We start from the raw sequence: 144,179 nt of genomic DNA, 5'->3' as shown, positions 1-144,179 counted from the left end.
CCTCTGATCAAGATTAGAGCCACCACATCAATTAGATATCTAGATTAGCATAGCTACATAGGATTAGAACTAGAAGGAGTCAAACTTCGATTGGTTTTCGGATCTATCAAGAGGATTCTTGGTAATTCTCTAATTGTGCTTCTAATTGTTCTTCTAATCATCTTTGTTCTTCAATATTGTGAATATGACTTTGTTCTACTTCAATATATTTCTTATGACTTTGCTCTACTTGTTTATATTCAAGATTATATTGTTCTTAGTTTATCATAGTTATATACTTGGCTTAGTTAGATTGGATCTATATACATGCTTAGGATCGTATAGCGTTTATCCATCGGATCCATGGGTAAATGACAAATATTGTGTTGGCGTGGTGCTTGTACCGTATTTATCTGCGATTGTACCCAATATGCCAGATCGTGGGGTAGTTCGTGATAGTGACAACTTCATTGATTCTTATATAGTCCCCCTCTCGTGTATTGGGCTGGTAGAGCAATATCTTACAGGGGAGTGATTGCTATGTTTCTCATTTACCTTGCTAATATCACTATGCATGGGCGTAGTCTTGTCTCGCAATGATTGCTAAGTATGCTTGCACTAACTATGATAATGCTAGACTATATAGTTAAGAATAACTTAGGAAGTATTCTTGTAGTTCGTTCTAATACCATGCTAATGACTTTCTAGAGTATCTAATTAAGGTGCTTATCATATTTATTATGTGGCTAGTTATGCTGATCAGATTAATTATCTTTGTCACTATTCATTACTTCATATATCTTTTATGTGACACTTATCCCTGTATGAAAGAGTTAGACACAATGTTCTCAATTATATATGCAATGATAGATACTCAATCTCATATTCTATTCTGTAATCAATATTGATGATTGCTAATCCCTTCCCAGTGGTAAAAATATAAATAACGATACCTGGAATACTTCCCGGTTAAAATGCTACATCGGTATTAATCTGTGCGTTTGCAGATCCCATTCATTTTTTATTTAGAAGAGCAATTGCATATTTCAATACCGCGTCTCTTATATCATGCTGGGGATGACAACTTGGCTTAAGTGGTATGAGGGATAGGTTTGGCATTTTTGGCACCGTTATCAGATTTAGAAAACTGTCTACTTTTGGTAATGATGTTAAGAATACCCAAGAAGCATTTTTAGCGCCGTTGCCGGGGAAGGTTGATTACTAATCAGGAATGAATAAAGGATTTTGAGGTATCATTCGCATCACTAATATGATTGAGCTTATTAATTCTCTCATACAGTTTTACCCCGATATTTTTTCTATTTTATCTTATGCAGGGGAATGTATGAATAGAAGACATCTTCCAGGAAATTTTGTTGACAATCCCGAAGCCTTATTCAGAAAAACAAGAGCTAAGCTCAAGAAGAGATCATCAACACTTCAGCAAGAAGCTTCATCCAATCAAGAAGATCACCGGAACTTGTCTTGAGAGTTCGAAGCCATGGCGAACAAATCAATCTGCGAGTTCTCAGCTCCCACTACGGACAACATCCGCACTGGACCTGCTGTAGAGATCGATGGCAACTTTGAGCTCAAGCCTGGACTTATCAACATGGTGCAATCCAACCAGTTCTATGGGAAGGCACACGAGGATGCTAGTGCTCATCTCCAACACTTCCTGGAGATATGCAGCACATTCACCATATCAAGAGTCCCCAGAGATGCTATACTACTTCGCCTCTTCCCATTCTCACTATTAGGGAGAGCGAAGCAGTGGTTCTACGCTACAAAGGAGAAGAATACTACGTGGGCACTCTGCTCAACAAACTTCCTAGCTAAGTTCTTTCCCATGGGCAAGACCAATGCTCTCCGTGGGAAGATTACAAGTTTTCAGCAACAACATGACGAATCTGTTCTAGAAGCATGGGAGCACTTTCAAGACTACATCCTAGAATGTCCCCATCATGGAATGGAGAGCTAGCTACTAATGCAGACGTTTTATCATGGGCTCGGCAACAGTGCCCGAGAAACCATGGATGCTGCAGCTGGGGGAGCATTCTTATCACTTACCATATCACAAGCCACAGCTCTTGTGGAGAAGATGGCGTCCAATCAAGGTTGGAATGAAGAAAGGACCCAGACACGCAAGAAAGGTGGAGGTATGCATCAGCTCAAGGAGGTAGACATGCTGTCTGTAAAGCTAGACCTACTCATGAAGAAGCTCGACGATAGAGCTGGAGATAAGAAAGAAGTTATGCACATCTACGACTCTCACATGACTTGTGAGGAGTGTGGAGATACTGGACACTGAGGCAATCACTGCCCTGAGATACTTGAGGAAGTGAACTACATCAACAACAACAACAACAATAACTACTACAACCGTCCTCAACAAAATCAAGGTTGGAATCAACAGAGGCCTAACTACTCAGGTAATTATCAAGGTAACAATTCCTACAACAATAATAATAATTTTCCACCTTTGAGAGAGTTAGTGTCTAATCAAGGAAAGCTAATGGATAATCTATCTAAGAAATTGGCATCTAATGATAAAATGCTAGAAAATATAAATAATAGAATGGATAATTTCTCTACTGCCATCAAGAATCAAATTAGCTTTAATAAAATGATTGAATCTCAGTTAAATCAAATAGCTGCTGCTGTTCCTACTACTAACCCCGGTATACCATCACAACCGGAAGGATTAGAATCTGCAAATCTTGTAAACATGTTTGATGCAGGTAATTGGAGTAACCCCGTCACTGAAGTTACTACTGACCTTCTGCCGGTCAAGAGAGGCGATCCAGGACGCCCTGTCATCCCGATCTCCATCGGCATGGTGGACGTCCCAGAAGCACTCTGTGACTTTGGCTCCAGCGTCAACATTATACCCAGGGTACTCTATAAAAAATTCTTTACATATCCTTTATTAGAGACAACCTTGTGTTTGCAGTTTGCAGATCAGGCATTAAGTTTTCCAAAAGGAATATTGAAGAACCTTTGTGTCCGAGTTGGTACCTTGTATGCCCTAGCAGACTTCGTGGTGATAGAGACCGGTAATGATGAGAGAGCACCCATCATCTTAGGGAGGCCATTCTTAAACACCTCGGAAGCTGTCATCTACGCTAGTGCTGCCAAGATCAGTTTCTACATCAAAGGGAGGAAGGAGACGTTTTCCTTCAAAAACAAGACTACACAAATTCCAGATCAATCCAGACGTGAATCAAGGAAGAGGACCAACAGGAGGAACAGGAACAAGCAAGTGTGGACCGAGTCAGCTAAGATGGTCACTGCAGTTCATGGAGGCCAAGATCACCAACTTAAGTCACCGTTTCTGACCAAGAAGGACGACCCAAGAATGCCAAGCATCTATTGCTCCATAAATGGATACAACTTCTACAAGACGACTTGTGACACCGGATCGGGCGTCAACATAATGGCCGCAGTCACCTATCGGCTCTTGTTCGGAACCATGCCCCTAAAACCAACATACATTCAGCTCTAGATGGTAGATCAGACATTTCGAGAAGTTAAAGGAACAGTAACTGATGTCCCAGTCAAAATAGACGATCATTTTGTCTACACAGACTTTCAGGTTATTGACATGGGAGAAGATGAATACGATCCACCCATCATCCTTGGAAGACCGTTCCTCAGCACCGTTAAAGCAATCATCTACATTGGAACCAGAGAAGTCCATATGCACTTCCCCTCAGAGAAGGTACGCCCTATTTTACTGACCCTAACTATATCGTTGAAGAATCTAAGCAGGTCAGAAAACGACGCAACCGCAACCAGAGGAGGGAAATCATCAAGGACGGATGGGCAGACTACGAAGGAGAAGTGGTAAGGTCAGAAGACGTAGAGTTTAAACATAATTATCCAGAGGAGACCGTAGCACCGAGTCAAGTGTGGAAAGAGAAGATAACCATATATGAAGAGGAGGCGCCGTCGGAAGTACCGACTACGCCACCCAACAAATTCCACGACAACTAGAAAACGGAGAGTCCCGTTCGGAGGACTTAAAAACACCGAACGCCTTGCCAAGAGGTAAACTTGGTAGTTATCCTTTCCCTTTCAATTATTTAAAATAGTTTACTTAATTAGTTATATTTATACTATCCTAAAAAGAAAATAAAAATGTTAAAAAACAGTAAGCCCCATGTGAGAATACGAGTGGCATAAAACCCATAAGTACATTCACTGTGGTGGCATAAAAATAAAATAAAAATTTATTTTCTGCATTATAAAATGAAAATATAAAAATAGGGAGTAATAATTATTAAGAAGTCTCAACATGATAAAGGCTAGATATTTATGCTAACACTTAATCAGTTCCACAAGCTTTGTTGTCCATTTGAGCTCCACAGAATTCAAGAATCAAGAAGACTAGCAGACGGAGGACATTCTAATCGCTCTAAGGATGCTGCCGACTTTCAAACACACCTCTGCCACCTGCTAGCTACATCAAGAGAAATTACGTCAAAATTCAGCTTGGGGGAGAGCACCCTCATTTATCCCGATAAGTATTTCTATCTACCTTTATACTTATACTATATTAAAATATAGATATACATAATTATGGAAAAACAAATAAAGATTTTATGCTTATATATTTGCCTTTTGCTTAGTGTGTTTAATAAATAAATAAAGTGGCTATGCTAATCTGAATCTTAAAAATAAAACTCAAGCATGGATATGATGAATAGTTGCTCTGCCTAATCTTTAAATTTTGAAATTCTCTCTCAAGTTTAGACATAACTGTTATAATTTAAAGCTTGCTCTAAACCTAAACTTGTGGGAAGAAAAATTGATCTGAAGTCTAAGTTGTTAACGGATATGATATGGGAAGGTTGAGCTCCTGTTTATCTGTTCCTAGAGATGCTAGAATTCTGGAGAATTTTATCTTTGAAAATCTTTAAAATATTTCATGATGAGTTGCTGTATGATGAGAGTTTAAATTCCTACCACAGCCATATATACATGCTTGCTAGATTTTGAGCCACACATTTACTATTTACTGCTTATGAGCATTGAGTGTGGTCAAGCTGTGTAGACCCTCAGGAGCTTGTCATGTGGTTAAATCAAAATTTCACTTGCACGTTCACTCACATATGTTGCTTCTACGCCAGAAGTACCATCCACAAATATCCATCCATTTCCATCTCTAGAATCACCCAAAAAAATATTTTACTCCTAATCCGGGAGAGAATAGCCAAAAATATTTCTGTTTTCCCTTGTGAAATAAATGCTCAAGTAATCTTGTTACTACCACTTGCTATATTATCTCAAGAGATGAGTGCTCTAAAAAAAAGAAGAAAAGAAAAGATACGAGGAAATAAAAAGGGACAAGTGCCCGGAACCTCGGAAGAAAAGAAAAAGTGAGACGAGAGGTAAAAATGGACAAGTGTCCGACAGTAGAATTAGGGGTACAAGATACCCACCTGAGAGAAAGAAAAAAAAGAAGAGCATCTCATTCTCCTCAAAATGTTTCAAAAAGCAAGGAAGGTATGTATCCCCTCAAAGAGCAAAAGTAGAATTAGACTTTCACCATTATTATCACCATACGCCATTCATTCGCCACACATGCACATCTTGATTTGACTTATTGATTTGTTTCTTTGGATCCATGGTTTGAGTATACAATAAATGTCTTGTAAGTATGTATATTTTATCTCCCGCCTATGAGCTCCAGATATTAAAGCCTTATTAGAGTAGGGTGAGAGAGAAGGCAATGTCACTATGCTTTATACCACAAATACCACATATATTGAGAGAAGGCATATACCATCACTGCTTTGGTAAGGATCCAAAAATACCACAAAAGAGAGATTTGAGAGAATCATACAAGGAATCTCTGAGTTTTGTTTGAAAATCTGCAAAAACACCAGAGCTATAGCTAATCAAGAATAAGAGACATGGCACTTGACTAGACTGTTCTATCTTTTAATCACTCAAGACAGAAGTGACGGTTACAAGTCCCATGGTAAAAGGTAAAGTAAGTAAGTTTTAAGTCTTGACAGTTTACTCTAACTCAGAGATGAGATCTTATTTAAAAAGCATGTTACTGTCAATTTTTAAAGATATTGCAACAACTTCTGATCCATCACTGAGTCTATCCTTGCTCAGGGACGAGCAAGAGGTAAGCTTGGGGGAGTTTGTTGACGGTCCTTAAGTATCAAATTTAATTATCAAATAAATAAAGAAAAGGATCCAAATGAAATCAACATCTAGACTTAGGGTTTTATCTGACAGAATTCCACGAGTTTTGGTGTTTGTCTATTTCTGCAGGGGGTTATCAGGAAATACGGAAGAAAGGCCCACACGTCGGGATTACATAGAGATATTAACGTGCCGCGAATTATCTTACATCTAGAAGAATCCAAAAGCCACGGGAACGAAGCGGAGGCCGAACGGGGCCAGGCACTGGGTGCCCGCCCAGTTGCCCTGGGCGCCCGCCTCCTGTTGGAGTCCAAACAGGACTCTCTCTCGGGAGAGATCTCCACCGACCTAAGGATCAAGGATAACCGTTCAATCAATGTCGGTTTGATCCAATGGCCCATATTCACTTGAAGGGACTATAAAACCAGACCCCTGGCCCCTGGAGGAGAGAGCCTCTCAACCCTAATTCATTATTCTTCAAGGGAGAAGAAGCCTCTGATCAAGATTAGAGCCACCACATCAATTTGATATCTAGATTAACATAGCTACATAGGATTAGAACTAGAAGGAGTCAATCTTCGATTGGTTTCCGGATCTGTCAAGAGGATTCTTGGTAATTCTCTAATTGAGCTTCTAATTGTTCTTCTAATCATCTTTGTTCTTCAATATTATGAATATGACTTTGTTCTACTTCAATATATTGCTTATGACTTTGCTCTACTTGTTTATATTCAAGATTATATTATTCTTAGTTTATCATAGTTATATACTTGGCTTAGTTAGATTGGATCTATATACATGCTTAGGATCGTATAGCGTTTATCCATCGGATCCATGGGTAAATGATAGATATTGTGTAGGCGTGGTGCTTATACCGTATTTATCTGCGATTGTACCCAATATGCCAGATCGTGGGGTAGTTCGTGATAGTGACAGCTTCATTGATTCTTATATAGTCCCCCTCTCGTGTATTGGGCTGGCAGAGCAATAATATTACAGGGGAGTGATTGCTATGTTTCTCATTTACCTTGCTAATATCACTATGCATGGGCGTAGTCTTGTCTCGCAATGATTGCTAAGTATGCATGCACTAACTATGTTAATGCTAGACTATATAGTTAAGAATAACTTAGGAAATATTCTTGTAGTTCATTCTAATACCATGCTAATGACTTTCTAGAGTATCTAATTGAGGTGCTTATCATATTTATTATGTGGCTAGTTATGTTGATCAGATTAATTATCTTTGTCACTATTCATTACTTCATATATCTTTTATGTGACACTTATCCCTGTATAAAAGAGTTAGACACAATGTTCTCAATTATATATGCAATGATAGATACTCAATCTCATATTCTATTCTGTAATCAATATTGATGATTGCTAATCCCTTCCCAGTGGTAAAAATATAAATAACGATACCTGGAATACTTCCCGGTTAAAATGCTACATCGGTATTAATTTGTGCGCTTGCAGATCCCATTCATTATTTATTTAGAAGAGCAATTGCATATTTCAATACCGCGTCTCTTATATCATGCTGGGGATGACAACTTGGCTTAAGTGGTATGAGGGATAGGTTTGGCATTTTTGGCACCGTTATCAGATTTAGAAAACTCTCTACTTTTGGTAATGATGTTAAGAATATCCAACATAGAGATTTTGAGCAAACATGCGATTGTCTTCTCATTGAAGGCATTTCTGATAATACTTTACGTTGGAAGCTTTTTTCTTTTTCTTTGAGGGGAGAAGCTAGACGATGGTATAGTCAAAAGGTAAGTCAACAACTTGGTGAATGGGGAGTTTTACGAGCCAACTTTTGCCTAGATTTTTATTCCCTCGACCGTATCAGCGACCTTAGACTCGAAATTCTATCTTTTAAACAAAAAGAAAATGAAACTTTGGGAAAATCCAGGAAATGTTTTTCTTATCTTTTAGAATCTGGTCCAAAACTTAATCTTGAAGACACTGTTCTTCTTTTTCACTTCTTTCGAGCCCTTCAAAAAGATCATAAATAAATGCTACATACAATGTCTAGAGGTTCTTTCTTTCGTATCTCTACTGATGAAGCTAGAGCGATCTTAGATAGAATCCTAGAAGCTGAGATGGACAATACCCTCCATGATGAAACCGACGAAGCCGAAGTAGACACTCTGCTAAATTTTTCACCTACTTCAGCTATCCCAAGTTCTGAGCCACAAAAGGAAGAAATTCCACCACCTGATTTCATGTTGGATATAGAATGTGATCTTTGTGCCGATTTTGGAAATATTTCAAACTACCATTCTATAAACAAACCCCAAAGTAGCCATTCTAGCATTTGTTTACCAAATGAATATCAATTGAGAGAGCTTATTTCAGTCATGAGTAGCGAATGGTTAGAGGAGTCAGAGCTTTCCTCTGAAGTGATCCGTTTGGATACACCTCCTATAACTATACGTTGTGCTTATGATTCTGATCAATTTGATGCTCTCTATAATCCTGTTGTAGGGATCAATATCATGTCTGAAGCTTTTGCACATAAATTATTTGGAAAATTAGTTTTAACCCCCACAACAAAGTTCATAAAGGAATCTTCGGGACGATTAGTCCCCAGTCTTAGAATTATAAATGTCCTACCCTTTATGGTAGAAGGCTCCATGGTTCATTTGAACTTTTATATCTTTGATATATGGGACTTCGACCGGACAACCTTTTAGAAGACTCCTTTATGAAGGTCAAACTAGAAAGCTACACATTTCTTTTGGAAAAGATTTTAAATTTCCAATAACGCTTTCTCATTCCTTGAATCATAAGACCGAGTCATATCTTCTGTGTGATCCTATGGAAGAGGTAAAGGCTGCGTCTCTAGAGCTTTTAAATGAACCAGACTTGGAGGAAGAAGCCCCGTTCTTCATAGAAGAAGAGGCTGAACCTTCTGAACCTGAACCCTTAGATGAGTTTGCAGAAACACCTAGACCTCCCATAGAGCTTAAAACTTTACCACCCGGTCTTACCTATGCTTTCCTGAATAATAATCCACAGTTTCCTGTGATCATTAGTGATAAACTCACTCACGAGCAAACTCTACGATTAATGACCATTTTTAGAGAAACATCACTCAGTTTTTGGCTACTCTCTCCAAGATCTTACAGGAATTAGTCCTATGATTTGTACCCATCGTATTAGGAATTAGTCCAATGATTTGTACCCATCGTATTCCGACAGATCTTTCTATTTCACCTTCTCGAGAGCCCCAACGTAGACTTAACAACATGATGAGAGAGGTAGTTAAAAAGGAAGTTATAAAGTTGCTGCATGTAGGGATTATATATCCTGTGCCACATAGTGAGTGGGTGAGCCATGTTCAAGTTGTGCCTAAGAAGGGAGGCATGACTGTTGTTACGAATGAGAAGAACGAGCTAATTCTGCAACGCACCGTCACAGGGTGGTGGATGTGCATAGACTATAGAAACTGAACAAAGCCACGAAAAAGGATCACTTTCCTTTACCCTTTATAGATGAGATGTTAGAGCGGTTAGCGAACCACTCGTTCTTCTGTTTCTTAGATGGATATTCAGGATACCATCAGATCCCGATCCGTCCCGATGATCAAAGTAAAACCACTTTTACATGCCCTTATGGAACTTATGCTTACCGTAGAATGTCTTTTGAGTTATGTAATGCACCAGCTTCTTTTCAAAGATGCATGACGTCTATATTTTCTAATACGATTGAAGAGATTATAGAAGTTTTCATGGATGATTTCTTTGTATATGGAAAAAATTTTGATAGTTGTCTTGAAAACTTAGACAAGGTTTTGCAAAGATGTGAAGAAAAGCACTTAGTCCTTAATTGGGAAAAGTGTCATTTTATGGTTAGGGAAGGAATAGTGTTGGGACACCTAGTATGTGAAAGAGGTATTGAGGTAGACAAAGCTAAAATTGAAGTAATTGAACAACTACCTCAACCCATGAATATAAAAGGAATTTGAAGCTTTCTTGGCCATGCTGGTTTTTATCGCAGATTCATAAAAGATTTTTCATTCATTGCTAGACCACTAACTCTTTTGCTAGCCAAGGATGCTCCTTTCGAATTTGATCATGCATGTTTAACAGCTTTTGAATTATTAAAGAATGCACTCATCTCTGCACCAACCCTCGATTGGTCGTTGCCTTTTGAAATTATGTGTGATGCTATGGGGGCAGTTTTGGGACAAACTAAAGATAAGAAGCATCATGCAATTGCTTACGCCAGTAAAACTTTGATAGGAGCTCAACATAATTATGCAACCACTGAAAAAGAGCTTCTGGCTGTTGTCTTTGCCATTGATAAATTTAGATCTTATTTAGTTGGAGCTAAAATAATTGTTTACACTGATCATGCTGCACTTAAATATCTGCTCACTAAAAAAGATGCTAAACCTCGCCTAATTAGATGGATCTTGCTACTCCAAGAATTTGACCTAGAAATAAAAGAGAAAAAGGGAGTAGACAATTCTATTGCTGATCACTTGTCTAGAATGCACTTTAAGAATCCACAGGAAACACCCATAAATGATTCACTCCGGGACGATATGCTCTACAGAATCAATAGGTCTGACCCCTGGTATGCAGATATTGTTAATTTTATGGTTTCAGGGTATGTACCACCAGGAGCAAACAATAAGCTTATTCAAGAAAGTCGTTCACACATATGGGATGAGCCATACCTCTTCCGAGTATGCTCTGATGGCTTGCTTAGGAGATGTGTGACCACTAAGGAAGGATGGAAGATCATCGACAGATGTCATTTCATCACCATACGGAGGTCATCATGGAGCGTTCCGTACACATTCAAAGATCTGGTAGTGGATTCTACTGGCCTACAATGTATGAAGACACGAAGCAATATATCAGAAGATGTGGGCCATGTCAAAGGCACGGAAACATAAATACAAGAGATGCCATGCCACTCACTAACAACCTTCAGATAGAGCTCTTTGATGTCTGGGGAATAGACTACATGGGTCCATTTCCCCCATCAAAGAAGTGTGAGTTCATCTTGGTGGCAGTTGACTACGTCTCCAAGTGGGTAGAGGCACTACCTAGCAAGCACGCTGACAACATCAGTTCAAAGAGGATGTTTGAAGAAATCATATTTCCAAGATTTTGAGTCCCTAGAGTAGTGATAAGTGATGGAGGAACACATTTCATCGACAAACGCTTCAAGCACTATCTATCAAGACATGGAATTCGTCACAATGTCGCTACCCCCTATCAACCTCAGACAAATGGCCAAGCAGAGACTTACAACAAGCAAATAAAGAACATTCTTCAGAAGACAGTAAATGAGATGGGAACGGCATGGAAGAACAAGTTACCCGATGCACTCTGGGCATACCGGACAGCATACAAGACCCAAATTGGAATGTCTCCATACCAATTGGTGTACGGGAAGACTTGCCACCTACCTGTTGAACTAGAGTTCAAAGCACACTGGGCCATAAGGAGATGGAATATGGACCTAGATGTTGCTGGAGATCATAGAAGAATGCAATTATCAAAATTGGAGGAATGGTGAGAGAAAGCATATCACAATTCAAAGATCTACAAAGAAAGAGTCAAAAGATGGCATGACAAGAGGATCAAGAAGAAGGAATTCTCACCCGGAGATAAGGTATTACTTTTTAATTCTAGGGTGAAGCATTTCAGGCATGGAAAACTCCGGAGTAAATGGGAAGGACCATACAAGGTAATCAATTCATCCTCCCACAGAGCTATCACACTCTAAAATGACGAAGGTACGTTATTCAAGGTAAATGGTCAACGTCTTAAATTATTTTTAGAACCCAATAAAGAATTAGAAGAAATAGACGTGATCCATTTTTACCTTCCGATGGAGAATTAGAGCCCGACCTTGTTTAATCTGACGTTTTTGGGCCATGTATATATTTTTCGGGATAAATATGCATCTAGAAACACGCTCGAGCAAGTGGACCCACAGAGGGGCTAGAGCCAGGGCGGGCGCCCTGGCCCTGTGTCCCCTCGGCCCCGGTCTCTTCCGTTGTGATGATCTCATCCATGGTTATCCAAAAAACCCCGCGGATGGTTTGTTACGCACACATGGCGGCGGGAGTAACCCGTGGAAAACCCTAGAGGCACTTTTTGGCCCCTATATAAACAGACCCCTGACGTTAGCTTTCAACACCAATTTATTCAATCATTATTTCCTTCCTCAATTAGAGCTTGCTTAGTCCCTCGCTGCTCCAATGGCCGACAAGTTCCACGATGATTGGGAAGTCGTTCCCTACGACCTCAACAAGAAGCCCAAGGAAGACCCCGATGCCTACGCACTCGTCCCGGCCAACACAGAGCGACAGCTAGCAGCCATGCCATCTCGCCAGCGCAGCTCCACCCAATCCTTCTATGCCCAACTAGTTCTCACCGCGCCGCCGCAGCCCCTACTTCTTAAGGGGCCGTCAGCCAAGCAGGAGACCATCGTCAAGGTGCCAGCCGGCACGAGGATCCTGCCGCCCAGACCCAATGAGCGGGTCGTAGGAGTCAAGACCAACTAGAGCAACAAGATTAGCAGCGTCCACTACACCATGGAGGAGGAGAGACCCTACTTCGAAGGGGTTAGAGCACTGAAAGTCCGCTTCATCCCACCAAAGGAAGCCCCGAAGCACTCCCTCAACTCCTTCGAGACACCTCCTAAGCGCCGCAAGACTGTAGCAAATGTAGATGAGGAAGTCCGTAGGACAGACAAGCTTATCATGGAGCTTCAGTCCTCGGTTAACTCCCTTAATAGACAGCTCTCTAACCTGAACACTATTGTGCTTGGCCTTAGACGTGACCTTTCTAGTGCTACTAATAGGATCAGAGAGTTAGAGCGCCTCTGAGTTATCTAGATTAGATCTTGAGGCAGTGTATCTTAGTTATTCATCGTTAGATTCGATTAGATTCGATCAGATTCGGTTTTGATTCATTATTAGATTCAGTTTATTATTCATTAGTCGGTTGTAATAAATGCCTCAAGATAAACAAAGATTATTATTATGCCTCGTATGTCTCCACTTTATTTTTATGTAAGAAAGCAGAAAACAAGTATAGGGGAGATCCCCCGACATACCAAACGCACTTCGACCGCACCACTCCACGATTCAGGTACATACTCTGCACGCTCGATTTACACACATACATCTTGGTTCGTGTAGAATATTGTCTCTAACATGATAAATTAAAAAGATAAAAAATGTTTCTAATCATGATCAATCTCACTCTGTGATATTTCCTGAAAACCTGTAATTATTGAAAAAATCATTTTTAAAACCCTGCGTTACTCAAGCCATTGTGGAATGTGAGATGGTAGAGTATGAGTACCTTATTCTTAATATCTTTGTCGCTTGGAGAATTTATTTCAAAAAAAAACTTTAAAAATATAGCTACCATCCTCAGCATTTTATATGCCTACTAAACCCAAAAAATATTAATTATGATAATAAAAGCTATCTGCTTTGTATTGAGTTTGTTCAAAATGAGTTAGACCCTAGTTGAGAGATTTATCATGCTCCTAAGATCAAGACATTTTTATTCAGAAAGATTTACTCTTCCGAAGTATTATTGCATTAGAGGCATGAGCTATGCAAAAATATGAATTTCGAGGAAATAAAAAGGAGCAAGTGCTCGACAACCTTGCAGAAAAAATGGACAAGTGTTCGGCAGTAGAATTAGGGGTACTCCGGTATCCACCTGAAAAAAAAAGAGATGATAAAAATATGATAAAAAGAAAATGATAGCCCATGGTCCCTCTAATAAGCAATATGCCAGTAAGAGTTGATAAGTCTTTAATTTTCAAAGTCTTTGATCTAAGAGTATGGCATTCCTCTCCTCGGATCCCGTTTTGACCAAGCAATAAATATAGGGTAAGTATGCTTAAGAATTTCTACAAATTAAAACAGCCTCAGTGAGATATATAAAAGATAATGAGTGATCTGAGAGCACCTATGAGGATAAAGGTATGCTAAGTTTTTTTTCAAAAATATACAAAAACTCCAAGTGACAGGGTTGAGAAGAAGCAAGGATCTCTACTTTGACCATATATTTCCCTGACTATAGTACACAGTGGACATTTTTACTACACCCTGCAAGTATGAAAAGAATGCTTTACAATGTTTTAACCCCAGATGTTTTTCTGAACCATCCTTTTCTCAAGGACGAGTAAAAGCCTAAGTATGGGGGTGTTTGTTAACGGTTTTTAAGTATCAATTTTAATCATCAAATAAATAAGGAAAAGGACCTATATGCAAGCAACACCTAGAATTAGGGTTTGATCTGACAGAATTCCATGAGTTTTGTTGTTTATCTATTTCTGCAGGGGGTTATCAGGAAATATGGAGGAAAGATCCACATATCGGGTTTACATAGAGATATTAATTTGTGCGCCAATTTTTCTCAGTCTAGAAGAGTCCACAAGCAACACGAGCGAGCGGGAGGCCGAGCGGGCCCACAGGTAGGGCGCCCCGCCCTACCCCCCTAGGCGCCCGCCCTAGCCATGCAACCAATTAGGCTCCATCACACGGATTATGCTCCACCGCCTCTAAGGATTAAGGAAAACCGTTCAATTAAGGTCGGTTTAATCCGACGACCCAGATTCACTTGAGGGGGCTATATAAGCAGGACCCCTGGCCCCTGGAGGGGGGCAATCCCCATTATTCATTGCCATATTTTCCAGAGAGGATTTAGTGAGAGGTTCCATAGGGTTCCAACCTCATAGGGCTTAGCATCCAATGTGAGATTAGACTTAGTACTTCTAGATTGAGAGAGATAGAGTGGAGGTGTAGATCGGAGGAAGTCCGGCCTGTCGGTGTCTACTCTGAGGTTGTACCTACGGGATCAAGTCTCCTAACCCGAGGCTTGCTCCTAGGATTCTTCAGTATTTTGACTTCTAAATTCTAGTAAGTTCTTTGTTTTATTGTTCTTTGGTTTATGAGTTTACTTTAATCTCTTCGCGTAGAGTTTAGAGTAATCATCGCTAGCGTAAACGTGGTGTTTGGGCTAGGATACTCATAGATATCCCCTGTCTAGCCGGACCGTGGTACACTACTACAGAACAGGCCTTTGGTCACTTGCCCAAAATGAACAATAATCTCGGCCAAAACAGCGTCCGGGACAAAAACATATTTAGTCCCGGTTGGTGACCAACCGGGACTAAAAGTCCCCTGCCCAACGGCTATTGTGTCAGACATCTGCAGAGGGGACTTTTAGTCCCGGTTGGTCTCACCAATCGGGACAAAAGCCTAGCCTTTAGTCCCGGTTGGTGGTACCAACCGAGATTAAAAGCTGTTGTCCCGGTCCGTCCCACCGGTCGGGACTAGTGTTTGAATTTAGACCCGGTTTTTAAAAGGAACCGGGACTAAATGTCCCTCCCCATATTTGAACTCTTCTTCCCGTGGCCGAGCCCATCGATCTTCACTCTTTTGCTCTGTTCTTCATTTGGAGTTGCTTGTTCTTGCTCTCATCTCCGGCTATTGATTCATTTCATCGTTTCTACACCGTCATCGACTTGTTAAGAGGTCACTAGCTTCATCTTCTCAACATTTAGAAGCGGCATATGTCATTTCCTAGTGTTATGTATATTGTTTTTCATTTTATGGTTTTTTAAGAGGTTATTAGCTTCATCGCCAATTCAAAAGCGACGAGTTTTTTTAGAGAAATAGTGGCAATATGTTTTTTTATTTTAATTAGTTTAGAAAAAAATAAAAAAAAAATATAATACTTTAATTTGTAATTTTTGACCGATTTAGTTAGTTAATTATAAATAGTATGCATACCACATTTCATGATTATTTAGGAAAATAGAGAATTTTTGTGCTTTTTTAATTTTGCTTGTTTAGATAAATTAGAAATAGAGAATTTTAGGTTTTTTGTTACTTTAATTTCTCTATTAAAAATTAGAAACTTATAATACTTTAATTTGCACTTTATGACATGGTTAATCAGTTAATTATAACTAGTATGCATGCCACATTTCATGATTAGTTAGAAAATAGAGAACTTTTATGTCTTTTTAATTTTGTTGGTTTAGAAAAACCAGAGATAGAGAATTTTAGGTTATTTGTTACTTTAATTTCTTTATAAAAAATTAGAAACTTATAATACTTTACATTGCAATGCAGACAATGACACGTCATTGGATGTACAATGCCGATCGCCGCTCCAAAGAATTCATTGATGGTGTGCATTATTTCTTAAGAGTGGCCGAGGAAAACAAGCGGGATGGATTCATATGTTGCCCATGTGCCTTGTGTCAGAATTTGAAGGAATATTCTAGCTCTAGAAATATTCACTCACATTTGTTGAAGTCGGGTTTTATGCCAAACTATATTTGTTGGACCAAGCACGGAGAAAACGGGACAATGATGGAAGAAGGTGAAGAAGAACAGTTGGAGCCTGACGACATTATTGCTCAATACGGTGACTTCGATGATACAGCAATGGGAGAAGCTGAAGATGAGGCAGGTGCAGAAGGCGCACCTGTTGAAGATGATGCTCTTGGTGATGTCATTCGTGATGCACAAAAAGATTGCGAAAGTGAAAAAGAGAAGACAAAGTTTGACCACATGTTAGAAGATCACAAGAAATTATTATACCCATCTGCCCAGGATGGGCAAAAAAACTGGGTACAACACTAGAATTGTTAAAATGGAAGGCACAGAATGATGTATCCGATAAGACATTTGGACAATTACTGAAGATCCAAAAAAAATGTTGTCGAAGCCTAATGAACTGCCCACTACTACGTACGAAGCAAAACAGATCGTCTGTCCTTTGGGATTAGAAATCAAGAAGATACATGCATGTCCTAACGACTGCATCCTATACCGTGGCAAGGACTACGAGAATTTAGATGAATGCCCCGTATGTAAAGCATCACGGTATAAGATCAGGCGAGATGACCCTGGTGATGTTGAGGGGGAAGAACGTCCCAGAAAAAAATCCCTGCAACGGTTATGTGGTATGCTCCTATAATACCACGTCTGAAACGTCTTTTTAGAAATAAGGACCATGCAAAATTGTTGCGGTGGCACAAAGAAGACCATAAAGTAGACAACATGTTGAGACACCCTGCTGATGGGTCCCAGTGGAGAGCAATAGACAGGGAATTTCCAGAGTTTGCAAAAGACGCAAGAAACTTAAGGTTCGCTTTAACTACGGACGGTATGAATCCTTTTGGTGAGGAAAGTAGTAGTCATAGCACTTGGCCTGTTACACTATGTATCTACAACCTTCCTCCATGGTTATGCATGAAGCGAAAGTTCATTATGATGCCGGTGCTCATCCAAGGCCCGAAGCAACCGGGCAATGACATTGATGTCTATCTAAGGCCATTAATTGAAGAACTCCTTCTTTTATGGAGTGAAACAGGTGTTCGTGTGTGGGATGAGTACAAACAGAAACACTTCGACCTACGAGCACTGTTGTTTGTGACAATCAATGATTGGCCTGCTCTAAGTAATCTTTTAGGGCAGACAAACAAGGGATATAATGCATGCACACATTGTTTTGATGACCTTGATAGTATATATTTGAAAAAATGCAGAAAGGTCGTGTACCTTGGGTATCGTCGATTTCTTTCTATGAATCACCCAGTTAGAAAGAAAGGAAAGCATTTTAAAGGTAAGGCAGACCACCGATGCAAGCCTCGCAACAGAACTGGAGAAGATGTATTTGAGATGGTTAATGATGTGAAAGTAGTTTTTAGTAAGGGACAAGGCAGCCAACCAGTTCCAAAAGATGCAGCGGGTCATGCACCCATGTGGAAGAAGAAGTCAATATTTTGGGAGCTACCCTATTGGCAAGTCCTAGAGGTTCGGAATGCGATCGACGTCATGCACCTAACAAAGAATCTTTGTGTGAACCTTCTAGGATTCATGGGTGTATATGGTAAGCCTAAGGATTCACTTGAAGCACGACAAGACTTGCAACGCATGGAAGAACGAGACAATCTGCATCCAGAGAAGACAGATGATGGACGCCAATATATAAGACCTGCTAGCTACACCCTTAGCAATGAAGAGAAAGAAATCATGTTTGAATGCTTAAGCAGCATCAAGGTCCCATCTGGATTCTCCTCTAATATAAAAGGTATAATTAATGTGCCTGAGAAGAAATTTCTGAACTTAAAGTCGCATGACTGCCATGTGCTTATGACGCAATTGCTTCCAGTTGCATTAAGAGGAATTCTACCTCCACATGTATGTCTGGCCACCGTAAAGCTATGTGCATTCCTCTATGCAATTTCTCAGAAGGCAATCAATCCACAAGAACTAGCTGCTCTACAGAATGATGTGGTTCAATGTCTTGTCAGCTTTGAGTTAGTGTTCCCTCCATCCTTCTTTGATATCATGACACACCTCCTAGTTCATCTGGTCAAGGAGATCAATATTCTAGGTCTTGTGTTCCTACATAATATGTTTCCCTTTGAGAGGTTTATGGGAGTTCTAAAGAAATATGTTCACCAACGTGCTCGGCCAGAAGGAAGCATCGCCGAGGGCTATGGGACAGAGGAGGTCATTGAGTTCTGTGTTGAATTCATTCCTGAACTTGACCCAATTGGTGTTCCTGAATCGCGCCACGAGGGGAGACTGAGTGGAAAGGGAACACTAGGAAAGAAAACATACATCGGTACGGGGGACGATTCTTTCAATAAAGCACACTACACAGTTCTTCAAAACTCATCCGTGGTGGAGCCGTATGTCACGAAACACAAGGACTTCCTACGATCACAATTCCCAGAGAAGAATGAAGCTTGGTTTATGCGTCAGCACATAGACACTTTCAGTGATTGGTTACGAAAAGAATGTCAGGGTAATGACCAGATTGATGAGCAACTGTATTTGTTGGCTAGGCAACCATCATGGCACATCCTTACGTACAAAGGGTACGAGATAAATGGAAATACATTTTACACCCTAGGCCAAGATAAAAGAAGCACGAACCAAAATAGTGAAGTTCGCGTAGACGCCGTAGACCCGAATGGAAACAGACAAACATATTACGGTCGTATAGAGGAGATTTGGGAACTAGACTATGCACCTAATTTAAAAATCCCTTTGTTCCGGTGCCAATGGGTGAAGGTTACCGGAGGCGGGGTGACAGTTGACAAAGACTATAAAATGACAACAGTGGACCTCAACAATGTTGGTTACAAAGATGAACCATTCGTCCTTGCTGCTGATGTGAATCAGGTGTTCTATATGAAAGACATGTCTACAAAACAGAAGAGAGGGAAAAATGACAACAAATCAACAAACGAGCCAAAACGCCATATAGTTCTCTCAGGGAAAAGAAACATTGTGGGAATTGAGGAAAAGTCAGATATTTCAGAAGATTATGAAAGGGATGACCGAATCACGCCTTTCAATGTGACCAAAGATCCGAGCATACTGATAAATGCTGAGGACACTCCATGGTTACGTCAAGATCATGACCAAGGAACATATGTCAAAAAGAAGATCAGTATTGTGCCCGCCTAATAAATAGATTGCAATATAGTATGGGTATGTGACAATTGTAACTTAAGATGTTTATATTAGTTTTTCTTATTTTATATCATTTCAAATAATGAAATGACATTTAAGTTTGCTATTATAAGAGTTGTGTCAATTATTTGTCAAATGCAAAAATAGTCAAACTTGGTCAAATGACAAACTAAATTACTTAAAATGAAAAAAAATTTGAATACCAAGTTGTTAGATATCATCAAGATCTAAACTTTTTATATAGACAATTTTTCCATTTGAGAAAGTTTAAGTTCACAATACCCACCAATTCTTGAATCTCACACAAACTATATGAAACTACATGTGTCAATTGTGGATTTTGAACTACACCTTCGCAACACTTTGTCAAATGCAAAAATAGTCTATATATTAAATGTAGATTTTGATGAGTGGAACAATATTGGTATTCATGAATTTTCCGTTCGAGACCATCTAGGGTTCCGAAAACCGATGCGTAGCTATGAATTCTATCAAAATTCAAAATTGAGTGGTTTAAACTTTTCCAAAAGAAAAGGTGACCATTAGACAAAATGTAGAACTTGATGAGTGCAACAAACTTTGTATTCATTACTTTTCTATTTGGGACCATATAGGGTTCGGTCAAAGTGTGTGTTTCTAAAAACCAATGGTTTGACTTTGGTCAAACTTGGTCAAATGACCCATTTGATGACTTGAAATGAAAAAAATTTGAATACAAAGTTGTTAGAGATAATCTGATGTAATGGTGAATATTGTTGTAAGCATAAATAAATAAATAAGAAATAGAGAAAAATTTTTAAAAAATAATTCGATGTAATGGTGAATATCACGTATATCATGATTTTGGAGATAAATGATGATAAATAAATAAAATTTACGTTTAAACATTGCACAAACAAATTTTTCTATCAAAAACATCTGCTTTAAGATATTAAAATTAAACAATACATTTTTGCATTAACAAAATACTAATTATTTTTCATATTTAAGTTTGTTAATACAAGTGATGAAAAGATTTTATGTTTCTAAATTTATTATGTAACCAATTAGACAAAAAGAAATGGAACTATTATTTTTTAACAAATTAATACCTATTATTCTATTTACTATGCAATTAACAACATTAATCTAATTATTGTATGCATAAATAAATAAGAAACTGAAAAATGCATTTAGCACCGGTTCCTCGCTAGAACCGGGACTAAAGGTTGCCTTTAGTCCCGGTTCTAGCCAGGAACCGGGACTAAAGGGTCGACCTTTAGTCCTGGTGCTCAGCACCAACCGGGACTAAAAGGGTTTTAGTCTCGGTTGGTGCTAAGCACCGGGACTAAAGGTCCCCCTGTATATTTAAGCGCGCCGTCTTCTTGCTCAGATCGATGTTGCCCTAACTTCCTTCGCCACGCGCCGCTCCTCCCCGCCGTCGCCTCACACTCGTCCCCGGCCGAGCCTAGGAGCGCCGCCGCCGCCACCGCAGCCGAGGATCACCCCCACCGCCGCCGCCACCGAGCCGAGGAGCCGAGCGCCGAGCGCCTTCTTCTCCGGCGCCGAGCGCCCTTCTTCTCCGTACACCGCCGAGAGCGCTTCTTCTCCGCCGAGAGCTTCTTCTCCAGCGACCGTACGCCGCGCGCATTTCTTCTCTGTACACCGCGCGCGCGGGCTTCTTCTCCCTCGGCCGCCACCGTACGAAGATGATCTCTCGGCCGACACTTTTGCATTGTGATGTTTTTTTAGAAACTATATAGGTTGAGCAAATTGTTATGAGAAACTACATATGTTTAGATTTGGATGAGAAATTGTTATGAGAATTTGTTATGAGATGAGATGTATAATTTCTATTTTATAATTTATCTTTTGTATTATATAATTTATATGATATAATTTATATGATATAATTTATCATGTGTTGTAATTAGTTAGTAGGGATAGATATTGAGATGAGATGTATAATTTCTATTTTATAATTTATCTTTTGTATTATATAGTTTATATGATATAATTTATCCAGTGTTGTAATTAGTTAGTAGGGATAGATATTGAGATGAGATGTATAATTTCTATTTTATAATTTATATTTTGTATTATATAATTTATATGATATAATTTATCATGTGTTGTAATTAGTTAGTAGGGATAGATATTGAGATGAGATGTATAATTTCTATTTTATAATTTATCTTTTGTATTATATAATTTATATGATATAATTTATCCTGTGTTGTAATTAGTTAGTAGGGATAGATATTGAGATGAGATGTATAATTTTTATTTTATAATTTATTTTTTGTACTATATAATTTATATGATATAATTTATCCTGTGTTGTAATTAGTTAGTAGGGATAGATATTGAGATGAGATGTATAATTTCTATTTTATAATTTATCTTTTGTATTATATAATTTATATGATATAATTTATCCTATGTTGTAATTAGTTAGTAGGGATAGATATTGAGATGAGATGTATAATTTATATTTTATAATTTATCTTTTGTATTATATAATTTATATGATATAATTTATCATGTGTTGTAATTAGTTAGTAGGGATAGATATTGAGATGAGATGTATAATTTCTATTTTATAATTTATCTTTTGTATTATATAATTTATATGATATAATTTATCCTGTGTTGTAATTAGTTAGTAGGGATAGATATTGAGATGAGATGTATAATTTCTATTTTATAATTTATCTTTTGTATTATATAGTTTATATGATATAATTTATCCAGTGTTGTAATTAGTTAGTAGGGATAGATATTGAGATGAGATGTATAATTTCTATTTTATAATTTATCTTCTGTATTATATAATTTATATGATATAATTTATGCTATGTTGTAATTAGTTAGTAGGGATAGATATTGAGATGAGATGTATAATTTCTATTTTATAATTTATCTTTTGTATTATATAATTTATATGATATAATTTATCATGTGTTGTAATTGGTTAGTGGGGATAGATATTGAGATGAGATGTATAATTTCTATTTTATAATTTATCTTTTGTATTATATAATTTATATGATATAATTTATCATGTGTTGTAATTAGTTAGTGGGGATAGATATTGAGATGAGATGTATAATTTCTATTTTATAATTTATCTTTTGTATTATATAATTTATATGATATAATTTATCATGTGTTGTTGTATCGAATATTGTCTAAGTTTAGTCTATCTAAATAATTTTTGTTGATCGCATCAAAAACTTTTAACACTTGATTAAATTTGCAGAAATGGCCAATCCGAATGACAACATGGATGATGCCATGATGGACCTAATCAACAGCGGTGCCAATCCAGATCCCCAAGGCGAAGATGATGGGAGTCAGTACTTTGCTGATTATGAAGAACTTGTGGGAGACAATCCTGATCAGGTCTATCTACAATCTAGTATATATGTATATATATGAAATTAAAATAAATGATATTTATACTAATATATTTATACTTGTTTGTGTAGCCCTCTAAATCGGCGACAACTTCTGAGAAGAGTAGAAAAGTGCGCGGCCCGAAGAAGCCGTTGGAGGGTCGGTACATTCTGTCGAAATTCGATGAGGGTACAGGACAAGTACTTGGAGCTAATTCTAAAAAATTTGTTGTGCACCGTGGCTATCTTGTAAGGGATAGGCTCCCGGTCAGTGCTCATGAATGGAGGCAACGGAAAGATAACCCTTATATTAGTTTTGTCTCAGATCGTGACAAGGAATTGATTTGGCAAGATATCCTTCAACATTTCACGCTCGATACACAGGATGAAGCTTTGAAGGAGAAGGTTAAAATCTGGGCTATGCAGAAGATAGCCAAACAATTTCAAGCTTGGAAGAAGACATTATACAAGACTTTTGTTGCACAAGGCCGGACACCAGATTTCACCAACAAGGCCTACGTCAAGTTGAGGCCTTTTTGGATGAGTTTGTAGAGTTTAAGAACTCAGAAGAGGGTCAGGCATGGATGATCAAAAATCAAGAAAATGCTAAACAAAAGCAATACCACCATCACTTGGGTTCAGGTGGCTACAGGACTGCTATTCCTAAGTGGCAAAAGCTGGAACAGGAGATTCTTGGGAGAGGGATCGAACCAGAATCAATGCACTGGCCCGAGCGCGCCAAGTATTGGTTCTTTGGTCATGGGGGAACCATAGACCTAGAGACCGGAAAGATAGTGTACGGCAAAAAGCTCGAGAGAGTAGGACATAGAATGGCCTATGCTAGAGGATTAGTTGAAAGCAGCACCTGGTAGCCAAATAGACAAAAGGATGAGCCGACATACGCCCTGGAGACTGCTAAACACGGTGGGCGAACCAGAGGCTATGGAAAGATATCATGGGAGCATGGCTTCCCTAAAGATAGACCGACTTATAGAAGCCGCCAACGAAAGAAGGAAGAGGAAGTAGAGCGGTTGCATAGGTTGGAGGCAATGGTGATTGAGTCACACGAAGCGGCTCGTGAAGCGATAGCGCGAGAGAAAGCGCTTGAAGAGAGAATGAACGAGGAGATCAAAAGACAAGTGCAGATTGCAGTAAGTTCTATACAAGGGCAAACTGCATCAGAGCCTAGAGTCAATATTAGCCCCCCCGGTCAGTTGAAAAGTAGTTGTGCTTCCACAGAGATGCCAACTATTCAAGACGACGTGGGGCTGCACTTTTCGGTGGATGACATCACTGAGCCTCTGACAACATGTGAGCTGCACATTCCACAGGGGACTGCCATAGTCGTGGTTGCTGTCGCTGTTGTAACTCCTGTCGACCCTACGAGGACACCAAGAATCCATGGGGCGATAATTCCACCTGGATATGCTAGTGTCTCGGTGGATAGAGTTGTCAAAGGCTTCAGTAATGTGCAACTTGAGATAGAAGGAGGTGATGGAGAGAAGACTCTAGGAGAAGTAGAGAAGACTTTTATTTGTTGGCGCAAGCGCTACATCATTATTCCTAGGGCATCACCTAGTAGTCTACCACCACCTCCTCGTCATGAATCTAATCCTAGGTGCGGATGAAAATTGACTATACATTTGTTCACCAAATTTATTTTGCATTCTCTTAGTTAGCGGTTTACTCATATACCTTTTATTTTCACAGGTGGTCACCGACATGTCATAGTGCTGCGGGTGATGACGAGGGAGTGCAAGACACGGCTGCATCGCCTCGGTCTCCAACGCCACCACCTAGGGCTCTAACACCGCCACCTCGGGCTCCAACACCGCCACCTCAGGCTCCAACACCGCCACCTAGGGCTCCAACGCCGCCTCCTAGGGCTCCAACACCGCCACCGGCCGCCCCATCACCTCCACACGTGGCTCCAGCACGAAAGAAGAGGCCGGCCACACAATCAAATGTGTCGGCCGCCCCGCCGCCAAAAAAGAAAGCCTCCGAAAAGAAACAAGCTATCATTCCTAAGAAGCTGTCCTATGAGAAGACTGATGAAGAACTAAATACTTCAGTAAAATCAGACGTGGATAGTTTCTTCAAGAAACTTAAGACTGAAAGAGAAGCCAAGCGAAACCCTGAGAAGCCGTACCTCTTACTACGGCCAGAAGATCTACGACAAAGGGTTGAGGCTGAACAAAAAAAGAGGCGTGAAGCTCAGAAAGAATCATCATCTTTATCGGACTATGATCACACTTTAAGAAAATCCATAGAAAAAGAGAAGAAGAAAGAGAAAAGAGCACGCAAGGGTGTAGCACAGCTCGGGGAACAATCAAAGCAATCAGTGCCCCCGCTAGTCATTGGAAATGAATATGGTTCAAACATTGACGTGCTAGACCAGCAGATACCGGTAGATTTAAAATTTGAAGAGCTTGAAATTTTTTTTGCGGAAACTGGTCTTAGCTTAGCCCAAATGATAGCGCGGGCACCAATTGAAAGTGCTCCACAAATTGATCATTGGCAGAAGGAATATACATATGGCAAGAGTTTATACAACCCTGCGGCCCTCAGCAAGCTTGGAACGCAAATGTACATGCTAAACAAATGGTACATGGAAGCGTGTGTCAGAAAAGCAGATGACTATATTTGTGTCCAAATTAGAAACTATCATTACTTCCGTGGTGATGATATTATTTATGTTCAATTTAATGAGCTACACCAACTATGCCACATGGACGCTCTTGACAAATCTCTAATGAGTTGCTTCTGTCTGTAAGTGATTCTTCCTTTCAATAATGTCTCTGTAACTTATCATGTATATATATAACTAATTACAGAAACCCGCTATACATATGCAGAAACATGATGAGGGACCTCAGAGTTAGAAATGACAAGGAGATTGGATTTGTGGATCCAAATGTTGTATTCAAAGACCACAAGACCCCGTATGTTTTATGGAGAACTCAAACGGAGAGAAATCTACGAAGGTTCTTGATCAACCAAAAAGATAAAAGATATATACTCTTTCCCTACAACTTTAAGTAAGTGTCGTTATCGTGTGTACATTCTATTTAACTAATTAATCAGATCAATATGAAGATATATACTAATTTTGCCTACATATGCACACAAATGCAACTTTCATTGGATACTAATTGTCATTGATCTCTGGCAATGTCAATTGGTAATCTATGACTCATTGAGAAAACCACAGGATGATTACCAAGAAATGATAGATATTATCTAAGGGTAACTCCGATCTCTATATATTAAATTCTGCTCTTTTAACTTGGTAATGGATAATTAATAATGATCGTTTTATTGCTAGGGTTTGGGCTGGGTTCGTGCAGAAACACCGTCCAGAGTTGAATGCAGCACTTTCAAAGCCCATCTTACTTCAGTGGGTTCTACGGCAGACACCGGGCAACAATTTGTGTGGCTACTATGTGTGCGAGTTTATGACGGTGTATGCCAAAAGAACTAATCTTGAGCACCTAAAAGTATGTAACATGTATATATAATAAGTTTATTTTATTTATTTGTTGCTATTTAATAAATCCTATTCATACCTCTTACTTTTTTCTATAATGTCTATTAAAGGAGATGTGGTTGAAGGAGCAGGTGTTGGATGCGGTGCGCCTAAAAGGAAAAGGAATTCAGGAGACAATCGCAGGATTTCTTAACGACCAAGTCCTGGATTCCGGCGGCGAGTGCTACTTCAACCCTCAGGAGCAGATGAAACCAAATAACGATGATCATTTGTACGATGCTTAAGTGGTGGAGATAAATTGTGTTGTAAATACTTTGTCCATGAAGCATATGTGTAAATATTTTATTATGGACCTATAGATACATATTATTTATATATATATAGTGTTTTATAGTATATTTATATGTAATCCTTTAAATTATATAAATTATAGGTGCGCGTTCCATAAACTACCAGCAAACAATACGCATTCGAAAATAACAATAACATAATTGTAAACCCTAAATGGAAAACCAAATGAAAAGAAAAAGAAAAAAGTCTTTAGTTCCGGTTGGTAGCAACAACCGAGACTAAAAGTGGAGGCCAGGTGGCACATCCTGGCGCACCTTTTAGTCCCGGTTGCTGTTACCAACCGGGACTAAAGGTGGGACATTTAGTCCCGAAACCTTAGCCCCGGTTCCGTAGCCGGGACTAAAGGCGCTTACGGCCCGGGGCTAAAGCCCTTCCCTGTACTAGTGGTAGTAGCGAGGAACGTGACATTTCCGTAGCTAAGCCCATAATCCCGTTAGCAGGATCGATAGGGTTTATAGGTGCGGGTCGAACATCCTCTGTGGTGTCTAGATTCCGTAAGCCTCCCCAATAGAGCAGTAGATCATCCTTACCAAGGTTAGAACAAGGGTACAGTTGTAGTCTTCTCTATACATCGCTCACATCAAATCATAATGGTTGTATCCTAAAGGTTAGTAGTAATAGATTTGGTTAGTCAGATGCACGCTTTCTCCTAGTGGTAAAAATATAAATACGATACTCTGGATAACCTCCCGGGTGAAGTGCTCACCGATATCCCTGCGCTTGCGGATCAATTCCTGATTGTGTTACCAAATATCAACAGTGGGCTTGGGCGGTGGCTAGTTCTTCTGACCGGCTTCACCTGGTCGGGATGCCACCCCGCTCCCCCACTTGCCCGGTCACTTCCTCCCTCCCTCTCCCAGCATAGCCCTGCAGCAGTAGCGCCATGGCCGAGTGCCATTGTCATCGCCATGTGAAGCTCCACCGCTCACGCAGATCCAAGCACAGTGTTGGCCACCTCATCCTCACGCAGATCCAAGCACAGTTCTAGCTTCCTCTTTGCCTCGCGCATCGCCTACACACGCTCAACCACAGAGGTGAGTGCCCCAACAACTTGAATCCCTTGTCAAAGTCACATGAGCTCGTCGGAGCTCCTAGCCTCGCTGTCCTCTCCCTCTCGTCCACCCTTTCTCTATCTTTTTGCACGCAATAGCTTTGCCTTGCCATCCCGAGTCTCCTTCACCCCTCACCAGGCCTAGCCATGGCCGAAGTGGCTCGGCTACCGACATGCAGCACCGTTGCTCTGCCATACGTGGTGGGGAGCTCGCCCTAGAGCTCTCACAGCCACTCCGAGGGCACCAATAGGAGCGCCTAGCTACGGGGAGCACACTTGTGCCGACCCCGTGGCTGGGAACCCCACTGGTGGCGAGATCCACTCACTGAAGCTCATCCCCCTCTTGGTGTCGCTGGCAAGTGGGGTTGGGGGACACACTGTCACCGCTGGGTGATCTCCTTAGGTGTAGATCTAGGTGATCTAGTGTTTTTGGCACCAGGGTTTTTTGAAAAATAAAAGAAATCATTTCTTTTTTAAAAATCTTGTAAAATTTATAACTTGAGTTATAAGGCTCGAAAAATGTTGAGACAAATTTTGTTGTGCTCTGCATGTCTAGATCTACATGGTAAAAATGTTGCATGTCATTTTTGGGATACTTTTATATGTAGCTGTATTTAAATTATTTTAAAGTTGTTTTATTGTAAAAAGCAGAGTAAACAGAATATAGCTCAGAAAAATGTGGTTCTCATTTTTTTTAATCTTTTATTTATGTATAGTATCTGTGAAAAATGTAAAACATGACATGTACTCTGTAGGAAAAATAAGTTGTGAACTAAATGCTTAAAATGGCTACTTTTGTGAATTTTATAATAAATAAAATATGCATGATAATGATATATAAATTTTTGTAGATTATTCCTATGCTAGTAATTAAGAAAAATATGAAATCTATTGTTTGACACTTTTCCATGTATAAAGTATTTTCCATGATTTATGCCTAGTGTATTTCTCATTTTTGTGTAGGCTATGTTGTATGTCCAAATGTAGCAAAAAATTTATGATAGAATATGTTAGAAATACATAAGCTACTGTAGTTTTATCAGAATTCATTGAACAACAAACATATATGTTGCTATTATAGCCTATTATTAATTAAGAAATAATTAGTTGTATTATGAGTAATAGAAGATAATTAAGATGGTTTATTGTATCTTTGAAGCACTTCAAAACATGCTAGTGTGATGTGATGAAATGTTGTGATGTTTTGGTCGAAGTAGTGGTAGAAGAGAAGGCAGTAGATGACATGTGCTTAGAGAAAGGCTAATAATACAGTCGGCTGCTGGCTGTAAGGTTTATTTACAGCCTTCTTACAACCCACTAATATAGTGGTTAGCTCATCACTATTAATATATGGCCCACTTGTCTCTCTTACAAACTTTCTTGGTTCTTGTGTTTGAGCTGGCTATAAGCTTACAACCTGCTTCTACCCTCTCTCCTCTTCTCTCTCCTCCACCTCAGCATTTAGCCAGTTTATAGCCTACTATAATACTTGCTCTTATGGTACATGTTCTTAGAAGATGTTGACTACCTTGTTAAGTTTGATATTTGTTCTTGGTGTGGCAATACATTTTCACCAAAGAAGAAGTATGCACTTACTCCATACATGTTAACTTGATCATTCATAATTAAGCATCCACATCATCATGCAGCATATTGTATCCATCGTTTGACTATTCACTAGAGCATATGCATTATATAGGATCACAGGAGACCGAAGTGGTAGTTGAGCCCAAGGAGCCAGAAGTGGTGGTGCAAGAGGCCACCAAGGAAGAAGAGTAGGAAGAGGAGCTACAGGAGTGCCCAGACCATCGTCCTAGCTCATTCGAGAAAGGCAAGTCCCGGAGCATTCTAAGTCTCCCACTAATTAGGCTAACTAATTACTTTTCATATTCATATGGTGGTTATATTATTTCCTTAAGTTATAGGAGTTGCTTGCAACCGTTGGTGCATCAGATATCCCTTGGTTACCACTCTTTTGTATACCTTGTCCTATTTAGTATAGGCTCGGAGTTAATGCTTAGCTATGCTTAGTTCGGTAGAAGTCAGATGATTCCCTATCACCTACGAGCTATAGGTGGTTAGCAATAGGTGGTTAGCAAAAGGAGGTTGGCAGTATGTTTGTGGTCATGGCTCATAACCAAGTGTTGAGGAATAAACTAAGACTAGGTAGAGCCTTGTGGGGGTTTTAGACCATAGTGGTTTTTGTCTATGCCGATTGACGGCTTCTTGTCATGTTGCACTCTAACACCCCAAATTTTGCTCTTTTGAAAATAGATGAAAATTAACTTTAAGTATTTTTGTTATCATGAAATATAGGAAAAGTAATACTTTTTCATTAAATTAAAATTTACCATAGGAGATTAGCAACATGTTTGAGCATGCATGTCACTACATTTGTTTTGTTGAGTTGTGTGGATTTGTCTAAAATTCAAAATGATTTAAAATGTTTTTGAAGTAAGTTTGAAATGGATTTTGAATAAAAAACAAAATAAAAAGGCAAAAGCTCTCCCTCTTTCTTTTTGGCCTGGAAGCCTGGCTCTGTTCGCAATCACGTATGCCTCAAGTATTCAAATGTGCAAGAGTGAACCTCCCAAAGCCGGCCACCAACTATTTATAAGCCCCCTCAAAGAAACTAGCCATTGGCCACTTTCACTGGGCTGAAAATGAGGGCACCGGACGCTACCAAGTGATCACCGGACGCTCGACCCCTTGCGTCCATTGCTTTGGGATTTGCCACGTGTTCTCCTTTGAATCTCGCACGTCAAACTCTAACGGTCACCTGCGGACCACCGGACGCTACCAAGTGATCACCGGACGCGTCCGGCACTCACCGGTCTCGTGCGTAGAGAGTTTGTCGAACTCAGAACCTCACCGGACTCGGGGCACCGGACGGTCTGGTGCACACTGGACTTATGTGCAGAGAGGGTTGCAAAACGCCCTCACACCGGACGCACACCACCGGACGCACTTAGAGTGTCCGGTGCTCTTAGTCAGACACCCTCTGCTCAAGACAGGCCACACCAGACACATGAACAGGGAACACCCTACGTCCGGTGCAGTGCGTCCGGTGCTCAACCCTAACAGAGCCAAGCACTGACAGTACCCCGGACGCTCAGGCCAGCGTCCGGTGCCTCCACACCCTGCGTCCGGTGAGTGTTTCTCCCGCGACTTCTCTAAATTTCCCACCGGCGCAATAGAAAATATACACTTAATTTTCTCAAAAGCGTCGAAATATGAGATTTATATAAGATTATGCGCAAGCGCACAAATATCGTACTAATGTCACATTTTACCCGAGGGTTTTAAATATCGTATCCACAGGGAAGGTCTATATGTAGGACTTATAACTATAACTTATACTATTGGTGTGAACAATAAACCAGAATCCTAGGGATAAGTCACTTGATAAAAGATATAAGATAAATAATGATCAATCAGCATAAATAGATAAATATCAGAGTTCTTTTAGTCATAGTAATAGCTAGCCATTGGATAAACTCAGAAAGAAATACTAAGGTAATTCTATAACTACGTCAATGAATAACTCTAATTAGTGTAATTATATCTAGAAATCATTGTGAAGTCAACCCTATATCATAATCAGATGTAAAGAGGCATCAACTAAGGATATTAAGACACAAGCATCATCTCCTTTGCGACCGCGCCCAAGCTTGTTCTACGTACAGAGGGTGGACTACAGAAGAACCAACGCAGTTGTCACCTGCGTGGACTACCACACGTTCCGGCACGTCAGGGTGTCCTCGCAGATAAACAAGATAGACACCACGTCTACATATTATCTACCATCTACCCAACAATTAATTAGGTAAACGTTATACAAGCAATTACATAAATTCAATAAGATCAAACCAACTATCCTAGAGATATAATCAAAGTAGACAATGACTATTGCAATTAAGAATATATAAGAGATTAAGAACAATGGTGCCTGAATCATAATATTGAATACAATAAGAGAAAAGTACTAGAGCTATACCAAACTCCGCGCTTCAGACAGACGCCAGAGGCTCCCGGATCCCGCTGAAGAACTAGAACTCTTCTATTTCTAATCTAACTAGGCTAAAATTATGAAGTAGAGAGGCTCTGATGAACTAGAGAAGGCTTTTGATGGATTGATCTCCAAATAATTTGATGCCTTCAAGGAGGGGGGGTCTGCCCCTTTATTTATAGCCCGGTGGGAGCGACGTGCGTCGTAGGATCAAACCGACTTAACCAAGGGCCAAGATGACTCCTCGGAGGTGGTGGAGAAAGCTTCTAGAAGGAGGGCCGAAACCCTAACAGGGGCACCGCCCGACGCCATGGTGGGGCCGGCCGGCCCCCCTGGCGGCCTCTGGGCCCCAGTGTCTTCTAGATCATTCCCACGTTCCGTTCGTGATCTTTTTCGTGGCGGATAAGTTTCGTGTTTATTTTGCACTTGGATCTCTCTTTTCAGCTTTTCTAGAAATAGACCATATTTTTATAATAAATTTATTTAAAAATATAAAGGTTATAAATTTGTGGTACGAAATGAAAAATGATAATTATTTAGAGATGAATTGAGTAGATGCCAGTCTACTAATATTTCATACAGATGAAACTCTGGCAATGACATGCCATAAGAACTTTTGGATCATGGAACTCACACCTTGTTTAGTTCATAATTTTTTTGGGTTTGGCTACTATAATACTTTTGTTTCTATTTAATAATTATTGTTGGACCATGAACTAAATAGCTCAAAATATTTGTGTCATGAAATTATAAATAAACCGTATAATTAATTGTTTTTATTTTATATTTAATAATGCACCATATACGTGGAAAAAATTGATGTGATGAAGACGCACGTCTGCCACATCTCAACCGAATATGCCCTCTGTCGCGCTCGCCTTTTCTTACCAGCTCCGGAACACCTGTCGACGGGGCCTGTTGCGCGCGTCCGTAGCGTGGCGCACGTACGTCGCAGCCGAGGCGCTCGGGAGTTGGAGCCCGCTCGAACCGAGCCAAAAAGAACCCCACCACCAGTGCTACCACCACCGGGAACTCCCTCGTGCCGGCCCCATCCCGTCCCGTGCTCCCCTCCTCTCCTCTCTCCTATCGTCCACCTCCTCGTCGTCTTCCTCGCCACCTCCGGCCTCTGCCCCCGGCCTTCTCCCCTCCCACCCTCGTGGAAACCCTAACCCCCTCTTGGCCCAGGAGGCCTATGACGGCGATTCGCCGCGCGAAAGGAGGGAGCCTATTCGCGCCCGCGCCGCCGCTGCCGCTGCCGCGGTCCTAGGGCACGTCGAGCCCTGCCAACCCATCGACGGTTTCACCCCACGACATCCGCCATGTTCGAGGGCCACGTATGATCTCTCATCCTTCTTCCATGTTTTTCAATTCCTTCAGCACCTTCGGTCGTGGCCATTTTTGATGCGCGCGATGGACGACGGGCCGCGTCATCGATTAGTGGACGATGGGTTGGTTTAGTCGTGGCGCTGTTCGGTCTGGGTTAGTGAATCTGTGTGCTGATCATGTTTCGTATTTGGGGACGGTTTGTAGGGGTAGAATTCAGTGCGTTGATGATTGACCCTTGGTTGTTTGCGTTATGATCTTCCCTTGAGGAAGAATTGCATGTTGATTTGTGGAGGAACCTCTAAATGGGCAAGTTTTGAACTTGTGGTGCTTGTGTATATGTTTATTCACAATTTTATAGTTTGAGGAATCTGTTGACTTTGGTTGAGCAAAATGTCTTATTACATTTGGCCTATGATCATGTAAGTAGCCCATGACACTAGAACATTGTCTGTGATAGTTGCATAAGGTGATCTGGCACCACTGTGAAAGTTCATAGCTGCAGTGTGTCTTTTTTTAATAAAAAAATTAAAATCTCCTAGCCCCTGTTACCTCCAGACAATATGCACATGCTGCTCTTTAAGTTTGGATGTTCTTCTGTCATGATCACATCTTACTCTCAACAGTGAATGCAGTTTTGAGCATCCACACTATTATGGTGAGAGCTATGTTCTGTGTCATCCTACTACACTGCTTGGGATTTCATTGCGTCTTTTCTTTTGCCTTATTATGTAAGAAACAATCATGCTAGTAAATTGTGCAGTCGTGAGTAATTTATGAGGTTTTACATTTACTTTGCTCATTCATGGTAACAGACACATACCGCTTAAATGGTGAATCATGTTATACATTTTTTTCACCATCCTTAATTTCATGTCAAATTTCTATTTTTTTTGCATTTTCTGAGTCATTTCATCATTCATCGTTTGTGTTATGTTCTGAGCCATGACATAATTGTAACTTTTTACTATAGGTGCTGTATCTGCTACGCAAATATTTGGGTGAATATGTTGAAGGGCTTTCTGTTGAAGCTCTCAGAATAAGTGTGTGGAAAGGTATATTTCTTTCATATAATAATAGTGTCCTTTTTCTATTGCTTAACCATAATCTCTTGCAATCTGATTCTGATTATTTCATTTTGTTATATATGTTTTCTATTCTGCTGTGGTTTGATCAAGCGCATTCTTTCCTTATTTAGACAAAAAGATCAAATCTCAGCTTTATTGTACTGTTTATTTGATACTAGCTTGAAGTTAGATGAAGTGGAACAAGTCAAAACTTGATCTTTGCTGTATGAAGCGGGATCGGTGTTATAAAGCTTGCCTTATCCGTGTATACACAGGAACAGTCTTATTCTTGTCCTCGAAGATGGCCTCCTACCTTTTGCTCATGTACATCACTTGCTTGGCTCTAAGCTGAGTCATATAATTGATGTTCAGGCCTGATGTGGCCATGCAGTGTCCCTGTCACTTGGATCCTGTTTCGAAAGATGAAATACCCAATGATGTTCTATCTCCATCTTGCTTTTTTTTAACCATAATTTTGAGCAATCACCAACATGTTCCCTCCTAACATTTAGGGTAAATTTGCTGTTGTACATCTTTCAATGTTGGTATTTGCTGATAAACACTACTCAATGTTGTCCTTGCTATAGGGCACTCTTCAATTGTGGCAATTAGCTCTTGGACAATGGCCATTAAAATAATATTTTCAAGAAGTGGATGAGAGAGAATTTGAAAGTGACCATTACGCCCCTGGCTATTCTGGGCCTGTTTGGATCCCTCCAGTTTTTAAGAATCTGGCTTTTGGAAACTGGGTGGGATCCAAACAGGCCACTTTTTTCCTAGTTTATTGTGCCAGTTTTTACCAGATTCTGAAAAACTAGGAAGCTGTTGATACCCAACTTTTGCCAGTTTCTTGTGGCCCAAAGAGCATTTTGTAGTTTGTGTACCACTTAATTACCTGGCTTTCAGCTTCCGAAAATAATTACCCAGCTTTCATTTTCCTCTGTAAAGGTGACGTTGTTCTAAAAGACTTAAAACTTAAGGCTGAAGCCCTGAATTCTCTCCGACTTCCAGTGACAGTGAAAGCTGGGTTTGTTGGCACCATAACATTAAAGGTACATTTCTTATTGTACCATATATGATTGTTTCTGTTTTCAGTTTTGTGGTTGCATTCTTACGTCACAGTATCTAACATTGTTTAAACAGTTGCTTACTAAAGCTGTTATCATCTAGCTTGTTTCTGAGTTTGCATTTTGAAAGGGTAGTTTACTTCTTTCAGCATGCCAGTATATTATCACGAGGAACACTACTATCATATTCTTCATTACATGTATGCACAAGGTCAATCTGGATTAGAATCACTTAAATATGCATACCACCAGCAGTCACCCTTTATCTTATTTTATCCCATTGTCAGCAGTTCAACACTTGTTGTTGTTGGCCTTTGTAGTCAAGTTTTGTTTGTGGATAATGCTAATATTTGATCTCTGATAGGTCCCATGGAAGAGCCTTGGTAAAGAACCAGTTATTGTCCTTATTGATCGTCTATTTGTTCTTGCTCATCCTGCTCCTGATGGACAGACTCTCAAGGTATTTATTTATTATTAGTATTTTCAATCGAAGTGGAAACAATATTTATATGAATGACACTCTTTCTTCGGGTTGCTGATTATATTTTTGTATCTCACCTTTCTTTTTCAATTTCAGGAAGAAGATAGAGAAAAACTTTTTGAAGCCAAGCTTCAGCAGATTGAGGTTTGCTTTCCTGCTATCTTATCGTTGCTTATTCTCTTCTTTGACAGTCACGAGTCAAATTTTTGATCCTATTATGATGTGAACAAGCCAATTCAAAATGACTTTGTATTTGGCCATGTATTACTTTGAGTTGTTTTACGCGTAAGTAGGCATCTGTACTCGGCATTTTTCATGTTCTGTGGTATTTTCTTTTTAGCAGTGTGCATTCTATTAAGATTGCTTTGAGTTAGCATAGGGTCGAGATACTCTTAATAAAATAATCTTTTTTTGAGGGATACCTTAGCACTATGTGATCTAATACCGTGTACTTGATCAATCTACTCCATTTGCTCCAAGTTTCCTTCTCTTACATCTGAACTCGTTGATTCCCAGTTTGCCACCAAACTAACCTCAGCTCCACTTTTATGACCTTATCATTGAGCTTTCTCCTTTGGTTATGACCTGCTGAAGATAATCAGCGATATGGTGATTCTTATTCCCAGCAGTTTTTTAGTCTCCTGTTGAATGATGGTTTAATGGGGTGAAGTGGTGGGGTAGCTGCACTGCTGTACTTCTATCTGCTGTTATTTTTTTAGCTTTTCTCAGTTCTAGTTGACCTGTTGTCAGAGTATCTGTCTTTTTCTGACAAATTGTATGCACACAGCTTTAAGGCCTTTTGCCTTTGTTCTGCAGGCTGCAGAGGCAGCAACTGTTGAAGCAACAAGTAGGAACTCAAGAGCAGGACCTGTATGGTTCTTATCCTATTCTCTCAATGCTTTATGTTTTTGTGCTTCTTTATTACTCCCTTTGTTACATCTATAAGTCATTTTAGTTTGGTCCTAACTCCTAAGTCAGACTTATCTAACTTTGGCCAAGTTTATGTAAAAAATAAATATTAACTAGATAAATGCCCGTGCGTTGCACCGGGGTTATGGATATTCTACACGCCTACGGCGACAGATTTGGTCACAGCAAGCACCAGCAGTCAAGTAGTCTTGCAGTAGGGTCATGAATTTTTGTACACGCCTATGGCGATAGATTTGATCACGAGAAGCACCAGCAGTTATGTCATGGGCATAAAGAGGGGCGCCGTAGGGCGCAAGTGTCCTAGTTGGGCCTTAAGCCCATTAGTGTTAATTAGTGTCTCTCTTAGTTATTTGTCTATAGGAATAGTACCATATTGTCTAGGCACAAGAGGTGTTAGTCCTATGTACCTTTTATATTCAGCCCATGGGACACAATGGAAAAGCAATGAATTATGAAGAAACAATTCTAGTCTCCCTCATTCTCTTAAGCTCTTGGCAAAGCATAAGGCCTAGTTATCCCAAGCTCTTGGCAAAGCATAAGGCCTAGTTATCTATCTCCCAAATATCCACCGCGTTCATAACATCTGGTATCTAGAGAGTCCAGCGATCCTCCTCCATCAGCCGGATCCTCCAGCACCTTCGATCCTCCATCAGCCGAATCCTCCAGCACTTCCGATCCTCCATCAGCCGTTTCCACAAAAAAAGATACCAATCCAGATCGCCGCGTCGCCTACCTCATCCATCGTGCCGCGCCGCCATAGCAACGCCACCAGCCACCGCTGCACCCCCATCAGCACAGCCGCCGCGCCGTAGCCCCATCACCACCATCCACCGCCGCCACAATCATCGATCCAGATCCGCCACAACACACCGCCGCTGCCACGCTTTGCCTCGATGGACTTCCCTAAATTTGCGGGGAAATCTGATCCTGTGGGCTTCGTCAACCAGTGCGACTCCTACTTCCGCCGAGAGCGCATCATGGAGGAAGAAAAGGTATGGCTGGTTTCCCGTAATTTGGAAGATGACGCCCGGGTTTGGTTCCTACAAGTCCAGCACGCTGAAGGCACCCCGGCGTGGCGTCGCTTCACCGAGCTCCTGCACCTGCGCTTCACATCGCCCCCGTGCCCCGACCTGCTCCACCATGTGTCTCCTGCTTCCAACGACACTTCCCGCATCTTTGCTGATATATTCACGCAGCTGGATCGGATCAAGGAGTTGCTCAACGCGAAGGATAAGAAGGACCGTGAATGCCGGGCGGCTGTACGTCTCCAGGCAGCAGCACGAAGACTCCTGGCACGTCGCCGAGCGCAGGCTCTTCGTGCCACAAAAGCATCGAAGGAGCAAGCAACGGTGCGCCTCCAGGCAACAGTGCGAGGAATGCTTGTCCGTCGCATGGTGCGGCAGATACGCGTGCTCCTCAGCTCGACGTTGTCATACGTGTTCATCCACTCGGACTCGCCGATACGGCCTGCGGCTCCAATTGCAGTGGAGGTCCAAGTATGGGCGTTTCCAGTGCAGCGACCTCGCATCCAGCATCAGGCATCAAAGGCTATCTCATTTATCCTTGTGCCTGCCGTGGTGCTAGACACTTTCAGCATAAGGGCCAGCTGCTTCACACTCCACACTTCAGCCTACATGAAGCCAGCAGAGGCGCTCTTTCCATGGGATCCAGGTGGATATCCTTGTATTTTAGTCTTCAATAAAAAGGGGAAGCCGAGATGTAAAAGGCTTAACCCTATTTCGCTTCAGCTCTCCAGCTCGAGGACGAGCTGGGTCTCCAAGGGCGGGGGAGATGTCATGGGCATAAAGAGGGGCGCCGTAGGGCGCAAGTGTCCTAGTTGGGCCTTAAGCCCATTAGTGTTAATTAGTGTCTCTCTTAGTTATTTGTCTATAGGAATAGTACCATATTGTCTAGGCACAAGAGGTGTTAGTCCTATGTACCTTTTATATTCAGCCCATGGGACACAATGGAAAAGCAATGAATTATGAAGAAACAATTCTAGTCTCCCTCATTCTCTTAAGCTCTTGGCAAAGCATAAGGCCTAGTTATCCCAAGCTCTTGGCAAAGCATAAGGCACCCGTCTTTTCTCTCCACGCAGTCGCAGGTGTGCCGCTTGCTGACACTATGCAGGTCCGGGTGTCGGTCGGTACAGCGACATTTGTTGCCCTCCTGGACAGCGGCTCCACTCATAACTTCATCGCCGAGGAGGCTGCGCGACGCACCGGCCTCCGCGTTCAGCCCCGTGCACGCATGACGGCCATGGTCGCGAATGGCGAGAAGATTCCATGCCCAGGCGTGATTCGGCATGCTCCGGTCACCATCGACAACACCACATTCGCCATCGACCTTTTTGTCATGCCACTTGCAGGCTACGACATCGTGTTGGGAACACAGTGGATGGCGACCCTCGGACCGATCGTGTGGGATTTCGCGGCACGGTCCCTGTCCTTCACCTACCAGGGCCGCGCATTCTGCTGGGCAGGAGTGCCGTCCACGGGCGCACCCAGTCTGCGTGCGGCCACGGCTTCCAGCGCGTCCCTCCTCGACGGGCTGCTGGCAGCATACGACGACATCTTCACCGAGCCCAGCGGCATGCCTCCACCCCGTGCCCGCGACCACGCCATCACCCTCAAGCCCGGCTCGGCGCCCGTGGTGGTGCGTCCATACCGGTACCCGGCGGCACACAAAGACGAGCTGGAACGCCAGTGCACAGCCATGATCCAGCAGGGCATTGTTCGCCGCAGCGACTCGGCCTTCTCTTCGCCCGTGCTCCTCGTCAAGAAGGCCGACGGCTCATGGCGGTTCTGCGTCGACTACCGCGCCCTCAACGCCCTCACCGTCAAGGATGCGTTTCCCATCCCCGTCGTCGATGAGCTCCTGGATGAGCTCCATGGCGCCCGCTTCTTCACCAAACTCGACTTACGGTCGGGATACCATCAGGTGCGGATGCGCCCGGAGGACGTTCACAAGACGGCGTTCCGCACTCACGATGGCCTCTACGAGTTCCTGGTGATGCCGTTCGGGCTGTGCAACGCCCCGGCAACGTTTCAAGCTCTGATGAACGACGTGCTGCGCGCTTACCTCCGTCGGTTCGTACTTGTTTTTTTTGATGATATCCTGATCTACAGCACCACTTGGGCGGACCACCTCCGCCATCTCCGCGTCGTCCTGGACATCCTGCGCCGACACCGCCTCTTTGTGAAGAGGTCCAAGTGCTCGTTCGGCGTCTCCTCTGTCGCCTACCTCGGCCACGTCATCTCCGCTGCCGGCGTCGCCATGGATCCCGCCAAGGTCCAGGCTATCCACGACTGGCCGCAGCCCCGGTCGGCACGTGCAGTGCGTGGCTTCCTTGGCTTGGCCGGCTACTACAGGAAATTCGTCCACAACTACGGCGCCATTGCAGCCCCTCTCACGGCGCTTCTGAAAAAGGAGGGGTTCACATGGGGCGCCGAGGCGGAAGCTGCTTTCAGTGCCCTCAAGGGGGCCGTGACGTCAGCCCCAGTGCTGACCCTGCCGGACTTCTCCAAGCCCTTCATCGTGGAGTGCGACGCATCGACGTACGGGTTTGGGGCCGTCCTCATCCAGGAGGGACACCCGATCGCCTTCTTCAGCAGGCCGGTGGCCCCCCGCCATCGCTCACTAGCAGCCTATGAGCGAGAGCTCATCGGCCTAGTACTCGCGGTACGGCATTGGCGACCGTACCTCTGGGGGCGCCGGTTCATCGTCAAGACGGACCACTACAGCCTCAAGTATCTCCTCGACCAGCGTCTCGCCACAATCCCTCAGCATCATTGGGTTGGCAAGCTCCTCGGCTTCGACTTCACCGTTGAATACAAGTCAGGGGCTTCTAATACGGTGGCCGACGCTTTGTCCCGTCGTGACACCGAGGAGGACAGCGTGGGTGGCCTCCAGGCGATCTCCGCTCCGCGCTTCGACTTCATCGCGCGTCTACGGCATGCTCAGGCCACTGACCCAGCACTGGTAACCATCCACGACGACATCCGTGCTGGCTCACGCGCAGCTCCTTGGACGGTGGCGGACGGCATGGTACTCTACGATGGTCGCCTGTACATTCCTCCGTCTTCGCCCCTGGTACAGGAGATCGTGGCTGCGGTCCATTATGATGGACACGAAGGGGTCCAGCGTACTCTACATCGCCTCCGTCGGGATTTCCATTTTCCCCAGATGAGACGGATTGTGCAGGACTTTGTGCGGGCGTGCGTCACCTGCCAGCGCTACAAGTCCGAACACCTACTTCCGGCAGGACTTCTACTGCCGCTACCAGTCCCCACCGTCGTCTGGGCAGATATTGGCCTCGATTTCGTGGAAGCCCTGCCCCGTGTCCAGGGGAAGTCGGTGATCCTCACTGTCGTCGACCGCTTCAGCAAGTACTGCCACTTCATCGCCCTTGCTCACCCATACACGGCGGAGACGGTGGCACAGGCTTTCTTCACCGACATAGTACGCCTGCATGGTGTTCCGCAGTCCATGGTGTCGGACCGCGACCCGGTGTTCACGTCGGCGTTCTGGCGTGAGTTGATGCGGCTCATGGGGACCAAGCTGCACATGACGTCCGCGTTCCACCCCCAATCAGATGGACAGACGGAGGCAGCCAACCGCGTCATCGTCATGTACCTGCGCTGCTTCACCGGCGACCGTCCTCGGCAGTGGCTCCGGTGGCTTCCTTGGGCTGAGTACGTCTACAACACGGCCTACCAGTCGTCGCTTCGGGAGACGCCGTTTCGTGTGGTGTATGGCCGCGACCCGCCCACCATCCGCTCTTATGAGCCTGGTGAGACGCGAGTGGCTGCAGTGGCTCGCGACATGGAGGAACGCGAGGCTTTCCTCGCTGATGTTCGTTACCGTCTGGAGCAGGCACAAGCAGCGCAGAAACTGCAGTACGACAAGCACCATCGACAGGTTGTCTACCAGGTGGACGATTGGGCGCTCCTGCGTCTCCGACAGCGTGCGCCGGCCTCGCTACCCCAGGCTACAACGGGCAAGCTGAAAGCCCGCTTCCTGGGTCCTTATCGGGTCGTGGAGATCATCAACGACGTCGCTGTCCGCCTTGCGCTTCCTGCCCAGGCACGCATCCACGACGTGTTCCATGTCAGCACCCTGAAGAAGTTCGTGGGCACGCCTCCAACAGCTCCACCGCCTCTGCCCGACATCCATCACGGTGCCGTTATTCCAGTACCTGCACGGGTGGAGCAGGTTCGTCTCGCCAGGGGAGTTCGCCAGGTCCTGGTTCATTGGCAGGGTGAACCGTCTTCTTCAGCGACATGGGAAGACTTGGATGATTTTCGCGAGAAGTATCCCGCCTTCCAGCTCGAGGACGAGCTGGATCTTGAGGGGGGGAGAGATGTCATGTGGGGCCGCACATACACACGTCAGCGGCGGGCCCGAGACATCCGGCGGACCGCTGAGCGCGCTGCAACAGCAGGAGAAGGCGCGCCCAGCAGCCAGGCCGAATTAGGTGGCTAGGGGCGGGCCTTGGTTGTTGGCCCAGTTATTTTTATATAAGTTTAGTTATCCTTTTATGTTGCAATTTATATTAGTCCCAAATAGGCTATTTAGCATAAGGAGGCATAGTTAAAGGGACATAAATATCTGTAGACACTTTCGATATAAGCAAGCAAGAATTATTATCTATAATCCCCTTTCTCTTCTAAAACCTAAGCCTGCGGCTGAGGGGCAAAACCTCGCCGGAGAAGACGGATCGCGGCTACGAACTACGTAGCCGAGGTCCAGCTACCGTAGGGCTTGACGCCCTTGACAAGTTAAGTAGTCCTTGCAGTTACTGCAGCCACCTGCTTCATCCCAGCACTGATGCTGATGCAAATTCAACCGAGAGCACTTGGACCGCAAATTCAACCGTGAATTCCCCTCTTGATAGTCGGTTATCGATCTTAAACATGATCACACTCTCTATAGTGTCTCGATCACCGAAAGGGAAAACACCTATCTCTTTATACCTTGGCCTTGAGCCTCGATGCTTGATCATCACCATGTCCAAGTCCATCACCGAGCCCTAGGCATCATCACCATGTTGCTATGTGTCTAGTCACTTAGAGCAAAGCATTAGCAATATTGGGTATCATCAATTATCAAAACCAAACATGAGATTTCAGAGGCCCGGGCTCATGACATGGAGGGACACCCCCGCATGGGCCATGCGTGGCGCGTACGACCAGTACCCCGGCAAGGTGTCCCTGGCTCGGTCTCTGGTAGGGCGCTGTCACGGGCGAGCGGCGTTCCCCGACGTGTGTGGCGCAAGCTTCTCCTTGGCGATGACGGCCTCGGATCTCCGTCGTGCGGCATGGCTATACAGTGCGGCGTGGTGGACCTAGCAAGAGTTGACGCGTGGCATCCCCATGCATGGCGCGGATGCATTGGGCACCGGACATGGCAAGCATGGCGCGGATGCCCTGGGCACCCAACATGGCAGGCATGGTGTGCTTGGAGATTACGTCGTACCTGTGTATTTTTTCTTGAGTTTTCGAGTCGCGCTCATGCTCGCTTGGTTCTGCTCGTGGATGATTCCCTTGGAATCTTTTTAGTTGTAGAGAAGACTACTATACCAAATAAATTCACTATCTATATCTATATCTATACTCTATACCTAATAATAAAAGGCAAAATTTCAGCCCATTTTTTTGGTCCATCGTCCCCTAACTATCAAATAATGGAGAGTTTCTTCTGTCCGGACTCATATGGCCCGTGCCCATAGGAGTTTGAATATATCGTGTCTAGCGATGATCGATGCAAAAGAGTCTGATTCCAATACGTATTGGATCCTGTCCTATATATACCAATCCATAACAAAACTTCTTTGGAAGGACGTCACACTTTTTTTTCCATGGCGGAACATCGATCTGAAGACATTTCAAATGTACTTTTCTGTCGCTTAGACCAATCATTGCATGCCAGCAACTAACTCCTTCCTAAATTTAGTGAGACAGTTGAATTATAGATTTTTATGGATCCGCAAAGGAAGTCACAAAACTTGATATTAACTCTGTAGCAACATATCTTTTTTTTTTTTGAAAAATTTGCAGCAACATAAAGATAGTATGAAAGATAAAGCGAAGATATGTTTACATGTAAATATTTCTAAGCTTTGAAATGGGAAAATATATCATGTTTGTATTTTAAATTAATACATGCTTAATAGGGTATTCTCATATTATTGCCACATTATATTATGGATGCTATGGTTTCATATAAAATAAGTTATAGCTTTTAAATTTTAAAGAAATGGTAAAACATAAATAAATATGTGCCACGTCGTTGTTTTTTTTTCCGTAAATGTTTCATAATTCTTCCCATTGCAACGCATGGGCACGTTTGCTAGTCAAGACATATTTAACTGTGGATTTAATGAAACTAATTTGATTTTGTTGATGTTCTTGCTTTTCTATAAACTTGGCCAAAGTTAGGGAATTCGGACTTAAGAAAATCCTAAAACGACCTACATTGGAATGGGGGCAGTTTTTGTCCTAATTTTCTTTTTTGAACCGGCAAAACAGCAGGGGAACTTGTCCTAATTTTCTTAGTGAGCCAGATTCAATCAATGAGTGCATATATAAGATAAAAGGAACTTATCAAAAACATTCTCCTATGAATTTTAGATACCAAAGCTTTACTCTTCTTTCTCTCAAGCAGAACATTGCATACAATGCACAGTCATGATCATGGCTTGACAATTATTTATTTGGATCTAGTTTATGAGTGACTAAGCTGGAGCCTGGAGCTCTTTAAGCAGAGAGATACATCAGCATGAATAGATAAACATTTGACACCTCATATGGCTATGAAGGTTTGGGTTCTCTTGAAGCATATTGATCCTTGGTGGGAGATGTAATTGTTTGCAAAGTGGTGGGCTTCATAATTTTTTTTGGGAAACTTCATAATTTTTTCAAATTAGAAAGTGAGGGAGGTAACCTCCACACTAAGGGGGTGTTTGGGACTGCTCTGCTCCACGTTTTTTAGCCAAACGGTTTCAGCTCCACGCACTCAGTTCGAGAAAAAAGGGTGGAGTTGTGAGAGCACCTAAAGAGGTACTCCACAAACTCCAGTTTTTTGTGGAGCTGCTCCATGGTGGAGTTTGTGGAGCAGTCCCGAACACCCCCTAAAATCTAGTTTCATTTCTAACCACACAACATTATGGTTTGTAAATTGTGAATTTAAAATCTCAACTAGGTGTATTATTAATTTATCATAGATTCTATTCCATATCAACTGTGTTACCCTATATAATCTGTTCCTGTTATTCCCGGCTGTTTTAGGTACCAGGTGGAAATTCATGGTTATACAATTTAATATCTACAATTATTGGTAATCTTAAAGTCACCATCAGTAATGTACACATAAGATATGAAGATTCTGTCAGGTTTGTTAAATCACTTGCATATCTGTTTTAATTTGTCTCTTTTCCTGTATTCATTTTGTAACATTTTCTTGATTTTTTCCCTAGCAATTCGGGGCACCCATTTGCGTCTGGTTTCACATTATCAAAACTTGCAGCTGTTACTGTGGATGAGGATGGTAATGAAACATTTGATGCAGGTGTAGCCCTAGATAAGCTGCGGAAGGTTAGCACATATTCATTAACCTTTGATGTCAGAAGCATCACTTCTTTTTTTGGGTATTGTCGTATTGACGGGATACCTTAGCATAGAAGTAGTTATGAAACTAGTAATCAGTATCCCATCTGGTTGATATTGGTACGTGTTATAGTATCTGCTCCCTATGTTTTATACTGAACATAATGACAATGCAACATTATAAGAAGTATAGGTTGATCTCTATGATGACTGAAATTCTTCTATACATCCTTCATCCTTATATACTTCTATTCAAATTATGTACCACTCTGGTGAATGTTGGAACAAGATCTAGTTGGTTTTAATGGTCATTCTGAGGCCTGGAGCATTTGGCGACATAGAAATGATTGCGTTTTTAATGGTATTGTGGATTGTGCCAAACGTTAGTGTGGCTCTGAGATTGGCAAGGGATGAAGCCTACTGCTGGAGCCTCGCAGGAGCTAAGGGATTCTCCCTGCTCACTGCTGAAGGGGCAGTCTGATGGGCTGCTTTATTCCCCATGTATTAGTGGGTGCGTGTGTGTGTGTGTGGGGTACTGGGTCTATGTTTGACTCTTTCTTCTATTTATACAATGATATGCAGCTCTCCTGCGTGTACAAAAAAAAGATCTAGTTGGTTTTCATTATCATTTGGTTTTGTGCTCCTGAACCATTTATTTTTTTTTTCCTTCGATGGTTTGTTACTGCAATACTTGAGGCTAACAAGCGGTACTATTATTTTTCTTAGGTTGTTTTGACATACTGTATCACAGCATTGATCAATTTTGATTATAAGTCGTAACATTCCTCTTCGATGATCTGCTTTTGTTTTTATTATTGTTATAATCCAGATGATTATTCTGTTATGTTAACTATTTTTCATTCTTGTTGTTGTCATTGTTTAGTCTGTTGAACTGCATAGGCTGGCCATCTACCATGACTCGGACAGTAATCCTTGGAAGCTTGATAAAAAATGGGAAGCTCTAAATCCTACTGAATGGAGTGAGGTTATTCTCCTGTCAGCTACAACACCTTTGTTTTGTACCTGTTTGGTACTTATTCTTAGATGTTGTGTAACAGATATTTCAAGATGGCATTGATGATCGCTCTGGAAATTCCATCTGGGCAGTAGACCGGAACTACCTGGTCTCGCCTATAAATGGAACCCTTAAATATAAACGACTTGGGAAGAATGAAAGAGGGGATCCAGATACCCCATTGGAGAAAGCCTCACTTGTCCTCAGTGATGTTTCTTTAACTGTAACTGAGGTACCCCATTGCTCTACTTCTTTAGTATGTTCAGTTATTTGTGTTGACACACACTTACTTCCTTTTGCAATTATATATGCCAGGCACAGTATTATGATGGCATCAAACTGTTGGAAACATTTTCGAGGTTTAGAACACGCGTTGATGTGTCTCATTTACGGCCTGTTGTATCAGTGAAGGAGGATCGTCGTGCTTGGTGGCGTTATGCTGTGCTGGCTGGTCTGCGACAAAAGAAACTATGGTAATATTTACTCCCTCTGTTCCAAATTATAAAGTCATTCCAACTTTCTTGCAGAGTCAAAGCATCTCAAGTTTGACCAAAATTATAGAGAGAATTACAAAGATTTATGATATCAAATACGTATACTATGAAAATATAATTAATGAAGAATCAAATGATACTTATTTGGTGCCATAAATGTTATTATTTTATTATATAAATTTGGTCAAACTTGAGATGTCGACTTTGAAAGTTGGAATGACTTATAATTTGGGATGGAAGGAGTATCTTTCTTAATTCTCTCTTATTTTTTCATTGTTATGAGTGGAATAGTTAATTTTGATTTCCGTAACCCTTTTAATGATGATTTTCTCCATCTTCATATTGTCTGTTCTATCACAAGAGAATGTACAATGAGCGTGTCATGTTTCAAGCAGTATCCTTATCCAGCCTCAGCATTTTGTTGCTGCTACCTTGCTAACCCTCTTTGTGTTACAGAGTCCCTAGGCTTATTTGAGTCAGCTGTAGGCATTTATGTTGGGTGTACTGATTTTGATGTTACACCTTCTGTGCCAATTGTTGGTCCCTGGGATTCCTGCACAGGTAAGCAGTAAGCTTACCAGCACACACACTCACTCACTATGGCTAGAGGTAGAAAAAGGGGTTGAGAACAGCACACACACATACACTGCAGAAGCTCTAGCGTTGGCCAAGGCTCTGCACTTTGGTTGTGGCAACTGAACTGGTTTAGGCTGGTGCCTTTACCTTCTATTTATAGCTGATAGAGACTACATGAAACAGCCCTAGTGGCTTTCTTAGAAATTGCACAAGAGAAGGTTGACTGCTAGTCAAGTCTAGTCTACTCTGCAGTCCTACTTGGCTGCTAAGCCTTGCTAGGAAATTGCCCTGCAGCTGCTAGGAAATTGCACTGCAGTAGCAAGGAGTTTTGTCTGCAATTGCCTGCAGACTTTTCTGGACAGCAGCAGATTATATCTTACACCAATTGTTGTCCTTCTTGGGCCCTTGACTTTGCATGATGCGTTTGAGCTTGCATTGCTGATGGTTTCTAGTCAAGGTAATTGTATCATGGACCCTTATAGAGTCCCACGTTGCAATAAGGATGACTATTCACGACTAGTTGCTATAGTTCGTCGGATCTGATAACACCAACACAAATATGACAATTCTCCAAAAAACCTAATACACAGTCACACAGATACATTTTACTATTTTTTTAAATAAATAGATAATAATACATATTAAAATTGTGAAAGTGGTAAATTATCTTGTAATAGCAATTGCTGGCCAAAGCAGGACCAGAAGCAACTCCAATTGTCCGTTATCTAAGTCCAGAAGACCAGGAACCAAATAGAATGTATTAGTAAGGCAGTAATCAATAATTGGTAGTTCAGTACATACATAATACTATGATGATAGTATGATTATACATTACCTTCTAGTTTTCAGGAGTAAAGGACAAGTAGGTTCTATTACAACACAGTAGGTCTCAAATTTTCAAATACAGCTGTCTCAGATTTAGGAAATTAACAGAAGGCATTAAGGCTTGGATCAAGTTTCTTCTTCCTCATTTATTTCATTCTCATCCACAACATCAAGGAACAATCATCCAAACCAAAAGATAGCTTGCAATTCAGGCTCATCAAGAGAGAGGTCAACCACATATTTGGAGATGCCATCTATTGCGTAGCAAGGCATGGGCACCACTAATCAGGAAGGGGAAGTGGGGAACAAGGGAAATCAAGCAACAAGAACTGCAGAAATAGAGTAGATCGAGAATGGGAAAGGCTGGAAGGGGATGAACTCATGGGAGGTCGATGAGTTCACGATGGATCACCAACAATTTTGTTGAATTGTCCTCTCTGACTCTCTCCTGTCTCCTGTGTCATGGGCGCCTGCCAGCCGTGGTGGACTGGTGGCTCCCTGACGTGGCGGATTGAGGGCGGCGGCTTGTCGCTGGCGGCCGGCGAGCAGTGGCGCATCTCTCTTTGGCATCGGCGCATGTGTGTGCAGGAGGCGGCGTAGAGGCGACGCACAATGCGGGCTAGTGGGGGTCGGGGTCTGGGCGTTGGGAGAAGGATAAAGGGCCCACTCACTTGTTGGGCTAGGCTGTATCCAATAGGTGCGATATGTTTCCGCCCACTTACCCATGGGTTTGTGGGTTCGGTAGAGCATAACCATACCTGTACCCACGAACCCGATGGGTATGGATTTTTGCCCATTAACACACCCATGGGTTAGTAAATTAGCCCTAATGGGGTAGAATCCCATCAGGTTTCTGATCGCGGTTACCTATTGCCATCCTACTCGCACACATGGCAATCTAGCTAGCATGGCGGAGGCAAAGAGCATGGGCTGGCGTGTTGGGCTTGGACAAGATTCACTTGTTGTATTGCACTTGTGACTCTGATTCAAAGCTCCATTTTTCATTAAATGTTCACCAGCTCTTAATTCTGATTCTCCATGGCCATAGATGTTCATGGAGGCCACTAAATCATAGACCTAGGGCACCCAAATTCGTTTTATTGGTGCTAGATTAAGTTACTCTTGAATGGGATTGTTGAGCTGGTCTAAAATCGAACTAGAAGAGATCAAATCTCACTAGAACCATAGCCTAAAATTGCATCAATTTTTGAAAAATGTCACATGTATGGACGGATTGCTAACAAGAACACAGAAAAGGGGGGATCAATTATTTTTCTCAGGTTCTTCGTTAATCTCGTCTGGGCTCCCTCAACTGGCGAATCCCGAGCTCCTCCAAGACTCAAAACTTCTTATTGGCGACCTTCTGTGAGATACCATGAAACCTCGCGCATCTTATTCTCCACTCTCTTGTGGCCTTCAGCACTATCAATGCCACTTTTCGCACCTGGCACAGCTCCAGTCGCTACTAGCCACAGCTAGCCCTGCAAAACGAATCTCCGCAGCCTCCCGCGGGTACCCTTCTGTTGGTACCCTCCGCTCCTCCGCTGCCTTAGCTGCGTTTGCGCCCAGCGGTCGAGTAGTTGCAGCCATAGCCGCCGTCTCCTCTGCTATGTGTGGCTGACTCAGAATGGGTTACTCAATTACCCACAAGTAGAACCCAAACTGACCCAAAAATTAATGGGTCCGCTCTACATGGTACTTACACTATTTTCTATTTTTTGGGGGTATTGGGTAGTTGTGTCAAACCAACAAAAACTGCATCTCTAATCTTAGTCCTTGTTCTTCATGATTTGATTGATATATATGTTGAATATTGTGCAACTACTTAGTCAAACTATGCTTTTATGTCTACAATTTTGATATTTCTTAGCTTTGTTTATCACCATTTTCTTTTCAGCTATTGGTTCTCATGGGAGAGAACTAGGTACCTCTGCCAGCTTCGACGCCGTTATGTTCAATTGTATGCCACCCTTTTGCAACAAGCACCAAAGGTTGATATTTCTGAAATTCGTGAGATAGAGAAAATTCTAGACATGAAGGTCATAATACTTTGGAGGTGTGTTACTGCAATATATCCTGGGGTTGCATTGTTTTCTTTTGTCTTTATGTAGGTTGCTCTTCATCATTTATTGTATTATTCCATACTTCCAGGTTGCTGGCTCATGCTAAGGTTGAAACAGTTAAATCAAAGGAGACACTATATAGAAAAGGGGCCCCGAAGAAAAGATGGTGGCCTTTTGGATGGTTTGTAAACTTATTGATCACAATCACAAACACTGCTTTATGAAGTGCTTCTAATTTCTAGATACTGGATATTATTAAAAACTAGAATCAATATTACATTTGTTAATTGGTTGGATGATAATTTCACAAGCCAAAAGTTTGATGATTGGAGGATACTGAGATGCTTTAAATTGAATTTACTTTATCAAATGAATGAACTTTTCAGAGTTCCATTTATGCTTCTTTCTAAGTCCCTTTCTTTTCTTTGGTTGAAGGAACACAACTGGTTTACCTTCTGAAGAAGCTACACACCCAGAACCACAGTTAGATGAAGAGGAGCAACTCACTAAAGAAGAGTGGCAGGCTGTTAATAAGCTGTTGAGTTACCAACCAGATGAAGATCTGTCTTTCCCCCTTGAGAAGGTTTCCCCAAATGTGATTCGATTTATGATGGATGTATCCATTGGCCAGGCTGGTGCAAGGATCATCAATATTGATGGAACTGAGGTTTTATGTGGTAGATTTGAGCAGCTTCAGGTTGCAACTAAGTTGTATCCCAAGAGCACACGCTGTGATGTAACTTTGAAATATTGTGGTCTATCTTCTCCAGAAGGATCTCTTGCGCAGGTAAGTGAGTATGATGGAATTTATTAATTTATGGATTTGAAGTTGTATGAGACTCTGTTTTGACCTAAAATATGTTGGTCCATCTTAGCCATCTTTTTTTGTATGTACTACAATATGAAAACCACAAGTTGGCATGCTCAGGCAGTCAGGCTAACCTTATCCATGTGATAAGCTGCATTTAACAGACCATGTTGGTCTTGTTTTGTGCCTTCCTCATTCCTCAAACAATTAATAACACTAATACCACCAATGTTTCCTAATTGCAATCATGTCACCTAATGAAAAATCTGCATTGCTTGTGCATAGATGTTATTTGACTATCAGTTTGTTTGATGGGAAAAACCAGAGTTGGTAATACTGTTTCACAGTTGGAGCATTGAGTAAATAGACCATTCTAATATGGGAAACTGTAGTTGAACTAGTTAGTTTCTAATAAACCATTTAAAAAGAGCCAGGGCCTGAAACCATCGAAACCAAAATTATTTATATTTTTTTATGATAAATGAGTTACTATGCCCCCATATTGAGGTTCCAGGGTCCAACCAACATGTTAGTATGTTACCATTCTACTGGTGGTGGTCGTGTTAGATGCAAGGGATCGTTTGATTCATGGCCACCTTTACCATGAATAACCTTAAGCACATGCAGCTTACTAGATCATTTGTGGCAGCCAAAATGGTTGCCATGACTGTCATTTATCTGGTGCATGAAAAATGTTAGTTTGCATGCCATTCTATATTTTTCTTGTGGCTTTCATTTTTTTATCAATAACTCCTTTTGGCCCTTACTCGCAGAGTGTTGTTAGTGAGGGGAAGAGTAATGCTCTTGATATTACTTTTGTGCGAGCACCAATTGGTATGGACCTTGATTGGCAGCTCATGGCAAAGATATCACCATGCCATGTTACGGTATTTATCTAAGCTTGCGTGTTTCTAGTATTATGTGGAGGCAATTGCATGTTTCTTATTTTTCGTTCTTTTAGTTGGTTTATTCTTGGTTCTTTTTAATCTCTCCACCAACGTTTTCTGTTGACAATATCAATTATTTTGTATTCTTTAATCTTTACTGTAGTTTAGTGCCAGTAGTTGCCCCAGAAAATATCTATTGAGAAAAAATCAAACGTTTTTTATTTAAGTTTTATGGATGTGAGAACACAAAGGTATCTCCAAAAGTATTAGTTAATGACCCTGCATTACTCCCTCCAGTCACATATAAGTATCGTTTTGAACAGTAATGCAGACACCATGACACTGTTTTGTCAGTTAAGTAATAGTATAACACATATGCAAAATATAGCAAAGCTATAATATTTTGAAACTGTTTTTGAAGATGATGAATCTAGCCAAGCTATTTTCATTTCTTTTGGAATATTCAAAGAGATAAGAATTATCAAAGTTTAAACTTGCTAACTGAATACATCCTATAGCAACACTTATTTGTGACTGGAGATCACTTTGCAAACAAATTTTAGTTTGATGAATTTATGCCCAAAATTGGGAACACAATTCAAATGCTCAATTCTAATGTTTACTGGGTTGGATTGCAACTAGAGGAAGAGATAGGAGCTGGAGAGGGAATTCTGAAACCTGGTGCAGTTCTGAAGCAACTAGCTCAGCGTTCACTGATTGTTGGTTTGTAGAATCAACCTTAGTAGTGCTGCTGCTGGTGTCCCAGCTACTAGCAAAATTTAACTTTACTATTCCTGACAGGTTTAGACAGCTGCCTTGACTTACCAAGGAAACAAGACAACCGATGTTACCTAATTATTGACAAGAAAGGGAAACTGACCTATGTGTCGCCTATTAGCTTAATTACTACTGACGGCCTGTTTGGAATAGATTCTTGGCCGATTCTGGTAAAAAGAAAAGCGGACTGAGGGTTCCAAACAGCGTGCTTCGTATCTGTTTCCTCCCCCTGCTGATTCTCTTTACAGCCCATTTACACGTGAAAGGAGATTCTATTCACAGCCCCCTGTCCGCAGCTTTTGCTCGTCGCTAGTCCGCTTTTTCTCAGGCTCTGCTGCCTGACTGCTCCTAACTCCTTGTCTTTCGACTGATGCCACTATACCTTCTGTGCCTTGCTCCTCCTTCGCCCCGCCGCTCCTCTTCCTCTCCAGGTTTCTCTATCCACTGTGCCTTCTTGCGCCAACTTAGTCTCATCCTCCTTCGCCGCCAAGGTCCTCCCCATGGTCCTTGTCCACACCGCCTCCTCCCTCTGGCCTCTCGTCGCTTGAGCAAGGAGGCTGCAATAACCGAGATTTGGCAAGTGCAGCTGAGGATTGGGTGAGGGGGCACCAGTGGTAGCGGCGGCACTGGGAGGCATGGTTGCCTTGCTGTGCCTGAGCAAGAAGGCAGCCCGCTACCGTGAGGGGATGCCGCGCCTCCACGGTTTTTGTCCCCTAGAACTGGCTTATATAATAGACAGTAAGCTTTTCATTCCCATGATTCTTATGAACCTAGTTGGGCTAGAAAGCCAGCTTTGATTCAATGCGAGGTTGAGAGAAGTTGGTCCAAACAGGGCCCAATACCAAATAGCTAAGCACAATACACAACTATTACACTAATGTTGTCCCCCCTAATCCTTGTTTTTGAGGCTGATCTTGACCATTCCAATCCTTGCACTAAGCCCATGGAAACAAAATCGCCTAGCCTTTGTTAGAATGTCTGTGATTGATGGTGACGAAATCAGTAAAGATGCTACGGTTCTCCGAGTACTCACGGATGAATTGATACCGAATGTCGATATGCTTGCTTCATTCATGGAAGACCGATTCTTGCTTCATTTATGTATTATAACGGACGTGCCATAGCATCTCAAGATTTCTCTCTCTTTTTTTTTGTGCGCCTAGCAACAATAGTGAAGTCTAGAAACAATAAATCAAGAAAGTATCCAAACAATCCATGTACCTATTTATGTGTAGCTTATTATGACTTAACACAATATGGAAACTTTCTTTGTTGCCATTTTTGTAAAGCTCACTCATAAAGCTCACTCAATGGTTTTGTACTCATCATTAGGTTCTGAAGGAGAGTTATGAACGATTTATGGAGTTCATTAAGCGAAGCAACGCCGTTAGTCCAACAGTAACTATGGAAACAGCAACTGCTCTACAGGTACATTTATCTTTTTTTTTTTGGATCATATAACCCAAGTTTGTGGTGTCTAGATTGAATTTATTCTCATTTTATTTGTTTTGTCCATAGTGAGCTGGAGCTTTAATAATTTATCTGATCTTCTGAACTGCAGTTGAAGATCGAGCAGGTCACACGTAGGGCTCAGGAGCAGCTTCAGCTGGTGTTAGAGGAACAAAGCAGGTATATGTGCTTCTCGGTTCGAGTACTTTTACTCTAATCCATGACCTTCTGTGAAAGCAGGAAGTATGGAGAATAACATTTGCATTTCATTCTTATCATAAGTGTCAATGTTCCATAGATGAATCTTCTTTTTTGACAACATCATAGATGAATTTTTGATAAGTTTGGTTTTTGTCCTCCAATGCCTGAATCTTTTTTTTTTGTCTAGGTACCTCATATTGTTCAAGACTATTTTTCTCGCATCTGATACCTTTTCATGTCAACATTTCCTATTGTATGCTTCAATCCGTTGCCATTATGTGTTTGTTTTGGCTCTCACAGATTGATGTTCTTTTTCTAGATTTGGACTTGATATTGATCTGGATGCACCAAAAGTTAGGATTCCCTTGACTGCTTATCAACCTTTGCTGGGCAATGAGTACTTTGTTCTTGATTTTGGCCATTTTACATTGCATACAAGAGTAAGTTCTTGGCCCCAGAGTATGTCATACTGTTGAGCTAGTTGTTACTAACTGTTTTTTCAACTACAGGATGGTAGGCATGATGAAGAAAGACAGAGTCTGTATTCAGGCTTTTATATTACTGGGAGGGATATGGCTGCTTTCCTTATTTGTGATTTAGCTCAGGACACATACTCAATACCTGAAAATTTAGATCAAGATACCCTCCTAGGTCATACCTCTGATGATAATCAGTTCAGTTCTCTTCTTGATCGCTGTGGAATGTCAGTGATAATTGAGCAGGTAATTAAGGCGGTGCTTTTTATTACATATTTTAACTGTTGAAATTGTTGGAATTAGATTCTCTATTGGGCTAACCCTAGAAGGGTAGCTATATAGTGTTGCATACATGGGCCTCATGGGCCTCCTACTCATATACTCCAACACCCCCCTCCGCAGTCTGAACTACCGGCGCAGCGGAGTTACAGACCGGAGACCATGAAAAGAAGTACGCACACGAGCCCCCCCCACAGACCCAACTAGCCATGGGTGGTGTTGAGGCTAGAGCGGAAGTTGGTGAAGGTCGACGACGGGAGGCCCTTTGGTGAAGATGTCAGCGAACTAGGAGGTGGTCGGTACGTGAAGGACCCGCACCTCGCCGATGGCAACTCGATCACGGAAGAAGTGTAAGTCGATCTCCACATGCTTGGTCCGTTGGTGCTGAACGGGGTTAGTGGAGAGGTAGACCGTACTGACGTTGTCGTAGTAGACGAGCGTGCTCCGGAGAAAAGGGCTATGGACCTGCAAGGAGCTACCGGAGTCAGGAGGCCTTAGCCACGCTGTTGGCGATAGCGCGGTACTCCGCCTCGGCACTGGAGCGGGAGGCCACCTGCTGGCGCTTGGACGACCAGGACACCAGGTTGCCGCCCAAGAAGATGGCGTAGCCGGAGGTGGAGCGTCGAATGTCTGGACAACCAGCCCAGTTGGCGTCAGTGTAGACAACCATCTCGGTGGAGGAAAACCGTTGAAGGAGCAGGCCGTAGTCGATAGTGCCGCGGAGGTAGCGGAGGAGACGCTTGGGAGTAGTGAGGTGGGGTTCCCGCGGATCATGCATATGGAGACATAGCTGCTGAACGGCATAGGTGATGTCCGGCCGGGTGAAGGTGAGGTACTGAAGGGCACCAGCAAGACTCCAGTACGCGGTGGGATGTCTCACTGGGGTACCCTTGGCCTCTGACAGCTTGCCTTATGTGTCAACTGGAGTGGAGCAGGGGTTGCAGTCTGTCGTCCCAGCCCGCTTGAGGATATCCAGAAGTATACTGCCGCTGATGAAGAAGTAGCCCGTCAGGATGAGGCTCAACAGTGACCCCAAGGAAGTGGTGAAGCACACCAAGATCCTCCATAGCAAACTCCTGCTGTAGAGAGGTGATAATGCGGTGGAGTGACTCACTGGAGGCTGTGAGGACAATATCATCAACATGGAGCAGCAGGTACACAGTCTCAGCTCCATAGTTTAGATAAATAGGGACGTATTTGACTTGGCCTCCACAAAACCTAGTGTTAGTAGGAAAGCAACAAACCGATGGTTCCATGCCCCGGGGGCCTGCTTGAGGCCGTAGAGAGACTTGTTGAGCCGGCAGACCATGTCAGGACGAGAAGAGTCAACAAACCCCATCGGCTGACTGCAGTAAAATGTCTCAGTGAGAAGACCATGTAGGAAGGCGTTCTTGACATCCGGGCCAGGAGTGGGTGAGAGCCAGCAAGAGCACCCGGTAGCCGGCTTTACCACTAGATTGAAGGTCTCATCGTAGTCAACACTAGGGCGCTGAGTTAAGCCCCTGAGAACCCAGCGTGCCTTGTACCTCTCGAGAGTGCCATTAGCCCGACGCTTGTGTGTCCAGATCCACTTGCCGGTGATGATGTTGGATCCGGTGGACGTGGCACCAGATCCCATGTCTGGTTGGCAAGGAGCGCCGCGAACTCCTCTTCCATCGGGCGGCGCCAGTGAGGGTCTGACAAGGCCTCGCAGACGGAAGAGGGTATTGGAGAGACCTGCGAGTCACTAGGCATCACTACGAGGGCCTGGGGCTGCAGGGTGCCAGTTGTGTTGCGCGTCACCATATGGTGAACGTGACGTGGGTGGCGGTGAAGAATCGATGGGTGGTACACCACTGTCGTCACACGGGCAGCCAGAGGCCGTGGCGGCGGTGTTGGCGTCGCCGGCGGAGAAGAAGAAGCAGCTGGTGGTGTTGGTGACCCCGGCGAAGAGGGAGCCACCAGCGGTGACGGATGTGTCGGCGCAGGCCGTGCACGACGCTGGTACACGAGCACTGGCTTGGCGAAGTGCGCAGGCGGTGCCGGAGTGGATGGCCCGGGAGCCCCGTTAGGCCCAGTGACGGGGGCCGTCTTGGAAGGTGGCCCCTCCAGGCCCGGACAAGGAGCAGGGCCAGTGGTGTCACCGGCGAGCGACGAGCTAGGGCACGGCCCCGACGAAGGGCACGATGTGGTAGTACCTGCAGTAGACAACTGTAAAGGTGGTTTGACCACCGCGTCAGTGGGAAACAAAGAGGAGAGGTCAAGCTCTGGGGTGGAAGTGGGGGTGGTGGTGGTGAAGGGGAATACAGACTCATCGAACAACACATGGCGAGAGATGAGGACCTGACGAGATGTAAGGTCAAAGCATCGGTAGCCCTTGTGGTCCGGGGAGTACCCAAGGAAGACAAGGGAGTCGACCGGGGAGGTAGCTTGTGAGGAGCGGTGGCGGTGGTGTTCGGGTAACACGCACACCCGAACACCGATCGTACCGAGGAGGGTACCAAAAAGAGCGTGGTGTGGTGTGGGAGCTGGGCAGCGGAAGGAAGGCGGTTAAGGAGATAGGTGGAGGTGTGCAAACTCTCAACCCAGAAGCGAGGAGGGAGAGAGGCCTGGATCAAAAGCGTGCGCATAGTGTTGTTGGTGATGCGAATCATGCGCTCAGCCTTGCCGTCCTGAGAGGTGTACGAGCAAGACATGCTCAACTGGACTCTATGAGAGAGGAAGAAAGCACGAGAGGTGGAGTTATCGAACTCATGGCCATTGTCACACTGGAGGACCTTAATAGTGAGGCCGAATTGAGTTGACACCCAAGCGAAAAAGTGAAGAATTGTGGGGAATGCATCAGACTTCGCACATAAGGGAGAAGTCCACGAATAATAAGAGAAATCATCAACCACCACAAGATAGTACTTATAGCCAGAAATGCTGATGACAGGAGATGTCCATAGGTCGCAATGTACAAGATAAAAAATTCGAGCCGCATGTGAAGAAGAACTATAAAAGGAAGACGAATAGGACGGCCCAGTTGGCACACATGACACAAATGCTCATCATGAGCTTGAGTACAACGAATGTTGGCGCTATGACTGAGCTGCATCAGGGTATCATGTCCAAGATGGCCGAGGCACCGGTGCCAAGTAGTGGAGGAAGTAGTAGTGGCGAAGGCAGCTGATGGCCGGTGGGCGAGGCTCGCCATCGGCAGCCTTGAAGGGCCATATGGAGATGCGCCCGGACCAGGGGTTGTGAAAGGAGGGCTAGGAAGCACCTCGGGCCGGCGGCGGAGCAGGGGTGCCCCCACGGCCAGCACCTCCACCACGTCCCCCTCCGCGACCGCGACACCGACCACCACGCCCCCCCCACCCCCGCTTGGCCCGGGGGAAGGGGACCCATAACAGAGGACTGTGGCGTGGGCGGAGCAGACATAGCAGATGGACGCGGTGGTGGAGTTGCAGCAAGTGCAGTCGAGGAGGCCAAGGACCCCGACTGGATGCCCTAAGAGAGCTTCTCCAGGACAAGGTCGTCCTGGACCTTTAGGAAGGTCGGGAACGGTCGCGGCCGGGTGATCCACGTCCAGAGGTGAGCGTAGCGGTCGCTGAACCCACGAAGGACGTTGAGGACCAGGATGCGGTCCTCCACGGGCTAGCCAAGGTCGCCGAGGGAGTCCGCCATTGCCTTCATCTTGCGGCAGAACTCTCCAACAACAAGGTCACCCTCCACGAAGGTGTGGAAGCTCGCATCGAGCCGCAGAGCCCGGGCCTCGGCGTTGTCCAGAAACTGACCTTCGAGTGCCAGCTAGGCCTGGCGAGAGTCGATGGTGTTGCGGACGAGGTCGTGAAAGTCGAGGGAGATCGTCTCGAGGATCCAGGAAAGTACGAAGCTGTCAATGCGCAGCCACGAAGGAGTTTGGACCGCGGTCGAGGCATCGACGAGGACGTGGTCGTCGAGGGCGTAGCGCCGGAGGGTGAGGAGGACCAGGTCTCGCCAACGGGCGTAGGAAGGCGACTCAGGGTCGAGGACGACCAGGATGAGCAGTCGGATGTTCTGAACACCCCCGGCCTGGTAGTGAAGCTGCGCCACGAGGGGATCGGCCGGATCATGCTAGATGATCGCGGTGGTGGAGGCACGGTGGCCCGCCGAGCCGGAGGAGGTTTCCAACGTAGAGGTAGGTTGGAGGGACGAGGAGCTGCTCCGCCTCGGCGATCTGACGGGCTAGTGCATCAGCGGCATCGCGCTCGCGCTCCCAAGCGAGGGCAGCCGCTCGGACCCGCGCCTGTCCCTCTGCGGCAGCTGCCCGAGCAGAGGCGAGCACGACAGCGAGTGCGGAGTCGGGGTGGCTGGTGTACGGGGGTTGCGTTGGTGGGGCGGGGAAGGTCGAGGCACCCGCACTGACCCCCCTGTTGAGCAGCAGTGGACGGAGGAGGGCGCGCCAGGGACGGAACAGGAGGCGGCATGCCTAGGCCGACCGCGATGGCAGTGGCGGCGGCCCGGGCATAAGCAGCCGCGGCGGCAGGGTCCGCCACATAGGCACCCGCGCCCGGGAGGATGGCACCCTTGGTGCCGGTGGCCGAGTCGTCCTCCGCGGCCAAAGCGGCGGCAGCAGGGGCGCCAGGAGGACGGGCGCCAGCGGCGGCGGCAGCCCCGGGAGGGTGCGCAACACCCGCAACGCCAGGACCCTGCGGGCCGGCGGCGGTGGCGGGGGTGCGCGGGCCCGTAGCAAGGGCGGCGGTGGAGGAAGAGGGAGCGCCCGTGCCCGCCACTTGCGCCCAGTAGTAGTTGGGTAGAGGGGGAAGGAAAGGAAGTAGGAGGGAGGAGGGAGAGGCTGGCCGGCCATGGCTGCTGGCCGGCGGCGCGCCAGCGGCGACGGTGGCGCCCCTAGATCGGGAGGGAGGAAGGGGAGAAGAAAAGCATAGTCTGATACCATGTTGAAATTAGATTCTCTATTGGGCTAACCCTAGAAGGGTAGCTATATAGTGTTGGATACGTGGGCATCCTACTCATATACTACAATAGAAATATACAAATCTATGAAGTTAGTTTTCTTACCAAATTACCTCTTTGCCTTAATGAAATATGGCAGCTATTATTGACTGATATTTATGAGCTCAACTTGTTAAGCAAACTGGGTATTGCATTATTCAGCAATGCTGAACTGCTGTTTAGAACTGCTTGCTGCCTGAATTCAACTGTTCTACTGGAATTTGTCAGCCACTTATATTGTTTAGATGAGCCCCATCCACCAAATGAATATTTGAAAAAGTGGTAATTTGCCAGTTTTGCATTTGGTGCAAAATTTGCATGTACGGAAGACCACTACTGTTGAGCTTATATAATAGAAGTATGAGCAATTTTTGCATTGTTATCTTGAAGTGCTCTTTTATTTTTACATGCCCTATCTTCTTTTTGTTTGTTCTTATTTACGAACGTTAAACATCTTTGGTTGTCCATACTTTTTTTTGAAGGGTTTTGGTTGTTCACTGATTGGGTACATAGGGGAGAAAATCTGTCTAATATAATGAATAGAATTTACAATACACTATTTTTTTCCATTGAAATCCATGAAAAGTATTGACTTTTTGTTTGTGTGATGGCATGAAGATCAAAGTTCCACATCCAAATTATCCATCAACTCGTGTTTCTTTTCAAGTACCCAATCTGGACATTCACTTCTCACCGAAAAGGTACTGCAAGATAGTGGAACTGCTTGGTGTGCTTTTCCATATGAAGGGAAGCAATAATGAACATTCAAATAACCACGAAAGTGGTAGCTTGGCGCCTTGGTATCCTGCTGATCTAGCTGGTGATGCTAGAACTTTGGTTTGGAGGGTATGAAGTAACACTTTTGTTCTTATTTAATGTTCTGTTCAACCATATTGTACCATGCGATGCTCGTGTTCAATTTGGTAATACCATATTTGTATGTTTTATTTTTGGTTCAAGGGCATTGGCTATTCGCAAGCTGAATGGCATACTTGCTATGTCGTATTATCTGGGATGTATCTATATATTTTGGAGTCAGAGTTCTCCCCGAATTACCAAAGGTGTTGTAGGTATGTATTTCCTAATTCTCAGAATAAAGAAAATATATTTAATCTGGTCAAAGTGAAATGAGCATTATAATGGCTAAAAAACTCAATTTCTTTCTTTAGTTTAACATCTCTGAATTTACTAAAGCAACTCAATTTTCATGAAGAGTGTAGCAGTCTGTATGTGAGTTTCATTGGCTTTAAATAAACTTTGTATTCTCCAATAGCACTTATGTATTAGTTTTAGTTTACTAGTTGAGTAGACATTTTAAAGAAATTGTTCTGTTAAAGAAATAGATGGAAATTAGGATTATCTATAGGTTTGTTAAGTTTTTTTATGTCATTTATCCTTTTGATATTTGGTTTTGCAGCATGGCTAGTCGCCAAGTATTTGAGGTGCCACCAGCTAGTGTTGGCGGATCTCTTTACAGTATTGGTGTGTGTTCTAGAGGTGGAGACACACATAAGGTAAGTAACTGGGTCCTATTGCACTTTATGGTGATATTTAAGGTCTCTGCTTGTAATTCTGATGAAATCGAAAGTTCGTATGCTGATTTGCTAATTGTTTGTGGAGCAATGTTTCCAATCTAGAGTCCACTTGGAGAGCCGATTAAGCATGGAAACTAGATGTGTTTATAATTTACCTAAATACGCAATGTTCATAGATTCTTGGCATAATGCTGTAGTCCCTCTGATTCCAAATGCAATGACTGTCTTCAACACTGCTGCCCTGACTTTTTCGTTGGTGGTGAGGACAGTAAAAGAGGAGGGAGCTCTATGTTGTTCGGCTGGGGCTCAGGGCCTCCGGGATGTTTTGTTGGTTATTTTTCTTTTCTTGGTGGTCGTTTTCTTTGTTTGAAAGTGGCAGGCTTGCTCATTGCGATCAGTGCAAGGATGTGTTTGGTATGTGTTGTGTGTGGTGTCTTGGTTTTGTACATTTTTACTCTTCTTTATGATGAAATAACATGTGGCTTTCCTGCGTAGTTTGAGGAAAAATGTAGGTTGTGTAGAATATTAACACATAATTCCAATGCATCAAGACACTTTGACATGTAATTTTTGTAATGTATTACTATTATAAATACATAAAATTGATATTATGAAATTATTTTTTCGTGATGGATCTAGTAACATCAACCATATATGCGTGACACTTTGACACAGTCAATCTACATAACTTTCCGCCACTGTTTCAATCAAATCTCAACTTTCATGTTAATCTTAGAACCTGATATTTGTTCGCAGGCAGATTAATGCCTTTGGCATGGTCTAATATTATATATAGTTCATTCATGACCATACCTGCCTTATAGACGTTAGAAGTGAATAGGAAAAAAAACATTTTCTTGAAAAGAATTGAATCAGGAAAGTCATGCTAACTAAAGTCTTTGCTATGTATAATGTAAAATCATAAAAAACAAACGGCTTTGTCAGTTTGTTTTTTGCTAGCATGCACTATTAGGCCTCTTAAACATGTGTGAAATATCAAGGCATCTTCTCATACTCACTTTTATTACTTCTGGTCAACACTTTATTCCCCTTTTTTAGCCTCTGTTTTCTATTAATCTATTATACAATACTTTTACATAGTATGTTAAATATGAGTTTCTGTTTTGGAACGCCATTCTTTCTTGGAGATTAACCTACAGGATTTTGCCCCCATTTGGTTCTCGTGTTGTCTAAGCATTGTTCCATATGCAGGCACTAGAACTGACCAGCACACTGGTAATTGAATTTCGTAATGAAATCGAGAAGACTATGTGGATGAAAGCACTTGTGCAGGCAACATATCGAGCTTCTGTATGCGTTCCTTTACTTACAAATACTTGATATATGACCTACAGCTTCTAATGATTCGTCTTATGTTTTGTGCCTTCCTTGCTTTTCGTAGGCCCCTCCTAATGTGAACATATTAGGAGACGTTGTCAGCCATCCCCCAGAATCAAGTACACCACGGCTTAATAGCTTGGGATCAGTGGATCTTGTTGTGAATGGCTCTGTTATTGAAACTAAACTTTCACTGTATGGAAAGGTAAAGTATTATGTGAAATTTTGGTAATGTTTCTCTATTGAGACCTGGATGCATGATGCACCGGGTTTGCATATATTCAAGAAGCAACTGACTGTCATATTGATTACTTTGTTTTCCCATTTATCTCACTATTATAGCTGGACAGAAAGAGCAATGATCCACAAGAGCTTCTAATGCTAGAGCTCCTTGGGAATGGAGGCAAGGTAATTGTTCCAATCTTACTTGAAGTAACATGAATAATAAAGAGTATTTCACTGTGTATACTTTAACTTTTCATATTCTCGTCCAGTGTTATCAGATTGTACATTCGAGGCTAGTCGTAAAACCACCGATCAGATACCTAATTGCGATTAGTCATCAATCAGGGTCGATTAGCCTAGCCTTCTAATGCCTGAAGGGAGAGGCTGGTGCATGACTGGAGGCAGAGCCACAGAAGCCCACGACAGGGGAGAGGCGGGTGGAGCTGCAGGGGTCCAGGAGAAGGGGAGTTGCGGGCGGAGCAGAGGCAGGTGCCATGCACTCAGGTGAGGGAGAGGTAGCTTGCCAGGCACGGGCGGAGGTGGTGCCGCGGACAGAGGCAGCACCTTCAGAGTTGCAGGTGCTGGCGAGGAAGAGGCGGAGCGGAGGTGAAGGCGGAAGCAGAGGAGACGCGTGCTGAGGCAAGAGCTGTGCTGCCGAGGGAGAGCAGAGAGGCGGATGAAGCGTGTGAACGAAAAAAAGACGTGTGCTCGATGAAAATGGCCATGGCTGTGCATCCACTCCTATTCACTTCTTATATATATATATATATATATATATATATATATATATATATATATATATATATATATATATATATATATATATATATATATAAATCTAATGGACCATTTAAAGGTGGGCCAAATTCTTCCTAATCCCACCATACAATTTTTTTGAGCTGGTCCAACTAGTCATCCAGATACTCTTATCAGACGACTTATGATTAATCGTCAGAGGATCCTTATCGAGTTCCATGTTATGATAAGGACGACTAATAACGATTAGTCGTCTGTCGTGATCAGTTGGGTCCTGGATCATATGGCGTGCTCTAGTAGAGGTCCAAAGCCTGCCATGTCACCTCTAAATGCCTACATGGCTGTGCAGGCGTCGATAAATCTGCAAAAAGACCCTCCCTCCCCCCTTCTCCCTTTCTACTCTCTCTTCCTCCTCTGTGCCTCCAGCTGGCTCCATGCGTGTTTGGCCGCTTTGCATGCCGGCTGTGAGCACTTGCGTGCACCGCTTGCTGTGCCTTGGGCCAGCATGGCGTAGTGTGGCAGGGATCCCCAGCGACCAGGACTTGCTGTGGTACCTGATGGCGGTGTGTGCTGCATGCCTGCCTAGGCACGGTCGCGAGGAGGATGAGCTCCACCCCATGCAGGGGAAACAGTATACACCATGGCGCACTTCATAGCCTTCCGCTCACCAAATTGAACCGTGCCTGCTTCTGCATCCGCCGCCGCTCACGCCAAGCCTCCACGAGCAGGGACTGCCGCAGCCAGGGATGCGGGCAATGCCGAACCCAGCCCCAAGGACACTATCACTGGGTGCTCACCAAATCTCGTAAAGAAGTTTGGGCACGTCCCACTTGTAAGACATAATCTGCTGCCCCCTTTCTCTCTTCTTCCTGTCCAGGACAAAGGGCAGTAGTTGGATCAGCTCATGTCATGGCTGTTCAAGTCCTAGGTCCTGTAGAGTATAAGACAATAGGCCATACTATGTACTAGTAGAGGTACACCAGCAGTATGGCTGGTACTAGATTAGTTGTTGGCTGATTTCAGCCTTGTACCTTAGGAGTATGTAGTAGGTAGCTTTGTACCTTAGAAGGTACATGTATTGGTGTATATAAACCAGCCCAATGCAATGGAAGAAGGCAGTTCATTTGCCACTCATTCAGTCTCTGTTTCAGTTCTAGTCTGAAACCGTGTGTGTGCTGTGGGAGCTCAGGGCTCTTCTTCTACCTTGGAGCAGAGGAGAGGGAGAGGGGAGGAGAGCAGGTGCTGCTCACCTTGGTGCAGGGTCTCTGTGCCAACAATTGGTATCGGAGCCGTACAAGCCGTAGCTAGGTCCACTGACCAGCAATGGCGGAGAGTGCGGGCCGGAATGGTGGCGGGGAGGGTGGTGAGCGACAGCTCCAGCCGGCGCCACCGCAGGTTGAGGTGCGCGTGGTGAAGGAGTTCGGTGGCAGCGGCTCCTGGCCCATGCTCACCCGCACCAACTATGGTGAGTGGGCGACACAGATGAAGTGGAAGCTCCGCGCGCGCAAGTGGTGGCGGGCGATCAAGGAGGATGACCGCACTGAGGACGCCCAGGTGGGAGTCATGGAGGCGCTCATGGCCTCGACGCCGGCGGAGTACCATGAGGCGCTGGGCGCCAAGGACACCGCGAAGCAAGCCTGGGAGATGCTTGAGTCCCTGCGCATTGGCTTGGATCGAGCCAAGAGGGCGAGGATTCAGCAGCTGCGCAGGGAGCTGAACGACATCAAGTTCAAGTCCGGGGAACCGGTGGAGGACTTCACCCTTCGCCTCCAGTCCCTGGCCACGCAACTGGCCACCTACGGCAAGAAGGTGGACGACGAGGACCTCGTCACCAAGCTGCTGTGCACCGTGCCGGCAAGATACTCGTAGCTCGCCATGTCCATCGAGACCATGCTGGACATCTCCACGCTGTCTCTGGAGGACGTGGCTGGGCGGCTGCGGGTAGCAGAGAGCCGCACCACACCGGCGCCTGAGAAGGAGAAGCCCAAGCTCCTGCTGACCGAGGAAGAGTGGTCAGCACGCATGAAGGAGAAGAGGCGGTCCGGGGAAGGCTCCAGCCGTGGTGGCAGCGATCGTGGCGGCGGCAAGCAGCAGAGCAAGGGGCCGGCGGACAAGAAGAAGGGCAAAAAGAAGTTCTCCGACCCAAACGCCTGCCGCAAGTGCGGCAAGGTTGGGCACTGGGCGCGGGAGTGCCCGGAGCGCAAGGAGAAGAAGGATGAGGCGCACCTGGCTTAGGACGACAGTGACGGCGATCACGCACTCCTGATGGGTGTATACTGCGCAGGGACGTGCGGTGAGGCAGAGCTGGAGGTGGTGGAGCAGAGGAGTGCACCGCCGGTCATCCATCAGCTCGAGGAGCCCCGCGTGTAGGGGCAGGCCCATCTGGGGGTCGCCGGGGAGGAGTTGGAGCAGCGGTGGTACCTGGACTCCGGCGCCAGCAACCACATGACTGGCCTTCGAGCGGCCTTCTCCGAGCTGGACGAAGGACACACAGGGAGTGTCAAGTTCGGCGACGGCTCGCGGGTTCAGATTCGTGGGCGCGGCACGATGCTGTTCCGGTGTAAGGACGGCGAACACCGCGCGCTCACGGACGTCTACTTCATCCCAGAGCTTCGTTCGAGCATCATCAGCCTTGGGCAGATGGACGAGCACGGAGCGGAGGTCCTCATCCGCAACGGCGTGCTCAGGATCAAGGACCAGGATGGCCGACTCCTGGCGAAGGTACAGAGAACGCGTAACCGTCTCTACCTCCTTGATCTGAAGGTTGAGCAGCTGGTGTGTCTGGCGGCGGCGTGCGCGGAGGAGCCCTGGTTGTGGCACGGCCGGCTCGGCCACCTCAACTTCGACGCACTGGGGCGGCTCGGGAAGATGGTGACCGGCATGCCAAGCATCAAGCACGCCGGGGAGCTATGCGATAGCTGCCTCGCCGGGAAGCAAAGGAGGATGGCGTTCCCCAAGGTGGCCAAGTATCGCGCGGCGGAACGACTCGAGCTTGGTCCACGGGGACCTTTGCGGGCCCATTACGCCGGCGACGCACGGAGGCCGGCGCTACTTCCTGCTGCTCGTGGACGACAGCAGCAGGTACATGTGGCTCCGGTTGCTGTCAAGCAAGGACGAGGCAGTGGACGCCATCAAGGCCGTCAAGGATAGCGCAGAGGCGGAGTCCGGGAAAAGGCTTCGGGTGCTGCGTACCGATCGCGGCGGCGAGTTCACGGCGGTGCAGTTCGCCGAGTACTGCGCAGGTGAGGGAGTTGAGCGCCATCTCACCGCGCCATACTCGCCACAGCAGAACGGCGTGGTGGAGCGGCGGAATCAGACGATTGTGGGCATGGCCCGATCGATGATGAAGGCCAATAGCATGCCGCCGGAGTTCGGGGGGAAGCAGTCACCACGGCCGTGTTCATCCTGAACCGGTCACCAACGAAGGCACTGAAGGGAGTGACACTGTACGAGGCATGGCATGGGCGCAAGCCTAATGTCTCGTACCTGAAGACGTTCGGCTGCATCGGGCACGTCAAGAAGGTGAAGCCTAGACAGGCTAAACTCGATGACAGGAGCGTCAAGGCGGTGTTTCTCGGCTATGAGTCGGGGACGAAGGCTTACCGGCTCTATGACCCGGTTCGGGGTAAGGTGCTGGTATCAAGGGACGTCGTCTTCGACGAAGCTGCATCCTGGAGATGGGAGGAGGCCGAGGCCGGAGGAGGACGAGGCGACGGAGGGATCCTGGACTCCTTCACCGTGGAGCACCTGGTGATCCATGGCCACGGCGAGACAGCGAGGTAGCCGGTGACCGGGGAAGTGCCCGACGGGGCGGCAAGCGCTGAGCCGCCAGCTGCGGTCGAAGCAGAGGAGCCTCCTAGCCCGCCGCGAGACCAAGGAAGGCTTTCATATATGTAGTCAAGATACAACTTGGGATACAAGTAACATGATATACATGTGTTAGACTATGCATATCTCTAATATCTGCCCACAGTCACAGCGGGATGGAACTGGACCTAAAGTCATTAAACAATTGGACAGGCAGTCCCTTAGTCATAATATCCGCAAACTGATGTGCTGAGAGAACATGTAGAACTTTGAACTGCCCCAAAGCCACCTTCTCATGAACAAGGTGAATGTCAATCTCAATATGCTTCGTGCGACGATGATGAACTGGATTGGCAGTCATATAGACCGCGTTGACATTGTCACAATAGACAATGGTCGCCGAAGGGATGAGATATGAAGCTCCTCAAGCAGCTGGCGCAACCAGCAACACTCAGCAACAGCATGAGCAACAGCTCGGTACTCCGTCTCTGCACTAGACTGAGACACCGTGGTCTGACGTTTTGAAGACCAGGAAACCAGGTTGTCTCCAAGGAAAACGCAGTAGCCTGATGTAGAGCGTCGAGAGTCTGGACATCCAGCCTAGTCGGCATCAGAGTATAACATGGGATACAAGTAACATGATATACTTGTGTTAGACTATACATATTTCTAATACCCTTTTTTTTCTCTCTAATACAATGAAACACTGCTCTCCTGCATTTTCAAAAAAAAAGTTATTATATTCCGTTTCATTTTCTGCTGACTCCATTGTTTATTGGTATGTATACTGTAGGTTAATGTTGTTCAATCTTCTCGTGGTCTTAGTGTGAAAATGAAATTGCATTCATTGAAAATAATGGATGAGCTACAAGGTCGTCTCTCAATGTCTTCAAAGTATTTAGCATGCTCTGTCATCAATGAAAGTGTGGAAGCTACCTGTTCAGATACTCTTGATAAGGGGGGTGACCTAAGCACCTTTCCTGTGGATGAGGATTCTTTCATGGATGCATTAACAGATTTTACTCCGGACCAAAATTTTAATCTGCATGACAATCAAATTCCCAACTTCATTTCTGATGCAAAGGAGTACAGTGAAACAGGTTCAAAAGATGGTTCATGGTTTGATGGGGATGAACAGAACGTGCAACCTACTGAAATATTTTACGAGGCACAAGATAATAATGTGACAGATTTTGTTGTTCTTACATTCTTGAGCAGGAGTCCTGATTCTTGTCTGTATGATGGTATAGATTCACAGGTAATTGACATTGAAAATTAGTCACCTTCTAGTTTTGTTCATATTAATGATACATTTGAACAAAGCATCAGAAATTTGTTTATCTTGCTTTAATATCTCGTGCGCTGTATACCTCTCCCTGAAATTTCATTGTTTATCTGCTTGTTTCAGATGAGCATTCGTATGTCCGCACTGGAATTCTACTGTAACAGACCCACACTTGTTGCTCTCATCGAGTTTGGATTTGATCTTAGCATGGTTAATTCTGTGCCGCAAAGTAGTCCTGATGTGGCACCTGCAATTCAAACTGTGAAACCCACAGGGAAGGACGAAGCTGCTCCTACAATTGTAAAAGGATTGTTAGGTTATGGGAAACATCGAACCATTTTCAACATGAAAATGGATGTGGACCGGGTATCAATGTTTCTTAATAAGGAAGATGGTTCTCAGCTTGCAATGTTTGTGCAAGAGAAATTTCTGTTTGATTTCAAGGTGAGATATATGCAATGAATAAAGAAATTATGTTATATAATATACAAAACATACTTACAATTATAATTTGATTCAATGTTGGTTAAGTATATGATGTTGGCTCTTTCCAATTAAAACGTGCCTTGTATTTTTTAATGAAGGGATTAAAGATTTAAGGTATCCACTATGAAATGGCATTTTTGGAGCTGCAAAAGTACTAGTGGACGCTAACTCTGTTTATTACATTAGAGTTCCCACTTATTGTCATATACTAGAAACTGTATTATATTAGTTCTAAATTTGAATATTTATACTACCTATGATCACAAAGTTTTAAACAGTATTGCTCTAGATTTTTATGGAGCACTACCTTTTTCGTATGAGGATACTGTGTTCCAGGGTCGATTAAAAGGTTGTAAGATAGTGTACATTTCCTCAGCACTTTTAGGGGTGCATGCATCATTGCATGTAATTTATGGATGATTTAAGTGGTAAATGTGCTGTAGTCGATTGCTTGCATTATAGATTAGCTCTCTTCAGAGTCTTGTCTGTTGGTTTAAAATTCATTTGTTTAAATTTTATGGTCTAGTGCTGAACATTGTACATGTTTTTTTTTTCCTAATATCATATTTGAAAGGGTATGCTTAGTTCTTACTACATGCATTTCAAATACCACTAGCCTTATGCCAGGGAGTTGTCTAATGATTTATACAGAACTTATTAAATTTCCTTGATAGAATCATGCATTTATACAGGATAAGGAATGTGCTTGATACCGTTTTTATTTGCAAAATATTATTTGTCATAATATCTCTTGTGTGTTTGTGCATCTTCATCAACTATACCTTAAACTTTTCCGTTTCTCTTAACTTTCTTAATATTTATCAGGTTCATCCAGGTTCTTTTTCAATTGATGGTATGCTGGGGAATATGAGATTTTGCGACATGTCCCTTGGTCCAGATCATCGTTGGGGTTGGCTTTGCGATATACGGAAGCCTGGTGTTGAGTCACTTATAAAGGTATCCTCAGACTGTTTGCTGTCACTTATATGCTAATGGTATATATTTGTTCTTATCTGAAAGAAGATATATTGAATCAATCTTAGATTACAGAGGAGGGATTACACACATATATATAGAGGGAGTAACCAAGGAGCCAAGGTGTGAAACCAGCTCTTGGGATCTAGAGAAAGTAGCTAATAACTATGGCACATAAGTGCCCAGGCGCAGCACACAGGTGCCATGGCGTCTGCACAGTTACAAAGTCATATTAAATGCTAATACGCCCCGCAGTCGAAGCTTCGGAAGGCCGAACGTTGAGACTGGAGCGGAACTCGGTGAAGACAAAGGAGGGCAGCCCTTGGTGAAGACGTTGGCGAACTGCGAGGTCGTTGGAACATGGAGAACACGAACGTCACTGATGGCAACCCGTTCCCGCACGAAGTGAAGATCAATTTCCACATGCTTGGTGCGTTGGTGTTGAACAGGATTGGAGGACATGTAGATAGTGCTGACATTGTCACAGTACACCAGAGTTGTCTTGCGTAGAGGAGCATGAAGCTCAGTTAACAACTGATGGATCCAAGTGGCCTCAGCAACTGCGTTGGCGATGGCGCGATACTCAGCCTCGGCACTAGAACGAGAGACAGTGGGCTGGCGTTTGGAGGACTAAGAAACCAGATTGTCTCCCAAGAAAACTGCATATCCTGAAGTAGAATGGCGAGTGTCCGGACAGCCAGCCCAATCGGCGTCTGAGTATACCACCAAGTTGTCCTGAGCACAGGGACGCACGTGGAGACCCATATGAAGAGTGCCACTGATATAGCGTAGGATACGCTTGAGGGCAGAGAGGTGGGGTTCCCGTGGATCATGCATGTGAAGACAGACTTGCTGAACAGCGTAGGCAATATCTGGTCGGGTGAAGGTGAGATATTAGAGAGCGCCTGCAAGACTCCTGAAATCTGTAGGGTCAGCCACAGGATCACCATCAGCAGATAGCTTAGGGTTAAGGTCCACGGGAGTGGAGCAAGGTTTGCAGGCAGCCATCCCAACACGCTCAAGGATGTCAATCACATATTGGCGCTGAGAGAGGAAAAGCCCATTGCTGGAGCGCTGAACCTCCATGCCAAGAAAATGATGAAGGGGAGAGGTCCTTCATAGAGAATTCTTGTTGAAGGGCATCAGTGAGGCGCCGAAGTAGAGCATCTGAGGAGGCTGTCAAAATAATATCATCCACATAGAGAAGAAGGTATGCCATATCCTTGCCGTGATGATGGACAAATAAGGAGGCATCTGTCTTGGCTTCAACAAATCCCAGCAAATCTGCTGTACCATGCACGGGGAGCCTGCTTAAGACCGTAGAGAGATCGATTGAGCCGGCACACATAATCTGGGCGAGTGGAATCCTCAAAGCCTGAAGGCTGGGCACAGTAAACAGTTTCGGACAGATTTCCTTGCAAGAAAGCATTGTTGACATCCAGTTGATGAATAGACCAGGAACGGGAGAGAGCCAAAGACAGAACAGTGCGGACTGTAGCAGGTTTAACCACATGACTGAAAGTCTCGGTCGTTGTGTAAACCCCCGAAGAACCCAACGAGCTTTGTAACGCTCAAGAGAACCATCAGCTGTAAACTGGTGTTTGAAAACCCACTTGCCGGTGACCACATTGCACTGAGGTGGCCGAGGGATTAAATCCCATGTCTTGTTGGCTAAAAGAGCGGAGTGTTCTGCTTCCATGGCAGCACGCCAATTGGGATCAGTGAGGGCAGCACGGTAAGTCCAAGCAATCGGAGATAGCGGGGCAGCCTGGTACAGGGCGGGTAGGTGGATGCCACGCTTAGCCCTGGTGATCATAGTATGCTGATTGGATATGGGGTTGACTGGGACAGCCCCTTTGGGAAGTGGTGCTGCTGGTGGTGGAGAGGGAGCGGCAGAAGGAGGGTTGGGAGGTGATGCAGGTGGTGGTGCGGGCGCTGTTGGAGGCTGGTGGGGACGTCTGCTATAAACCTGACCGAAGCGTCGATCGGGAGGAGGGGCAGCAGCAGCGCGTCGCATATAAACCTGGCCAAAACGCTGTGGGGCGTGGACAGGGGTGCTGGTAGGCCCTGCTGGAGCAGGAACAGGGGTGCTGGTGGGCGAAGGAAACCCAGTAGGCGCGGCGAGGGGTTCTGGAGACCCAGCCCTATTAAGTTGGGCGGCACCAAGGGAGTTCTGGACACAGTCAGAGCTCGTTCGGGGTGTGGCCATAGCACTAGAGAAACCTGCAGGTAATGAACAGGGTGACGGTGGAAAGGGAAGATCCACCGGGTTAGAGGGGTCATCTACAAAATTATAGTCAACTCTGGTGAGATTCCGAGAATGGAAAGGAGGTTTCGTCAAAAACAACATGACGAGAGATGATTATGCGATTGGTGTGGCGATCAAGGCAAAGATAGCCCTTGTGGTGTGGGGAGTAACCAAGAAAGATGCATAGGGTGGAGCGAGGAGAAAGTTTGTTGGTGGCTGTGGCAGTGAGGTTAGGGTAACACTTACACCTGAAAACGCGCAAGTGGACATAGGATGGTGGCTTGTCGAAAAGGGAGAGGTGAGGTGTGGAGAAGTTGAGCATTTTTGTGGGTAGAATGTTGAGTAAGTAAGAGGCAGTGCTAAGGGCTGCTGCCTAGAAGCGAGGAGGGACGCTGGCCTGAAATAAGAGGCAACGGACAGTGTCATTGACGGTGCGGATCATGCGTTCGGCCTTGCCATTCTGGGACAAGGTATAAGGACAGGACATGCGTAGGTGAATGCCGTTAGCGAGAAAGAAAGTTCGAGAACTTGAGTTGTTGAACTCAAGACCATTGTCGCATTGAATGCCCGGTACAGTAACTTCAAACTGAGTGCGAACATAGGCAAAGAAATCAGATAGAGTGGGGAAGGTGTCGGACTTTTTGCGTAAGGGAAAAGTCCAGACATAGTGAGAAAAATCATCAACAATGACAAGGTAGTACTGATGTCCTGAAACACTAGTAATAGGTGAAGTCCATAAATCACAGTGAATTAATTGGAAGGAGTGCGTAGCACGTGATGACGAAGTCTGGAAGGGAAGGCGAACATGGCGCCCGAGTTGACATGCATGACACAGGGTATCACAAGAGCCTTTAAGAGCCTTTATTACATGAAATAGCTGAAGTAGAAGCTAATCTAGACAAGGCTTCTCGACCAGGGGGTCCAAGACGTTGATGCCAAAGAATGGAGGAGGTTGCTGCAAGGAATCCTGATGCCGGAAGCTGCAGGGGGTATAGGGGTCCCGAGCTGTTACATTGGATGAGCTCTCTCCGTGTGGGAAGATCCTTAACAAAGCAACCAAAAGGGTCAAATTCCACATAACAGTTATTGTCAGTGGTGAAATGACGGACAGAAACAAGGTTTTTAATGAGATCGGGGAAACAAGGACGTTGTTTAGATTAAAATTGTAAGGAAGGTGAGTGGTGCCGGTGGCAGTGACAGGAAGTAAATTGCCATTGCCAACAACAATAGAAGAGGGAGAATGAGCGGGAGGGTTGGAGAAGGAAGAGAGAATACCAGTGTCGGACGCCATGTGGCTGGTAGCACCGGTGTCGAAGTACCAGTCCCGCTGTGGCGGTTGAGTAAGAGACATCGTCTCAAAGCTTGCAGCAAGGGCCTGCTGATCCCAACCAGGTGGAGGAGGAGATTGTGGAGCTGGGATAGGGGCGAGAGGAGGGACGCCCAGTGGCCAGCCCATTGGGCGGGTGGACTAGCAACATAGGCCTGATGCGTAGGTGGCGCAGGTGCATGAGTAGTAGGAGCCTGGGGACCAGGCCACATATAGATGGACCCAGTCCACGGGTTGTAGTAGTTGGCCGTAGGAGCCGCAGGGGAGCCCCGGTGTTGCCAGGCATGCCCCTGAAGCCGGAGCCACTCCCGGAGTGACCGCCGCCACCACCTCTGTTATGGCGCCTGCTGCCACATTTGCCGCGAGGGTGACCATAGTTGCTGTTGCCGCCACCGCCCTGCTGTTGTAGTTGCGGGGGCGGCTGTGGCTGCTGTTGATGAGGAATAGCAGCGGACTTGGAGCCACCAGAACCTCCCAGGGCAGCGAGAGCAGTGGTTGGAGGAGTCTTGGCCATGGTAAGCTCCTCAAGGCGAAGCTCATCCCGTACTTGCAGGAATGTAGGGAGAGGAGTGGTGCGGCGCAGATGAATGCCGATGGCGGTGAACCGTTCACTTAGGCCCCAAATGATGTTGAGAACCAAGGTCGCCTCAGAGATGGGCTAGCCAAGGTCCCGAAGATCATCAGCTTTGCGCTTGAATTGGCGACAATAGTCGTCGACTGAGAGGTCCCCTTGAGAGAAGATGCGGAATTCTTGATCAGCATACAGAGCGCGTGTGGTTCGATTCCCAAGGAACTGGGACTCGATCGCGAGCCAAATAGTACGGGCAGAGGCACCACGCTCGGAGACGATGTCGGCGAGGTTGTCGGAGATGGCACCGAGTCATCCTGACCAAGGAAGGAGACCTAGGGGTGACGACGTTGGAGAGGACATGGGACTCCAGCGAGTACTTGCCGAGGACGTCGAGGAAGGACGTCTTCCAGCGAGCATAGAAGGGCGAGGTGACGTCGAGGAGCAGAGGTACTAAAGTGCGGATGTTCTGGACCGAAACTGCTTGGGTATGGAGGTTGAGGATGACTTTGGCTTCTTGCTGAAGAAGGGCGTCGTCGAGGCCACTGCCGCTGCCTTCAGAGTCGTCATCGCTGACGTGCTCGGAGACGTCGTCGCGAGGAGGGGCAGCGGCAGCATGGGCCGAGGCGCCACGCGCCTGGGCGTCGTGAAGGCGAGTAGAGGCGGCGTCGATTTCCGCATGGGCAGTCGCGGCCTCGCGTCGGCTGCTTCCGCGGTCGCGAGGGCAGCGGTGCGGTCCTCCTGCCCGCGGGCCTCTTGCGAGATGCGGTCCTCCTGCCCGCGGGCCTCCTGCGCGGCGCGCTCGGTGGCGTCGTCGGGACCGAGAAGGAACATGGCGCAGAGCAGAGCCGGGCACGCAGAGATGCAGCGTGGGCAGGGCAGTGCACGGGCGCGCGTGAAGCGGCGCCGGAAGGGGAGACGGAGTGCGCGTGGAGCAGCGCTTGGCAGAGGAAGTTTAGTCTCTTGATACCATGAAGGAAGATATATTGAATCAATCTTAGATTGCAGAGGAGGGATTACACATATATATATAGAGGGAGTAACCAAGGAGCCAAGGTGTGAAACCAGCTCTTGGGATCTAGAGAAAGTAGCTAATAACTATGGCACATAAGTGCCCAGGCGCAGCACACAGGTGCCAAGGTGTCTGCACAGTTACAGAGTCATATTAAATGCTAACATTATCGTGTCTATTATGTTAGGTATTATGTGTTCATTTGCATGCAAGTATATTTGCTGTGCTAGCTGTGGATTATAGGCATTGTTGTACAAGACTGTGGTTCCTTTTTTTTTTGTTTAACAAAAAGATATATGAATTTGAACTAGCTGTATTATCAAAGCAACTAAGGGCCTATTTAGGCAGTCCTCCGGAAAGTGAAATCTTTTTTCTACATTTGTTGCAGCCATTATGTTATCAATGAAAACCTGATATGTGTTACTCCTACTACTTACTTATAAGCGAGACTGAATTGGATAATAGTATTCAGGACTAAACATATAGAGTACATTAGAGATACAGGAGGGAAATCCTAGACTAGAAGATTATACTAATACTCCTGACTATTCTGCATCTTTATACAAAATTTCCATTGTCTATCTCACCACCACCTGGTTGACATTGCACATGGTGTTTGTTCTCAGCCAGTTTTTAAGGATGTGCACTTCAATTGGTTGGTAACTTGCTTTAGACACTAGAATGTCTGTGATGAAGTGCATCTCATTGCTTGTTAGTATTTAAATATTTGGGTACTGGAATATCTGGGATTAAGTGTGCATCTCAATGCTTGTCCAATGCTTATTCGAGTTCTAAGTTTACTTGGCTACTTATGTTTAATTTCTTTGAATATTGGAGAAGCAGAATTATCTCGAATATGCAATCGGGCAAGACAATTTTTATTTTCCATTTCCTAATTGCTTGGTTGAAGCACTACAATGGTGATAGTTTCTTCACTCCTGCAGTTCACATTCCAGTCGTACAGTATCGATGATGAAGACTTCGAAGGTCATAATTACAGCTTGACTGGTCAGCTTTCTGCTGTCCGTATTGTCTTTCTCTACCGTTTTGTTCAAGAGGTGTGTATTGACATTGCAAATTGTTCTATCAGATTTCCAATGGTATATGTTTTTATGTGCCTTCTGTTCTGCAGTTCACTTCTTACTTTATGGAGCTTGCCACCCCTCATACTGAAGAGGCAATTAAGTTTATTGACAAAGTTGGAGGGTTTGAGTGGCTGATTCAGAAATATGAAATGGATGGTGCTTCTGCTATAAAGCTGGATCTTTCACTTGAGACACCCATAATCATTGTTCCTAAGAATTCTCAGAGTGAAGAGTATGTCTACATTTCCAGCTATTAGCTATCTCAATTGCTTGTCAAAGAACCTGCTGATTAATTTTATTTAGTTCCTTAGGATCTTGTTATGAATATACTTCTTTATATTGTATAACTACAGCATGCATTACCAGTGACCAGTTAAATCATGAAGTTAAGATAGGGTATGTCAAATATCTTGGTTGTCATATAGACTGATGTGTTTGTACTGAGTTTGAATTTTCTAGTTTTGCTGTCGTCAATAGTTTGAAATGAAGTGGTACAAAATGATGTAATGGTGAAAAATGACATTGATGCTGATACTTTCCTGCAGTTATATACAATTTGATCTTGGCCAATTGAAAATAAGGAATGAGTTTAGTTGGCATGGAGGTGAAGAGACTGACCCTTCTGCTGTAAGGCTTGATGTTCTCCATGCAGAGGTAAGCAATGGGATGTAAAATTAATCTTCTGATTATATCCAGTGTATTTCTTTTCATGATATTTTTGATTCACGCAAATAGATAAATGGAATCAACATGGCGGTTGGCATAAATGGAACTCTAGGAAAGTGTATGATTCGTGATGGTCGTGGCATCAATCTAGAGGTGCGACGTAGCCTGCGGGATGTCTTCAAAAAGGTCCCGATACTCTGTATGAAAGTTCAGGTGATTAATTTTGTTTTTCTTAGCCTCTGTCTAAAGTGTTGTCTGATTGACACTTACTTTTTGGTCACCATCAATTTAATTTTAAGGCCAACATCTTTGTTTGTTTTGTGTAGTTTTAAATATGTTTGATCTGCAGCATGTGTTACTTGTCAACTTGTTTCTACTTTCCTTAGAAGTTGTACATTAAAATCTGTTAACTCAAGAATAATTTTCACTAGTTCTTTAAAGAAGTGGGTGTTTCTACGTCTTTGAATTTGTCTGTGTGCTGATTTTTTTTTTTGAACGGGACTGTGTACTGATTTGGGTATGCATGTATGTGAATACTCTCAGCAGACAAGCAGTTTGAAAATAATGTTAGTAGTGCAGCAGCTATAGAATGAACAGAGGTGAGTAGAGTAGCTGGATTTTGACACAGGTTCTATTTCGTTGCATATAGTCATACTACTACTGCTACTGCTGCTACCCCAGCTACTAATAAAAACAGATTGGAATACTACTAGACAGCTGCTAGTTTTACTGACCGACCCCCCTACTGTTGGTGTAAGCAAAGTCCAAATTGACTTCTATTGCAGACTGTCAGAGACAGCTGCCTTTTCTTACTGCCTAACAGGGATGAAAATGGTACGGATATTTTCTGATCGTATTCGGTACCGAATTCGTTTAGAGGGGTTCAGACCTGTCCATATCTGAGTCCGAATATTCAACATCTGATACCGTATCTGTATCCGAATACTTAAATCGTATATTTATGATATGGACATCCAATTGTATCTTATCAGACATAGTTGATATTATCCGTATTCGAATCCAAATCCGACCAGAAATATGAAAACAAATATGATATCCGTCCGTATCTGATCCGTTTTCATCCCTACTGCCTAATGACAAAGAACCAGACTTAAACATATGTTGGCAGCTAGCAAAAGACAATATATTTAGTACTAGCTACATAGGCAGTAAACACAAGGATTACTTTAACAAATAATAATACTCTATTAGAGCATTAACCTGCTCAGTGTATTTTATCGATCAATGGAGCAACAGAGTTAACAGAAATTTTTAGGAGCTACTCTAGAAGTATTTGATTTACTGATAGTTCCTTTTTTGGTATCAGAGGTCAGAGCTATTGGAAAACAATGGTATCTTGTCTGAATTTTAGAAAATTGCTGTTTGATTAAAACTTTACTATTGTGTATTTACTGAGCTTGATGCTTTAGTGTAGGATGAGTTGTGGATTATTTGGCTAACTGATAGATGAAGATTCCCTGTACCCTGTTTTAGTTACTATGTTTGTTTCCTTCTGCAGATAGGATTGCTTCATGCTGTCATGTCAGATAAGGAATACAATGTCACTACAAACTGTATTTCGACAAATCTGTCCGAGACACCTAACCTTCCCCCAAGTTTTCGTGAAAACGTGAACAGGACAAAGGAGTCAATTCGTTTACTTGCAGATAAAGTCAACCTTAGTAACCATTTGTTGCTTTCACGTACAGTTGTTGTCATGACTGTGGATGTTCAGTATGCGTTGCTTGAACTTCGCAATGGCCCAGATGCAGAGTCACCTCTGGCAGAGCTTGCTGTGAGTATTCTTAAAAATAGTGTAGCTGTTCTTACAGGAGATATGCATTTTTTTTATTGTTGTTATGGAAAATATATACCAAAATATACCATCTCACATCATGTCATCATCAATATATATTACTGCTTGTTTTTATTGGCTATCCAGCTTTTTTTTTATACTTTGTTCTTCTCTTTATTACAATGAGGGGCAGCTCTCCTGCCGGTTTGAGGAAAAAAAAATCTGTACTACTTCACGGTAGAATGTATTGCATGTTACATTTTTTAGTACTTTGGTATGTGATGGTATGCAATATGTATTGTATTATTCCTGGAGCATATTTACATTTTGTACTAATTTCTTCTGTAGGTGGAAGGTCTATGGGTGTCGTATAGGACAACATCAATGCTTGAAATGGATCTATATTTGTCGATATTGAAATTTTCGATACATGATATCCGTCCAGATACGAAGTCTGAGATGCGTCGGATGCTTGGATCTTATTCAGAGTCTGCTAACCTGTGCGCTGAAGACTCTTCAACTGATGCGGGGGTTTCGAATCTCACAATGCTGATACTGGATTATCGTTGGCGTTCTTCTTTTCAATCATTTGTTATAAGAATACAGCAGCCTCGTATACTAGTTGTCTTGGATTTTCTGCTTCCTGTTGTTGAGTATTTTGTGCCTTCTTTAGGCACGATAACTGGCAGAGAGGAAAGTCTAGACCCAAAGAATGATCCCCTTATGAGGGCTGATGATATTATACTTTCTGAGCATGTTTTCTTTCAAAGAGAGAATTTTATTCAACTCTCTCCTGTAAGGCAGCTAATAGTTGATGGTTGTGGTATTGACGAGTTCATTTATGATGGCTGTGGGGGCACTATATCCTTATGCGAACAATTTGATAAGAAAGGACAGGTATACTCTGGGATTATAATCATAATTGGTCGTGGGAAAAGACTACGATTCAAAAATGTGAAAATTGAGGTATTAAACATGTAATTTACTTTTATGCTTTCTATGAACTACTATTGTAAAGTTGGAGATGTTTTCTTCTATAGTGCACCATTGTATTGATGCCAGACTTACACCTTTATTGTTGTTTGTATTGTGCATACAAGAACGGTGCACTGCTTAGAAGATGTGTATACATGAACATGGGAAGCAGCTACTCGATCGCTTCTGAAGATGGTGTAGAGGTTTCAGTGTTAGAAAGTTGTTTCAGTAATGATGAAGATTGTTTAAACCTTGCAGAACATAAAAGGAGAAATCTGCAGAATGCCATTGATGGCCCCACAAACCAAATGCTGAACTTTACTTTTGAAGCACAGGTACAAGTACAACTAGATCTCAATTTTGTAATGATTCTCTTTTCAAATTTATGTGATGGAAAAGAATTGAACTGCTACAGGGGAGGGGTAGGGTGTGTAACCAGTTACCCCCCCCCCCCCCACCACATAGCTCTAAGCAAAAACATTTTTATTAAAAAATATCCTTCATGTTAGCTTGGGATTTGCCTGCATTTATTGTCTCTTTGCTGCTCATTGGCTACCACTTGCCTGCATTTATTGCCTCTTTGCTACTTATTGGCTGTTCCTTGCCTGTGACTCATTTGCTCTCGGCCCACGATGATTAAATGCAAACTGAGTGCTTTTGCTTTGCTCCTTGGTCACTGTGCCGAAGGCTAAAACGATGGAGGTTAATGAATGGAGGGAGTATAAGGAAAAAGACAATACACAGGAGTACAGTACTCATCACCACAGCATCCTTAACATAAAAGGAAAAAGCAAGAACAAACTGTAGGGACTTTTGTTTTCATGACCACAATGCCTCGATGCAGAACTCTCCATTGTCTTCTCGCAAGAAACAACAAAGACACATCATGGCACAAAGGGCTACTTAAGCCCAAAAGAAGCCCGTCCCAAGAGAGGGAGCAAAAACACCGATAAAAGACCCTCGGCCAGGGCAATGCGCCACAAGAAGCTTGATGCTGAACCAGTACTACCACTGGAAGAAAACACACGAGAAGAACTGTGTTGCTGCGTCACAGATCGAAAGAGAGGAGTACGGACTCCCCATCCCCTTCACGGAACACGGAACTCTTGATGGAAGTGCCGGGCACAAACCACTTAAACAGGAACCACCAAGATCCAGAAGAGAACCCTCATCGGTGTAGACTTCAGATCTAAAGGACACCACCCTCACAGGCATATCGCCGGCGTTGAAGAACACGTCGACGAGACGGAGACGATGCTGGAGGGACTTATTCCAAAGCTGCATCGCCATCACTGCCTTGCCGCCGCCGGCGTAGACACCAAACCTAGAGAAACTAGGACCTAACCTATCGGCACACTGGGGATCCACGTTCTACCTCTCCTCCAGGGCGGCGCGAGGGCTGTGGGAGTCGAGGCAGATTGCAGATTTGGTGGCGGAGACAAAGAAACTGCCGCTCCTTTTTTTTTGTTTGCACCAGTTGTTTGGGAATGGCTACAACTAGATGAGTCTGTTTGTGTACTAATGCAGCTGTTCTACTCTAGAACAATGTTTTTTGATCGGCTTATCATTTCTAATCGGTCTGGTACCGATCAGGATGATCAGGACGATTAATCAACGATCGGGACGATTAATCAACCTCTGATTGATCTAATCGTCCATATAATCGTCCAGCATATAGCAGGACTATATACCATATATGTATATAGTTGCAGACTTGCAGTTGCAGCAGGGAAGAGGAAGGAGGAAGCAGGCAGCAAGGAAGAGGGAGGAGGAAGCAGCAAGCAGCAGCGGGCTACTTGGATTGGAACTGGGAGGGAGGAGGGAGTGAGATGCACGCTGCAGGCTCAGCAGCTCAGCAGATGCACGAGCAGCAAGCTCAGCAGCTAAAGGCTGGAGTTGGGAGTGAGGACTGAGGAGAGAGAGTGAGGGTGAGGTATATAAGAGAAACCCTAATGGGCCTGGCCCAAATAAATATAGCCCAAGCCAAAAGCAGCCCATCTGCCAATTTAGCTCTGATCGGCCAAGAGGCCTTATCGGACGATTAATCGCGATTAATCTACGATTAATCAGACGATCAGGTTTCTGATCGCTCTGATCGAATCGGAGGCCCTAATCGAGTGCTAAGTACCGATAAGGACGATTAATCATGATTAATCGGACGATCAGAAAACATTGCTTTACCAATGTCAAAATTGACTGCTTCTTACAAGGTCTCTGACAGCAGAGCAGTAGCTATACTTGTCCAAGCAATTTAACCGATTGTCTTTGGAACCAACATATTCTAATAGTGTAAGCAAAAGCACAAGAATTAACATGAATAATGTGCTCATGAGAGAAACATGGAAATAAGAATCGACTAGGGACATGTCTTCATTGTAGTCTGTCTGAATTCCTCTAGTAAAAATATGGGGATGCAAGCTGGTTTTTTTTGCTATGATGTTCCAACTTAACATATTTTTTAACACTGCTAATGTAACATGCCAACATATAAGTACAGAATTTTCCAAAACATAATATTAACAAATTTGAAAGGTCCTTTGAGCATCATAAATGAACCATAAAGTCTGGAATTTTCTTAAACTAGCTTACATGTCTATGCACCTACAGTACCATGGGCCAAAATTCTAGGGTTTCAACTCATAGGTCGTCTTGGTGGCATGGTGGATTTGGAAATGGTTGCGTCTTTGAGGGATCTCAGCCCATTTTTAATTCCATCATGCAGGATATTAGAGATGAGGACACCAAGTTGTGTATGGTGGGAGCCAAAGGGCTCTGTTGTGCTCTTGCTCATATCACTACCGATTGTTTGCTAAGGGCTCTAGGCTCGAGGCGGCGTGCTCATAGTACATGCCCTGTGGGCCTACACCATGGCATGATGGCTCGATACAGCACAATGGTGGCACAATGCATGGTGGTGGTTGCTTGCTGCCCTATCCACGCCAATGTTTTCACGTCGTCTGGTCGAACCTGGTCGACCTGGCACCGACCAGGACGATTAATCACGATTAATCGCGATTAATTGGACGACTTGTACAGGTCGACAGTACCCCTGATCTGTCACCTAGGACCGGCCAGGACAATTATCGCGATTAATCAGACGACTTGAGTTGCACAGGGAAGACAGCCACCACCTAAATGCTCTGGACAAATCGGCCGTTGACATCAGACTGCAAATTTGAACATGACACAGACTATGATGGCACATGCACTTTAAACACCACCAGGTACCGACCATACACCGAGCTTGCCCTGTGGCGACTGTGTTGTGGATTTGGAGGTACGCTGCAGGCACTGTACCGCCACCGACCGCTGTTTTGTAGCACTTGCGACCAGCAACGGAGGTTGCACTATTTGCCGGCATGACCTCAGCCTCACTACTTAGGCGCTAGAGAGCTCAATTTTGGCTGTTCGAACTTTGCATCCAGATCAGAATTAGGGTCTCTGATGCGGTTAAGGGGAATGGGAGGACTGGGGGTGGAATCGAGCAATCCCTGATCAGAGGCGCTACCGTCACCATTCATATCGTGCTTAGTCGCCAGTTCATGCCATCCAAGATAGGGGTGAGAGTGCAGGAAGGTGAGGAGAACCAGCAACAATGGGCGTGTTTGGGACCGCAGCCTCCACCCCGCGGTACAGAAAACGCGAGCGCTAGTTCAATCTCGTGATGGTTGTCTCCAGGGTGGAATGAATTATCGATTTTGGTGGGTTGTTTGGTGGAAGTTTCTTGATTTTCATGGTGGGGCCACCACAGATCCGATTTTAAGCGGTCCCAAACATGCCCAATGTGTGGACTAGGCTAGCTATGGCATGGCTTTGGTTGGACGCTGAATCGGTGAGCCAGATTTGGCTTGGGTAGGTGGGTATGGTAAGCAACCAAACGGTTGCTGGGTGGTGTTGGCAATCATGGCATGGGTTAGCCAAGCAACCAAGCGCCCCCTTAATAAATGACATGTACTGCTCTTTTGCATTTGAAGAAAAAAGGTCATCATCTAGGCAAATTTTGGTTCCTTTTTCTTTATTTTTACCAAACATGTAGGAGGGCTGTGTATCTTATTTTTTTATAGGATGCTATTTTTTATAGATATGGAATACTGTATAGACTACTAATGTTTCAAAGGGAACTAATTAAAAATGTATTTTGTTTTCTTTTCCTATTCTCATTGCCTTTCTATCCTTCCAATTGAACTTGAAAATGGACTCAAACGAAAGCTATTGTCAAAGTAAAAGAAATAACTCTTTCAGAATACCCTTTAATTTAAAAAAATGTAGAAGTGGAATAGAATACCCAGTTGAAGGGTAATGATTATTGTGTTAAGAAGGGTTGGTTTAGAACACACACAACTTTAAAACACACTAACACATCTTGATGTAGGAGAATATAATTGGTGAAATATTTGATATATTGCATTGGGCCTCAATGGCTGATTATATAGGGTACATCACTGGCGCGCTGTGCAGGCTGATTATATAGGATACATAGGACTAACACCTTATGTGGGTACACAATACGGTACTATTCCTATTTACTCTAACATCCCCCCGTAGTCACAGCGGTAGCGCTACAGATGGTAAGATTGGAGAAGCTGATAAGTAACACTTGACATGCCATACACGCCGCTTATGAAGTACCTATCTATTCTTAATAAAAAAATCTGCCTAGTGCCTCCTAGGTTAGTCTATGTTATAAAGTCAGATCTGGCTTAGTGGGTGTGTTAGATTGTATATATATATGTGCTGTGCGTGTGTATATGGTAGGCATGTGCATGGTATGGTAGCCGGCCAGCCCTGCTTGATTAGAGAGATATGAGAAGATCTCGGTTGGTCTTATTTCTATAAACCACCAGATCTTCTCTTCCCTATATATATGTACATAGGTCTCTCAATCAATCTAATCTATTATTCAACGCAATATTCATTGCTTTCATGGTATCAAAGACCTAGTTTTTCCTTTCCTGGCCGCCTATTCCCCTGCGCCTGCTCGCTGCCTCTGCACGACCTCGCGCCGCCATGGATCCCGACGCCAAACCCGTCGATGCCTCTGCGTCTAGCGCGCTTGTGTCCGACGCCGCCGGTGCCGCTGCCCTCCAAGAGGAGCGTCGACCGTGCGGCCGAACAGGCCCGCCTCGCTAAGGCGGAACGCGCCCGCACTGCCCAAGCCGCCGGCGACGCTGCTGCTGAACGCGCGGCCGCTGCAGAGCGCGAGGCCGCCTCTGCTCAGCAGGAGCGCGACGCGGCCAACGCGCGTCTTCAGGCCGCCCTCGACCGCGCGGCCAAGGAGCGCGCCGCGGCCGCTTCTCCTCTGGACGACGGAGCCCCCAGCGACGCCGAGGATGCCGAGGACGCGGAGGATCTGAACTCCGCCGATGGCGGCGATCCTCTTCTTCGCGCCGCCCTCCTTCAGCACGAAGCCGCGGCCCTCATCAACCTGCACGCCCGGGCTGTGGCTGTGCAGAACATCCGGCTCCTCGTCCCGCTGGTGCTCGACGTCGCCTCATCCTTCTACGGCCGCTGGCGCGAATCCATCCTCATCGTTGTCGGCCGGTACTCCCTACAGAACCACATCCTCTCTGATGTGGCTGCACCTGACTCTCCTGATTGGGTTCGCATGGATTGTGTTGAGAAGACCTGGCTCACCGGCACCATCTCCGACTCCCTCGCTGAAACGGTCGTCGAACCTGGCTCCACCGCTCGCACTCATTGGCTTGCCATTGAGTCGTAGTTCTGTGGCAATCGTGAAACACGGGCTCTGCAGCTCGAGGCCGCCTTCCGCACCTTCAACCAAGGCGACCTCGACATCACCACATACTGCCGCAAGCTCAAGGGCATGGCAGATGCTCTTCGCAACCTTGGAGAGCCGATCACCGATCGGAACCTCGTCCTCAACCTTCTGCGCGGCCTCAACGGCCGCTTCGAAGCTATCAGTCTCCATCTTCGTCGCGGGTGCCCCTTCCCCTCGTTGCTTCAGGCCTGCAACGACCTGCTCCTTGAAGAACTCACCATGGCTCTGACCGTTTCGCCTTCGGCTCGAGCTACGGCTCCTTCGGCTACTGCCCTTCTCGCCAGCAATGTCCACTCATCGCCAGCGACACCTACTGCCCAGCAGCGTCCACCGTCCCTGCCTCCTGCTCACCCCGGGGGCAGCGAGGGCAAACGTGGCATGCGTGGCAAGAGGGGTGGTGGCCGCGGTGCCCCTGCTACAGGCATGCCTAATGCCACATCTGGAGGTCCTCCATCCGGCCAACCATGGATGCCGAATTTGCATCAGCCGTGGACTGGGTCCATCAACATGTGGCCCGGCCCGCGACCAGCAACGCTCCCTCATCCGCACGCCCTTCTCGCCGGTGTCCAATAGCAGCAGCAACTTCCTCAGGCGCTACTGACAGGTACACAGCAGGGATGGCCTGCGCAGCAGGTTCAGCAGTGGGCACTTCCTCCACCGGGCTTGTACAGTCCTGCGTTTCCTCCACCCGGCTGGGATACTTCGAGCCTCGCCTCCAATTTCCAGACTCTGTCACTCCAGCAGCCTTCCCAGGCCAACTGGTACTTCGACTCGGGCGCTACCAATCACATGACCTCCGACGCTGGTAACCTCACCGTTCACTTAGCTTCTCACTCTTCACCTTCAAATATTGTCGTCGGTAATGGGAACCTTCTTCCCGTTACTTACTTCAACTGGCACTACCAATCTTCCGCATCATCTTCATCTTAATAATGTGCTTGTTTCACCTAGCCTTATTAAGAACCTTATTTCAGTTCGTCAATTTACCTCTGATAATAATTGTTCTGTGGAGTTTGACTCCCTTGGCTGTTCTGTGAAGGATCTTCGTTCTCGAAGAGAGATCGTCAGGTGTGACAGCTCCGGTCCTCTCTACCCATTGGAGTTTGTTTTCGCCCTCTGCGTCTACTCTTCTTGCCACCAGCTCCTCACTTTGGCACCAGCGTCTTGGTCATCCGGGTCATGAAGTTTTGTCTAGGCTAGCGCAGACATCTGCTATCCCTTGTAATAAACATGATGAACAAACCTTATGTCATGCTTGTCAGTTAGGTCGTCATACACGTCTACCTTTTCCTGTGTCTTCATCTCGCACTAGTCATGTATCCCATCACTAGTATTGCTGGTCACAAATATTACCTGGTTATACTTGATTTCACACATTACTTGTGGACGTTTCCTCACCGACTCAAATCTGACACTTTTCTCACTTTGTCTCACTTCTTTGCCTATGTCGCTACACAGTTCAGCGTCCCTATCCAGGGCATACAGTGCGACAATGGCCGAGAATTCGACAACCTCAGCACCCGTGCTTTCTTCCTCTCCCATGGTGTTCAGTTGCGCATGTCCTGCCCATACACTTCACCTCAGAACGGTAAAGCCGAACGTGTTATCCGAACCATTAATAACGTTGTTCGCTCTTTACTGTTTCAGGCCGGTGTCCCACCTGCATATTGGGTTGAGGCACTCTCCACTGCTACCATGGTCCTCAACATTCTTCCTACCAAGACACTTCACTTCAACACTCCGCATCAGGCTCTGTTTGGCTCCCCGCCAACTTATGAGCATCTTCGTGTCTTTGGTTGTCGTTGCTATCCCAATTTATCTGCCACTGCACCACACAAACTTGCTCCTCGCTCATCCTTGTGTGTGTTCCTCGGTTATTCTCCTCATCACAAAGGCTACTGTTGTCTTGACCGGTCCTCCAACGGGGTCATTATCCCACTGCATGTTGTCTTTGATGAGACTTGTAACGTCCCGCCTCCATGAGGCTGGGCCCGTTTACATCTGGCAGCTTTTCTAGGACATAGTCAGTCCCGACAAACCAATACTAGTCTTTTCTGCATACTTTGTCCTCACTCGTGTGCACCCGGGAAGTACTTCCCGGTCGGTCACCCATCCCTAAATTTCTCCAGGCCAAGCACGCTGAACTTTAGAGTTCTTTGGAGATGGGCTTCCGGAAAAGAAGTTGCAACTTGTTGGTATGAGTCTCCTATTAATCCTATTAAGCCCTGGGCCGGGTGTTACAAGACTTCCTTCCCGTTTTCTAAGGTTCCTGGACATCCCGCGCCTCAGGACTTTGATTTCTTATCTACTGACCCTATGGTGGCTCCACCAGTGCCATCTTTTTTTGCCCCTACAGGTACTCCAGGTCCTGCGGCTGCTCCAGGAGGTGGCACCCCTAGGGTCGCTGCCACCTCCCTGGAATCTGATGTGCCGACCAGTCTGCACCTCCCAGCAGCCAGCCAGGCTGTCTCAGCAGCCACCGCGGCTCCAGTGGTGTGCAGCCGGTCTCCAGCAGCCAGCCGGTCAACACAAGCAGCCGACGCACCTGCTGCCTCACTGCCCAGCCCGGCAATCAGCCGGCCACCACCAGCAGCCGGCCATGCGTCTGCTGCTCCACCCAGCCCGGCAACCAGCCGGACATCACCAGCAGCCTGCCTTGCGCCTGCTGCTCCACCGCTCAGCTTTCAGCGCTGGGGCGGTTTTGTGTATCACCGGTGCCCGCAGCACCCTTCAACCAAGGCGACCTCGACTTCCCCGACTGATTTGGCTGTACTGGCGCCCATACCACCTGTCCGCCTGACATACAGCCGTCGCCCGCGTCCACCGGCTTCACCACCAACTCCTCAGATAGTCTCCCCGGTACCACCGGCCTCCACAGCTCCGGAACGTCTTCCTGCTGGGGCTGTTCCCATCGTTCCTGTGGCAAATCAGCATGCCATGCGAACGAGGGGCAAGGCCGGCTTTCGACAGCCGGTCGCTCAGACGGTCACTCTCCAGGTTGCCTCCTTGTCACCCATCCCGAGGACCTACCGCGTCGCACTTGCCGATCCCAATTGGCGCGCGGCTATGCAGGAGTTCTCTGCACTTCTTGCCAACCACACTTGGGATCTCGTTCACCGTCCACCTCGATCCAACGTGGTTACAGGCAAATGGGTGTTCAAACACAAGTTCAAGGCTGATGGTTCTCTTGAGCGCTACAAAGCACGTTGGGTTCTTTGAGGATTCACTCAACGTCCCGGCATCGACTATGATGAGACTTTCAGTCCCGTTGTGAAGCCTGCTACTGTCCGAACAGTTCTGTCTCTTGCGGTCTCTCGCCATTGGCCAGTGCATCAGCTTGATGTGAAGAATGCTTTTCTTCATGGGAACTTGTCTGAGACAGTTTACTATGTCCAGCCTTCGGGATTTGAGGATTCATCTCACCCAGATTTTGTGTGCCTCCTAAATCGGTGCCTCTATGGGCTGAAACAGGCGCCGCGTGCTTGGTACAGTCGCCTTGCAAATTTTCTTCTTCATCTGGGTTTTGTGGAAGCCAGGACGAACACGTCGCTGTTCGTGTTTCACCGTGGTCAAGATACTGCCTATCTCTTGCTGTATGTGGATGACATTGTGTTGACGGCCTCCTCCATAGAATTGCTTCGTCGGATCATTGCAGCCCTTCAGCAAGAGTTCTCTATGAAAGATCTGGGTGAGCTTCATCATTTCTTGGGGATGCAAGTTCAGCGTACTCCCTCCGGGCTGTTCCTGTCCCAACACCAGTACTTGCTGGACATTTTGGACCGCGCTGGGATGGCTGCTTCTAAGCCCTGTTCCACTCTAGTAGATCTCAATCCGAAGTTGTCTGCTGATGGTGACCCTATTTCAGATCCTATGGATTTTCGCAGTCTAGCTGGGGCTTTACAGTATCTCACCTTCACTCGACCTGATATCGCATATGCAGTTCAGCAGGTGTGTCTTCACATGCATGATCCGCGCGAGCCTCATCTTGCAGCCCTCAAGCGGATCCTTCGTTATGTTCGTGGCACTCTTGACTTGGGTCTTCATTTGCGTGCTTCTAGTCAGACTGAGCTGGTGGTCTACTCTGATGCGGATTGGGCCGGATGTCCTGACACTCGCAAGTCTACCTCAGGCTACGCAGTTTTTCTTGGTGACAATTTGGTTTCCTGGTCTTCCAAGCGTCAGAATACTGTCTCCCGTTCCAGTGCCGAGGCGGAGTATCGCGCTGTCGCCAATGCTGTGGCTGAGGCATCCTGGCTGCATCAGCTGCTTGCAGAACTTCACACACCTTTGGGTCAAGCCACCTTGGTTTACTGTGATAACATCAGCACTGTATACATGTCTGCTAACCCCGTTCAGCATCAGCGTACCAAACACATTGAGATTGATCTTCACTTCGTTCGAGAACGAGTGGCCCTTGGAGCAGTTTGCGTTCTCCACGTCCCGACGACGTCACAGTTCGCTGACATTTTCACCAAAGGCTTGCCCACTTCTGTCTTCACGGAGTTTCGGTCCAGTCTCAACGTCCGACGACTCGACGCTGTGACTGCGGGGGTGTGTTAGATTGTATATATATATGTGCTGTGCGTGTGTATATGGTAGGCATGTGCCTGGTATGGTAGCCGGCCAGCCCTGCTTGATTAGAGAGATATGAGAAGATCTCGGTTGGTCTTATTTCTATAAACCACCGGATCTTCTCTTCCCTATATATATGTACATAGGTCTCTCAATCAATCTAATATATTATTCCACGCAATATTCATTGCTTTCAGGGTGCTTAGTTAGATTAGCCTACTAATTGTCACAAATAAATCTAGCTATTGGGAGACAAAGAAATCAGTTTGTTTGTGGCACATTGTAGCATGATAGTGTCCATGACACTGAAAATGACAAGACCACTGTTCAAAGACCTGTCTCAGCTTCATATTATTCTGTAGAGCAAAGAAGAAAAAACCCTTTTACATTTTAATTACTATGGATTCTGTATGGGAGAATCCTGCTGGTATAATTGTATCTACTACAGATAAAGTGATGAACTATTGTAAAAATGATTCGTCTAATGATTTACATAACAATAGGATAGTTATTAGTTACAAGCATACATTTTCAGTGTCTTAGTGTTGACAGTAGTTGTATACATTTTAAGTTCCGTTGGCATTTTCGTCTGGGTAAACTGTATGGATGTTTAATCTTTTTGGGAACAACTGTATGGATGTTTCAGTGAAATTTTGGTGTCGGTTGGGTGAACCCATCTGTGTTCATTCCATCTGGATAGTATCTTAGGTTGGAGAAGTTTTGTTTTGGTTTTAGAAACTATTGTAATTTTTGAGTAATGGAATTCGGTTTGTCTGTGGTGGAAAAGAAGTTACAAGCATACATGAAAACTAACAGTCTATTAAATGAAATCCTGATATCAATCTTCAGAATATCCAGATGATTTTAAATAGTATCCTCTTAGATTTAGTGCCCACCTTTCGTCAACAATGTAAGATTTCAAATCAATTGTTAGTGCACTAAAATCGAAATAGCAATGGGTTCAAATGTCCTAAGCTTAAGACATAATTTTAGGAAACTTAATTATGACCCACTATTAATCTTTTCCATGGGGCTGGCTATGGGGTCTTGGTAATGAAGTGCAGTCACTTGCAATGCAACCTTATATATTTTATGCACTTTCAATGTTATCAAGTCGTCCGACTAATCGCGATTAGTCAGGCTGATCGGTGCCGTGGCGACTAGGATCGAGTAGACAATTTGATAACATTGTGCACTTTGTCTATTTAAGTATATAACTTCCCTGTTACATTGCCGTGGAGACCCTTTCCTGGGTAATGAAGTTCAATGACTTGCAATGCAACCACACACTTTATGCACTTTGTTTATTGAAGTATGTAATAACTTCCCTGTTACATTCTTTTGAATATATATGTTCCTGTCCTACACCTATATTTTGCTGGTGAGTTTAACATACTCTCTTGAAAATGTTCAGGTTGTGTCTCCAGAATTTACCTTCTATGACAGTTCAAAGTTATCAATGGATGATTCCTTGCACATTGAGAAGCTTCTTCGGGCCAAGATGGATTTCAGTTTCATGTTCGTCTTCCTCACTTTGTTTACCCATTGAATCTCTCTTTGGATTTTCTTTGTTTAGTGAGATGCCTTTTTATATTAAAACAGGTATGCTTCAAAAGAAAAAGATATATGGGCTCGATCTGTCATTAAAGACCTTACAATTGAAGCTGGTTCTGGTCTTCTTGTTCTTGAGCCTGTAGATGTTTCATGGAAATATACTTCAGTCAATGAAAAGACAAATATAGTATTGGCGTCGACAGATGTTTGCATCCATCTTTCTCTGAGTGTTGCTTCTCTTATGCTTAAACTGCAAACCCAAACTCTTGCAGCATTGCAGTTTGGTAACATTAGCCCACTGATTTCTTGCACAAACTTTAAGCGAATTTGGAGCTCACCAAAAGGTGTGTCTGGCCTACTACACCTTTTTTTTTGGAAGTTTGTGTTTCTGCCCTTATTCTGCAATGGTGATTTTACCCTTACTTTTTAAACTTTGTGATTTCCAAACGAAGCGTCTGTTTACCCCTGTTTTGTAACACCGTTAGATCTGAGCTGATTAAATGGCTAAAAAAAATAAAACAACAAACAGCCAGGTGAAAAAGACCACAATGCCCTCACCTTATCTTTTCCCCTCATCGGTCGGTCTTCTTGGTGCCTCACCGGTGGGTCTTTGCGGTTCTTGGCGGCTAGGATTTTGTTTACTGGCTGGCGGAGAGCAGGCATGGTGGCGGCACTAGGGACGGTGCGGGCAAGCCAGTGGCAGCACTCCGGAGGATGCGCGGTGAGCCCCAGCCGCGCGCGGGGGCATGCAGCGAGCCCCCAGGCCTTCCTCCTGCCTGCCCCTGCCTTCGTCGATGTGCTAATGTCCGTCCCTGGCCCGGTCTTCCTCCTGTCCGCCCCTGCCATCACTGGCATGCTGAAGTCCGCACCTGGCCGGGCAGCACATGCCCACGCGCCATGAGTTGCCGCACACGGCACACGCTGCGGACGCTCGTTTTCTTGACAACATGCTCATCACCATTTACGTTGCGTTGGTGACAGCTGGACTGCACACCTGGTATTCTAATGTCCGACCGGGAGCTTGTCACATGGACTAACCTAATATCGGCATTTTGGGAGCTTGTCACATGGACTAAGCTAATATCAGCGTTTTTGCAGAACGGCTGCCCCTTACAAGGGCTTCATCATTTTGCTTCAATGCTAAGTTTGGGTGACATTCCTGGGGCTTCTGTCAGCTTGCAACCATGCTGGTGCTGTGGAGGAAGGGTGGAGCTACTTCCATTCAGTGAAACATGATTTTGGATCTAGCCCCAGCACTAGCATTATCTGATTGAATCGTATAGTTATGTCTCAAAATTGCCAAGTTGGTGATCTGAAAATAGGGGTAAAAACACAAATATCAAAATAAAGCAGGGGTAAAAATGCATGGGCAAAGTTGTCTTCGCTTCAAAACAGGGGTAGAAACGCTTAGGACCACCCCCCCCCCCCTCCCCCCTTTTTTTTTGCTTATTCTGGTCCTTGTAGTGGGCCATCGCATGCTAGTTTATTTTACTGATTCGATTCTGCAGGTGACCTACCTGGCTACAACCTAACGTTCTGGAGGCCACAAGCTCCCTCAAATTATGTAATCTTGGGGGATTGTGTGTCCTCGAGGTGATTTTTTCCCCCTTCATATCTATCACTTTGATGAAGTTAATACTTTCACCAAGTGTTTGTTGAGTTTTGTTTTGGTGTAGTAATTATTCTGTCTAATCCATCGTCGTCTGTTGAAGATGCATGCTAAATACTAGAGCTGGCATATGATTGAAAACCTGAAACTTTTCACTGGTATAAATAACATGAGGATTAAGCAAAAAGTTTGTAACAATGTGCTGCTGATGGCATGCCTTTTTACTATAGGAATTCTTTTTTTAAAAAAACCAATCCTATGGAAGTTCTTATATCTGTTATTCTGTGATCAATCTATATGTAGTATTGCAAAACCTACTCCTAAGTTAGGCATGAAAAGATGCAAACTTTACTGGAGTTTTTCACAAAAGAAGTGGCATAAAATTTTATTCATCTTACCTTTATTTCCACCAGATAGTTTGAATATTTTGACCTTTATATATTTCCCCCAGCTGATGCCTTGCACCTTCTCAGGTCTGTTCCACCTTCTCAGGTTGTGGTTGCCGTAAGTAATACTTATGGTCGCGTACGAAAACCTCTTGGATTTAGGCTTATTCATGTATTACCTGGTTCTCTGGATCTCATTGGTTCCTGTCAATCAACTGAAGAAAACGAATGTTCTATCTGGATTCCTGTGCCACCACCTGGATATTTAGCTCTAGGATGTGTGGTAAATATTGGAAGGTTACCACCTTCAAACCATGTAGTGTACTGCCTTCGTTCTGATCTTGCGACTTCTGCAACATTTTCAGATTGTATACACTCACTCTCACCTGCTGCTGGGTATGACATCATTTACTTTTTTTTTGGTCGGATCTACCATTTTGTGCAGTGGTTTTTTTTTATGCATAGGGTTTATGATGAAGTACCAACACCATGTGAATGGTTCTCTTGTTTTAATTTTGTTCACAGAATAATGTCTGAATTTAGCATCTGGCGTGTGGACAATGTGATTGCTTCATTCTGTGCTCATAGTTCTGTAGAGCAACCCACTACAACAGAAGCTCTTGATTTGCACCATCTTCTTCTCCGGAATCCAAATTGCTATATCGTTAAAGATCTAAATGCAGATTCATCTATTAAGAATGACCAATCTTCTGATCAATTAACTCACCACAAGAGTATGTCTGGATGGGATGTACTTCGCACTGTGTCAAGACCAAGTAACTATTGTATGTCTACTCCACATTTTGAAAGGATATGGTGGGATAAAGGCAATGATACAAAGAAGCCATTTTCTATATGGAGACCATTACCTCGTTTTGGTTTTGCTTCAGTTGGCGACTGTATATCTGAAGGGTAATGATTTCATTTTGTAGAAATACAAATGCTAAATACTGTTCTTTGTGATACTTTGTTGACATGGCCCTTTGCATATTTCAGGTTTGAACCGCCCACTCTTGGCATTCTTTTCAAGTGTGACACGGTTGTTTCTGAGAAGCCTGTACAGTTTACTAAAGTGACACAAATTGAGAGAAAAGGCCTTGAGGAAATATTCTTCTGGTATCCAGTGCCACCTCCCGGTTATGCTTCCCTTGGATGTATTGTAACAAAAACAGATGAAATGCCAAGCAAGGATTCCATTTGCTGCCCTAAACTGAGTCTGGTTAGCCAAGCGAATATCTCAGACGATCCTATCTCCAAGTCTTCTAGTGCAAAAGGTCCTTACTGCTGGAGCATTTGGAAAGTTGAAAATCAGGTAAGTCATCATGCTTAGACCATTTATAGTAAAATATTATTTCACCTCTTGGCATTGACTGAATATAGGGATCAAAATATTCGGTGTTGTAGGGATGTACTTTCCTGGCCAGACCTGATGTCAAGAAGCCATCAGCTCGACTGGCATACCGTATTGCTGATCATGCGAAGCCCAAGACACGTGAAAACATTACTGCTGAGCTGAAGCTGGGTTGTTTGTCAGTCAGCATTCTTGACAGCTCTTGTGGAATGGTGTGTAGGCCTGCTAAATTATGTACCTCCTTTTAGTTGAAAGCTTATCATTTCTTTTCTTGAATATGCAGTATTTATAGAATTACAAATCAACCAATATTACCTTTTTTCAGGTCACACCACTTTTTGACACTACAATCGCTAATATAAATCTTGCAACACATGGAAGATTTGAAACAATGAGTGCTGTATTGATCTGTTCAATTGCTGCATCCACATTCAATAGACACTTGGAGGCATGGGAACCCTTTGTTGAGCCATTTGATGGGATATTCAAGTGAGCTATGTTTAGTCATTTGTACCTATTTGGCAACATGTACTGTTCTCTTCTAGAATTTTTGTTCTGCATCCTTATCATTATTCTGCCATCATTGAAGGTTTGAAACATATGATACCAGTGAGCACCCTCCTTCCAAAGTTGGTAAGATGATTCGTGTTGCTGCAACGAGTCCTCTAAATGCTAACCTGAGCTCTGCAAATCTTGAGCTTCTTATAGAAACATTAGTTTCATGGAGAAGACAGATTGATCTGGAAAACAAATCGTCAACAAAAAATGAGGTATAACCTTAACCTTTCTCGTCCTTGATGTTTCATGAATTTCCATATGTTCTTATATTGATTGGTTATGTGCATATCCATGTTACAGGACATTGTTGAAAACATGAAAAAAGCTAATGATTCTTCGTACTCTGCATTGAATGAAGATGATTTCCAGAGAGTGGTTTTTGAGAACAAATTAGGATGTGATGTTTATCTTAAGAAAAAATTGGAAGACAGTGAAAACATTATTGAGCTTTTACAGCATGAGAGCAAAGTTTCGTTGTTGCTGCCGCCTCCCAGATTTTCGGATAAACTAAATGTGTTATACAATTCAACAGAATCAAGATATTATGTCGTTGTACAGATCTTTGAGTCTAAGGTTGTACTTGAACTTGTCTCATTATGCAAATGCATACTTTTTTTTCTGTATGAATATTACAGCTTCTTCTCTTTTTTTCTCCATGTCAGGGCTTGCCTATCATAGATGACGGCAATGGTCACAGCTACTTCTGTGCTTTACGCTTACTTATTGGAAGCCATGCTTCTGATCAGCACAAAGTGTTCCCACAGAGTGCCAGGACAAGATGTGTAAAACCTGTGGAGACTACTGAGTTACTGACGCACTGTGCTAAGTGGAATGAACATTTTATATTTGAAGTTCCAGAACAGGTAACGGTCCATCTAACCATTTTTTTTCTTTTCTCTCCCTGCAGATGTTCAATGCTCTAGTGCATCATTTCATTCATAAAAAATCTATTTCTAGAATGTGGCCAAGTGCTGTATGATTTAACCTTTCTTCTTCTCTAGTGAAATAACATGCAGCTCTCCTACATATTCAATAAAAATATGCAATTTTCCTTTCTGTTTCTTTTGGATCTTATTTTGTAATATCATGATAAGTCTTATTATAAGTGAGTTACTGAATACTGATACCATTTTTATTTTTCTTCAACTGGTTCTTATTAGTACAGCTGAGGTTTAGTGTGACTAATTTCTTTCACTTTCCCTTTTGCAATCACAGTGTACCTGATTTCTGATTTATTCCCCTACATATATTGTCAGCTTGAATGTTAATAAGATCGTACTAATCCTAATGAGATACTTTGCAGGCATCAGCTAATTTAGAGATTGAAGTAACAAATCTTGCATCAAAAGCTGGGAAAGGTAACTTCTGGAACCATAATTAAAATTAGTATTTCACAGTTAAATTGAGTTTGTTCGCAAGGGCAATTCCTTACATGCCAGTGTATGTTAGCTCCCAGTTTCTCACTGACATGTGGAAAATACCCACCTTCTCAGTACTGTAAGGATTGCCTTAAATGTCTTTGATGGGATGGGGTCTCCCAAATTTTCAGTGGAATTTATCCTCTTTTACATGTCCTGTCAAATCCTGATGCAATTCGAACTAGAACATTTTTTTTCTGTTTGTTACTACATGAAATGAAATGCTTATTCCACTTTACTGTTTTTATCCTAGTTATTATTATAAGTTTTGCAATGCCTCTTGTTGCCATTCTTAACTAACCATTCTAGGCCAATCGTTACTAAGGGACCCTGTACCTTATCTTTTATTTCTGTATTTTTTTTTTCTCGAGCTACGCAGGAGACCTGCGTGTCATTTTGTTAAGAAGAATAAAAAGATGCAAAAGGGTGGGAGGTAAGAAAACCCCTCCTAGGCACCCACATGGGGTAGTCAAAACAACACTCTAGAAAATAAACTAGGGAAACATGACCAGCAGCCTCAAACAACCAAGGACCTAGTGTTAGAATTAGGTTTTCATTACTTGGACAAACACTAACCAGGGTGGCAATATAGTTGCCATACATGGGCCTCATGGGCCTAGCCATATGGGCCTGTATCACTCATACTCTAACAGCCCCCCGCAGTCTGAACTACCGGTGCAACGGAGTTGCAGACTGGACTTGAAAAGAAGTAAAGAAGTACACACACAAGGCCCCCACAGACAACTAGCCACAGGTGATGTTGAGGCTGGAGCGGAACTCGGCGAAGGTCGAGGACGGGAGTCTCTTGGTGAAGATGTCGGCGAACTAGGAGGTGGTCGGGACGTGGAAGACCCGAACATCACCGATGGTGACCCGATCACGAACGAAGTGTAGGTCGATCTCCACATGCTTGGTCCTCTGGTGCTGCACAGGGTTGGTGGAGAGGTACACCGCACTGACGTTGTCGCAGTAGATCAGGGCTGTGAAGCTCGGCGAGGAGCTGCTGGAGCCAGGAAGCCTCAGCCACGCAGTTAGCAACAGTGCGGTACTCCGCCTCGGCATTGGAGTGGGACACAACCGGCCGACGCTTGGACGACCAGGACACCAATTTGCCGTCTACGAAGACGGCGTAGCCGGAGGTAGAGCGCCGAGTGTCCGGGCACCCGACCCAGTCAGCGTCAGTGTAGACGACCAGCTCGGTGGAGGGAGACCGGTGAAGAAGCAACCCGTAGTCGACGGTGCCGTGGAGGTAGCGGAGGAGGCGCTTGAGAGCAGTCAGGTGGGGCTCTCGGGGATCATGCATGTGGAGACAGACCTGCTGCACGTCGTATGTTATGTCTGGCTTGGTGAAAATGAGGTACTGAAGTGCATCAGCAAGACCCTGGTACACAAGCCTCTGACAGCTTGGATATCAAGAGTGTACTGTCGCTGGTGTAGAAGAAGCCTAGTGGGACGAGGCTCAACAGTGACTTCGAGAAACTGATAGAGGACACCCAGATCCTTCAGAGGGAACTCTTGCTAAAGAGCGGTGATGATGCGGCGCAGTAGTGAAGGACTGGAAGCTGTGAGGACAATGTCATCAACTTAGAGCAGCAGGTACGCAGTCTCGGCTCCATAGTTGTAGATAAACAGGGACGTATCTGACTTGGCCTCCACAAACCCTAGTGTCACCAAGAAAGCAGCAATCTGATAGTGCCACGCCCGAGGGGCCTGCTTGAGACCGTGGAGAGACTTGTTGAGCCGGCTGACCATGTCTGGACGAGAGGAGTCAACAAATCCCGATGGATGACTGCAGTAGACTGTCTCAGTAAGATGCTTGTGCAGAAAAGCGTTCTTAACATCCAGCTAATGCACCGGCCAAGAGCGAGCAAGAGCCAGAGAGAGCACCGTGCGGACTGTCGCCGGCTTCACCACAGGACTGAAGGTCTCATCGTAGTCAACCTCGGGGCGCTGAGTGAAACCCAGAGAACCCAACGAGCCTTGTCCCGCTCAAGGGTGCCATCAACCCACCGCTTGAGTCTAGATTCACTTGCCGGCGACGACGTTGGCGCTGGACGGACACGACACCAGATCCCAAGTCTGGTTGGCGAGGAGCGCCGCGTACTTCTCTTCTATCGCGCGGCGCCAGTGAGGGTCCAACAGGGCAGCGCAGACGGAAGAGGGTACAGGAGAGACCTGCAAGTCGTCGGGCATCGCCGCAAGAGCTCGGGACCGCAGGGTACCAGCCGCGTGCTGCCTCACCATCGGATGGACATGACGCGGGTCGCAGTGAAGAAGCGGCGGGTGGTACACCGGCGACGCAGCACGTGCAGTCGGGGCCCGCAGCGGCGGAGTAGGTGTGGCCGGCAGAGAGGAGGCCACAGGTGGTGGCGGTGTCGGCGGTGGAGGAGACACCATTGGTGGCGACCGAGGCAGGGCCGTCCCCGACGAAGGAGAGGCCACCCTCAGTGGCGGAGGATGCGAGACCGCCTGCGCCCGGCGCTGGTAGACGTGCACCGGCTGGGCGAAGCGCACCGGGGGTGCAACGAGCACCGGCTGGGCGCAGGGTGCCGAAGGAACGGACACCGGCGTCCCTGGGCCCGCGTCAGGTGTAGTCGCAGGAACCACCTGGAGGGTCGTAGCCACTGGACCTGTGCAAGGCACAGAGTCGAGGGCTGCACCGGTGGACGGCGAGCGGGGACACGATGCCGGCGAAGACCTCGGCGGAGCAGGTCCTGTAGGAAACAGTAAAGGTGGCTGGGTCACCGGGTCAGCGGGACACAACGAGAAGTCGAGGTCAGGGGTAGAAGCCGGTGTGGTGGTGGTGGAGAAAGGGAAGACAAACTCATCAAACACCACATGGCAAGAGATGAGGACCCGACAAGAGGTAAGATCATAGCACCGATACCCCTTTGTGGTCCGGAGAGTACCCGAGGAAGACAGAGAGTCGAACAGGGTGCTAGCTTGTGGGGAGCAATGGCTGTGGTGTTAGGGTAGCATGCACACCCGAAGACACGAAGGTGATCATACCGAAAAGGGGTGCCGAACAGAGAGCATGGTGATGCGTGGGAGCTGGGCAGGCTGCGGAAGGAAGGCGGTTAAGAAGGTAGGTGGAGGTGTGGAGGCTCTCGGGCCAGAAGCGCGTAGGGAGCGACGCCTGAAGGACGATGCGCATGGTCTCGGTGGTGGTGCGAATCATGCGCTTAGCCTTGCCGTTCTGAGAGGAGTACGGGCAAGACATGCACAGCTGGACACCGTGAGATAGAAAGAAGGCACGGGAGGTAGAGTTATCGAACTCTCGACCATTGTCGCACTGGACGACCTTAATGGTGAGGCCGAATTGTGTGGACACCCAAGCGAAGAAGTGGAGGATCGTGGGAAAAGCATCAGACTTGGCACGTAAAGGAAAGGTCCAAGAATAATGTGAAAAATCATCGACCACCACAAGATAGTATTGTAGCCAGAATTGTTGAGGACAGGAGAAGTCCATAGGTCGCAGTGAATAAGATCAAACACACGAGAAGCAGGAGAAGAAGGAAAAGGAAGACGAACATGATAGCCCAGCTGGCACGCATGACACCTCGTGAGCCCGAGGGCACCGAATGTCGGAATTACGACTCAGCAACGTCAAGGCATCACGACCAGGATGGCTGAGACGACGGTGCCAAATAGTGGAGCAAGGGGTGGTGGCGAAAGCAGCTGACAAAGCAGGAGCGAGGAAGAAGACGCATGCGGAAAGCGAAGGGTGTAAAAGGGCCCCGTGCTATCGCATCGAAGGAGGGGACGCCGAGAAGCCAAATCCTTCACAGTAAGACCAGAAGAGTCAAACTCGATAGAGCAGGAGTTGTCAGTAGTAAACTTGCGAATAGAAAGAAAGTTGTGAACCATAGAAGGTGCAACCAGAATGTTGGGAAGACGAAAAGAGCCATGAGCGCCGGCGGCACCCACAAACATGGCAGGAAGACACGAGCCATTAGCGACTATGATGGATGAAGGATGAGAAGATGGAGGGCGAACAGAGGAGAGTATACCTGGGTCGAGAGTAGTGTGGTAAGTAGCTCCGAGGTGGAGCCATGGTGCTGGAAGAGGTGGCCAAGGTCGCCTGGTGCCAACCGACGCCCGGGCGAGACGCCGGGAGGTGGAGCCCACGGTGATGCGGAGAGAGACCCCGGAGGAGCACAAGCAAGCATGGCCACCGGCAGGCGAGGTGCACCTCTAGGAGCCTGGAAAGAGGCCCAAGACGTCGAGGCCCAACCGATGGACTCGGGCGAGGCGCCGGGAGGTGGAGCCTGAGGCCACGGAGGCGCCGCAGCGGCCCGGGCAGCAACGAGGGCAGCGGCGAGGGCGGAGGTAGGCGGTGGAGGCAACCTACTCCCTTCGTTCCAAATTATAAGTCGCTTTGACTTTTTTGGTTCATCCATTTTGCTATGTGTCTAGACATATTGATATTTCTAGATGCATAGTAAAATGGATATACCAAAAAAGTCAGCGACTTAGAATTTGGAACAGAGGGAGTAGCAAGGAACTCATGTAAAGCCAATCTCCTGCTATACACTATAGATTACTCTCATTGGCCGCAGACTGAAGCAGCATCTCTATGCTAGGCCTAGCACCTTCAAGAACACAAGTATTTCGGTGCTTCCATAATCCCCAAGCAACTAGGATGCTTAGACTATTGAGGCCTTTGCATGCACTCCTTGGAATGCATTTGATGGTGCCCCACCACCAACCAGCGATTATTAGATCCTTGAGGAGCAAAAGTCCGCTTGTAAAGTCAAGGTCCAAATCTGCTGGCTGAACACACATGCGACGAGGATGTGTTGAAATATTTTCCTCAGCCTGATCACAAAGCAGGCTGTAGGTGTGCTGTAAGGGTTCTTGCCGCTTTTTTCTTCTTAATACAAAGTTGCATGGATCTCATGTTTGAGAATCCAGGTCGTTGCCTCAATGTTCCAGGGGGCTCGCACCCTCGATATCCAGGCCGTTGCCTGCAATCGCTATGATTCATTTTAGTGGAAGTTGATTTCGCACTGATTGGTGAAAATTCTCTATTGCACAGTGGTTAAAATTTCCTACCATGCATTGGAGTGCTTTTCATGATGAGTTCGGAAGCTCTCCAAAATTTCTGTGATTGCTGATTTTATTGAAATGCTACCTCAGATGGGTTCCAGAGCTTTGCTAAGGTTCAGGGATAACTGATTTTATTGAAATGCTATTTCCCATGGGCTCTAGAACTTTCCTAATGTTCAGGGATAACTGATTTTATTGCAATGCTATTCCTGATGGTTTCGAAAACTCTCTGTTAGAACTTTAGCAACCTAGCCAACTCAATGAATTTTTTGAAGACCAACTTAGCTACCCTGTTAGTTATCTGATATAAAAACTTCGACAATTATGATTGGGTATGATTTTAGGGGAAAAAACTTAACTCAGACATGATCCAGGTACACTAAAAACAATGTTAGAACATCTATGAGCCATGTAGCCAACTCTCTGTTTTTTTGCGTATTCGAGAAAAACACTTAGTTTTTGTAGTAGTTTTTTTTTCTATTGTACTGGTCTAGTTTTTTGTAGTAGTTTTTTGTTTTTTTTTCTATTGTACTGGTCATGCCCTTCTAAGGGATTGTTTGAGTCGCCTAGACTCCTCTTCTTAATATAATGATACACAGCTCTCCTGTGTGTTTGAGAAAAATATGTTTGCTGTTTATAGAAGATGGAACATTGCCCTGGAAAAAATGGAATCCATAATGTATATTGTTGGAATATAAGTGAATTGCCCACGAGGTGGGCAATTCACTTATATTCCAACACTCCCCCTCACGTGGAGGCTCCCTCAGGCCTCAAATGTGGAATAGGAGCGAGCAACAATTATTTTATTTAATTGCGCTAACCAGGATTCAAACTCAAGACCTCTGGCTTTGATACCATATTGATTTGCATGCACCAAGCTTTTGGGTTGAACTGGTGGGTGCATGCAACTCAATATATATGAAAGTGAAAAATTATGCTGCAATACTGTAGATACTTGTCAAATTGTATAGTGGACTGAAGGTGTTGGAAGGGAAGTTAGGACCTAGGTTCATATGATTGAATATTAGTGGAAGTATGGACTTATTCTTCTTTTCTTGATTAATAATGAATTTGAGGCTGTTGCTTTTATACAGAATACTTGACCTGTCCTTAGTTCCAATGTTTGGCTACAACCCAACCTGCATGAAGCTGACTTAGTTACAACGTTTGGCTGCAATTCATCCTCTTTGGAGCAGGAATAACTATTAGCAGATGGACAGCCTTGCCATAGGCTCTTTGAAACAATAGCTGGGGAATGTTTTTATTAGGAAACCAACCCAATGAACAACAATACTAATCATTGCATGTTTATACTCTGTGAATCTGGATCCTGCATGGCCGGTTATTATGCCACACATTCTATATCTCTACCTTAATATTAAAGGGGCAAACACTCTCCAATTTTTCATCTCACCTCTCTCTAACTAACTGGGCAGTGGAGAGTTTCTTCTGCCCCGCTTTTTTTACTTCCCAAACTGTACTCATGCCCTCTGTGTCTAGTATGTGACCCAGACTTATGACCCATAGACATACAAGTTAGATTCTCTGGATACATTGCAATGCTTGTGTATTCGGGGGGAGCGACTCCTAGTATGTTAAGAGCTGTCAGCGTCGCTAGTGATGAACGGCGTCTTTGGACATTGGGAGATAGCAGGCACACGGAACCTCTCTTCTTTGACTGGTCCTGCTCATGAAGAGTGTTGGTTGCTTGTGAAGAGTGTTGGTTGGTGTCTGGAGGTGTTGGTTGCTTGTCACAGTTCTAAGAGGCACGCTTGTAATCATAAAATATTAGAGTGGTGTGTGTAGCGTGTGTTGGTGTTGGTGTTTACGTTTGTTTGTGGTTGTGTTGCCGTTTTTTTCTTCTTAATATAATGATACGCAGCTCTACTGCGTGTTCGAGAAAAAAAAACTCACGTCTATCGATGGTGGATACGATACGGATCTGATTCCAATACGTATTGAGTCGCGCCCTATGTATGTCATATGTGGTATGTGACCCATGCTCATACGAGTTAGAACAACTTGCTGTTAGAGTATATGAGTATTAGGCCCATGAGGCTAGGCCCATGAGGCCCATGTATCCCTAACTATATGGCCACCCTGATTAGGGTTAGCCCAATAATGAAATCAGAAAGTCTAACATGGTATCAGCTTAGGGTTTTCTTCCTCCCCTGCTCCCTGCCCACCCCAGCCGCCGCCACCTCTGGCTGGCGCGCCGCCGGCGGCCATGGCCGGCCGGCCTGATCCCCCTCCTCCTCCTTTCTATTTCAACCACTTCCCTCCTCTCATCCCCTCTTCCTGGGCGCAAATCGCGCAGCAGACGCCGCCCAGAGCCGCCGCCCCTGCCTCTACTTCTTCTGGCGCAGCTGCTGGCCTGGCCGCCGGAGCGGCTGCGGCTCTGGCCGCGCGCGCGGAGCCGGCGGACGCCGGCCAGGATGGCGCTCGCGCGGATGCGGACGGCGCCCGCGCGGATGCGGACGGAGCCGCAACCGACGTCCGCCTGCAGGCGACCGCGCCCGGAGCTGGCCTTCAGGCCGCTCTGGCTGGTGACCAGGACGCGCCCGACGCGGCCACTGCGGCTGCCTACGCCCGGGGTGCCGCTGCTGCCATCGCAGCTGGCCTGGGCATGCCTCCGGATGTCTCCTCTCTGCCGCTGCTCACGGCCTCGGGGCCTCTGCCCAGGGGACCGGCCCCTGGTCTGGCAGCAGGGACGCGCGCGGGAGCTCCGTCCGCGGCCCCCTTCCCTGCCCCGCCTCCGCCGCCCGTGATGCACCGTCCGGACTCCTCCCTGCTCGCCGCCCTCGTCACTGCTCGTGCTGCGGCTGCGGAGGGCCGGGCCCGCGTGCGTGAGGCCGCTCTTGCTTGGGAGCGTGAGCGAGACGCGGCCGACGCCTTGGCCCGCCAGATCGCCGACGCCGAGCAGTTCCTCGGCCTTCCAGCCTCACCTGACGTCGGGACCACGTCCTCGGGATCGGCTTCGGTCGTCTGGCACGATCCAGCCGACCCCCACGTGGTGCAGCTCCACTACCAGGCAGGGGGCGTCCAGAACATCCGCCTCCTCGTCCCGGTCGTCCTTGAGCCCGAGTCGCTCTCCTACGCTCGCTGGAGGGACTTGGTCCTCCTCACCCTCCGCTGCTACGCCCTCGACGACCACGTCCTCCTCGACGCCGCGGGGGCGGTCCCGACCCCCTCGTGGCTTCGCCTCGACAGCGTCGTCCTCTCCTGGATTCTGGGGACGATCTCCCTGGATCTCCACGACCTCGTCCGCAACACCCCGAGCGCTCGCGGGGCCTGGCTGGCGCTCGAGGGCCAGTTCCTGGGCAACGCCGAAGCCCGGGCTCTGCGGCTCGACGCGAGCTTCCGCACCTTCGTCCAGGGCGACCTCTCCGTCAGCGAGTACTGCCGCCAGATGAAGGGTATGGCGGACTCCCTCGGCGACCTCGGCTGGCCCGTGGAGGACCGCATCTTGGTCCTCAACGTTCTCCGCGGGCTCAGTGACCGATACTCCTACCTCCGGACGTGGATCACCAGGCAGCGGCCCTTCCCCACCGTCATGGAGGAGCTTACTCAGGGCCTTCAGCCTGGGTCCACCTCCGCTTCGGGGTCCTCGTCCTCCTCCTCGACTGCTCTCGCTGCCACTCCACCTCGTCCCGCCACCCCACCACAGTCGTCTCTTCTGGGTCCTCTTCCCCCCGGGCCGAGCGGGGGTGGGGGGGGCCGTGGCGGCCGCCGTCGTCGTGGTGGGGGACGTGGAGCAGGTCGTGGGGGCAACACGACGACGCTGCCACCTCCACGAGGTGCACCCTGGCCATCCTACAACCACCCATGGTCAGGGCGCATCTCCATGTGGCCGTTCCAGGCTTCCGGTGGCGAGCCTCGCCCGCCGGCGGCCATGCTTGCGGGTGCTCCCCCGGGGTTCCCCTCAGTGACCCCGTGGGCGGCCCCGTTTCCGGCGTCCTCGTGGGCTACTCCACCCACGCCCTTGCCCGGGTCGGCCGGCTGGGACCAGGCGGCCTTGGCGCAATCCTTCAGCACCATGGCCCTGACACCCCCAGTCGGGCCGGAGTGGGTCGCTCTCTGGGGCTACTTACCACACCACTCCTAACCCCGGTATACTTTCTTCTGTTCGCCCTCCTTCTCCATCTCTCCCTTCGTCCATTATGGTCGCTAATGGGTCTTGTCTTCCTGTCACCTCTGTGGGTGCTGCCGGCCCCCATGGTTTCTTTCGTCTTCCTGATGTTCTTGTTGCTCCTTCTATGGTTCACAATCTTCTTTCTATTCGTCGTTTTACAGCTGACAATTCTTGTTCTGTGGAGTTTGACTCTTCTGGTCTTACTGTGAAGGATTTGGCTTCCCGGCGTCCTCTGCTCCGATGTGACAGCACGGGGCCCCTTTACACTCTTCGCTTTCCGGCATCTGCCTCGCCTCCTTCGCCAGTTTTGTCAGCTGCCTTCGCCACCACCACCTCCACTACTTGGCACCGGCGTCTCGGCCATCCTGGACGTGATGCTTTGATGCAGCTTAGTCGTAGTTCCGATATTCGATGTACTCGGGCTCACGATGAGCATTTGTGTCATGCGTGCCAACTGGGCCGACATGTTCGTCTTCCTTTTCCTAGTTCTTCTTCTCATGCGGCCCGCATTTTTGACCTTGTACATTGTGACTTATGGACCTCTCCTGTCATCAGTATTTCGGATACAAGTACTATCTTGTGGTGGTGGATGATTATTCTCATTATTCCTGGACTTTTCCTTTACGTGCAAAATCTGATGCTTTCTCCGCGCTTGTCCACTTTTTCGCTTGGGTGTCCACTCAGTTCGGCCTCACTATCAAGGCTGTCCAGTGTGACAATGGTCGGGAGTTCGACAACTCCGCCTCCCGTGCCTTCTTTCTCTCTCACGGTGTCCAGTTGCGCATGTCTTGCCCGTATACATCCTCTCAAAACGGCAAGGCTGAGCGCATGATTCGCACCACCAACGACACCGTGCGCACTCTCCTGCTCCAGGCCTCTCTTCCTGCTCGCTTCTGGGCCGAGAGCTTGCACACCTCCACTTACCTCCTTAACCGCCTTCCTTCCGCTGCTTGTCCAGCTCCCACACCTCACCACGCTCTCTTTGGTACCCCTCCTCGCTATGATCACCTTCGAGTCTTTGGGTGTGCGTGTTATCCCAACACCACCGCCACCGCTCCTCATAAGCTGGCACCCCGTTCGACTCTCTGTGTCTTCCTTGGGTACTCCCCGGATCACAAGGGGTACCGATGCTACGACCTTACCTCTCGTCGAGTCCTCATATCTCGCCATGTGGTGTTCGACGAGTCGATCTTCCCCTTTTCCACCACTGCCACTCCTGCTTCCACCTCGGAGCATGACCTCTCCTCTGTGTTTCCTACTGACCCGGTGGTCCAGCCACCGTTTCCGGTGTTTCCTGCAGGTACTGCTACGTCGCCTGTCGCCCGTGACACCTCGGGGCCTCTACCCTGCCCGGGTCCCGAGGTGTCACCTTCCGGCCCGGCCCCTGCGCCTGACGCGGGTCCCGGGTCGGCACCTTCGACACCGGCCCCACCGGTACGCTTCGCCCAGCCGGTGCGTGTCTACCAGCGACGTGCTCCCGACGTGGGGTCGGCACCTTCGACAACGGCCCCACCGGCACGTTAAGCCCAGCCGATGCGCGTCTACCAGCGACGTGCCCGGCTGGCGCCGCTGCCTCCGGCGGCGCCGGTGGCCCCCTCTTCGCCGGGGTCACCTGCGCCACCGGTGACGTCTTCCCCGCCGGCGACACCGACCCCGCCGCCACGGCACCCAGCTACTCGGGCCGTGACGCCGGTGTACCACCCACCGCTCCTTCACCGACACCCGCGTCATGTTCACCCGATGGTGACGCGACATGCGGCTGGGACCCTGCAGCCCCGGGCTCTTGCGGCGATGCCCGGGGACTCGCAGGTCTCACCGGTACACTCTTCCGTCCGCGAGGCCTTGCTGGACCCTCACTGGCGCCGCGCGATGGAAGAGGAGTACGCGGCCCTCCTCGCCAACCAGACATGGGATCTGGTGCCACGACCGCCGGGCTCCAACATCGTCACCGGCAAGTGGATCTGGACCCACAAGCGCCGGGCTGACGGCACACTTGAGCGGTACAAGGCTCGCTGGGTTCTCCGGGGCTTCACTCAGCGACCCGGTGTCGACTACGACGAGACCTTCAGCCCGGTGGTGAAGCCGGCCACCGTCCGCACGGTGCTCTCACTGGCTCTCACGCGCGGGTGGCCCGTGCATCAGCTGGACGTCAAGAATGCCTTCCTGCATGGCGTTCTTACTGAGACAGTCTACTGCAGTCAGCCGGCGGGATTTGTTGACTCTTCTTGTCCTGACATGGTGTGTCGGCTTAACAAGTCTCTCTACGGCCTCAAGCAGGCCCCCCGGGCGTGGAACCATCGGTTTGCTGCTTTTCTGCTGACTTTGGGGTTTGTGGAGGCCAAGTCAGATACCTCTCTGTTCATCTATCACCATGGGGCAGAGACTGCATATCTGCTGCTCTATGTTGATGACATTGTCCTCACAGCCTCCACTGAGTCACTCCTTCGGCGGATCATTGCATCACTTCAGCAGGAGTTTGCCATGAAGGATCTGGGTGCTCTACATCACTTTCTCGGGGTCACTGTTGAGCCTCACCCTACTGGATTACTCCTTCACCAGCGGCAGTACACTCTTGATATCCTGGAGAGAGCTGGGATGACTGACTGCAAGCCCTGCTCCACTCCGGTTGACACACAGGGCAAGATATCGGAGGCTGAGGGTATACCAGTGACAGATCCCACCGCTTATCGGAGTCTTGCCGGGGCATTTCAGTACCTCACCTTCACTCGGCCGGATATCACCTATGCAGTACAGCAGATCTGCCTCCATATGCATGATCCTCGGGAGCCACACCTCGCCGCTCTCAAGCGGATCCTACGGTACCTCCGCGGCACAGTCGACTACGGTCTTCTCCTTCACCGACGGTCGTCCTCCACCGAGCTCGTCGTCTACACCGACGCCGACTGGGCCGGGTGCCCGGACACCCGCCGCTCCACCTCCGGCTACGCCGTCTTCTTAGGCGGCAACCTGGTGTCTTGGTCGTCCAAGCGACAGCCGGTCGTCTCCCGCTCCAGTGCCGAGGCGGAGTACCGTGCTGTCGCCAACGGCGTGGCTGAGGCTTCCTGGCTCCGTCAGCTCCTCGCCGAGCTCCACAGCCCTCTCTCCCGGAGCGCACTGGTCTACTGCGACAACGTCAGTGCGGTGTACCTCTCCACCAACCCGGTCCAGCACCAGAGGACCAAGCATGTGGAGATCGATCTACACTTCGTACGGGACCGGGTCGCTGTCGGCGATGTTCGGGTCCTCCACGTCCTGACCACCTCCCAGTTCGCCGACATCTTTACCAAGGGTCTCCCGTCCTCGACATTCACCGAGTTCCGTACCAGCCTCAACATCACCAGTGGCTAGTTGTGTCTGTGGGGGGCTCGTGTGTTGTACCTCTTTTCTTTCGTGTCCAGTCTGCGAACTCCGCTGCGACGGCAGTTCAGACTGCGGGGGGATGTTAGAGTATATGAGTATTAGGCCCATGAGGCTAGGCCCATGAGGCCCATGTATCCCTAACTATATGGCCACCCTGATTAGGGTTAGCCCAATAATGAAATCAGAAAGTCTAACACTTGCATCGGTTCCGTTGCAAGCACGGACATGTTTGCTAGTAATACTTTATATCTGAATATTTCTACCACTTAGGGCCAAAATGTATATTCTACTTGATTAGATAGTTATACTAGGTGGCCCTCACTGACCACACAAGGTCCCCATCTTTTACTGGGAAGCACAAGATCTCATACATAGAACATTTCATGATTTTAAGTTTTCTCTTCTGTAGGGTGAGCTGGGAAGGTTTTTTTCTAGCCATCCTGTTTTTTGTATCGTATTTTAACTTTTTTCCCCTCTCTTAATGAAACTACATGCAGCTCTCTGCTCTCCTGCGTTGTTCGAGAAAAACAGTTCACTTTGGCTTTGTCCTAACTCAAACTTCTCTAACGTTGACAAAGTTTCTAAGGAAAGATATATTAACGTCTACAAGTTCAAATGAATGCACTACCAAAACATATTTTACAAAGAATTCAGTAACTAATTTGATGTCGTAGATGTAGGTGTTTTTTTTCTATAAGATTAGTTAAAGTAAATAAGTTTGACTCTAGACAAAACCAAAGTGAACTATAATTTTGAATGGAGTAATGTATAATGGTGGAACTCTGAATATGATGATACACAACTCTTCTGTGTGTTCAAGAGAAAATGAATGGTGGCAACTGTTTTGTAAACATTTTCTCTTTTTGTTTTGGAAGGTGAAGTACTTGGTTCTCTGTCTATTCCTATTGGACGAGGAGCAACAATGTTGAAACGAGCTCCTTCTATGAGGATGATTCAGCAAGTTTCTGATGTCAAACGAGTACTAACATGTCCTCTTACAAAGAAGGTAACAAGTTCTTGCTTGTCTGTTTGGAAGATATATGGAATTCATGTTGCATTCTTTATTGACTCTGCTGTTCAGCCCATACTCATCAAAAGGCACATTTTCATCTTGTAGGGTCAGGTACCTAATTTTGAAGACAGGAAAAAATGTGGTGTTTTAGTACTCTCAAGCTGTTATGTGGAACGTTCTACTCATTCATATTTCCAGAGCTTGAAAGACAGTATAAACAATGTTGAGAGTGACTTCTGGATAGGACTTAGCCCAGATGGTCCATGGGAAAGTTTTACTGCAGCTTTGCCAGTGACAGTCCTTCCAAAATCGCTTGATAATAACCATTTTGCATTTGAGGTCACTATGAGGAATGGAAAGAAACTTGCAACCTTGAGAGGTCTTGCAGTTATTGCCAATGATGCTGACATAAAACTTGAAGTGTCAGTATGTCCTGTAAACATGCTTAATAATTCTATGTCAAATACTAGATCGACAAGCTCCACCAATGCTATTGATGAAGTATTTGAAAATCAGTGGTACCGACCAATTACAGGGTGGGGACATAACCCTTCAATTGATCATGGAAATGACTTAAAGCAGTGGAGCACAAGGGACTGCTCATACTCATCTAAGGTATTTTTAGATATGTTACTAATGCAAGCTGTTTTTTGCTATAACTAAGAAAATCAGTACCTTATATCATGCAAACAAGTTTTTAATAAATCATAATCTGCTAACTCCTAACAGAATTTATGCATCCTTTTGTTAAGGTATTTTTTGAGCCTGGCCTTCCATCTGGTTGGAGGTGGACCTCACCTTGGAAAATCGAAAGGTCGAATTTTGTAGATAATGATGGATGGGCATATGCTGTGGATTTTCAAAACTTGAATTGGCCAGCATCTTCCTGGAGATCTTCAAAATCACCACATGACTTTGTGAGAAGAAGGCGTTGGGTACGTTCGAGACAGCAGTTGCAAGAACAAAGTGCAGCAATTCCTAGAAAAGTACTTGCTACTGTCAGTCCTCATTCATCTACTGCGTTGCCTTGGACATCGATGATTAAGGATATGGATTTATGCTTGCAAGTTCGCCCGTATTCTGAAAAATCAGAGGAATCATACAGTTGGAGCCAGATTTGTTCACTAGGTTCTGAGGGCATACCTAAGCAGCAGCAGTCTTCACTTTCTAGGCAAAGCACCATAAAACAGTCAGTGGTACCATCAAGGAATTCCGTTCTTAAGCTTGCTGAACTCGAGAAAAAAGATGTGCTCTCATATTGCCATCCTCCTGTTGGCACTGAAAGATATTTCTGGTTTAGTGTTGGAATTGATGCTTCTGTTGTTCATACAGATTTGAATGTACCTGTCTATGACTGGAGAATTTCTTTCAATTCAATTCTTAGACTTGAAAATAAACTTCCCTATGAAGCTGAGTATGCTATTTGGGAGATTTCCACTAAAAGTAATATGGTTGAAAAGCAGCATGGTATTGTCCCTTCGGGTGGAAGTGTATTTATCTATTCAGCAGATATACGGAAACCAATTTACCTTACATTGTTTCTCCAAAATGGTTGGATTCTAGAAAAGGTATTGTGTTTATCCTTTTATGGAGCAGATGTTAAACTTATGGACCATGGATATAGTTTATTTAGAATCCTACCCTGCATGAATCTGAGGAATCTGCAGAACAATAGATTCCACAAGCATACATCTAAGACCAAAGAGGCTACTTACATATTGGCTTGTCTTGGAAAGCTTACATTAAAGTATTCTAATCTTTTGTTTCTTGTTTTCTTTCAGGATGCTGTATTGATAATGGATTTATTGTCCTTGGAGCATGTTTCTTCTTTCTGGATGGTTCAGAAACAAAGCCAGAGGTTTGGAAGCTTTTGCAATGATCCAGTGTTTTGCATGAATAGTAGTATTAGTTTTAAGTTACATGGACCCTGATGTTATTATGTTTGATTATTTTACTATTTTTACAGCAATAACTCAAGTACTGTATGTACCGTGAATCAATGTTTTCAGCTAGGCTGTATCAAAGCTTCAGAAAACTTATCAATCATCTGGGTGTTTCCCTTGTTAACTGTTGATTTGCATTTTGAGAGCATCAAAAGTTCAGTACTTTCACATCAATCATCGTTGTTTCCCTTTTTAAACTGTTGATTCTCATTTTGAGCTGTGTGGTCAGGGCCTAGCATTTCCCCTGTTCTGCCCAATCTCCTCTCTTCAACCTAATGTAGCAGCCTCACTTGAGCTTGTATTTAATATTTTTTTGATGCATTAGCTTTTCTGCTTTTGTTATTTCTGATAGTTTCACTTTTTTCTGTTAATATTAGGAGACTACGAGTTAGTGTTGAGCATGACCTAGGTGCTAGTGATGCTGCACCAAAGACACTGAGATTATTTGTCCCTTACTGGATAAAAAACCACTCGTCAATTCCACTATCTTATCGCATTGTAGAAGGGGAACCCACAGAAAGCTCAGAAGCAGACTCACTTAGCAGACCAGAATCGCTAAGTAGAGTGGCCAAGTCTTCAAAATTTTCCCTTAAATATTCTTCAAAGTCTCTTGTCAGAAGAGGAACAATGTCGCAGAGAAATATGCAAGTACTGGAAGATATTGAAGATTGTAGCACAAACTATGTGATGCTATCACCACAAGATTACTTGAACGGATCTGCAGGTGTGCGCTCTGAGTCTAGGGATAACACTAATTTCAGTCCAGCTCGAGTTGCAATATCTGTGGCTGTTGGTGGTTGCACACAGTACAGTATAGGAGTGTCTCTTTTTGAGCTTGAGAACAAGGTATGCAATGTGTTATGTATGCGATTGATCTATTGCTTATCTTCTTGAGCATTGTAAAATATATACGATGTCATTCATCTTCAGGAGCATGTTGATATCAAAGCATTTTCTTCTGATGGGTCATATTACTGGTTCTCCGTTCAATTGAAGATGGCTTCAGACAGGACAAAGGTTTGAGTCTTCATGTTACAAGATTCTGAGTGTTTGTAGTTTTAGAATTACATGTTAACTGGATATAAAGTTATTATAGTCACAACTCGCAACTGGACAAAGGCATTGTCGCATTGATAGTGATATGACTTTGCATTAGCTTATCTATCCTTTCTGAAAGTTCACAGTCCAGGTTCTCTCAGTAGGTTCCATCTTCTGAGAGGTTTAATCATCTTTGAGCTCAGACACTTCCTGATAGATCCTATGCTTAAGCACGCCTGTTTTTTTTTAGTAAAACTAATGCAAACAGTTTTGACTGATCGTTCTGATCCTTCTGTTCGTATAATCCACTTAATATCCATAACACAACCTCAGTTTTAATACTCTTATTTGCAAATCATAGGTTTGGTTTTTGGTAAATTGAACCTTGATCGATATGTTTTGTTAATTCTGTTTCTGCATAAGATTTATGATGAAGTGTTGTTATATTCAACTATATGCTTGAACCTTTCTGAAATTGTTGACAATGCAGGTTGTAAATTTACTGCCGAGAGCACTTCTTATCAATAGAATTGGAAGAAGTATTTTTCTATCTGAATATCATGATGAGACTGAGGAGCCCTTACAACCATATGAACCTCCAAAAGTATTTCAATGGCGATCAGAATTTGGAAGTGAACTTTTAAAGGTTATTAGTTTGAACTGGCTGTTCTTTGCTTGCTTGTTAATGTTATTGCACCACATTTTTCTTAAACTTTTTTGTGATTGCAGTTGAGGCTGGAGGGATACCAATGGAGTACACCTTTTAGCATCAATGCTAATGGAGTTATGTGTGTGCTCATGAACAGTACAACAGGACATGATCATGCTTTTGTCAGGGTAAATGTGAGAAGTGGAACAAAAAGTTCACGCTATGAAGTTGTATTTCAGCTTGATTGCTGGTCCAGCCCATACAGGTACTGTTCACTTATTCACGTATGTACAGTCTACTTAAAAACTGAACATTTAATTAAGGAAAATCAAAACTATGCAAGCAGGGTGGAGAATCGCTCCATGTTCTTGCCTATACGGTTTCGGCAGGTCGGTGGTGATGATCATTCATGGCGTAATCTGCTTCCGAATTCATCAGCTTCCTTCTTTTGGGAGGACCTCAGCAGAAGGCATCTATTGGAAGTTTTGGTTGATGGAACTGATCCTATGAACTCCATGACATATGACATCGATGTTGTAATGGATCATCAGCCCCTGACTAATTCAGGTGCCCTTAAGAAGGCCTTACGTGTCACTGTCTTGAAGGAGGGGAAATTGCATGTTGTTCAAGTTAGTGATTGGCTGCCAGATAATAGAAATCGAGGACAGATAATTGAAAGGATGTTATCACCAATCTTTCAGCCATCAGAGGTCGACTATGGGCAGTCATCTCCTGATCTGGATAGTGAATTTCATGTTACCTTGGAACTAACGGAGCTTGGTATTTCTGTAATCGACCATATGCCTGAGGAAGTTCTTTACCTCTCAGTGCAGCAACTCTTACTTGCATACTCATCTGGATTGGGCTCTGGAGTAAATCGGTAACAAAAATACTCTTGGTTGTTTACTAGGCTACTTTTTTCTCACTGCTTGTGTTCTCAAATATCCTCTTTTCATGCAGGCTCAAAATGCGGATGCATTGGATTCAAGTTGATAATCAATTACCATTTGTTCCTATGCCTGTCCTTTTCTGTCCTCAAAAGATTGAAAATCAGTCAGATTACATTTTCAAGTTCTCTATGACAGTTCAGACCAATAATTCTCTTGATTTTTGTGTCTATCCATACGTTGGTGTCCAGGTGAGATAATTAGTCAACGTTGGTTATACATAGACCGTCTCATTCTCTAGAACAGGAGGGGAAGCAACTAATGGGTATAGATATTAAATATAGTAAATAAAACTGTACATGGAGAACACAAAAAATCTGTACAAATGGTCCTCTGATCATGTGAGTGAACCTGTATTTCAGTTTTGTGGCATCATTCACCTAGCTATTTCATTTTTATCTGCTTTCTTTTGTCTTTTGTATAGGTTCCTGAGAATTGTGTGTTCTTTGTTAACATCCATGAACCAATCATTTGGCGCCTCCATGAGATGATTCAACACCTAAAATTCGATAGGATATATAGCAATCAACCTTCAGCTGTTTCAGTGGACCCTATACTGAAAATTGGGTAGGTACCTGACCATATGGTGTTGCTTGTTCTTTTTTTATTACCCTATTGATTTTACTGAGCCTTTTCTTACAGGCTTCTGAACATCTCCGAGATCCGATTTAGGGTGTCGATGGCAATGTCCCCAAGCCAAAGGCCAAGGGGAGTACTTGGGTTCTGGTCATCCTTGATGACTGCATTGGGAAACATGGAGCATATGCCGGTAGGGCTGCTATGAAAATTCATGTATCTGCATCATCCATACAAGTATATAGTTTCCATCTGTAGACTGATATCTGTAGACTGATGTGTATTTATTTTCGCATCAAGGTCCGTATAGCTCAAAGATACCGGGAGGAATTGTGCATGCGGCAAAGTGCACTTATGAACGCTGCTATATCTAACATTCAAAAAGATCTTCTTAGCCAACCTCTTCAGCTACTTTCTGGTGTTGACATTCTTGGTAATGCGAGTAGCGCTCTGAGTAACATGAGCAAGGGGATAGCTGCACTGTCTATGGACAAGAAATTCATTCAGGGCCGGATGAGACAGGTTCAATCCTGTTTTTCGCTTTCTTTCTTTTACTATGCACATGTATTTGCATAAATAGGAGTCACCATGCTTTTGATTTGTTCTCTTTTTGAAAACTTTTGATATGTTTTCTCCAGGATAGCAAAGGTGTGGAAGACTTTGGAGATGTAATAAGAGATGGAGGTGGTGCTCTTGCAAAAGGCATCTTTAGAGGTGTCACAGGCATATTGACAAAGCCCATCGAGGGTGCAAAATCTTCCGGTGTTGAAGGTTTTGTGCAAGGAGTTGGAAAGGGTATAATTGGTGCAGCTGCACAACCAGTTAGCGGAGTTCTTGATCTTTTGTCAAAAACTACGGAAGGTGCCAATGCGGTAAAAATGAAAATATCATCAGCGATAATGGCTGAGGAGCAGTTGCTGCGTAGGCGTCTCCCTCGTGCTATTGGTGGGGATAGTTTGCTCTATCCTTATGACGAGCACAAAGCTACTGGCCAGGTAATTAGTAATCTATCTAGGTCAGAGTTTTAATTTACTTTGAAAACCTCTCTGATTTGGTGGTCCTTTTGCAACTTTTGATTTGAAGGCTATCTTGCATCTAGCTGAGTGTGCTACATTCCTTGGTCAAATTGATATTTTTAAAATCCGAGGAAAGTTTGCTTCTACCGATGCTTATGAGGATCATTTTTTACTTCCTAAGGGGAAGATCCTTTTAATCACTCACAGAAGAGTACTATTGCTTCAGGTAAGATACTTCTTTCTCTTATTATGCCATTCTTTTCACTTGTCAGTCCAATTTTAATCACATGCTTGCATGCTTTTCAGTTACCAATGATGACCCAGCGTAAGTTTAATCCTACAAAGGATCCTTGCTCAGTAATATGGGATGTATTATGGGATGATCTGGTAACAGTGGAGATGACCCATGGGAAAAAAGATCCTCCAGGCTCCTTGCCTTCTAAGCTTATTTTGTACTTGAAAGCTAAACCTTCAAATTCGAAGGAAGTTGTTCGTTTGGTCAAGTGTAATCGAGGTTCGGATCAAGCAACTATCATTTACTCTGCAATTGACAAAGCTTATAAAGCTTACGGTCCAAACTGTTTGAAGGTATGTGAAGGAACCTTGTGCACAGTAAGGGCACACGTATCCATATTATAATTAAATAGCATGAATGGCTGAACTTTGTGTGTGAGGTCGGATGCAAATTTCTTCTGTAGTTTGCTAGTTACCTAATTTAAAGTATATTTTTCCTTGTTCTCTCAGTTTAAGTAAATTGATCTTTAAGTGCCCTGCTGTCACAAACTTAGTAAATTTATTTATAATTTAAACAATCCTGGATATTGCTTCCAAGATCCATGACCATCAACTGGCAATCACTAGGCTACGCCATGCATGACCTCTCGGATCTTGAGGCTCCTTTTTCCCTCCAAGAGGTCCAGAACACAATCAATGCCATGCCCTCCGACAAAGCGCCAGGTCCATACGGGTTCACGGGCGCCTTCTTTAAAGCATGCTGGGGAATTATCCAAGATGATGTTATGGCTGCTTTAAACAGCCTCTTCACAATGAACGCCCAGGGATTTGAGTGGCTCAACTCGGCGTGCATCGTCCTGCTGCCCAAAAAAATGGATGCAATGAGGGTGACTGATTTTAGGCCAATTAGTCTCATCCACAGCATCGCGAAAATTTTTTCCAAACTGTTAGCAGTGCGCAAGCTGCATAGGCAGAAGGTACCGTCAGTATTCATGAAATTGGACATCCACAAAGCCTTCGACACGGTGAACTGGGGATACTTACTAGAGGTTCTACAAGCCCTGGGATTCGGACCACGCTGGCGTGAATGGGTTTCTATCCTATTCCGCACGACTTCCTCGTCCGTGCTGCTGAAATGGACAGCATGGCCCCAGCTTCAGGCACGCCAAAGGAGTCCGGCAAGGAGATCCGCTCTCACCTATGCTCTTCATTCTAGCCATGGACCCGCTACAACGCTTGCTTGACCAGGCAACACAACAGGGGATACTCACCCCATTACCCCTTACAGCGACAAAATGGAGGATCTCCATGTATGCAGACGATGCGGCTATCTTCATCAACCCAAAAATAGAGGATGTAGAAGCCATCAAAATTATTCTCCAAGCCTTTGGCACCTTCTCAGGATTACATGTAAATCTAGAAAAGAGCTCCGTGCACCCAATCAGGTGTGAAAACGTTAACCTTGATCATGTTCTATCTCCCTTCACTGGTAGCAGGGGCGCCTTCCCATGCAAATACCTGGGGCTGCAACTTCACACCAGATCACTATAGAAAGTCCACGTCCAACCTCTCATTGAGCGAATAGGGCAAAGGTTGCCCAAATGGAAAGGGCGATGGTTGAACAAAGCGGGACGCCTCACCCTAGTCACCTCCGTCCTCTCCTCCATGCCGACCTACCACCCTACAGTGTTTCCCCTGGCAGCATGGGCCCGAAAGAAAATTGATAAAATCAGGAGATCGTTCCTTTGGAAGGGTGAGGATAATGCCAATGGCGGACACTGCTTAGTTAATTGGCCGACAGTCACCAGACCTAAAGATTTAGGAGGCCTGGGGGTGCCTGACCTTGATAAATTTGGAAGAGCTCTCCGGCTGCGCTGGCTATGGCAAGAATGGGTGGAGGACTCCAAGCCGTGGCTAGGCTTTGAACTCCCTTGTAACGATGTGGATCGCCTCCTTTTTAACGCTTCAATTATAATTACTGTGGGTGATGGTGCTAAGACTCGCTTCTGGCACCATAATTGGCTCGATGGTGTAGCTCCAAGGTACCTAGCTCCAAACCTATTCAGGCTTGTATCAAGAAAGAACCGAACGGTGCAGCAGGAACTCAACAACAACAATTGGGTGCGTTCGCTAAGGGGAAGGATTACCTCCACCGTCCACATTGAAGAATTTGTGTCGCTTTGGATAAGGATTCAAGACGTCCATCTGCAGCATAATGTCCGAGATTCCGCCATTTGGCGTTGGACCACGAATGGGGTCTACTCCACCTGTTCAGCTTATCGAATTCAATTCAAAGGATCATTCAGGTTCTTCTGTTCTGACATGATTTGGAAAGCACAGGTAGAAAACAAATGCAAGTTCTTCGCCTGGGTCCTAATACAAGACAAAATTCTCATAGCCCAAAACCTACAAAAGAGAGGATGGCCTCATGATGAACACTGTGTCCTCTGCAATGGCCCCCTAGAAACCGCACTACATCTTTGCTTGTGCTGCCCTTTTACAAAGGCGGTTTGGGACCAAATTCTCTCCTGGGAGAACTTCAATGTGCTGCTGGCGCAGCATCAGGGCGTCCCAGTGCAGATCAAAGCATGGTGGGAAGAGGCAGTAAAAAAAAAGTGCCAATCGCCGAACACAGACGGCTCAATGGGGTAGTCATCTACACATTTTGGAACATTTGGAAAGAGAGAAATAGGAGAATCTTTAATAATACCTCAGAAACAGTGTCACAAGTGGCCACAAGAATCAAAGAAGACATAGAGCAGAGGAGGAGGGCCTTCGCTCTCGCTTAGTACCTCTTGTTTGTGCCCCTGCTGAAAGAGTTTTTCTTTGCTCCTAGGGTTCTTAATACCCTTTTAGGAGTGTGTTCTTTGGCTGTTTCTCTCCTTTGTACATAAACTCTTTTTCACTATCTTAATTGAAAGGCAGAGCTCCTGCCCTTACTTTCAAAAAATTGCTATGTACTGAATGTGTACTGTAACACTGCCTGATTAATCTGACACATGATCTCAACATTTCAGGAATTGTTGAGATGGAAAGTACCAAGGCCATATGCCCCTCGCAATAATAGTGGCCGAAGTTTCCAAGACCTGTCATTTGGTTAAAAAGTAAAAGCAAATGTGCACTTCTATGTTGTGCTAAAAACAGTAGAAATTTTGTGTTATTGATGTGTGTTAATAGTATGATACAAGCAACACCATAGGATGAAGGTAAGCGCACTCCAGTACAGTGTGTAATTTTGTTTCACAAAAGAGGATAAAAAAACACAATTTATTTTCTCCAATGTCTTCAGTTCACGATTCTGGGCAACATTATATGGCTGTACTGAATTGCAGTTTATATTTATTTTGCAGGTATTTTAGGTTCACACCTTGAGTGATTGCCAGGCAAATGATATATTCAATATATATACTATATAGGTATCAGTGGATAGGTTCTTTGCCTTCATGTAAATATTAGATTTCAGGAGGCGCCGGTATGGTCATGTAAATGTGAGCATGTCTGAGAGCAAGAAGAAAAAATAGTGCAAATTATGCAACATTCACTAGCAAAATGGTAGACTTCTCCTAGTGCTTTTAAGTAGTAGTAAAACACTACCACTAGTCATAGCACATGGAAATCTTACTAGGAGGCATTTAGTTGGGAAAATTTATACTAATTTTTGAATGTTAAAACACTAGGAGAAGCCCACCTTTGAAGTCTCAAATTCTGGTTGTATATTCCTAGCAACTGTTCTTGTTGCATTGTGGTGTTCTCTTGTTCCAGTCATAGGAGAAATGATCATGAAATGCTGATTACAAGCTTTTGATACCCTTGTCATGGGGAGATCCATGTCCTGAATGTGCTTCTAGTTGATAAACTTCATTGGCACAATGTTGGGGTTATCCCGCACAAACAGCAGCGACTGGTAGAAATCAAAGTGAAGCAAGATCCAAGACCTATCCAACCCTTCCTTGAGCCACATAGGGATTAGTGGATCGAGCATTCTTCAATTACACCTAAATTGAGAGAGCTGTTATGATTCCTCTAGACTTCACGACCATATCTGCATTAGGTATGGTCTTTTCTTCTCTTCCACCATCTGCGCCTAAGAGGGGATTGAATTAGGTAATTTATAAAATCTATTTTTAACTATGGCCTGTAAAGGAACCTAGTTAAAACCTTTGCATAAATAAATTGTCTAATGTGTAACTATGGTTTTGTGTTGCTAACTCTACCGCAAGGGTTTTCCAACCTAGATTCTAATTTTATCAACTAAGCAAGGAAAATAAAGTACACAATGTAAAAGCGGAAAGTAAAGGGTGATAAAGTTGCAAATTCTTATTTGACCACGCTGTTATTTTCGAGGTAACGGGGAGAAGCACTTTGCAAGCGTTAAGCTTCTAGGTAACTTCGTGGATAGCTTTGGAGCCTCTCACAAATCGCGCCTCGTAAGGATGCCTTTTAGCTGAAAAGTCATGGGCCTCTTTTTTCTCTTCGGTACATGGTGGTAGTCGCACTATATATGGGTTAGTGTAAAAAAATATAGTTGGGCTGCATAGTAGCTTTCTGTATAGGCACCGCACATGCCTGGTGCACCCACTAGACACGTCGGGTGTGTCCACATTAGCTAGCTGCTAGGACTAAGTCATTGTTGACCACTATAGACAGTAGGAAGTCATGTCATCAAGTATGTCTGGTGCCTTCTGGTTGCCTCCAATCTGAACTGCGTCCTCCCTAGAACCCCTGTACTGTGGCCAACATCTTGTGCACATATTGACATGTAGGTCTTGTATGGTAACTTTGGTCTCTCTTAAGAGGGATCCTCATCCACTACTTAGTTTGGTCTTGTACGGTAACTTTGGTCTCTCTCAAGAGGGATCCTCATCCACTACTTAGTTTATACATTCAGGCTTTGTTTGGATGTAGTTGGATTCACATCAATCTACATGTGTAAAGTGGATTGGAGTGGAATTTGAACCAAATTTTACCCCAACCCACACGAACACACATGGATTGAAGTGAATCCGACAACATCCAAACAAGGCCTCAGTGGGATAGTAGCAGTTGTTATGAGTAAGGTAGTAATCAATAGATGTAAATGTGGTGTGCCTTGGTTTGCATTCAGTTCAACGAATAGGAGTGGTAGTGAGGGAGTCAAACATAGGGGTATGTTATGTCCTAGAAGTTAGGCTTGCTTCTGACCGAGATCGCGCTCGTGCGAGCCCTTCGGTCAAAGATATGGTGAAACCCGATAATGCACACTCTTCTACCCAAAGCTTGGGGGCTTAGCAGACGGATGGAGGCTAGCCCTCGCTCGAGCTCCTGAGCCTACATAGGCGGCATGACACATGAGGAAAAATCTCTCCACTCGCTATAGTTGCGCGGGGGCTCCTAGGCCCACTCGTCAGCCCCCTAAGCTAGGCACTTTCACCACAAAGGAAGCCTCGAGAAGGCTCGCCTAGTGGATGCTGGTCTAAGGAGATAGCCCATGGCAGACACTAGGACATCAGAGATATCAAGCGGTGCACATAGCTACCTCGACTACACGACGAGCTGAGGTTCATTCATGTGTAGCAGCACCCTCTTGGACCCTAGTGCACGAAGGCTATAAATTGTAGATTCCAATCACTTGTTTTCGACCTTCCTTGGAATATAAGGGGAATGTTGGCTCCCAAAGAGGGAGGATCCTTTCTTCCACCTTCATTGGATAGGAGGCTTAGCAAGCGAGAGCTCCGCCAGGAGCAGCAGAGTGTTTGAGTTGGACTTGTAATGAGTGTAATGATTTTGTGGGACTTGTCCATGGTTTCATTTAGTTAAAGGATTAAGGTTTAAGGAGTAATGAAATAAATAGTTGAGGTGGTTATCCGCTGTTTTCTATATCCTGTCCTTGGGAGCAGCCTATCATATTAGCTTATATCTATGATCTTAGATGACCAAATATCATGGAAAATTCTGGTAAACTATAGACTTTGATATGTTTCACTCACCATAAGAATTACCCTCATAGGTGCTATGGTTTGGGAGTCACAAAAATCACAATACAATACAACTGTGCTGCTAGTGACCTGGAATAGTTTCGGTTGTGCACTGTTTTCGACAAACGTAACTACGAAGTTTGGAAAAGGATTCTATAATAAAGTTTTAGGAAATTTGATGAGATTTCCAACGGTATAAATTGCAACTTTATCTGATTAATAGAACATGAGTTATAACCTTTACAAGTTGATGCTTCTGCACTGCTTTAAAGTCTGCACAGTTCTAGTTAATTCCTATTTTCAGCCAAATTAACTTCAGAATCTGGGAAAGTGTTATATACAAAAGTTGTGGAGGATTTCATAAAATTTTCAGTCATGTAAGGATTTTTGTAGATCAAGATATGACTGTTGCAAGTTGTCATGTCTGACATACTGTTTGGATAGATATGATGCTTGGCTGTGTTGGACAGATATCATGCTTGGCTGTTTTACCTAAACTTAATGTCAAAACCTGAGAAAGTATTCTATAAGAAAACCATAGAGGATTCCATCAGCTTTCCAACAGTATAGGTCATAACTATATCAGATTGACTGAATATGAGTTATAGCTATTTTACTAACCTGTGGTTTTTCATCTTGTGAGGAATTTCGGATTTCTTGTATTTGTTAGTGTTGACACCGTTTTTGGCACGTGTCAAAATGATCAGAGCAGGCTAATCGGTAGAGGGAGAGTTATTTTATTAATACTGGTAAAAGGGTGCCAATGAAGATCAGTCGAAAAGATTGGTGCCGATGAACCGATAGAGATTAGTGCCAATGAGTGGTGGTGACCGATGGAAAGGTTGTCGTTCGACTTAGAGGCGTTGTTGACAAGATCGGAGATGTTATTGCCGATGTCGATCTAAAGACTACTGCCGATGAAGCTTGTGATAATATAAAGTGTGCCGATGGAGCGGAAGCCGATGGAAGTTTCATCGTAATTAAGGCAGACAAGGAAGTAGATAGGTGTCGTTTTCCTTTTTTTGTATTTGTTAGAGTATGATTCGTGTAAGAGTCATGTTTTTCCTTAGATATGGACTCGGTGTTCTAGTCGTATATGGTTATGTTTCTTCGGATTAGGGTATAAATATAGACCGAGGGACAATGTAAAAAGATATATCAATCAATATCAAACCAATTTTACTCCTATTTGCATCTGATTACTTTTCGGCGACTTCATCAATTTGCATATTTTCTTTTTACGAGTTCTCATCGATTCGACGAGCTGGATCGCTTCAGTGCGACCTTCGACGATCCTCGAGTTCTGTGTGAGAACCTCTTGGCCATGGCTTCCGGACGTATCGCTATTGTTAGGACCAAAGTACTCGAGTTATCATCCTTGTCGATTAATTGGTCAAATCGATTGGCACGCTTTGGATATCGGATCGGGTATTAGCCCTTTGTGTTTGCAGATCTATTTTTGCATCAACACATCTTTTGCCACGTCCAGTGGGACATATCAACACGATCAACATGTTTAATCCTGAGATCGACACAGAGAACGTCATCACAATAACAGAAGCAGATCTCAAGGAGGAGCAGAAGCAGGCTATGGAAAATGCTATGGAGGATTACAGACAGCTCTACCTGAAATCATTTAGCTTGAACAGAAGTGGAGAAGTCATCCACAAGCAAGATCTGTCATTGCCTCGGCATGTTACCTTTGACTCCAATCCTGGTAAACTTCAAGAGATGGTTAATTCTGCAATAAATCATGCTTTGATTAACCACTCCAATGTGCTATCCAATACTGTTTACAATGTTGTGGTTCAAAGTTTTAAAGAAGGACAAGCACCATCACTTTATGTTGGGCCAGCTTATCACCTACCGGGACTGGCATCGGTCAGTGCTCCATCGGCTCCCTCGTTGCGGGTAGAGAAGTTACTTCTCCTCCAGTTTTGGCAAGTTCGTCTAATGTTCAATCTACACCAATGGGACCAGATCCAGCGCTTTCAGAAGGATGAGTTCAACTCAATACAGATCTATCGGCATCAGCTATGTCAAGGCTCTAGGTTACCTCAAGTATCTGATGCAGCAAGAAAAGCTCTTGTACCATCGGCTCCTCCAGTTTTGGATCAGTACATGATCGGTTGTGGGGCAGACTCAGTGTACATGAAAGGCTTGGTAAGCGTGCTGGCTATTTTCTAAGGAATCAAGAAGAGCTTGAAGAGATGGCAAACGCTAGAGTTCTTGATGAAGAAATATTCTATAGGGACCCTAATATACGTCATGTAGAATCAACTAAGACCCATTATCAGCCGGTCTGGAAAACAAAACTTCCCCAATGGTGCCCTGAGGGTCGACAAGGACACAGAAGAGAAGGATTGAAAGGTCCTAATATGGCTAGAGGGGGGTGAATAGCCTATTTAAAAATTCTACAAACTCACTAGAGCAAGAGGTTAGTAAATAACAAAGCGAAGCTTTTTGCTCTAGCTCTAATGGGGTGTTTGCAAGCCACCTAAACAATAATTCTAGTTCATATGATCACTAGGCACACACAAACTATGTAACTACAAGCTACACTAGTGAACTATGCTACACAAGACAATACTAGCAACTAAACTAGTTACACTACTTTGCGGTAGGTAAAAGGAGAGGAAGAGATGTTTCTCCACAACCAATCACCAATATATAAACAATCAAGCACCGGGAGAATGCCAATCAATCACAATAGAGACAACGATTTTTCTCCCGAGGTTCATGTGCTTGCCGGCACGCTACGTCCCCGTTGTGTCGACCAACACTTGGTGGTTCGGCGGCTAAGAGGTGTAGCACGAACCTCGTCCTCACTAGGACACCGCAAGAACCTACCCACAAGTGAGGTAGCTCAGTGACACGCTCAATCCACTAGAGTTGTCTTTGGCTCTCCGCCAAGGTAGGCACAAACCCCTCACAATCACCGATAGATGGCCACGAACAATCACCAACTTGTGCCGATGCTCCTCTGCTGCTCCAAGCCATCTAGGTGGCGGCAACCACCAGGAGTAACAAGAAAACCGCAGCCAAATCGATCCCCAAGTGCCACTAGATGCAATCACTCAAGAAAATGCACTTGGAATCACTTCCAATCTGACAAAGATGAATAATCTATAAAGGAGATGAGTGGTAGGTGTTTGCTTAGGCTCACAAGGATGTCAAGTATGCTAGAATGGCAAGAGATTGAGCCCCAAACCGGCCAACAACTATTTATAAGCCCCTCAAGCAAATAGAGCTGTTGACTCTTTCACTGGGCAGAAATCGGGACCAATGGACGCGCTGCAGGAGACCACTGTTGACGGTCCTTAATGCTCACATTTAACCGTCAACTAATTATGGAAAAGGACTTATATGCAACCAACACCTAGACTTAGGGTTTTATTTGACAGAATTCCACGAGTTTTGGTGTTTGTCTATTTCTGCAGGGGGTTATCAGGAAATATGAAGGAAAGGCCCACACGTTGGGTTTACATAGAGATATTAACATGCCGCGCAATTTTCTACCAACTAGAAGACTCCACTAGCCACGGGAACGAACAGGAAGGCGATCGGGCTCGGAGACAGGGCGCCCGCCCTACTCTCCTGGGCGCCCGCCCACCTTCTGTGCCCAATCAGAGTCCTCTTCGGGGATCATGCTCCACCGACCTAAGGGATCAAGGAAAACCGTGCGATTAATGTCGGTTTGATCCGACGGCCCAGATTCATCTGAAAAGACAATATAAGCAAGGCCCCCTGGCCCCTGGAGGCATACCTCTTCTACAGAATCAAAGCTAGGGTTTCAATTCTTCATCCAAGTAGAGAGGATCCCTCTAGTTCATCTAGTTCTAGTTCTAGTTCCTCTAGTTCTAGTTCTAGTTAGTTCTAGTTGTAATCTAGAAAATAGGGAGAGAGAATAGGAGAGCGGAGGAGGAGGAGCCGGATCTGTCGGATCTTCCTCAACATTGTACTTTTGCAGCAACTGGTTCGTTCTTCATCGTTCTCCAGGTTCTTCAATTCATAATTCCTGAGTTCTTTAATTACTTTTATTTACATTCAAGTTATTTATTGGATTCCTGTTTGCATCAAGTGCTCTAATCTTTGCAACATTAGAGTAGTAATTAATAGATTAGACATGGTGTTTAGTCTTGCAATTACCTCAAATTGCACCTAATCCACGGATTGTTGTGGCAGCCCTAGGGTAGTGACAGCCCTAACGGTCGACGTATCCCACCTCATTCGGATCGGTGTTTGTAGGACCATAGTCAGAGCTTCCTAGCCCCCTTCTCATCTCTTTCTGTGGTTAGTGTTCTGATGTCCCGAAATAAATAATCTTTGAAGTAATTCTTGATTCTTAGATCAACTAGAGAACTCTCAGGAAACTTCCTCTCTTCCCACCAAAAATAATTATATAGTTATCCTTGGACGATCTTGAGTCTTAATTAGTACACTCACGTTCCCTGTGGAAAATCGATACTCTGGAATGCTCCCGGGTGAAAGCTACATCGGTATCCGTGCGCTTGCAGATTTTTCTGTTTGCGTTTCAAATACCCAACAAGCTTTCTAGCGCTGTTGCCAGGGAACGGTAGCTATGCTAGTTTCGAACCAAGTCGTCCATGTATCCTTTTTTTTCTTTTTACCACACTCACCTTACCATTTTCATCATACCACATGGATTTCACTCCTATCTATTAATTCTTTGCTCCAAAAGGCGAGTTATTAGAGCCACCACCATCATCACATCCAATTCTTACAGATGGCTACGACCTCGGCCCTGATCTAATAGCCATGATTCAGGAGCAACCTTTCTCTGGGCAAGTAGATGAAGATCCATACACCCACCTTAGAGAATTCGAGTAGTTGTGCTCTTGCCGATCCATTTCCGGCATGACACAGGAAACCCTTAAATGGAAATTATTTCCATTCTCCCTTTTGGGAAGAGCAAAAAAGTGGTATGCTCATTCTGTAGGGGGCGTTAATGGAAATTGGGATGAACTTCGGGACAACTTTTGTCTCGCTTTCTTCCCACTTTTTCGAATCGCTGACCTTAGAATCGAAATTCTTACATTCAAACAAAGAGAGAAGGAAACTTTAGGAGCAGCTTGGGCTAGGTTCACAAGCCTTACCAATTCCGGTCCAAACCTTTCCCTGCCTAACCATGTACTGTACTACCACTTTTATCGTGGTCTAAACAAGGAAGCTGCTCTTCACCTCGACATTGCTTCAGGAGGCTCATTCACACACAAACTCACAGATGAGGGGAGAGCTATCCTAGAGAGAATCCTTGAAAATACCCCTTACACAGGCATTTATGATGAGTTTCCTAAAGAAGAAAAAGAAGTCGAGCCTGATCCTAAACCAAAAGATGAGGAACTTGCAACCGAGTTAGAAATTCCACCTAACCCATCTATTAATTTGGTTGTAGAGAAACCTCATGATAAGGGAATGCAAAACCAACTAAGGGATGATGAACCACCACCTTTAGAGCATCCCTTTGAATTCAAGAAAGATCTTTTTGAAGATTATGGAAACACCTCAAATTTTCCTATCCAAACACGACCTCTAGCAGGGACCACTCGATCCGTTCTAAGAGTAGAATCTATTGACATAGAACACATCAAAAGCCTTTCGGCTATTCTGAGTTACGAATGGCTAACAGAAGCTGAGCTGTCTCCTGAGGTAGCTCGAATCATTACTCCTTCATCCATTCTTCTGTGCCAAATTAGAGGGTCCGCTAGGAAGGTCCACTACAATCCATATGTTGGGATAAATGTTATTTCTAAGGAGTTAGCTAACACTCTTTATCCCAACGAGTCCATAACCCCATCTCAAAAACTTTTACAAAGTCCAAATAGATTAATTCTGGAAAGCCATGGGGTATTAAGGGCAGTTCCTGTTAGAATCAAGGACTTTGGAATATGTCTAGATTTTCACATTTTTGACATACCAGAGAGTCCTCTCTTGATTGGCAGACCAATCATGAAACTTGTACAAGAACAACCACAACGAGGTCATTTAGACTTCAAGGTTGGGAATTCCACTATTGTTGTTCCTCTTGCTAGATCAATTAACACGATAGTGGAACCCAAACTTGAACCAGATCCTATTGAGGAGATCTTAATGCTGACTCAAGAGGAAATGGCCCAACCATTCTTTAATCATGAACACTTTGTTCAAGAAGAAGAAGAGTTGGTAGAACCCATTGAGCTAGATAAAAATGAACAACCTTCACCTCCTTCGATAGAGTTAAAACCTCTTCCTTATGGCCTTAGATATGTCTTTTTACACAACAACCCAAAAACTCCAGTAATTATCAGTGACAAGCTTTCCGATTATGAAACACAACAACTTGTCACTGTTCTTGAAAGGCATAGATCAGTATTTGGCTACTCTCTCGAAGATCTCACAGGCATTAGTCCCATTCTCTGCACTCATCGTATCCCTATTGATCCCAATTTTACACCTTCAAGGGAACCACAACGGAGACTTAACAATGCTATGCGAGAGGTTGTTAAGAAAGAGGTCCTCAAACTCTATCATGCTAGGATTATTTATCCTGTGCCACATAGTGAGTGGGTTAGCCCTGTCCAAGTAGTGCCAAAGAAAGGAGGAATGACGGTCGTTAGGAATGAGAATAATGAACTCACCCCTCAATGAATTGTCACTGGGTGGCGTATGTGTATTGACTATCGAAAACTCAACAAGGCTACAAAGAAATATCACTTTCCGTTACCCTTCATTGATGAAATGTTGGAACGGCTCAGATGACCAAGAAAAGACTACCTTTACATGGCCGTATGGAACTTATGCATACCGACGAATGTCGTTCGGATTGTGCAATGCTCCAGCTTCTTTCCAACGGTGCATGATGTCTATTTTCTCGAACATGATTGAGAAGATCATGGAGGTTTTCATGGATGATTTTACTATCTATGGCAAAACCTTCGATCATTGTTTGGAGAATTTAGATAGAGTCTTCCAGCGATGTGAAGAAAAGCACTTAATCCTGAACTGGGAGAAATGCCATTTTATGGTTCAGGAAGGAATAGTGCTAAGACATAAAGTGTCCGAACGTGGTATAGAGGTGGACAAAGCAAAGATTGAAGTTATTGAAAAACTTCCACCTCCCATGAATGTGAAAGGAATCAGTAGCTTTTTGGGACATGCAGGGTTCTATAGACGCTTTATCAAGAACTTCTCTCAAATTGCTAAACCCCTAACTAGTCTCCTAGCTAAGGATGCACCTTTCATCTTTAGTGATGAGTGTCATGAATCTTTTCGAACTCTTAAGAAAGCACTCATCTCAGCCCCAATCATCCAACCACCTAATTGGAATCTTCCTTTTGAGATCATGTGTGATGTAAGCGATTTTGTGGTTGGTGCCGTTCTAGGACAAACCAAGGATAAAAAGCATTATGCCATATCCTACGCTAGCATAACCTTGTCTGGACCACAGCTCAATTACACTACAACTGAAAAAGAGCTTTTGGCTGTTGTCTTTGCTATAGACAAGTTTAGATCTTACTTAGTGGGGGCAAAGATAATCATCTATTCAGACCATGCTGCTCTCAAGTACCTCCTCACTAAGAAAGATGCTAAGCCTTGTCTAATTCGATGGATTCATCTACTCCAAGACTTTGACATAGAAATCCAAGATAGGAAGGGAGTTGAGAATTTCGTAGCCGACCACTTGTCTAGGCTTCAATATAAGGAAACAAATGATGAGCTCCCCATAAATGACTACCTAAGGGATGACACCCTGCTTAAGATAACACATGCAGATCCATGGTACGCAGACATCGTAAACTTTATAGTAAAAGGCTATGTCCCACCTGGTACAAACAAAAGGAAGTTGCTTCACGACAGTTGTTTCCACCTTTGGGATGAGGCATATCTTTTCCGATTCTACGCTGATGGACTTTCGAGAAGGTTTGTTCCTATGGCTGAGGCTACTCAAATTATGGAAAGATACCATACCTCGCCATATGGAGGACACTATGGAGCGTTCCGGACACATGCTAAAATTTGGCAAAGTGGTTTTTTCTGGCCAACGATGTATGAAGATACAAAGGACTTTGTCAGGAGATGCCACCGATGTCAAAAACATGGGAATATCAACTCACGAAATGAAATGCCTCTCACAAATAATCTTCAAGTAGAACTTTTCGATGTATGGGGCATTGATTTCATGGGGCCATTCCCTAAGTCCGGGAATTGCGTGTATATCTTAGTAGCTGTGGACTACGTGTCCAAATGGGTAGAAGCCCTACCTTGTCGATTAGCTGATTCAAAACATGCCAAGAGAATGTTCCATGAAGTAATCTTTCCTCGCTTTGGTATACCCCGGATAGTTATAAGCGATGGAGGTTCCCACTTCATCGACAAAATCTTCCGAAAGTACCTAGCCGATCATGGAGTTCGACACAACATCGCAACACCATACCATCCTCAGACTAGCGGTCAAGCCGAAACATCTAACAAACAAATCAAAAATATTTTACAAAAGACCGTAGATGAGATGGGTAAGGGGTGGAAGGACAAACTTCCTGATGCACTTTGGGCATATAGAACTGCATTCAAAACACCCATAGGCATGTCACCTTATCAACTTGTATATGGGAAAACTTGTCATTTGCCTATGGAAGTAGAGTTTAAGGCTCATTGGGCACTCAAGAAATGGAACATGGATCTCCACCTCGCTAGCGAGAATCGTCTGATGCAACTATCTGAGCTAGAAGAATGGAGAGAGAAAGCCTACCACAATTCAAGGATCTATAAAGAGAGAACAAAACGATGGCATGATAAGAGAATCAAGCACAAGGAGTTTAAGCCTGGAGATAAGGTTCTACTATTCAATTCAAGAGTTAAGCTCTTTGGGCATGGTAAGCTTCGAAGTAAGTGGGATGGACCATACAAGGTTATTGACACTTCAACTCATGGAGCCATTACCATCCAAGACGACATAGGTAACACTTTTAAGGTAAATGGTCAACGCTTGAAAATCTATCTCGAGCCACAAAACAACCTGGTAGAGGAACTTGATGTGATTGAGTTCATAGAATTCTCACATTAAGCTCTCATAAGCTCTAGACAATTACCTAACCCTTAACATGCTCCACGAGTTTTGTTGTCTGTTTGGGTTGTGCAGGATTTTGAAGCTTAAGAAGAGTGAGACCGAATATGCAGGCCACAAGAGTGAACGACTATGTCAACATCCAGCTTGGGGGGGCACCCCCACGTGTATCTAGATAAGTATTACTTTTCTTTCTTGGTTTTATTTACTAGTATTCGAAAATAAAAAAATGCATAACCATGAAACCAAACAAAGTTTTTTTTTCTTTTGAGTAATATACAATAGTTTTGTGTAATCCTAAGTTTTAAATGAAATAAAAAGAAAGTTTGATCCAAGTCTAGGTAATTAACAAACATGATATGAGAAGGTCTGAGCTACTATTTAACTTGTTCCGAGTTTTGCTAGAGTTCTGGAGATTTTATCTTTTGAAAATCTAAAAAAAATTGAGATCCTGTTTGACATAATACCTAGAGTCTTATAAGATATAAATATTAAAACTGTGGGCACTTGCTTTGTTCAAGCCATTGTTAATTCTTGTAGTTTTGGTTGAGAGAATTATCATGCTCCAAACATCAAGATCTTTTTGTTTTAAAAATATAAAAGATTCACTCTTCCGAAGTATTATTGCGTTAGAGGCATGGGACTACGCAAAAATTTGATTCGGAAAAAAAGAGTGAGACGAGAGGTAAAAATGGACAAGTGTCCGAAGTAGAATTAGGGGTACAAAGATACCCACCTGAGTGGAAAAAAATGGACATGTGTCCGATAGTAGAATTAGGCATACTTGGTGCTCATTTAAAAAAAAGGGAAAGAAAGAAAAAAATGATAGCCCATGGTCCCTCTAATAAGCAATATGCCATTAAGAGATGACAAACTTTTCAAAAAGGTCAAAGGTCTTGATTTAGAAGTATGACATTCCTCTCCCTTGCTTCGAGCATTGACATAGCAAAATGCAAAGTAAGTATGCTAAAACTTTTAAAGCTCTACTTATATATCTTTCGAGAAGAAGGCAAATGCCTTAGTTTTATTTTGGAAACTTACAAAAATACTCCAGAACAAAGGTAAGATAGAAGAACTTGAGACATAGTGCTTGACTTGATCGTTCTGTTTTTCAATCACTTAAGACCTTAAAAACCCTGTAGTAAGAGGCATAAAAGTAACCCCTGTTTTCTTGCTGATTTTAGCTTTGCTCAGGGACGAGCAAAGGTTAAGCTTGGGGGAGCTTGTTGAAGGTCCTTAATGCTCACATTTAACCGTCAACTAATCATGGAAAAGGACTTATATGCAACCAACACCTAGACTTAGGGTTTTATCTAACAGAATTCCACGAGTTTTGGTGTTTGTCTATTTCTGCAGGGGGTTATCAGGAAATATGGAGGAAAGGCCCGCACGTCGGGTTTACATAGAGATATTAATGTGCCGCGCAATTTTCTACCATCTAGAAGACTCCAGTAGCCACGGGAACGAACGGGAAGGCGATCGAGCTCGGAGGCAGGGCGCCCGCCCTACTCTCCTGGGCGCCCGCCCACCTTCTGTGCCCAATTAGAGTCTCTTTGGGGATCATGCTCCACCAACCTAAGGGATCAAGGAAAACCGTGCAATTAATGTCGGTTTGCTCCGACGGCCCAGATTCATCTGAAAAGACTATATAAGCAAGGCCCCCTGGCCCCTAGAGATCATACCTCTTCTACAGAATCAAAGCTAGGGTTTCAATTCTTCATCCAAGTAGAGAGGATCCCTCTAGTTCATCTTGTTCTAGTTCTAGTTCCTCTAGTTCTAGTTCTAGTTAGTTCTAGTTGTAATCTAGAAAATAGGGAGAGAGAAGAGGAGAGCGGAGGAGGAGGAGTCGGATCTGTCGGATCTTCCTCAACATTGTACTTTTGCAGCAACTGGTTCGTTGTTCATCGTTCTCCTTCAGTTCATAATTCCTGAGTTCTTTATTTACTTTTATTTACATTCAAGTTATTTATTGGATTCCCGCTTACATCAAGTGCTCTAATCTTTGCAACATTAGAGTAGTAGTTCATAGATTAGACGTGGTGTTTAGTCTTGCAATTACCCGGAAATGCACCCAATCCTGCGGATTGTTGTGGTAGCCCTAGGGTAGTGACAGCCCTAACGGTCGACGTATTCCACCTCGTTCGGATTGGTGTTTGTAGGACCGTAGTCAGAGCTTCCTAGCCCCCTTCTCATCTCTTTCTGTGGTTAGTGTTCTGATGTCCCGAAATAAATAATCTTTGAAGTAATTCTTGATTCTTAGATCAACTAGAGAACTCTCAGGAAACTTTCTCTCTTCCCACCAAAAATAATTATATAGTTATCCTTGGGCGATCTTGAATCTTAATTAGTACACTCACGTTCCCTGTGGAAAATCAATACTCTGGAATACTCTTGGGTGAAAGCTACATCGGTATCCGTGCGCTTGCGGATTTTTCTGTTTGCGTTTAAAATACCCAACAAGCTTTCTGGCGCCGTTGCCGGGGAACAGTAGTTGTGCTAGTTTCGAACCAAGTCGTCCGTGTATCCTTTCCTTTCTTTACCACACTCACATTACCATCTTCATCACACCACATGGATTTCACTCCTATCTATAAATTCTTTGCTCCAAAGGGCGAGTTATTAGAGCCACCACCATCATCATATCCAATTCTTATAGATGGCTACGACCTCGGCCCAGATCTAATAGCCATGATTCAGGAGCAACCCTTCTCTGGGCAAATAGATGAAGATCCATACACCCATCTTAGAGAATTCGAGCAGTTGTGCTCTTGCCGATCTATTTCCGGCATGACACAAGAAACCCTTAAATGGAAATTATTTCCATTCTCCCTTTTGGGAAGAGCAAAAAAGTGGTATGCTCATTCTGTAGGAGGCGTTGATGGAAGATGGGATGAACTTCGGGACAAATTTTGTCTCGCTTTCTTCCCACTTTTTCGAATCGCTGACCTTAGAATCAAAATTCTTACATTCAAACAAAGAGAGAAGGAAACTTTAGGAGCAGCTTGGGCTAGGTTCACAAGCCTTAGTAATTCCGGTCCAAACCTTTCCCTGCCTAACCATGTACTGTACTACCACTTTTATCATGGTCTAAACAAGGAAGCTGCTCTTCACCTCGACATTGCTTCAGGAGGCTCATTCACACACAAACTCACAGATGAGGGGAGAGCTATCCTACAGAGAATCCTTGAAAATACCCCCTACACAGGCATTTATGATGAGTTCCCTGAAGAAGAAAAAGAAGTCGAGCCTGATCCTAAACCAAAAGATGAGGAACTTGCAACCGAGATAGAAATTCCAGCTGACCCATCCATTAATTTGGTTGTAGTGAAACCTCCTGATAAGGGAATGCAAAACCAACTAAGAGATGATGAACCACCACCTTTAGAGCATCCCTTTGAATTCGAGGAAGATCTTTTTGAAGATTACGGAAACACCTCGAATTTTCCTATTCAAACACGACCTCTAGCAGGGACCACTCAATCCATTCTAAGAGTAGAATCTGTTGACATAGAACACATCAAAAGCCTTTTGGCTATTCTGAGTTATGAATGGCTAACAGAAGCAGAGCTGTCTCTTGAGGTAGCTCGAATCATCACTCCTTCAACCATTCTTCTGTGCCAAATTAGAGGGTCCCCTAGGAAGGTCCACTACAATCCATATGTTGGGATAAATGTTATTTCCAAGGAGTTAGCTGACACTCTTTATCCCAACAAGTCCATAACCCCATCTCAAAAACTTTTACAAAGTCCATCTAGATTAATTCTAGAAAGCCATGGGGTATTAAGGGCAGTTCCTGTTAGAATCAAGGACTCTGGAATATGTTTAGACTTTCACATTTTTGACATGCCGGAGATTCCTCTCTTGATTGGCAGACCAATCATGAAACTTCTACAAGAACAACCACAAAGTGGTCATTTAGACTTCAAGGTTGGGAATTCCACTATTGTTGTTCCTCTTGCTAGATCAATTAACACGATAGTGGAACCCAAACATAAACCAGATCCTATTGAGGAGATCTTAATGCTGACTCAAGAGGAGATGGCCCAACCATTCTTTAATCATGAACACTTTGTTCAAGAAGAAGAAGAGTTGGTAGAACCCGTTGAGCTAGACAAAAATGAACAACCTTCACCTCCTTCGATAGAGTTAAAACCTCTTCCTTCTGGCCTTAGATATGTCTTTTTGCACAACAACCCAAAAACTCCAGTAAGTATCAGTGACAAGCTTTCCGATTATGAAACACAACAACTTGTCACTGTTCTTGAAAGGCATAGATCAGCATTTGGCTACTCTCTCGAAGATCTCACGAGCATTAGTCCCATTCTCTACACTCATCGTATCCCTATTGATCCCAATTTTACACCTTCAAGGGAACCACAACGGAGACTTAACAATGCTATGCGAGAGGTTGTTAAGAAAGAGGTCCTCAAACTCTATAATGCTGGGATTATCTATCCTGTGCCACATAGAGAGTGGGTTAGCCCTATTCAAGTAGTGCCAAAGAAAGGAGGAATGACGGTCGTTAGGAATGAGAAGAATGAACTCATCCCTCAACGAATTGTCACTGGGTGGCGTATGTGTATTGACTATCGAAAACTCAACAAGGCTACAAAGAAAGATCACTTTCCATTACCCTTCATTGATGAAATGTTGGAATGGCTTGCAAACCACTCTTTCTTTTGTTTCCTTGATGGTTATTCTGGATATCACCAAATCCCAATCCACCCAGATGACCAAGAAAAGACTACCTTTACATGCCCGTATGGAACTTATGCATACTGACGAATGTCGTTCGGATTGTGCAATGCTCCAGCTTCTTTCTAACGGTGCATGATGTCTATTTTCTCGGACATGATTGAGAAAATCATGGAGGTTTTCTTGGATGATTTTACCGTCTATGGCAAAACCTTCGATCATTGTTTGGAGAATTTAGATAGAGTCTTGCAGCAATGTGAAGAAAAGCACTTAATCCTGAACTGGGAGAAATGCCATTTTATGGTTCAGGAAGGAATAGTGCTAGGACATAAAGTGTCCGAACATGGTATAGAGGTGGACAAAGCAAAGATTGGAGTTATTGAAAAACTTCCACCTCCCACGAATGTGAAAGGAATCCGTAGCTTTTTGGGACATGCAGGGTTCTATAGACGCTTTATCAAGAACTTCTCTCAAATTTCTAGACCCCTAACTAGTCTCCTAGCTAAGGATGCACCTCTCATCTTTAGTCATGAGTGTCATGAATCTTTTCAAACTCTTAAGAAATCACTCATCTCAGCCCCGATTATCCAACCACCTGATTGGAATCTTCCTTTTGAGATCATGTGTGATGCTAGCGATTTTGCGGTTGGTGCCATTTTACGGCAAACCAAGGATAAAAAGCATTATGCCATATCCTATGCTAGCAAAACCTTGTCTGGACCACAGCTCAATTACACTACAACTGAAAAATAGCTTTTGGCTGTTGTCTTTGCTATAGACAAGTTTAGATCTTACTTAGTGGGGGCAAAGATAATCATCTATTCAGACCATGCTGCCCTCAAGTACCTCCTCACTAAGAAAGATGCTAAGCCTCGTCTAATTCGATGGATTCTTCTACTTCAAGACTTTGACATAGAAATCCAAGATAGGAAGGGAGTTGAGAATTCCGTAGCCGACCACTTGTCTAGGCTTCAATATAAGGAAACACATGATGAGCTTCCCATAAATGACTACCTAAGGGATGATACCCTGCTTAAGATAACACATGCAGATCCATGGTACGCAGACATCATGATTGAGTGAGATTCAAGTGCATTGCTTTGAGAGTTGCATTTAGTGGCACTTGATTCTTGAGTTTGCTGCGGATTTCTTGTTACTCTTGGGTGTTTCCCGACGCCCTAGACGGCTTGGAACAGCGGTGGTGTTGAGCTCGTGATTGAAGATTGTTTCGAGCCTCACCAAGTGATTTGTGAGGGGTTCTTGAGCCTTCCCCACGGGAGATCGCAATTGGCTACTCTAGTGGATTGCTCGTGGCTTGGAGGATCCCCATCTTGTGAGTGGATGTGCGGCACCCGCTGAGGGTTTGGCTTTGGATTGCCAATTAGCTTGTGATCCATCAAGTGGGTGTATCGCCACAACGAGGACTAGCTTGCTGGGAAGCAAGTGAACCTCAGTAAAAATCTTGTGTCATCTCTTGCCGAGGATTCTCTTATGATTGTGAGTGATTGGTTGGATATATCTCTACTCTACAACGTTGGTATAATAATCACTCTTCACTCCTTTACTTACTTGTTTACCTTGCTAGTTGTTTAGCTTGTTTAGCTTAGTCTTCTTGTTTAGGAGTTCTCTTTGACGGAAAAAGCCAGACGGTGGTACTCTCGCTATGTAGGTAGTGTAGATGGAGAATGGGAGAAGCTACAAGACAAGTTTTGCCTTACCTACTTCCCCATTTTCCGTGTGGCTCGTCTCCATAGAGAGATCCTAAACTTCAAGCAAGAAGAGAAGGAATCTCTAGGTGCGGCTTGGGTGCAAATCACAAACTTAGCGTCCTCAGACCTAGACTTAGCCATAACCAAGCCAACGCTAATGCAGCATTTCTATCTCGGTCTTAGGCAAAGTTCCACATAATTCCTTGATCTAGCCTCGAAGGGAGCATTCCTTCATTTACCCATTAGTGAAGGTAGGGTGGTCCTAGCAACCATACTACACAACACCCCTACACTAATGACCATAGTGATGCCCCTAAGGAAGACCAAGCCCTTAGGGACGAAACCTCGTCACCTGACGCTACAATAGCCACATCACAAGCTGTCAAGCCTGAACCACAATCCCAAACACCTCCAAGGGAAGAAGTGATTCATCCCTTGGAGTATCCTCTTAACATCGAGATGGATATTTTCGCCGATTATAGCAAGTCTCGAAACAACCTATGCAAAAGAGAAACCACAACGGTCCAAAAGAGCAAGTATCTTCTCGCTTAGAGGCTTGTTACCTCAAAGTAACTGCTCAAGAGCTCATGACCGTTCGGCTTGGGTGCAAATCACAAACTTAGCGTCCTCAGACCCAGACTTAGCCATAACCAAGCCAACGCTAATGCAGCATTTCTATCTCGGTATTAGGCAAAGTTCCACATAATTCCTTGATCTAGCCTCGAAGGGAGCATTCCTTCATTTACCCATTAGTGAAGGTAGGGTGGTCCTAGCAACCATACTACACAACACCCCTACACTAATGACCATAGTGATGCCCCTAAGGAAGACCAAGCCCTTAGGGACGAAACCTCGTCACCTGACGCTACAATAGCCACATCACAAGCTGTCAAGCCTAAACCACAATCCCAAACACCTCCAAGGGAAGAAGTGATTCATCCCTTGGAGTATCCTCTTAACATCGAGATGGATATTTTCGCCGATTATAGCAAGTCTCGAAACAACCTATGCAAAAGAGAAACCACAACGGTCCAAAAGAGCAAGTATCTTCTCGCTTAGAGGCTTGTTACCTCAAAGTAAATGCTCAAGAGCTCATGACCGTTATGAGCAATGAATGGCTGAAGGAGTCAGAAGCATCGTCTGATGTTATCAGGCTTCTCTCCTGTTTCACAACCATTCGTTGTCTCATAAGTAGGACTCCCGTGGATTATCTTTATGACCCCACCGTAGGAGCATATGTAATGTCTAAGAATTCAGCATTAACACTCCTAGGCGAGGAACCGTAAGTTCTGACCGAAAAGTTTCTCAAGTTACCATCTGGAGAATTGGTCGAGAGCTACGACCTTGCACAGAACGTGTTTGTTGTCATTAACAAGGTCCATGTCCTCTTGGATTTCTACATCTTTGATGTAGAGAACATCGACCTGTTAATTGGGCACCCACTTATGAGATTCATTGACGGATTTCATAGCGGGCACCTCAAGGGTCAGATAGGGAAGAACCTAAACCTGTCCATTCCCTATGTCGGTTCAATTAATGCCAAACTCGAGCCGAACCCCAAAACTGATCCGATAGAGGAGGTGATGGCCGCCACTCACCTAGAGGCATCACAGCCTAATCTAGAGGAGGAAGCTAAGGATTACATCGAAGAGCTAGAAACAAAACTAGATGAACCACTAGAGCTAGATGAATCCAAGCCACCACCTAAGCCCTCCATAGAACTTAAGCCACTTCCCCCTGGGCTTAAGTATGTCTTCCTTAACAGCGATAGGGATAGCCCTGTCATCATTAGTGATCAGCTCTCTGAGGAGGAGGCCACTAAATTTATCGCCGTATTAGAGAAACATCGCTCTATCTTATGATACTCTCTCCAAGACCTTAAGGGAATTACTCCTGCTCTCTGCACTCATCGCATACCCATAGAACCCGATGCTACACCTTCTAGGGAGCCTCAAAGAAGGCTAAATAATGCGATGAGGGAAATAGTGAAGAAAGAGGTCTTGAAGCTCTTGCACGCGGGCATAACCCTATTCCAAACAGTGAGTGGGTCAGCCCCGTACAAGTAGTACCTAAGAAGGGAGGAATGACGGTAGTTAGAAATGATAATAACGAGCTTATCCCACAACAAACCGTCATGGGGTGGAGGATGTGCATAGATTACCAAAAACTCAACAAGGCTACAAAGAAAGATCACTTCCCATTACCCTTTATCGATGAGATGCTAGAATAGTTGTCAAAGCATTCTTTCTTTTGTTTCCTTGACGGTTATTTGGGTTATCATCAAATCCCGATCCATCCCGATGATCAGAGTAAGATGACATTCACATGCCCTTACGGGACATATGCATATAGGCGCATGTATTTTGGCCTATGCAATGCTCCTACTTCCTTCTAAAGGTGCATGATGTCCATCTTCTTAGACATGATTGAAGAAATCATGGTAGTCTTCATGGATGAGTTTTCTGTCTATGGGAAGACTTTTGACGACTGTCTTGAGAACCTGGACCGCGTCTTACAAAGATGCCAAGAGAAGCACTTGATCCTGAATTGGGAGAAATGTCATTTCATGGTTCGGGAGGGGATAGTGCTAGGACATAGAGTGTCTAAGCGTGGGATAGAGGTGGATAGAGCTAAAATAGAGGTCATAGAACAGCTCCCACCTCCCATGAACATTAGAGGCATACACAGTTTTTTTGGTCAAGCAAGTTTTATAGGAGGTTTATGTTGGGAATATGCCCTAGAGGTAATCATAGAGATGATGATATTATGATTGTATCCATGACATATATTATGAGTTCAGTGAATATCCATTATAGACAAACTTGTATTGATTAACAATTATGTGAATTGTTTGTGAAACTCTTTTACTTGTATGGTTATTCTAAAGTTGTCCCTGATCAGAGTTCGTGTGAGGATACACATGAACATTAGATTAGCACATGTATTAGTTGATGACTTTGTTTCACAAGTCATAGACATAGAGATGTCAAACTAATAATGTGGGCACATGTATGACATGCGGCTGGACTGACCCAAGATGTTCTTATTATCTCTTTATACATCATGTACTTTATGTCCTTAGACATGAGATTGTCGTATGTTCTCAAGATGTGAAACGACCTACTTAGGGACTATTAAATGCTACTCCATTATAGGGTAGTTATAAAGGTGGTCTTTGGGTTTGTCGGGGAACATGTTGTGAGACAAAGATGATCAAGATGGAACTTGCCCCTCTCTAAGTGAGAGAGATATCACTAGATCACTCAAGTGATTGAATCAACAAATGCATGGCCGTGCTTGGGTTAAGTGTTAACCGACGAGTTGGACCAAATATCGTGTAGCAAGGGAATAACATTTATATGTATGTAGTGGTTCGTCTGATATGATCTTTGCGTATGTATAGAAGTTGTCATGCCTTGCTAGAGGCTGTTGTCAACTATTGGGCGAGTAGGAGTACACAACCCATGTCTAGATGTACGTGAACCCATAGGGTCGCATGCTTAAGGTGCTGGAAACCTAATTCGGGTTGGTCCCGAATTAGACAAGGCTTAGGGTTTCTAATTGAGCCCCTGATTCGGGGCTGACTGGAGGACGCCTATATAAGAGAGGGAGAGGGCACGGCCAGGGTTAATCCCACGCCATTAGGCAGCCGCCGCCGCTCTCCCACGCTCATGCCTTTTGCTCCTCACGGACCTAGCAGTCCGGAGGCGCAACGCTTCTTCCCCGCACGTGTGGGATACCTCAGTGGTGCAGCATCTGGAGCACGAGGACAAACCACGGGAGAGGGATTGGCATGGTGGACGACCACGCAACTGCACAGCACTGCTACTATGCGCACAACTACACCGAGTCGCTTTCGCTGCATCTGCGCGTCTAGTGGTAATCCCGGGATCTATAATTTGCAGTTGATCCTTGTTTATGAGGTCAAAATTTTGTTTTCTAGCTAGCGTAGTGTCCTCATAATCCATCAGTGGTATCGGAGCCGTTACTGCGTTGTTATAGATTCGATTGGGTACATATAGAGATATATGCAGTTTTAGATGAGTCTCATGATCTTGGTTTATAGTTTTGCGGTGCGGGTATTGTAACGATCTACTCGTATCGGTCAGAATTCCACCATCTGAGTTAAGTGATATATGTAAACCCAGTCATGGTGAGATAGAGATCAATCAAATTGATCTAATTGAACCCTAGGTCAAGTGCCGGGCGCAAGTGATACGCGGCGGTAGTAGATGGGATCTACTGCCGGGCGGCGGATTACCGGGCAAAGTGTTGTTCGGTAAAACAGCCGTAACTTTTGATGCGTAACTCGGATTGAGACGATCTCTAAACAAAAATCATAGAGAACAAAATTTTACATCTGATTCTCCATGGTACAACCATGTTTGGTGAAATTAGAATTGTGAAAAAAGGCAGGGAAAATAGAGTTTTTGGCCCTGCAAGTTTAGATGTCCGAATCGGTTAACTCTGTTTTGCAGGGATTCATGACTGGTATAGCCCTTATGTGTATGTGATGCATGTATGTAACAAATTCATGGCTTGCATGTCATGATAATGAAAATATGGCTGGAGCCACATAGATATTGTAACACCCTAGGTGTTAAGCATGCACTTAGCCTTATCAAAACATTCATAAGCATTCTCATCAAGCATAGCATCATGAGCATGTCATTCATCCCAAAATGTGATTTTATGTGTTTTATTCTATGTGCTTTAAATATGTTAAAAATAGGATGCTTGCTTCTAAAATTGTGGAATATTCAAGATAGGTTGATTCATGTGTAAGAAGATTTAAGAATATTTTTGTGCAATTTTTGGAGCCATAGAATTTGAGAAATGGAATTTATACAAAAATCCCCAAAATGAATTTATTTGAAAACCTAGAACTAGTTTTAATTTGTAATTCAAATTCTATTTGGAATTTGGTCTTGCTTATTAAAACAAAGTTGTAGGGTTTTTGTTTTGGAACAACTTTGCTTTTGGGAGAAAATGGTGAAAATGATTTTAAAGTGGTCCAAATGATTTTAAAAAGGAGTTTGAGAAAAGAAATTCAAAAAAAATAGAAAAGGGAAAAGGGGCGCTAGCAGGCCGCGCCCTCACTTCTGGCCCGCTGGCCGAAGCTGGCCCGGCCCGCCCGCGCTCTCCCCTTCCTCGCGCCAGCGCCAGCGCCCGCGCGGCGTCCGCGCGCGCGGACGGCCGCGCCGTGCCGCCGTGGCGCGCCGGCAGAGCCAGGCCGCCGCGTGGCGAGCATGCGGCAGCGTGGACACGCCCTGGTCGGCCACCAGGAGCCC

General features: G+C 44.8%; 1 protein-coding gene across 1 annotated transcript; it reads left to right on the top strand.

The window, feature by feature from the left end:
- Nucleotides 32,925-121,294, top strand: LOC8056654. The gene is made up of 65 exons (XM_021459886.1): nucleotides 32,925-33,254; nucleotides 34,217-34,298; nucleotides 35,259-35,362; nucleotides 35,742-35,837; nucleotides 35,955-36,002; nucleotides 36,675-36,728; nucleotides 45,077-45,180; nucleotides 45,265-45,382; nucleotides 46,278-46,379; nucleotides 46,453-46,641; nucleotides 46,725-46,882; nucleotides 50,202-50,360; nucleotides 50,456-50,548; nucleotides 50,803-51,154; nucleotides 51,949-52,062; nucleotides 54,172-54,267; nucleotides 54,401-54,468; nucleotides 54,809-54,929; nucleotides 54,999-55,211; nucleotides 60,819-61,046; nucleotides 61,161-61,270; nucleotides 61,618-61,714; nucleotides 62,948-63,046; nucleotides 63,138-63,278; nucleotides 63,416-63,481; nucleotides 68,655-69,119; nucleotides 69,270-69,590; nucleotides 70,458-70,589; nucleotides 76,707-76,820; nucleotides 76,895-77,079; nucleotides 77,393-77,501; nucleotides 77,583-77,726; nucleotides 79,033-79,308; nucleotides 79,657-80,274; nucleotides 80,409-80,618; nucleotides 92,049-92,152; nucleotides 92,237-92,532; nucleotides 93,697-93,781; nucleotides 94,271-94,579; nucleotides 94,709-95,095; nucleotides 95,180-95,495; nucleotides 95,588-95,746; nucleotides 95,860-96,023; nucleotides 96,124-96,304; nucleotides 96,393-96,665; nucleotides 96,755-96,955; nucleotides 97,396-97,450; nucleotides 110,927-111,057; nucleotides 111,169-111,678; nucleotides 111,816-112,631; nucleotides 112,845-112,921; nucleotides 113,384-113,852; nucleotides 113,937-114,023; nucleotides 114,535-114,690; nucleotides 114,774-114,958; nucleotides 115,040-115,573; nucleotides 115,654-115,831; nucleotides 116,065-116,207; nucleotides 116,283-116,409; nucleotides 116,517-116,738; nucleotides 116,855-117,211; nucleotides 117,300-117,458; nucleotides 117,539-117,820; nucleotides 120,484-120,672; nucleotides 120,817-121,294. Exons 1-64 carry the CDS (start codon nucleotides 33,240-33,242, stop codon nucleotides 120,565-120,567), a joined length of 12,648 nt encoding a protein of 4,215 aa, XP_021315561.1. The 5' UTR covers nucleotides 32,925-33,239; the 3' UTR covers nucleotides 120,568-120,672; nucleotides 120,817-121,294.

Source organism: Sorghum bicolor, chromosome 4 (assembly GCF_000003195.3).
Source record: "Sorghum bicolor cultivar BTx623 chromosome 4, Sorghum_bicolor_NCBIv3, whole genome shotgun sequence".
Taxonomy (NCBI): Eukaryota; Viridiplantae; Streptophyta; class Magnoliopsida; order Poales; family Poaceae; genus Sorghum; species Sorghum bicolor.
This window is presented reverse-complemented; position numbering and strand designations above follow the sequence as displayed.

Coding starts and splice junctions, on each gene's coding strand:
- LOC8056654 (XM_021459886.1), top strand. Junction 77,727..79,032: donor TACTCTGTATGAAAGTTCAG/GTGATTAATTTT, acceptor TTCCTTCTGCAG/ATAGGATTGCTTCATGCTGT. Junction 114,959..115,039: donor TGCTGGTCCAGCCCATACAG/GTACTGTTCACT, acceptor CTATGCAAGCAG/GGTGGAGAATCGCTCCATGT.